Below are 121,896 nucleotides of genomic sequence, written 5' to 3'. Positions count from 1 at the left end.
GTTCACACAAAAGATTAGTTCAAAAGATTAGTTCATTTCACTCAGTAGTTCATGTCACTCAGTAGTTCATTTCACTCATTTGACTCAGTAGTTCATTTCACTCATTAGTTCATTTCACTCATTAGTTCATTTAGCTCAGTTAGTTCAGTTAGATCACTGGCTCTGGAACACTGCTGAGAGAAGTGATTGGAGACATAGAATTAGTCTATTGCACATACTGTAGATGAGTTATAGTCCTGTTAAAATTATCAGATAAGTTTAATATGTCAGATCATTTTTAATATTTTAAAAAGGACAATCACTTATACAAAAACTAGTAGTGACATGTTGAGCTCTGCAAAGTTAATTACATTTTCATTTTTTATTTCCATAATATGCAAATGAAAAAGACCCAAATTCAGAGTATTATAAAGTGTAACTTCTTTGCTTTTAAAATTGAGATCAGTGCAATCAGGATATAGGGGAGATGTATCAAACCATAGGGGGGAATTTTTACAGCTGTAAAAAGACCCAAAATAGGCATCACGTCACTGGGGTGGGGCTAAAATGGCGCAATTCGCAAAGCCCCGGCCCCTACCTCGCTCCAGGAACTCCCAGACGTATCCAACATAATGTTGGCAATTATGACTAATCAGCTTCTGTCATTTATCTAGCAGAGTCTATAAAATGGCAGAAAATGATTAGTTGCTATGGTCAACGTTTCCACTTTATCTCTCTTGAAGGTTTAATACATCTCCCCTGTATATATGGTGCAGTAAACAGAACTACAGTATATAGCATGCAGCACTCAGCAGTGCAGTGTGTCTTGAGCTTACAGGGAAGGGAATGTATCCTGTGACTCATGAGCTAAATGAACTAAATGATTGAAATGATTCGAAGAGTGAAAAGATTTGAAGAGTGAAAAGATTCGTAGAGTGAAAAGATTCGAAGAGTGAAATGATTTAAAGAGTGAAATGATTCGGAGACTCGTATGAGTCAGTGTGAGTGAAATGAACTAGATGAACTAATGAACTCCAGCCAGAATGACTTATGACTCATAGTCAGTGATCAGCCCCAGAGTCTCACACAATGTCTGAGCACAGCAGTGCCACCTTTGGTAGTTTAGAGGTACTGACTCATGAGTATTAAATGAGAGAGCTGAATAGAAACAAAAGAGCCAGTGTACATGAGTCAGTGAGTGAGGCTGCTGGAGCTGCTCGGCTTTGTCTCTAACTCCTCCCACTTGTTTTAGTTCCTGGTGAACTAATCTTTGCCAGAGCTGTGAACTAAATGATTTAGTTCACTTTGAAGATTAGTTCATTTGAACTAATCATTCGTGCACTACCCATCACTGGTGCATCCATCCCATTCCCAACCTGAAATCGTAAGCTGTTGTGGCCTTTGTGCTCGAAGGTGAATCGGACGCCCCCTGCATTCTGTGGCGTATGTCCCAGTTCTTAGCATGTGCAAAGTAATTGTGCGCATTATACGCAAGGAATTGCTCCCTTGATGAATCAAGCCCTTTATATGATTATAATGATTGGTTTATATATATGATCTAAAGACACAGCTTTATCATTATTTTCCTCATTTTACATAATTCCTAAATGGTATACAAACTGTTGTTATTTTTCCTTGTTTTAATGTCTGAAATAGTCTCTGGTTTTTCGGGGGGTGGGGTTATGCTACTGTCAGGTCTGCTTTGCTTTCTGGTAAGAATTTAATGGGCAGATTCAATTAGCCACCATGTTCCGAGGAACATCGTGACTGTGCTTTTTTTTTTTTTTACCGATTAAACAGTAAAAAGTAATGTTCACTTTTGCTCGCGTCTCTGTGGGGTACAAGCATAAGTGAGCGGATATTTCCTGGACACTACACAGCGATTTTTTTAAAACAATTTTTGTGTGTCAATTTTTTTCTAATAAACTTCAATGCCTTGATTTTCTTTTAACCTATTATTAAAAAAGATTTTTAAACCATCCTGCTTAGCTGTCCCTTCTAGTTTTCAAGTATCGGAGAGGGTGCACTCCACTATTGCTTCGTTGAGGTTACTCAAGACCAGGACAAAATTGAATTAGGTATTATTAGAATGTATAAAAATGTACGGCTTAAGATACCGCTTCTAACTAACGTGTATCGCTGACAGCAATATTGCAATGAATCCGGAGGCAGAAGCAACCAGTCAGCTTGTGGTAAACCGAGGACGGTACAGCGATTGGCCCATCCTGGTTGTGGGCAGGTACAATATGACGGCATGAAAAGACGTGTATGAGTGCTGCATGTTTCAAAAGATAACCGTTGTGTGACAGCGAGTCTGCAGCATTCATACACTTAGCGATTAGTAGGAGGACGGTCGTTTCGTAGATCTTCATATTTTGTAAGTAGTTTACATGTGTCAGATGACACCTGCTAGAATGGTGTAATACAGTACATTTATTCTTTCACCAAGGTTCGTTTGGTTGTTTCGTTTGTTATATGTTGTGGAGCAAAGTTGTGTCAGGAAGCGTTCTTTTTAATACTGGTAATATGGACACATTTTGGGTGTGGAAGTCTGTGTTAAAGTGTACAACGGTGAACACATTTCTGTCAAAGTAATATCTAGGTTGTGCACATTTGCCCTGTATATCTGTGTTCCTGGTAATGACATTCTGTAGCTTTGCAAACATTTATCATTTGTCTTAATTTACATGTTCTATATGTTAAAATTGAAGGGGTGCAGCGTTTTTTACTAATTGTTCAAGGACAAAACCTTTTCCCCCAAGTGATACACATTGCACCTTAGTAAATCAGCCTTTGAAACCGAGAAAACAGCAATTTTATCCTTTAAATGGCCATCACATAATTTATGAAGGGTTAAATGCAGGAAAAAAATCATACATTTCTCCTGCCCTAACCCATTTAACGCTTTTAAACTTAGATCCCCATATAGCAATATGGGGACTGCGAAGTTCTCAAATTTATTAAGCTGTAAAAGCTTTAATTACCTGTCATTTTCAATGGGATCCAGTTGAAGCCTCTGGCTTCGCTGGATCCCTCACCCATGGAAATGATCTGTGCATAGCACTTCCCCTGTTTATCAGCAGCATTAGGCTGCCGGTAAATGCTGCAAAGAGTTTTTATGGAGAAGGGGAAACTACACCGGGGCTCCAAGAGCAGGAACTGCATGGTAAGTTACAGTAATTGCTGTAATGTATATTGCTTGACATCGCACTAGACCACTAAATTTCAATTATAAAATTAACTGACCTGTGTATCAAGAGTGTTTTTAAGGAGGGGTGTGAAGGGAAAGAGAGGGGATTCTTCAGATACCCCTAAAAGAAATTGTGGTTGAGTTGCAGAACTGACTTTCGTCTTAAGTAATACACTGCCATTACTTAACCCCTTCAGTGCAAAAGACGAGTGGGACTCATTCTGCATATATACCACTAAAGTGCTCATTAGCACTTAGGGGATTCAAAGCTGTACTACAACTACTCACCCATCCACCTGTTTGCATTGTCTTTGAGGGTTGGGAGAAGAGTCAACTAATGATGTCACAGAGCTTGCAGTGCTAAACGTGCCCTGTGTCCCCCATGCTGGCATCTAAAGACTTGGGGGCACCCTAGTTTGAAAGAGGGGACTACTCTCTTTCAAACAATGTATCTATCCCTTTAGATGTTTTTTATTGATCATGTGTGATCACAAGACAAATTACACTATACACTACAGAAATCAAAAACTGGGGAAGGATTTACAAAGCCCAGATCTCCCCTATACCGACTCCCAAGAAATTTGAAAGAGCTATAATCTTTCTAATGATGTGCCCACTCAATAGCCATTGTCTAGTGACAATAATGCCTCCTACACTATAGAAACGTAGTGCAGAGATGGCGGGAGGTATAATGCCTAATTCTCCCCCATCCAGCTTCAACAAACTCAGGGGTACTCTCTTTCACTGTAGGTTGTCTAGTTTTTAAATGATATGCCTTTTTTTGGATACCCATATTATTCCTATGCATTTTATTCAGGACAGTGCAAACTAGCACAAAAAAAATACATTATCATTCTCAAGGGGTTGGGTACCTTACATTGATCATAGAAACCCTGACATCGGATACACAGACATGATGACACTGAACGTCTAATCCCACAACAGAGTGCAAATAGTGACGGCTTGAAAAACAGACGTCAAACACTTCCGACGAATGAAGATCCCGGCAGGCTCCAGTGACGTCACTTTGACGGGCCACACTAAGATTCGTGCTGTTTTACTGGTAATTTAAGGAGGCGCAGGCTGTACAATGTACTAGGCTTTGTAAAGAACATTGTACAGGGAACGTTCACACTAATGTGATATCGGACCCAACAGTCGTTTATTGTGTGATCGGCACCATAATCGTGTGAAAAACCTATCGTGTGTGCCCAGGTTTAGTGTGTGAACTAGTGATGTGTGAGGGTGTAAGGCTTAATGATCGCAAAGCTTGTTGCTGTTTTAATGCATTGTTGTCACAGTATAACTTCAACATGCACTGCTCAGACTTGTGAACACATTCTTGTTCAACTGAACATGTAGAATGGAAACAGAGAGGAGTCATTCATTAAGAATATCAAAAGCTAATGCTCAAAGCAGATGAAGCGAAACTTAGTTTTCTCTTTTTTCAGCATGAAATGGACATGCACATCCATGAAAACATACTATGGTTAGCTTGACATGATGCGCACTGAATCCTAGTGAACACAAGTTATTTTTCAGCACTTTAAACAAGCGATCAGGACAATAGTGAACCATAACATTTATTCCTGCCTAAAAGTTTCACTCAGTTGATATATCTAGCAAAACACTATTGACTTTGTCTTATACAAATAATAATATAAGTGCTTTACAAATCCGCCAGTGCTCATAACAGACCATTTTGTTGTCACTTGCTCTTTAGACTTGTCTTTGCTTTTAAAGTTAAATAAAGTCCAACTCATGATAGAATGCTGAATATCAATAAATTTCTTATCTAAAATTATTAAACCGCTCAATTGGATGTTGGTAGATATAAAGTTCATCCTAGCCGGTGAAGTTGGGGCATAACAATATCTGAAGTTGAAAATGTACTGTTTTGATTGCACACAGTTTCGACTTCACATAGTGGTGACCAAGCAATTAGCATTTAGTGTCTCTGAGCACTCTTGTCTCTCCTATTTCTTCATAAAAGAATTCTTCACACGGTGGGGGTCTTTAGCAGCTACCGCTCAGTTTCCTAAACAAATACAAAGTAAGGTGCGCCAGTGAACAAACCACAATAATGATTGAGTAATATCAAAAATATTTGATATAAATGAAAAAGAAGAAAAGATGGAGGACCTTGTCTGAAATCTAAAAAATCTTTTTTGACCAATACTAAAAAAAATGTTATGAAAAATATTAATATTTTGAATACAACAAATATATATATCTCAGAATGATTACATTTAAAATAATGCTTAAAACGCTGACTCCATAAAAGGATGATCGTATGCGTGTCTGATTTGAGCAGAAGCAAACTCCGTTCAAATAATAAATGTCTATTGATGAAATCTTCAATATAGAGACTGACACAACAGTAAATGAAACAAATGGTAGTGAAGAAGAAATATAATTTATGGTTGTTATTCCTGGTAGACTGTACGTGCATCCAGGATTTTACATCACTATTTACTAAGTGTACTGGCCACACACTTTGTTTAATTTACTGTTGTGTCAGTCTCTATATTGAAGATTTCATACTTTGCATACTTCTCACAATAACAGGGTCTATTTTTGTGGTGTGTTTGAAAAAACTATATAGCTAATTCAAACATTAAAACTGTAGGTTTACAGAGTAGTGATAGGCGGTCAATATGCACCTCTATATTAAACAAAGTGCATACATACAGCTTGTGTATACTAGCCACACAAATGCTGCCAGCTTTTATACTGATCAAGTGTTGTCTACATGTCTAATTTACCGTTCATATGGTAGCTACATTGTACATTTAAAACACAAACATCTACCCCTAAATACATATTATCTGTATGTATATTTCTTTTGGTAGCCTGCTACATCGTGTCTGTCTGCTGTGTCAGTATTTATTTTTTTGTTTATAGTATTGTACAACCACAATCTAGATGAATATTGCGCATTATTTGGAATGCACTGCAATAGCAAAGTCCACAGGGTAAATGCAGAAATTGACGTTTCATACATTTACTCCCTGGTTCCTAACTTTCTTTGGCTGGGCACATTTTTTAGTTACTGCAAAAAAAAAAGACATGATTTGTCCAACATTGAGAAAGAGATATATAATTTGTTATAATGCATTTGAAACCATTTTAAACATACCAATGTGTTTGGTAGTATTGATGATGTTTGTCAGAAAACAAGGAATTACAGTACTCCCATAAATAGAAGCATGTCTGTATAATAGACTTTGAAGAGTCATCTAATGACCTCACAGCAGCTAAAATTCCTAGTATGGATTTGTACAAAAAAAGGATAAAGCCTCCATGTCAGAAGACAGACTTCAGGGAGTATATTTACTAAACTGAGGGTTTGAAAAAGTTGAGATGTTGCCTATAGCAACCATTCAGATTCTAGCTATCATTTTGTAGTATGTACTAAATAAATGATAGCTAGAATCTGGTTGCTATAGGCAACATCTCCACTCTTTCGTACTCGCAATTTAGTAAATATACCTCCAGAAGTTATAGCAGTTGACTTACCAAGTTCAATAACAACAACAACAACAACAGTCATGGAAAAGAATTTGTCTCAGACTGCATGTTTCCATTAACCATAAGTGTCCAGCCATGGGTAAGGTTACATATGAGAAGTCTCCAGCTAGATGTGCTCGACCAATGGCAACGCAATTGAGACCCTAGATTAATTTATCAAACAAGACAAGGAAGTCTCTCAATTGAAAAACAAGGGAATATCACTGTCTGAGCCTATATGGACAGTGATCAACACAGATCTAAGCTCCAGCGGATGGGGAGCTCATCTTGAAACAGAAATAGTATAGTCATAGAGAGAAAAGAGGTTGCATGAAAATGTCTTGAAAGTAAGAGCAGTTTGGCAAGCAAAATAACAACATCATTCGCGATTGTGGAACAAACCTCCGTGTTCTCCACAGAACATTTTGCCAGCCAGGTGGCATTAAGAAGTAGCCTGGAGGTTATTGCTCACACCTGCCAGGACTGGTGGTCAGTGATCTAACACACTCCTACCTGTAGTGCTCACATAGTGCCTGTTCTAATAGGAGAAACAATAGTTTATTCTATTATAATAGAACTCTGTTAGGCTCCAAGAGCCATGTGGCAAGTAAAAACCAGCAGTGTGCCCGGGAAATAGGTGCTGGGGAGAGCACTGAACCTTTAGAGATCTCCTTGGACAATCGCTCATAGGTGGCCTTTCTAAACAGACTAGGGAACACCAAGAGTATGGCTGTCATGACCTAAGTAATGCAGATCCTAACATAAGCAGCAAATGACCTAAAATCATGGCAACCCTGCACGTAGCAGGCCTAGGCTTAGGCAATACACTGGCAGACTAATTGAGCTGGCATCAGATTCGTCCAGGAAAATGGAGCCTAGACAAAGAAGTGTTTGAACAGTTGACAAATAAGTTCAGGTTAATGCTAATAGACTAACTGGCAACAAATCAAAACAAAAAAGTAACACAATTTTACTCTTGTTGCAAGGATCCCCAAGGACTGTGAATAGATTCTCTGACAAAATCATGACGTTACAGTCTGCGTTTTGTATTATTCTCTCCATTACCCTTCATACATTGAGGAATATAGAAAAAGGGAGTTGGAAGTGGCAGCATACTGGACTCGTTGGCAGTGGCTCACTCAGGTTTTGGAAATCTGTTTAGAACAACTGTGGTCTCTGCCTCATCCTTGATTACCTCGAGATTGAACTATAGCACAAGGGAGCCTCAGAAAAGGTAGCAGAAGTATTACAGCAAGACATATATGTCATGAGTGTAGTAAAGAGTCTGGAGTACATTTATTTATTAGTTGGTGCAAAGTCAGATTGGTTGACTCTGTGGATGCAAATATAGGTACACTATTTCCTTCAGTTGGGATTGCAGAAGCGCTTAGCATGCAGAACATTAAAGATTCAAATTCCTGGACAAAATAATAGTGGCGGATGATTTGGTGGGAAAAATTGTCTGAGCAGCTAAAAAGATCTGTTCCTGCATTAATTTCTTTGTGGCACAATAGACCCTTAATTAAGTCCTAGAAACTCTAATATCAGAACAATATGAGCCCCTGCACAATAGTGATTCCAAATGGTATATGCACAAGCTCTTATTTCTGGTGGCTGTCACATCCACCAGAAGAGTGGGTGAATTTCAAGCATTACGGTGCTTGAAACATTCCTCAACATATGCAATGGCAAAGTAATAATGAGGTGTCCACTTTCCAAATAAACCTGGATATTGTGCTCCCAAAATTCCTTGCCACCTTCCCTTCAACGAAGCACCGCTGCAAGCAACTCTGTTGCCTCTTTGAAGAGAATTGAACCCTCTGTCAACCACATTACTGTCAGTGATCATATAACTGAGGTGAAAACTGATCTCTCTTCTGAGGCAAGACCTACAGAAAATGAGAAAACGGTAGGACAGCACAGAGAATCTCCTCCATTGAATACACATCTATTGCATACATAAACTTAAGTTTGGAAAGAACAACTTACTATTTTATGGGGCTATCTAAGAAAGTGAAAGAAGTCAACCCTGAGGAGCTTCTAGAGATTTGGCTTCTACAAATATCTATGGAAACAAGTTAACCCGTGCATGATACTCATGAATTCTAGTCAAATCAAGCTACTTAAGGTCTTAAAAAGGCTCTTGTCATGCATTTGGGCCTAGCCCAGGCCTCCTCAGGGGAAGAGCGTTACTTCCCAACGCAAGCGCCCTTTTTAATGTGTGTACATGAGGTAAAATTACCTCATGAAAATGAGTTTGACCCCTCAACTCGTAAATTTAGCCTTTACTACCCCTCCCACGGGGGGAAGGGGGGATGATGGAAGTTAACTGACTTCACTATTCTATTTTTTTTTTGTCAAATAATGTCAGTATACCAAATTTCAGGTCGTTTGGATGAGCCCTTTCTGAGAAAATAGTTTTTTCCACACACACTAACACACGCCGCTAGGCTTTTACTGTTATATATTAGATAATGCTAAGAATTTAGTAGGTCCGTGTATAACTCCGCCCAGCAGGTGGCGCTGCAGCTTGTTGGTTTTTTTTTCCACACACAGACTAATACACGCTGCTAGGCTTATATATAATAGATAAATTCTTTTCTAGTCAATTTGCTGTAAAGAGAGCCAGTCGTAGCCCCAAACAGTCTCTTTCTACCAGTTGTCCATCCAAGAAACCTTATAACCAAACTGCATAGGGATAGGTATTCCATGCTTCATTTCTGCAGAGAAAAGGGTCAATTACATGTAGGATATGAAGGCAATGCTGTTCTTTCTCCTGAAATTCAACAGGTTTGAGCTAAATGCACATTAAATGAATACTGAGGAATCTATATTTGGATATAGAGGACGAAAGAAACTCCTTTTCAGACCTGCATTTGCTAAATTCGTTCAAGGTATGGGTCTGGTAAACATTGAACTACATTAAAGAATTCCATTTTAAAGCAGCCGTAGGCAAACAAGCATTTCAAAACAGCTAACTGGTGTGGTACGGTGGAAATGAGGAGAGACAGTAGAAGGTGGAGAACCATAGTATAAATGTCAAATTCAGCTGCTGGCAATCATGACTGTACTTCATCATTTATCTCAACTTAACCTACTTCCTCTTCTGGTTATAGAAATGCTTTTGTTATTGTGGTCATCTCACAACTTGGAGTAATCTTGTGTCCCAAAGTTTTTTTTTTTTTTTTAATATCTTCTGCTGGATAGCCAACAGGAAACTTATTCCCCGTGTTCTCAGAAGTTGTGGCGGCAACTGCTGTTACTGAGGATGCCTGATAGATGACTAAAGTAGGAACAAAAATGGCAACAACAATGCCAGTTGAACCCAGGATCCACCAGCTGAAGTGAGTATGTTATAAAGATTTGTATGCACATGAAGCAATGTTTGCAATGAAACCCTTGAGCAGGTGAGAAATGAGCAAACACTGTCTGTCTCTGTCAGAAGCCTTAATAATAGTGTTATATAAACCAGACAAAAATCAATTATTACCTTAATCATACAGGCCAATATCTCGCTTGACTATAGATGTAAAGGTGTTTGCAAAAATCACACCATTATATTAAAAAAGGTATTTGAGGAAAATAATTATTATAATCAGACTGACTTTATGCCTGGAAGTCTACTGTTGTAAATCTCAGGAGGCTGTTTACTCACCTACAGATCCCACATACTAAAGACAGGGAGGATGTGGCAGTTTCTTTGCACACTGTAAATACACTTGACTCAATTGAGTGGGTCTTCCTCTGCAAAACCATGTGACGGTTTGTTCTGGTGAAGATTTTATAGACAGAATGATTTATGTGGCTGAATTATCAAGGATAGGGGTTAATTGCTGGGTGATGGTTCTTTTTCAGCACTATCGCCAGTATTATTTGTCCTGGCCATTGAGCAGCTGCCTTGCAAAATCTTTAATAATCCCAGTATTACACAGTTAATGGTAGGAGACAGAGTTGGCACCATTGCCCTTCAAGCTGATTACATGCTTCTCTTCCTGGGTGATACTGATGCTTCTCTTGTGGCTATGCTGGAAGTTGCTAAAGTGTTGGAATATTTTCTGGTCCCAAAATAAAAACTAGTATTTTTCTTGTCTGACTCTATAAGGCAATTTCCCCTAATCTGGACAAATAGATTAAAATATATTTGTCGCTGAGTGGGTTGATTATGTCAATTTTAAATGCTCTATAGTCAATATCGCATACCTGTAACTATCTTCCACTCAAGTTGCAGGCAGGTTAAAACTTATTAAAAAGGTGGTACAACCTAAATTAGTGTCTACTATAACATGCACGTATAAACCTACCAGGGAAATTTAACAAAAACAAAAAAAATCTTGCATTTCCTGATCTGGCCTGGCACGTGTAACCGAATAAGACTCTATCCTCCAACTTCCCAAAAAGAACAGGGTTGATGCCCCAAAACTTTAGAAGATACTACCTTACTGCACAATTGGCACAGCTTAGAACTTGGTTTCTGGAAGATACTGGAATTGATGTTAGTGTGCTTTTTCGATGCAATTGATTGAGCAGGATGAGATGAGAGGATCCAGACTAGAAATACATTGATTACTGCGAACAAACTTTTTGTCACTAAAGAAATAGACCCATGCACACATTTATGTCTCCCAAGCCGTGTAAAATGGAATCCCCCCCCCTCCCCTCAATTTGGGAAAAGGGTCATGTTGCATCTGTTGGGCAGTTATATGTAACTGATTTTAATGCTAAGGCAAGATTTGGTGTGATGTATATATTTTTTTTACGGATACCTCTAGGCGTGTCTTGACAAAGCACTGTGTCCAATTGAGGATAATAGCCTATTTAAAAAAATTTTCAGCACTCCATGTAAGGCTACCTATTGTATAATGTATACACATACAGTTTTATATTCTACAAAGATCATATATCTGCATTTGTTGGCAAGTTTTACTGTGAGTGGCAACAAAAGACAGTGCAGATCAAAAGAAAATAAACACAGGAAAGGAGATGAACATAGCTAAGAATAGGCGAAACAAGGCAAAGCTCTTAGGGGGGAATTGAATTCCCCCCGAATTAGCATGGCATTAAAACTATTACCGTTATTACGGTAGTTTTAAACTGGCTTTCCTGAGCTGCGAGCAAAAAGCCGCCGTTGAAACTACTGTAATAATGGTAATTAAGTGCAGGCCACGTTACTTTTAGCCGTAACGCCGCCAATTGAGTTCCCCAATGGGGGAGAAGGCTATTCTTTGTACTGGGGTGATCTATAGACAACAAGGTTCCACTAGAGGTAGGGACATTCTGAACTCCTTGCAGTGAGCATCCCTCAAGCAATTAGTGAGAAAGCCCACTATCATATATAAGACTTAATACTTACAAATGGTGACAGAATATCTGCCGTAAATGTGGGTGAGACCCTAATTCCATTCACCATCAAGCAATATGGTTTAGTATAAAGGCATAGATCGATTCATACCACACAAAACTAAAGGTGTTAGATTTTTGGAAGGCTGACTTTGTAAAGATGGGAAAATGTGTAAGCAAGTCTTTGGCAGAGTAGAGTATGTTGAAAGGTGCAGCAGAGGTGGGAAAAATTAAAAAGTGCAGTACTAAAAGCAACAGACCTTTTGTATCAAAAGGGTTAGGAAAAGGAAAAAGAAGCCAGTGTGGTTTGCAAAATAAATAGCAAGTATTATGAAAGCAAAAAGATGGCTTTTTGGAAATATAAGCAGGCTCAGAATAATAAAGACAGAGGTGTATCTTGTTAGACAGAAGGAGACTAAGAAGGTAATCAGATGTGCAAAGGCACAAGCTGATGTGAAAATGGCCAACTCCGTATGTAAATGGGGCAAAACTTTTTTTTTTTTTTAGATATACAAGTGAAAGGATAAAAACAAAAGAAAGAGTAATAAGACTAAAGGCAGAGAGTGAGTGTCTTGTTGAGGGAGACAAGGTAATGGCAGATCATCTAAATAATTCTTTTTGGTCAATGTTCACTACAGAAAGAGAGGAGAAGGGCCCACGTTTATGTTGCACGTATATTCATAAACGTGAGGTTGATACAAGTACATTTACAGAACAGAACTCTCAGAACTGAAAGTCGATAAATCAATGGGGCCAGATGGGATAAATCCAAGGATACTAAAATAGCTTAAAGCGGTGCTGGTAACACCATTAACAGAATTATTCAACCAGTCATTAGCTACAGAAGTAATTCCAGTGAATTTAGTCCCACTGCACAAGAGTGTAAGCAAGGAAGAGACAAGCAACTACTGACCAGTGAGCCTTACAACTTATGGAAATTGATGAAAACACTCTTAAAAGAAAGAGTTGTAGAATATCTCAAATCCAGCAATTTACAATATCCCAAACGGCATGGATTTACTGGAGGACATCGTGTCAAGCAAATTTTATTGATTTGTGCTTTGACTGGGTGAATAAATTAATAGATCAAGAGGCCGTAGATGTAGCTTATCTAGACTTTAATAGGGCTTTTGACACTGTCCCATATTGTTAAATAAACTCAAAAGTTTGGGATTGACTTGTAAGATGGTTGAATGGATAAGTTCTTTGTTGCAGGATAGAAAACAGAGAGTTACAGTAAATGGTGTGCATTCACAAAAGGGAAAGGTTACCAGTGAAGTACCCCAGGGATCTGTATTTGGAGCAGTGCTTTTTAATATGTTTATTGGTGACATGGCAAATTGTATTTAAGGGAAAGTATGCCTTTTTGCAGAGGACACAAATATGTGCAACAGGGTTAACACATCATGGGGTAAATGTATCAAGCTGAGAGTTTTCTGGTGGGTTTGAAAAACCAATCAGATTCTAGTTATCATTTATTTATTACATTGTACAAAATGACAGCTAGAATCTGATTGGTTGCTATAGGCAACATCTCCACTTTTCAAACCCGCTGGAAAACTCTCAGCTTGATACATTTACCCCCAGGAGGGGTAAAACAAGTGATTGATCTAAGTAGACTAGAGGAATGGTCAAGAGTGTTGCTACTACAGTTATATCCCAACAAATGCAAAATCATTGACTTGTGTGTCAAAAACACACTGGCTAAATATAGTATTAATGGCACCTTAATGGAAACTACTGAATAGGAAAAGGATCTAGGAGGCGCTATTTCAGATGACTTATATGCGGTTAAGCAATGTAACAAAACAATGAGAAAGGCAAGTAAGATGCTTGATTGCTTAGGAGGAGGAATCGGTAGCAGAAAGAAAAAAGTAATAATGCTACTGTAAAGGACATTATCCTCCATCTAGAATACTGCGCTTAGTTGTAGAGGCCATGCATATCTCCAGATGGGTATAAATGTATAAGAGACTGTATAAAGTAGGTTAGCTAAAATGGGGAATGTCCTGCATCACAAAACTTACCCGGAAAGACTAAAAGATCCTAATATGTATCGTTTGGAGGAGAGAAAGGGGGGACATGATAGAAACTTTCAAATATATCAAGAGTTTTAACATGGTACAGGAGGGAAGCATTCTTCAAAGGAAGAGAAGTGAACACGAGAACATGTACTGAAACTAGAGGGGCGTAAGTTCAGAGAAATTTTTTAGGAAACATTACTTCACAGAAAGTGTAGTGGATAAGTGGAATAGCCTCACATGAGAGATGATGGAGGCTAATACAGTAGAGCAATATAAACATGCTTTGAATAGACATAAGGGTATATTTTTTTTTTTTTTTGCATCAATATTTTTATTCAGATTTTGCAAAATTATATGAGGTACAGAGAAAAAAAAAGGGGGGAGAAAAAAATACATACAAAGGGACACACATAGGTGTTCCCCACGCAAGGGGAAAGGAATCACTCAATTAATCCAAGGCACACAGTATCAACAGTATGTATTTACAAATATGAGAAACAGTAAGACATATTAACTTTAACTTTCACTGTGGTTATCTGAAGATAGCTCCTCTAGGGGGAGAATACCCGGGGATGGGAGCTGGTCAATGGGCTGGGGGGATTCTACAAGGGCTGCTGGTGAATGAGTCGTTGGGTAACCAGAGATATCCTGGGGAGCCCCTGGGCCGTCTGTAATATATTCATGCCATCTGAACCATCTTATAATAGGGGCTGATGCCGATGAGGAATAGGGCGTATCTGTTGTTTCCATCTCAAAGCTATACTGTATCTTAGAAATGATTCGAGTAATAGTTGGAGGAATGTGGGACTTCCAGTTTTGCGCTATTGCCGCTCTAGCAGCTATCAATATGTGGCCCACTAGGTACCGATCATGCTTTGGAATGGAGGTCGGGTAGACATGGAGTAGAGCTAAAGCCGAATCTGGGGCAACAGGAGTCTTTAAGACAGTTGAGTTTAAGGCAAATACTTCACTCCACAGCGGCTGAAGCACTGAACATGTCCAGAAGACATGGAAGATGTCCGCTACTTGGTCACATTGGCGCCAGCAAAATTTCAATTGGCCTGGCCATAACCTGTGCAACCGCTCTGGAGTAAGGTACAGTCGGTTAATAAGTTTGACCTGCATCTCTGTATGGTTAATACACTTAGACATACGGTGGGAGTTTACGTAAATTTTTTCCCATTGTTGTTCGGTAAGAGTTAGATTCAAATCCGTTTCCCATTGGATTTGTGCAGGAGTTTTGTTTGTGGGAATCAGGCAGTGAATATAGTGGGACCAAAATGTTATTCCGCCTCTACTGCCGCTCTTTGTCAGTCTACCCAAGGCCGTTGATGGGAGCGACATGAAGGATTGGGGGGTCTTAGAGACCGTTCCAACCCAATGTCTAATTTGCAAGTATGTCTCAGAGGATGGTAGACTGTAACGATCTTGTAGGTGAGCGAAGGAGAGAAAAAGGCCTTGGGCAAACAGATCCGATAGGAAGGAGATTCCTCTCTCTTTCCAAACAACCAGACTTAACTCTAGGATGAGTTGACATACTGCCTGGAGAGATAGATTGCGAGATGGGAGTGTAAAATTAGTGTGCAGCCCAATGATCCTATCCCACACCTGCATGGCATCCGAGATGGACCGTAACCTACACACAGCAGATGGGCGAGCGGAACTTGTTGTCAAGAGAAGGTCTAACAGTGGGTAACTAGGACACAGAGCTCTTTCCAAATCCACCCATGGCTTCGAAGCATGCGGGAGCGCCCATTCACCCAGGTGACTCAATATGCAGGCCTCTTGGTAATACGTTAGGTTAGGAAGCATCAACCTCCCACATTGTTTAGATAAGGCCATGCGTTTATAGGAAAGTAGGGAGCGTTTCTGGCGCCACACATATGACATCATTAGGGTATGGAAGCGGGCCATCATTCGTTTAGGTACGATATATGGAATAGTGCGGAAAATATACATTAATTTAGGTAAAAGCATCATTTTGAAGACAGCTATACGACCCAGCCAGGAGACCTCGAAGTCAAGTCAATTCTAAGTTAAACAGGCGAGATGCGAAAAAATTGGAGTGAAGTTGATTTCGAATACTGTAGATAAGGTAGGGGGGATATGTATACCCAAATATAGCAAAGAGTCTTTTACCCATACAAACGGAAATTTCTTTTGCAAGTACGATAGTGAGGATTGTGGAATATTAATAGGTAGAGCCTCAGATTTAGTAATATTCGATTTGTAAAATGAGGCCGAACTGTAATCATCCAGAATGCATTCCAAGGCTGACAACGAGGTCTCCGGGCTGGTGACAAACAGAAACACGTTGTCTGAAAACAGACATAGTTTGTGTGTGGGAGTGAAAGGTAATGCCTGGGAAATGAGAAGCCTGTCTAATTGTATGAGCTAAGGGTTCAATGGCCATGACAAACATCAGGGGAGAGAGGGGGCACCCCTGCCTTGTTCCATTAGTAATAGAGAAGGAGGAGGATAGGAAACCATTGCTAAATACTCTCGCAGGAGGTCCCTGATATAAAGCTAATATAGAATGTAAGATGTTACCCTGAAAGCCAAATTTAAGTAGAACTTCCTTCATGTAGAGCCAATGTAGCCTATCAAACGCTTTCTCTGCGTCAAGGGATTGCATCACAAGCTCCTCCCCGGTCCCAGCCAGAAGATCTACCGCATCCAAAATGCGCCGTGTGTTATCTGACGCCTGGCATCCCAATATGAAGCCCACCTGGTCCGGATGGATAAGCTGAGGTAGTAGACGATCAGCTATCAACCTAGCATAAATTTTTAGGTCGGTATTGAGTAGTGCTATAGGTCTATAGTTCTTACAGTGAGAGTAATCCTTACCAGATTTGGGGATCGTTATTATTAACTAACATCTCAGCAGGGAAGCTACCTCCCGTCAAAACGTCATTATAGAGATTGGTAAGAAGCGGGGCCAGCTCCCATTTAAATGTATTATAAAAAGCATTAACAAAGCCATCCGGACCAGGGGCCTTAATAACTTCTTCAACCTCTTGCTGAGACCAAGGGAGATTAATCAGCTCCAGGCTTTCATGATCCAGTGAAGGAAGATTAAGGTCATGAAGGAAGTTAGATATGGACAGTTCTGTTGGCTGTACCGTATCGCCCTCATCTCGAAGGTTGTAAAGCTTGGTATAGTATTTAGCAAATTGATTTGCTATATCGGCGGGGTTGTGGATCTTAATACCCCTCAAATCATGAATAGCTTTTATTCGATTTTTAGCCTGCTTACCTCTGAGTTTGCGGGCCAAGAGCCGACTGGCTCTGTTGCCCATAGAGTAAAATTTCTGAGGCAATTTAGTAAGGGCTGATTTCATGCGAGATATAAAAAGTGTATTAAGCTGTTTTCTGATGACATTTATATAAGGGCGTGTCTGATTCTGTGCCTCTAGGGTGGACATAAGGGTATCTTTACAAAGAACTAAGGATCAAATAGGGTTGGAGATTACCTTAGGTTAAAAAATGGGCAGGCTAGATGGGCCAAGTGGTTTTTATCTATCGCCAAATTCTATGTTTCTAGTAAGTCGCATCCATGATACTGGGGTTGAGACACACTTGCTTAATGCAAAGATTCATCTTTGAGTAATACCTATGTGAACTTCTTAATAACATCAACTACTGTGTATTTTACAAATGTATTGATGCTAGTGAAGGTTATAATAGTCATGAAGTGGTTCAATCCAATACCTTCTAATATCCTTATGTTGTCCTTTGTAAAAAAAATCCCTGGCACATAAGAAATACGTGCACATATTTGACATCCCGTCCAAACATTTACACATCTGGTCTAAGTAGTTGAATTCTGTATGAGCTTTTGTCCCAAGCTGATGATTGTAATAACCTAACGTGTATTCTGGGTGAGTTATAATATTGGTCTAAACTGGTTCAGTTAGTCATCTGTTTTTATATGTATACTTCTCTATATATATATATATATATATATATATATATATATATATATATATATGAATATTCACCTATCTGCCACAATATTAGATCCACTGATAAGTGAATTTAATAACAATGGCACCTCTCAGGGGATGGGATATATTAGGCAGCAAGTGACCAGTGTATTCTTGAAGCTCATGTTTTGGAAGCAGGAAAAATGGGCAAGCGTAAGGATCTGAGTGAAATTGACAGCAGCCAAATTGTGATGGCTAGACCACTGGATCAGAGTATCTCCAAAATGGCAGGTCTTTTGGGGCTTTCTCAGTATGCAGTGGTTAGTACCTACCAAACGTAATCCAAGAAAGGACAACTGGTTAACCAGCGACAGGGTCATGGGAAGCCAAGGCTCATTGATGCGTGTAAGGAGCGAAAGCTAGCCAGTCTGGTCCAATTCCACAGAAGATCTACTGAAGCACAAATTGTTGATAAGGTTAAAGCTGGCTATGATAGAAAGGTGTCAGAACACGCAGTGCATCGCAGCTCGCTGTGTAGCTGTAGACCGGGCTCATGTTCAACCCTGTCCATTGCTGAAAGTGCCTGCAATGAACAAGTCAGCGCCAGAACTTGACCATGGTGCAATGGAAGAAGGTGGCCTAGTCTGATTAATCACATTTTCTTTTACAGCATGTGAATGGCCAGGTGCTTGTGAATCGTTTACCTGAGGAAGAGAGACTGCATCCTGGTGCTATGGGAAGAAGGCAAGCCAGCAAAGGCAGTGTGATGCTCTGGACAGTGTTTTGCTGGGTCCTGGCATTCATGTGGATGTTATTTTGACACTTACCACATACATAAACATTTTTCTACACTAAGTACAGCCCTTCATGACAACAGTATACTTTTTCAGCAGGAAAATGCATCCTGACACATTGCAAAAATTGTTCAGAAATGGTTTAAGGAACATAACAAAGAGTTCAAGGTGTTGACTTGGCCTCCAAATTCCCCAGATCTCAATCCGATCGACCATCTGTGGTATGTGTTGGGAAAAACTAGTCTGAGTCATGGAGGCCCCAACTTCCAGGACTTAAAGAATCTGCTGCTAACGTCTTGGTGCCAGATACCACAGGTCACCTTCAGTGGTCTTGTGGATTCCATACCCTAGACGGGTTAGAGTTGTTTTGGTGAAATGAGGGGGACCCTAGACAATGTTAGGCAGATGGTTTCAATGTTGTGGCTGATTGGTGTATATACAGTTGATTTTATATCGAGTACTAGGCGATGGAAGGAGTATATCAGTAGATATAGAATATGTGCAGTGTTTGGCAATGCATTTTTGTTGAAATGGTGAGTAAGGGTTTTTGTTGTAACATGAAAATACTTTCAATGAAAATGACTATTAAATATTTAATAAACAAAAAAAAAAAATATTCTCCACTTGCCAAGCCCATATTACAGGTGGAGCATTAAGTGGAAAAATTTAGTGCTTGTCATACAGCAATTACACTGTTCAGCTCTAACCAAGTTGCTTTTGCAGTACAGTCGAGTAGCTGGGGTACTTTGCAAGTCACTAAAAAGACCCTGAAACCATTTTAGGACACACTGGCAGCACTTTAGACAACTTGCATCTCTACCTTTTTTTTAGTCAACGTCTCTTGAAGAGAATTGGTCAAAATTCAAGTTATTCTTGTAACCCCAGCTTGGCTTTTACAGTGTTAGATACTAATTTTCTCCATAACTGGTCCAATAAGACAACATGAGAACTTCCACAGTGACCTGATTTTCTATCACAAGGACCAGTTCTATAATGCAGATGCTTAGATCTTGAAACCTACTTACTGAAAAGCCTGAGGGGGTAATTTTCTTGTAAATACACTTAGAAATACTCCTACATTATTCCAGGAATGTGTCGTCTTAAGCCTGTAGATTATTAATCAATTGGTGTTCTCAACAATCAATATATTGGTCACGTTAAACCATTCCATTTAGAGTCTTTGTAAGTGCATAGCTATCAAATCACTAAACGTTCAAGTTTCAGGAAACCAGTTTCACATTTAGACTTGAACATTGTTCTGTCTGCACTGAAAAATTATCCATTTCAATCAAAGGCTTAAATTAATAGGCCCCCCTATTAAATGAAATGGCATCACCATTACCCTCCAAATTACAGTGACCAACATCACCCCCCACATTACAGCGGCCACCATTTCCCCTCCCTCACCCCCACCCCACCCCACACACACACATTGCAACAACCTGCCACTTATAGGCTATGGCTGGCCCCATTACCTTTCAGGTCCCGGTAGGATGTAATGGCCAGTTTGCAGAGACCCACCTAGCCATTAGCCCTTCTAGCATGTGCCAGATGGCCAGTTCGCCCCTGACTACTAAACTGTAGGTGATTGTCAACATAGCATAGCAGCTCCCTGCTTTGATTAGAAAGCAGCAGCAGCTTGGAAACCTGGTGGGCGGCAATGGTGCTGTTGGGGCAGAATGTGTCCTAATCCCTCTGTTTCTACAGCCCCTTATCTCATATGTTTTCACTGAAGTGGTTGCCATTGAGCAATTACCTGACAACACTAGATCCCTGTAGTGTACTTGTGCACCTGTTCAGGAATTACTGGAAGCCACGCTTCACGGTTGGAATTCTCACAGCAAGAGCATACTCAACCTCAACTAGTGTATATGAATTGCTGATACTAGTAGCCTTGATGAAAGGTATTTATAATGTAGCTGCCTGTACTACTCTAACCATCTCCTTGCATTCAAAAAAATCTAAGAATATAATAATTGTAACCGAGCACACAAACAGCAACCCCTGCCTCACTGTACATAGCTTGAAAGATAATGTAAAGTTTTCATTGTTATGTTGTCATTTCTGTCAGACAAGTTAATAGGTTTTAAAATCCCAGTGCAGTAATTAGAAGCAATGACGTGAAATTGCACCCCTTTTTGGTCTGTACTTTTCCTTTTGTGGAAGACTGATGTAATCATAGCTCCCTACAGCAGAGAAGAATTGAGTACAGTGGGAGGCACATACACCATCCAAGTATGGGGGTGTGCATTTAAAATGGTCTAACGGTCTTGAAGTATTTGCATAGTAAGTAAGAGTCATTTGGCAACCGATAAGGTAGTGAGTGTGTGGGTAACTGTGGAAGGGGAGAGAATGAGGCAGGGAGCAAAAGGAAAGACAGCATTAAAACTTGGTGCCCATCACTGTTAAACAAAGTATAACTGTATTTCTCTTAAAATTAAACATACTTGCCAACTTTTCCTCATTGATTTCAGGGAGATCCTGGGGAGGTGGGCATGCGGGGGCTGTGCTTGACAAATCACATCATTTTGGCCCAGCCCCCTAAACGATTGTCACAATTTTGGCCAACTACAGCAGGGGGTGGGGCTAAGATGACGCAATATTTGTGTCATTAAGCACTGTCACTTATCTATTGCGGGGGCCAGAACCGGGAGGCTGCCCTGCTCTCTCGGGAGGTCTTCCAGAAATGCGGAGTCTCCCAAACATTCTGGGAGAGTAGGCAACTATGCGTTAAAGAAAAGCAACTAATGAATCTCAAGAGATTGAAGTCTTTTACATCTTTTTCTCCATTACTGAAGTAATGTTGTCAGTCTTTGATTAAATATTGGTCTCCATGAAAATGGCCACCTCCATAGGCATTAATACATGGACAAAGGACACAATTTCTGAACTGTGTCATCACTCCACAGATGGCGAAGCCAACCACGTCTTGTACTGGCTCAGCATCAGGGAGAATGCCAGACTCTTCAGGGAGTGAGGGAGTTCATCCCTATTTCAGGGAGTCATAATGAATAATTTATTCTTCAAAATTAGCAATGTAAGATGTAACTTTGCAAATAGTTTCACCCTGAAATTTTGTCCACCTGCATATTGGTTACTTGGTGAACATATGACATACAATGGTGGGGGATGGTACATGAGAAAAGTTTAGAAAGAAAGTGTTGCAGATATCTATCTATTCAAATTATACTCTGCATTTCAGAACATCTGGCTATCAAATGTCCCAAACTCCTAACAAAAAATGTCAATCGAAAAATAAATTTATGCTTCACTGCTCCTACAGGTCATTAATTGTAGCTTAAATGTTCGATTAGCTTAACGGATGTACAGAAATGAATTGTTCCAGTAGTAATTCTTGTGGTGTTGACTTGACGTGTTTCTAATAGTCTAATTATTCCAATACAATAATATTTGAGCTTGCACAAGATATAAAAATATTTTTTCCTAAATGTTCCTATTGAAGTCAGAAACATTTTTCCTGTGAAATTTTATATATATTTTTGTATATATTTATATTGTATCACTTGCAGGCAGTCAGTATGCTGAGAAGTGAAATTGCCCAGGATTGTTTATATGTCACAATTCAGACATTGATCAAGACTGAAAACTTTCACAGTTCATACTCTGTAGAAACCATCCCACTGGGCAGGTAAGAAATACTTCATAGATACTGTTGTAGAAAATATTTTTTGCTGTTCTGAGTTTATAAGCAATTGAAATCTTTCCTTTCCTCTTCTGATTCCCTGGCAGCCCCATCAAACAGGTTAACTCTCTTCTTGATCAGCTGATCAGATGTAGGGAAAGGAAAACAATGTAGAGAATTTGACTCCTCCTCTTAGGTTTTCTTTTTTTTTTTTTCTCTTCTGTCTGGTCAAGTTGAGTATAATCTGTGTCAGAGTAGAGAGATGGGTTTTTTTAATTGGTTTTCCCCTTTTTTGAAATTCCAAATACAAAATTTAACAAAATATAGGTATAAAAATTAATCACACTAAAAATACAATACTGAAAACAATAGATCAAGAGCATTCCAAAAAATAAAATACCCCAAATTTTGTTCATATATTTTTACCAAAAGGTTTAAATTGGGATGGGAGGTGTAGGAGGAGTGAGGTGGGGGAGGGGGGCAGCTAGTTGTCATAAATGAAAGATAATACCTCCAAGAGGTATGGAAGTGGACATTTTGGTGATGGACTTGACTCTGAGAAAGGGGTAATGGAGCTTTAGTCATAGGGCAGGAGATAGATAGAATAGTGGAAAGATTCAGGTGGGGTGAAATTAGGATTATAGGTAAAGCTAGGATTCCCAGATGTCAGAATCACTAGGTGGAATTGATGATACCTGCCAGCAGTTGGCGCTACTGAGTACTGAGGCGCGGAGTCTAACACGCCCCTGGTTTTCACCAGGAACCCCCACAAGGAGGTATGGACTTCGCTGCAAGGGACGCGCAGGTCGCCGCCCTCAGTATCAGTCAGCTGGCGAGGTAACAGTTGAGGCAGCGGTGAGAGCCCACCAGGATGGAAGAGTAGTCAGCAAGCCGAATCAAAACCAGAGGAACGGATATAGCCAAATCCGAAGCGGGAGAATGGTCAGGAAGCCGGGTCAATACCAAATATCAGTCTAAGCCAGAATCAGGAACCAAGGAGAAGTCAGGAACAAGCCGGGGTCAGAATCCAAATAACAGCAACACAGGAACAAACGCTGGAGCAGGGTTAAAGACCTAATAATCTGGCACTAGATATGTGTCAGAGGCTGCCTTATATACCCTAAGGTGCCTCCAGATAGGGTTAGGGAGATTTTGGCGGTAAGACATGCAGACAGGTGAGCAGAGATAGCGTCCCGCTGCTAGGCAACAGGACGTGGTTGCTTGGAAGGTGCAGGCGTCCGGCTCCTGCACCAAGTGTCAGTGCGGAGACGGTGCCTGACAGTACTCTCCCCTTTCTTCTTTTTCAGGGCTTGCAAGGTCGCCTCTCTCTCCCTCTTGAATTTGGCCAATAAGCGAGGGGCATGTATCTTTTGTACATCGATCCAAGATCTCTCCTCGGGGCCATAACCCCTCCAGTCAACAAGATATTGGTGGCGACCCCTGGAGATCCAGAAATCCAGAATCTGATTGATCTCATATTCTTCCCCATGATCAGTCTTTACTGGGACCGGAGGTGGTGTTCTTTTGACAAATCTGTTGAGAACGAGGGGTTTAAGTAGAGCAATATGAAATGCATTGTGAATCTTGAGTGATGGAGGAAGAAGGAGTTTGAATGTCACGGGATTTATAACTTGAGTTATTTGAAAAGGTCCGATATAACTGGGTGCGAGCTTCATGGTGGGAACACTAAGTCTTAAATTCCTTGTGGATAACCACACTTTGTCCCCCAACTCGAAGTCTGGGGACTGGTCTACGGCGACGATCGGCGCTAGCTTTGTAGCTTCGGGAGGATTCCAATAATTTGGACTTCACCTGAGACCATATTTGAGAAAAGTCCTGAATGAGATTCTGCACGGCCGGAAGCGCTGAACCAGGTTGGGAAAGTAAAGAAAGGAGATGGTGAAACCCATAGGTAAGTAAAAATGGAGACGAACCAGTAGATACATGCACCTGGTTATTATGAGCAAATTCTGCCCAACACAAGAAACGACTTCATTCAGCCTGATTACCCGAAGAGTAGGTCCTGAGAAATTGTTCCAAGTCTTGGTTGACCCTCTCCGTTTGCCCGTTGGTTTGAGGGTGGTACCCTGAGGAAAACTTTAGCTTGACCCCCAACTCTTTGCAGAATGATCTCCAGAACTTGGACACGAACTGTACTCCTCTATCCGAGATAATATCCTGGGGACAGCCGTGAAGACGGAAAATCTCCTTGATGAAAAGGTTAGCAAGGATAGAAGCCGAATGAAGTCCCTTGAGAGGTATGAAATGTGCCAACTTGGAAAATCTATCCACTACCACCCAGATAGTATTGAATCCATGGCTAGCTGGTAAATCGGTTATGAAATCCATAGAAGTACTAGTCCATGGTCTCTCTGGAATAGGAAGTGGTACCAAGGGTCCTGCAGGAGACTGCCTAGGTGTCTTGTGTCTGGCACAGATTCCACAAGTGTCAACATAGGCCTTAACGTCCGCCTGGATTGAGGGCCACCAATAATGCCTAGAAATCAACGAGAAGGTCTTCTTGACACCCGCATGCCTGGCAAACAGAGAATCATGGGCCAACTTGAGAGCCTTAGGCCAAAGCCTGGAAGTGAGAAAGGAGCGACCAGGAGGAGGAACCTTGGTTGAAGTTCTGGTGAGGGCCACAATGGTAGTAGGATCCAAGATGGTTCTGGGGGTGGGGGCGGGTTGAAGATCTTTATCATCAAATGACCGGGAGAGAGCATCCGCCCTGATATTCTTAACCCCAGGTCGAAAGGTCAAAATGAGATTAAATCGGGCAAAAAATAAGTACCAGCGGGCCTGACGTGGGTTCAGACACTGAGCTGTTTGCAAGTACGTTAAGTTCTTATGGTCCGTGTAGACAGTAACAGGATGATCAGCCCCCTCTAGCAAATGTCTCCACTCCTCTAGTGCTGTTTTGATGGCCAATAACTCTTTATCCCCGATACCATAGTTTAATTCGCTGGAGGAAATACTTCTGGAACAGAAACCACAGGGATGAAACTTTCCATCGGAATCTTTCTGTGAAAGAATGGCTCCTATGCCAATGGAGGATGCATCAACTTCAACAAAGAAAGGCCGAGACAAGTCAGGTTGTAGCAAAATAGGGGCGGAGGAGAATGCCCTTTTTAATGACTGGAAGGCACTGAGGGCTTCGGCAGACCATGATTTTGCTGCTCCCTTGCGGGTGAGAGCAGTAATGGGAGAAATGAGTGTTGAAAAGTCTTGGATAAAGTGCCGATAATAATTGGCGAAGCCAATAAAGCGTTGGATTGCCTTAAGGCCCAATGGTTGTGGCCAATTGAGAATGGCAGCCACTTTCCCAGGATCCATGGAAAGACCAGCACCGGACACAATATATCCCAGGAAGTGGACCTGAGAGGCTTCAAAGACACAATTCTCCAGTTTGCAGTAAAGGTGGTTGGAACGTAGTCGAGAAAGAACCTCCTTGACGTGACCTCTATGGGATTCTAAGTCTCTGGAGAATATAAGTATGTCATCCAGATAGACAACAACTGAGAGATAGAGTAGGTCTCGGAAGATGTCGTTAATGAACTCCTGGAAGACCGCTGGGGCATTGCATAGGCCAAAAGGCATCACCAGGTATTCACAGTGGCCATCCCGAGTGTTAAAAGCGGTCTTCCATTCATCGCCCTCACGAATTCTAATCAAATTATAGGCGCCCCTGAGGTCTAGTTTGGTGAATATTGTGGCACCTTTGATCCGATCGAATAACTCGGAAACCAGGGGTATGGGGTACCTGTTCTTCACGGTAATGGCATTGAGTAGTCTGTAGTCGATGCATGGTCTTAGAGAACCATCCTTCTTCTTTACAAAAAAAAATCCTGCACCGGCAGGTGAGGAAGATTTTCTAACAAATCCTCGTTCGAGGTTTTCAGATACATACTCGGTCATGGCTCGAGTCTCAGGGAGGGACAGAGAGTACGGTCTGCCACGAGGAATCCTTTCTCCAGGAATAAGTTCAATGGAACAATCCCAAGGACGGTGGGGTGGAAGAGTCTCGGCGGCAGTCTTACTGAAGACATCCTCGAAGGCAGCGTATTCAGATGGCAACCCAAGACTGGGTCTGAGAGCGTGACATCTAATAGGTAGGTTATTGAGACATCGATCAGCGCAGAGCGGACCCCAGGAAGTAACCTGAGCATGATGCCAATCAAATTGGGGTGAATGGTCCCTTAACCAGGGCAGTCCTAATATTACCGGATTAACAGTGTGTGGAAGGACTAGAAACGAGATCCATTCAAAATGGAGGAGACCATCTTGCAGTCGGATCGGCCGGGTGGCCTGAGAGATATATCCATTGGCCACTCTGTTACCATCCACCGCTGTCAGAACCAAGGGTTGCAATAATGATTCCAGGGGAAGATGAAGGTTAGCTGCTAAGGATGCAGAAATAAAGTTTCCGGCTGCCCCTGAATCCACGAAGGCCCGAAGGGAGACCGGACACTGGGAAGCATGGATGATGATGGGCATCAAAAAGTCCGTCTTGTCTGGGGAATAAGGGGAAGATGTACTCAGTCCTAGACCAGCTTTCCCTGCACCGACTAGGATCTGGCGTTTCCCCGGTCTCTTGGGACACTGAGAAAGAATGTGAGAGGGGTCAGCGCAGTAGAGGCATAGATGGTTTTTAAACCTTCGTTCCCACTCCTTCACAGTTAGACGTGAACGCCCGATCTGCATGGGCTCCTCAGGTAGAATTGGTGGGTTCTGAAAAGTGGAGACCAAACGTGGACTAGCCCGGCGAGATTGTTCTCGTTCCTGATTACACTCCAAATACCGGATATCGACCTTGATGCATAAGGAGATCAGATCATCTAGGGTAGCTGGTAAATCCCTGGAGACCAACTCATCCTTGATCCGATCTGTCAGCCCCTGCCAGAAGGTAGCTATAAGGGCCTCATTATTCCAGTTCAGTTCAGAGGCGAGAGTTCTGAACTGAATCACGTACTGACCAACGGGAAGGCTCCCTGACGTAGCTTCAAAATGCTGGAGGCCGCAGAGGCAACTCGACCAGGCTCATGGAACACTTTTCTAAAGCTTTGTATGAAGGAGGATGGATTTTGTAACAGGGGGTCATCATGCTCCCATTGAGGAGAGGCCCAGGCAAGCGCTTGATCCGTGAGTAACGAAATAATATATGCCACCTTGGCTCGTTCTGAAGAGAAATTTCCTGGTGAAAGCTCGAACTGGATAGCACATTGGTTGAGATTGGTATGCACTTTCTCGGATCACCACCAAATTTTTCGGGAGGTGGGATGCGAATCCCTGCAGTAGGATTAGGTGCAGCTGGAGAGCCGACAACGGGGGGTGCGGGAGCAACAGATACTCCGGGAGGAGTCAGGGTTCTCTGGAGGGTATCCATGTGCGTAGCCAGTCCTTGAAGGCATTGCAGAAGCTGAGTCTGCTTAACCTCTTGTTGATCAACTCGGAGAGTCAGGTGCTGCAGGAGGTCAATAGCGGAGAGATCACCGGTGCCTTCGGCATTTGACATGGCCGGAGTATACTGTCAGAATCACTAGGTGGAATTGATGATACCTGCCAGCAGTTGGCGCTACTGAGTACTGAGGCGCGGAGTCTAACACGCCCCTGGTTTTCACAAGGAACCCCCGCAAGGAGGTATGGACTTCAATGCAAGAGATGCGCAGGTCGCGGCCCTCAGTATCAGTCAGCTGGCGAGGTAACAGTTGAGGCAGCGGTGAGAGCCCACCAGGATGCAGGATGGAAGAGTAGTCAGCAAGCCGGGTGAAAACCAGAGGAACGGATATAGCCAAATCAAAAGCAGGAGAATGGTCAGGAAGCCGGGTCAATACCAAATATCAGTCTAAGCCAGAATCAGGAACCAAGGAGAAGTCAGAAACAAGCCGGGGTCAGAATCCAAATAACAGCAACACAGGAACAAACGCTGGAGCAAGGCTGAAGACCTAATACTCTGGCACTAGATATGTGTCAGAGGCTGCCTTATATACCCTAAGGTGCCTCCTGATAGGGTTAGGGAGATTTTGGCGGTAAGACATGCTGGCTGCAGACAGGTGAGCAGAGATAGCGTCCCGCTGCTAGGCAACAGGACGTGGTTGCTTTGGAAGGTGCAGGCGTCCGTCTCCTGCACCAAGTGTCCATGCGGAGACGGCGCCTGACACCAGATTTACAATAAACTAAATAAAATTAATCGGTGCAGAAATGCAGGGAGGGTCACTCTGTTTCCATGTCTTGGCAATTAAGCATCTAACTGCGGCAGAATATGAGAGGTCTATTTTACTGATTGCTTATCAGAATCTTGATGTGAGTAACTAAAAAGGAAGGATCATGGATCTTTGTGGACAGGACCTGGAAGGATCGAGGGAAGGGATAAGTAAGAGCTTGCCTGGATATTCCCTCATCCGGGGGGCCTCAGTGTTGCGCAGGTGGTGAATGCTAGCTGTGGCAGGTTGTGGTGGTTTCATGGTCTGCTAGTTGCTTTTGAAATGCAGTAAATGTGAGACCATTGCACTTCTGTTAGAAGCCGAAGGAAGTGTGAGATTTGATTGCCATGTCCTCAGAATGCACCAGCATCCAAGGTCACTTCCGGATCGGGAACTACACAAGAAATGCTGGTGAACTGTGACACAGGACACTCATCATTGTGGAGACCAGCATAGCCTTCAAGCATGGAACTGGAGTGCGCTCTATTGAAGCCGAAGAGCACCTGTCCTAGATAAGCCCTAGATGAAGGTGCATTTCTGGAGTCTTTATTAGAATAGTTAGTATAATTTCTTTCCGCTGTATCCTTTCAGAATCTGTAGGGAAAAAGCAGAACTGGAAAGCTCCCAAAAGGTTTTATGTAGCATGTGATAAAGAGCTAACTGTGGATATATATAGATGTTATAAGGAATTACAAAGTAACACGGCAAAAGTTGGCTGGTGTTTTCTAAATTCTGAAGTTCACCAGGTCTATTATATACAAACGATACCGACGAGAAGAAATCTATTTCTAAAGAATCTATTTCTCTGCCTATATATATCCACTTTCTTGTAAGTGTATACCGCTGAGGGGGGTTATCTTATTAGGGTGGAGGATCACACATTGGGTGATGCATGTTATCTAGACACTGGTATTGTGCATTACGTGATTTGTTGCAACAGTCTGCACTATTATTTTATCTATTTTTTTTCATTTTTTCCGGAACCATTTGGAGTTTTGTTCCGAGCAAAGAAGATTACTGATCATCTTTGAATACTTAATCTATGTTTGGGGACACGAAAAAAACTGTCAATCGTGGAGAGACTATATCTATTTGTTTCCTTTCAGTACGGACTCTTGATATCTAATAACCTGCATATGAGATTTATGTATTGGGGAATTCAATTATTGTCAAGGAGTTACTGTGTAGCGCCATTCCTATATATTTTTATTTTTTCCTGTATAGGACTGATGGCACTGTCTGTTTTAGACTGATCTTTAGAACACTCCTACTATCGGTCACATGCTGCTTGCGGCTACCCCTCCACCAGCAAAAAACCAAACAAAAAAAACCATGTCCCGAGGGCACGCTAGAAAGAAAAAGTTCCCTTCAGGACGGCGTGGTGTTAGAGGATGGAGAATTTAATTTTAGAATTATTTAAAGTGCCCATGTTCTAAGATAGACTCTCTACCCCATGGTCTAGTGTTCTCCAGTGGATGAAGGAGAAAGGAGATTTTCATATGTCAATCTAATCAGTCCAGTGGCAGTGCAACACCATTATTTTCCTTTCCAGATTTTTTTTGTTTTTTTGTTCTAAGGTGTTAATTCTAGTTTACCTATCTTTCAACCAGTATACATTTCAAAAGACATTTACCAAGGTGCTTATGGCTGCTCTCAGGAAGATTGAATAATATCCTGGTCATGGAGAAATCCAAGCACAAGCAAGGACAACCAAGGTGATCTGTCACAATGCTGGCAGTTCCCAGGAGAGAACCAGTTGGCTGGGGCAGCTTTAGAGACATATCGTGTCACCTAGTTCTGAGAAGACTAGTCGTGAGCTAAAAGATGGAGTCAAAGGAAAGATGAAGGTAGACTGGTGATGGACGAAGCCAAAGTCATGGGTTTGGAAAAGGTGCGATAGTGGAGGACGAAGTTGAAGGATTGGAGAAAATAGAACCGTTGTACAGTCCAGCAAAATAAGTATTTTTCAAATCGCAAGCATGGAAATCCAAAACAAAGGTTTGCTCCTGCAAAGGCTTAGTAGAACTGAGGAATTTCTCGACGCTATTTCACTGAAGGACTCATTGCAGAGTAAAGAAAACTGTGCAGTTGCTCAGGTCAGGTGACTCGCTAGACTGCTGTTTTTAGCAGGATGCTGATTACAGGAATTGAGAGAAGATCTTTGAAGTTGTTATTGTGAATTGTTTTGTAACAACTATCATCTGGAGCTAGTGTTGTAAATCCTCACAGGTCTCTTCAAACATTCATGGATCATAAATATGACAGTCAACTTACACCTTCACAACAAATATGTTTCCTAGGAATCCAGATAGATAAAGTAATAGACAAAGGGCCTAATTCAGAGTGGAGTGCAAACAGAATCACAACATGTAATTGAATATATCGTGCATACACATGCGTGCGACTTTGTCAGAGTTGAAAATGCGTCCAGGTCTGAATGAGTAGCAGATGTGCCCGATAGACGACAGACAGACCCCTCAGATACTTACGTCCAACTTGTGAACATGTTCAAAAACCTTTTTTATTTTATATGTTCCGAACATTATTGTTATGAAGCATTAAAACTTGATTAGTCTAGCTAATACAGAAGGAACAACTTCCCAATGTGTGTTAAAAATAAATTAATAAATAAATATAACACATACTGCAAATCTCACAGCTATGCAACAACTAAAGTCTCAAGTGTTTGCAAATCATTTAGAAACCTCTAAATATAAGCGATTTGCTAGTTATAATATAATATAAGCGTTGCAGAAACTGCATTTAATCAAATTGCAATTAATAGATATGTATACCACCAAGGATTCTTTCTTGCCAGTAAACTTGTATGCTAATCACTGTATTTTTCAATTTGTGTCTATCAGAATCTGAAGACTGGTCTATAGTAACTAGAGATGGGCGGGTCCGGTTCCCCGAGAACCGAACCCACCCAAACTTTGGGTATCCGAGTACCGAGCTGAGTAGCCCGCTCCGAATTCAAATTTAGGCCGAACGTCATTGTGACGTCTGTTCTCGCGATACTTCAAGATTATAAATACACGCCTCCACAGCAATCCATCGCCATTTGACAGAGGGAGAGAGCAGGGTGTAGTCACAGGCTGATTAGAGCAGGGACAGAGAATACAATATTCTTATTACAGTTGCTGTAACAAAAATCGCTAGAGAAGAGAGGAGGATAGAGGTTTATTTTATTTTTTTTATATTCGGCACTCCCCAGTACTTTTGGGGTGTCCCCCATAAATGTGCATAAATATTTCTGGCTGTCAAAATTACTATCTGTCAGCAGTATCTACCAAATAATTTTTAGCACTCCCTAGTGCTTTTGGGGTGTCCCCCATAATTGTGCATAAATATTTCTGGCTGTCAAAATTACTATCTGTCAGCAGTATCTTACCAAATAATTTTTACGACTACAAGTGCTTTGCGCTCAGAATGGATTCAAAGCAGTCCACATATGATCAGAATGAGCAACCAGATTCTGTCACCAGTCCTGATGTTAGTGTTCCCAGTACGTCATCTGGGCAAGGCGATGTCAAACTACACAGTGTTTCGAAATCGGTCCAAAAAACAAACACCCCAAAAACATGTACTGTGTTGAAGCGAAAAAGAAGTGTTACTGAGCAAAAGTTAACTGCCGATTAAAAAAAAAAAAATTGCCAACATGCCATTCTACACACGCAGTGGCAAAGAGAGAATGAGGCCTTCACCTATCAGTGACAGATCCCAAAAAGTTACCGAGCCTACAATTGGTACACAACTACTGTTACGCGTCAAAGCCGAGCTGCAAGATAACAGTAAGGCATTAGAGGATAATGTTTGCTCTGATTCACAAATGACACCAATCCCTGTGGAGAGTCCATCCAACAGTGGGATGTCTAATCATGAGCATTCTGCTGATGTGTACCTTAATAGCCCGAGTGTAGCCGGTGATACACATATTGAGGATGCCACTTTGGAATTAGAAGAGGATGAGGGGGAGATTTGTATAGGCGACGAGGGCGCTAATGAGGATGTGGATGAGGTTGTTTGTGTATTTCCTGCACCAGTGGTAGCAGTTCTGGCACGTGACAAGAAAAAGGCCATTGTCATGCCTGGGCATAAAACAAAAAAATCCACTTCTTATGTGTGGAATTATTTCTACCCAAATCCAGACAACAATTGTATAGCCATTTGTAGTGCATGTCAATCCACAATCAGTCGAGGGAGGGACCTTAACCATCTTGGAACCTCGTCTATGTTACGCCATTTAAGTTCATGGCAAAGTGTTGGGAAAAGCTGAAAGTTCTTCCCAAAAAATTACAAGCACTCCATCATCAGCTAAAACCCTCCGGTCACCGACATCCCGACGGCTACAAAATACACCCACCATACCATCCTCCTCAATATCCTCAGTAGCGCTCGGAGTTAGCCCAGCATCCCACTTAAGGCTGAATGACTCCTGCACTATTATTGATTCCTCTGAAGAAAGCGTTAGTCCCACTGCTGCTGCTGTTGCTGCTGCTGGGGGTGAATTGTCATCCCAGAGGCAGGTCAAGAAAATGAGCAATCCTACATTTATGCAATTAACTGTGAAACAATCATTTGCGAGGGGAAGCAAATATGACAGCAGTCACCCAGTCCCCAAGCGAATCAGACGCCATGGCTGCAATGTTAGTGTTAGATCTGCGTCCAATCTCCACAATAAACGCAGCTGGTTTTTAACAGTTAATTGAGGTTTTGTGTCTGCATTACAGAATTCCATCGCGACAATATTTCTCCCGTTAAGCAATTCCACAACTATACAAAAAAGTGTGTAAAAATGTAGAGAGTGCGCTGAAAAATGCCATGCTGCCCACTGTCCACTTAACCACAGATGTGTGGACAAGTGGAAGTGGCCAAACCAAAGACTATATGACTGTGACAGCCCACTGGGTTGGTCATTCTCCTTCACCAGCAGGAACAGCAGCAGCATGTACACCACTACGTAACATTTGTCACAGGCAGGCCACTCTTTGTATCACCGGCTTCACTAACAGGCATACAGCTGACAATTTGTTACGCAAACTGAGAGATGTGATTGATGCATGGCTTATACCACTTGGACTCTCCCCAGGGTATGTCATTTCTGATAACACTAACAATATAGTGCGAGCATTACAGCTGGGTGATTTCCAACACATTCCCTGTTTTGCTCACACCATCAACTTGGTGGTGCAGAGCTTCCTAAGAAAATTATTGCACAGCAAGTTGGCCGCTGAACTGGGCCTCGGCTTGACTACGTGTCCTTCACTTTCTCAAGCTGCTGCTGCTAGTAAAAAATTTAATTTCCCAAAAAGAAGCAGGGAAGACGCAAGGGGCAGACCAGAACAATTTAACATCTGGGCTGGTTTGAAGGTTTTTTTCAAAAAAATGTGTCACTTTGCCCATAACTCCATCCAATACGAGTATAAACATGCAAAGGATGGTGGAGGATTACTTTCAAGAGGTAGTTGATATTCAAATGTCATAGTCCCATTCCTTACTGGGAAGAAAAGCAGGCCATTTGGAAACCCATGTACAAACTTGCTTTGCAATACTTAAGCTGCCCACCCTCCAGTGTGTACTCTGAACGAGTGTTCAGCACAGCAGGGAACTTAGTCAGTGATCGCCGTAGAAGGTTACTTCCCAAAAATGTTGAGAAAATGATGTTTATAAAATGAACTACATCTTCCACGAGGAAGGCCTTCACCATCCAAGACATCCAAGCACTGACTGTTCTCTAATGGCGGATTCAAGCGGAAATTAATTGATAGTCTGTGATGATGACGTACACACTGATGAGGGTGAGGATGAAGATGATGACGATAACATCTTTTTAAAACTTTCTATGTAAGTGTAGGGTGCAATCTACCCCCAAAGAGGAAAGGGACTTGTGGCATTACCATATCACGTACCGTCTTGAAAGGCTGCTGTTTGGGCAATTTCTCCTTAAGGGTAGGGTGTCATAGACAGAGTGACCCCAAACTGGCTTTGTCCATTTCTCTTAATTTTGTACAGTCTAGAACGGCTGAATTTGTTTGTATTTTCGACAAGTGGAGGGGGGCCTTTAGAGACAGAAAGCAAACTGCCTTTTTCCATTTCTTTACATATTTAACTATAAGTGTAGGGTGTAATATACATCCAAAGACGATGGCTGCATTGCCAATATGCATAGATGGAGAGGAAGACAATCTGGTTTGTGTGTAGAATAAATGAAGGCCTACCTACCAGGAATTAAACTGTTTTTTTGGATGATTTATTACCTCTACAATTAGATTACTTATCTATGAAACAGTTGGAGCACTAAATTGGGTTACTTTAGGCCCAAAAACATTGATTTCCCAACAAAATAGCAAGACAAAACCAAAACACGCAATGGCGGTTTTGCAAAACCAAAACACGACGGTAATCCAAAACCGAATCCAAAACCAGAACACGGGGGTCAGTGACCATCTCCAATAGTAACAGACTAAAGAACCCAATGAACTTTTCAGATTAATACTCTTTGGTGTATACATACCACAAGTTGAGAATCTGAGAGTCACTCTTTGAAGTGCTCGATATAGTAAAAACACACCTATTTGCTGCCCTATGCACAAGGCTTAAATCATCCAGCATGATATTGTTTTCCACTCAAAGATTTTGACACCCAGTGACATAAGGTCATAAAGTGGCTGGTGGTGTCTACTGCATAACCCAACATTATAGATGATTGCGCATGGTAACCTGAGAAAACACTGAGGAAGCAGGCAGGTGTTTGCATGATTTTCAGAGTGGTTTTAAGTGTATCCAGACATCAGAATACATTTTCCTAATTATGGAGTCTACCCACCTCTGCTGTTTACATAAGTGAAGCATAAACCATAGGCCAAGGGCCAGGGCATGCAGTTCAGGTTACTGGTACAAATAGTCATATTGTCTATATTAAACCTGGAGTCAGTAAAAATAACTATGCAGGGTAAGGAAGCTTGATTTTTTTTTTTTTTTTTTTAAAAACGGTTCCATCACTAGGCCTATATGTTTTTTTCGATTACTGTTCAGTTTAATGTTCTTTTGTTCTCTGCAGGGGTAAATTTGCAGTGGTTCGTCGATGCACAGAGAAGGCTACTGGAAGAGAATTTGCTGCCAAATTTCTAAAGAAGAGAAGGAGAGGGAAAGACTGTAGAGCAGAGATAATACATGAAATTGCTGTTCTTGAACTGGCAAAGTCAAATTCACGCATTGTGGATCTCCATGAAGTCTTTGAAACTAGCCATGAAATTATTTTAGTTTTAGAATAGTAAGTATAGTATATAACCTAATTTACAGTTTATATTGGCATCCTGATTATTAATTTAATTTATTTTTTAATTTCTGCAGTGGTAAATTAGGATACATTGTTAAATGTTACCTCTATGTTCTTGCTTCATATATAAACATTTCGATATTTGCGTGTTGTTGACTCTTAAGCAAAAAATTAGCAGACTGAGTGATCAATATGTTATCGTCTTTCCTTGATCCTATAAGATCTGTTTCCCTTTTGTACCCAAGTGCTACAGGTGGAGAGATATTTCATCTTTGTTCAACAGACAAAAATGATAAAGTCTCTGAGAGTCAAATAAGTAGACTTCTTCGGCAGATCATTGAAGGAGTGAGCTTTTTGCATCAAAACAATATTGTTCATCTTGATCTTAAGGTAACTATAAGTCAAGATATGATGACAGGCTTGACATTAGTACAAATATAAGTTGCTAAAATAACTTGTACTATTGCAGGGCTTTGCAATTACTAAGGACCTAGTTTTCATGAAGCCAAAAAGCTTTTTGGTTGATTTTTTATATAGTGCATTGGGTATGCATTTTGCCTGAATCCACAAAATGACATGCTAGTTTTCACTCACCTGATCCGATGCTGCCTTTGCACTACACCACGCTTCGGTGTATAGAGCAGGCGTGTGCATGTCTAGTTTTCGAACACCCATCCCAGAGTTGTGGTCAGTTGACTGCTGACATCTTCGTGCAACAAATTCAAACGGGCACTTGTATTTAAAGAGCACTCAGACTACTTTTTCATGTCGAAGGCTTCCTCCTCTCATTTTGGTATTCTGATAGTGCTTCCCTGCGTTACAGACTTCAGCCTGTTGCATAAACAATTTTTAATTTTATTTTTTCCCCTCGTGTTAATAAGTCTACGTTTAATTAATGTATCTACTCCGAAATGTATGTTTTTTAAAAATTTTATTATATTGTTTAGATTTGGATATAGTTTTTACTAAAATTGACATAAGTAATAAAAATAACACTTGTTTGATCCATAGTTTCTATTGTCAAAACAAGATTGCATATTGTACGTTATCGAACACACTCAGGTGTGTTGGGGATATTTCTTCCATGCAAAACACTATTTTGAGATTGAAAATGTAAACATTGTTAGTAGAGTGAGTTTACCCTGAATTAAGGACTTGTCTGGTTCTTGAAGGAGTTGTATACTTGCATTAAACACTTATTTCTGTGAGTTTAGTTTTGAGCTGCTGCCACCAATTGATGAACAGTAACATACCACCTTTTCTTGTTTACATCCAACCTGACCTGTTTATGCTATTCAATCCTATTCAGTGGTTTGTCGACTTCTGCATCACTTTACTATTGTCCCCTTTGGCCTGCACATACTTTGTCTAAAACAAAATACCAACTACTCTTTATTTGGTTGGTCTTAAGCGAATTTCAGTAAACGGATGATATACTATTTATATTTGACTTGCTGTTTTCCAGAGAACTTGAATGCTCCTCATGTTAATGGTGGTGGTGATCACATAACATTTAAAGAGAATGTTTTACAGTGTTTTTAAAATTAGTTTGAAACCAATAAACGATGGGGAGGGAGGGTTCATTTCTGCAGGGATGAAAATAAGTATTGTACTGCATGGCTAATTAAAATAAATGTAACCCCCTCTGTGATTTGCAAAAGTAGAATTATCATTATGCAATCTGTTTACAACAACCATATGCTATGATATTAACTTAAAATCTCCCATAGGAAAACACATGATCTTAAACCTATCTGTTTTGTTTGTATAAATTTCAGCTTCAGAATATACTGCTTAGCAGACTGGAACCTCTTGGTGACATCAAGATAGTCGATTTTGGAATGTCCCGTAAAATAAGCAACAACTGTGAACTCCGGGAAATAATGGGCACAACTGAATATTTGGGTAATTGTGTTTTTGTATTTTTTTTTCTTCTTTCTAAGAATTTCTAATAAACTTACTCAAAGGGAAACCACTAATGCTCATGTCAATTGGCGTTGCCTCTGTTAAAGCTCTGTTTTGCATTTCCAGTGTTCACTAAGCTGCCTCATTAAAGTAGTTTAAAATAGGTATTATTGATTCTTATTTTAACATGGTATTATATGTGCTTTAATAATAATAATAATAATAATATTATTTATTATAATTATTATTATTAATAATAATATCCTCATCATAATTTATTTATAAAGCGCCACAAGATTTCCGCAGCGCTGTACACAATAGACCATACAGGGAAAACAGTACAGAAAATTAAACGCGTAATACTATGATTTCAGAGGCTCCAGGCAAAGCAATTATAGTGAAGTTGCAGCATAAGAGTAGGTATGAGCAGGCCCCTCTTCCCTCCTGTCTCTCTAAGAGCTTACATCCTAAAGGAAAGGCAAACAGACGGCTGGCACAAAGGGAGTCAGAAGAAGGGAACAAGTACAGTAGGAGCGAGGTGATGAGAGCGGAGCGGGTTAAGTGGTAGGCTTTGAGGAAGAGGTTAGTTTTGGGGTGCCTGTTTGAAGGATCACAAATTAGGGGACAAACGGATGGTGCTTGGGAGGTCATTCTAGTGCAGGGGGGCACCTCGGGAGACTAACACATAACATTTATTATGGATGCAACTGGTTAGAACATGTTGCTTCCTTAGTCCATCATGTGAAGCATTGACGGAGGCAATTGGGCAAAGTGTATCCAAATCCTGAAGGCAAAGATGTTCTTAAATACTAAGAAATGTACTACTTCACCTTTTACTTGTCTGTCAAAAGAATCCTGTTTTCTCTTTGTTTTGCTTTCTTTATGAATCATGAGTCAAACAATTGCACAGACACTAATTGTACATCCCTTTATTTTTAAGACAGTAAGAGATACTTTTTACACTTGAATTAGTTTCTTAAAATGTATGCGCCTTTAATGGTAGGAATATATACTTGCAGGTAGCCGGGATGCCAGTATAGTGATTGTGTCAGTGTTTCCTAAGGTGAGAGAACCTGCCCTTGCCTCTGGCTTATCAGTTGTTGTACTTGCATTCAGGTAAGCAGAAAAAAGCTACTTGTGAGAAGCATGGGTAGGTGATCTTATACCCTGGACAAACGGGAAACGCTGACACGTAAAAGTATTGCAGGGAAAATGTGCAACTGTGGCTAATTGTTTTCTCCTGTATACTAATGTGCCCACTGCTCTTTTACACAGCACTCACTCCCACCTCCCCCTTTTTCATCTCTAGCAGAGTCTGAGAGCAATATTAAAGAACAAAAGCTTGAATGCTCTTTTTGTGTGATCTATGAGTGGTGTACACAAACACTGAAAAATTGCCCCATTATTCTTGCTAAATGTATAAATAAAAATTTAATCCAAAGGTTGTAATTATACATGCAAAACATATGTGTAATGTTGGTAATGTCTTGAAAAAAATGGTGCAATATATACATGTATGTAAAGTGTGTGTTTGTATAGCATGGTATTACTCTATAACGGTGTTTCTCAACTCCAGTCCTCAGGACCCCCTAGCAGTACATGTTTTCCTTGCAGGAGCACAGGTGTATTCATTACTGACTGACACAGTGTAGCAGGTGGTATAATTATTTCACTGGTCACCTGGAAATCTTGCACTGTTAGTGGGTCCTGAGGACTGTAGTTGAGAAACACTGCTCTATAAGCATGGTTATATACTTTTGTCCATATAATGTATTCGGACACTTCATCATTACACCAACAGGGACTGTAATGACATTGTATTCAAATACATATACTTTAATATGGAGTTGGTCCCCCTTTTGCAGCGATAACAGCTTTCACTCTTATTGGAAGGTTTTCCACAAGATGTTGGAGTGTTTCTGTGGGAATTTGTCCCCAATCATTCTCTAGAACATTTATGAGGTCAGGCACTGATGTTTGATGAGAAGGACTGGCTCGCAATCTCCGTTTGAGTTCATTCCAAAGGTGTTCGATGTGGTTGAGGTCAGGGCTCTGTGTGGGCCAGTCAAGTTCTTCCACACCGTACTCATCAAGCCATGTCTTTGTAGACCTTGCTTTGTGCCCTGTGCTTTGTGCTGTTCATGTTGGAATAGAAAAGGGCCTTCCTCAAACTGTTGCCACAAAGTTGGAAGCATAGCATTGTCCGAAATGACTTGGTATTGTGAACCATTAAGATTGCCCTTCTCTGGAGGTAAGGGGCCTAGCCCGAACCCTGAAAAACTGTCCCATACCATTATTCCTCCTCCACCAAACTTCATACTTGGCATAATGCAGTCAGCAGGTAACGTTCTCCCAGCATCCGTCAAACCCAGACTCTCTCATCTGACTGCCAAACAGAGAAGCGTGATTCCTTACTCCACAGAACTCGTTTCCACTGCTCCATAGTCCAGTGTCGGTGTGCTTTACACTCCATCCGACGCTTGGCATTGGTCATGGTGATGTGAGGCTTGCATGCAGCTGCTTGGCCAAGGAAACCCATTCAATTAAGTTCCCGCTGCGCAGTTTTGGTGCTTACATTAATGCCAGTGGAATTTCGGAACTCTTCAGCTATGAAATCAGTAGAGCGTTGGCGACTTTTACGCACCATGCGACTTAGCAGTCGACCCCGCTCTGATCTCATGTGGTCTTCCGCTTCATGGCTGAGTTGCTATTGTTCCTAAACGCTTCCACTTTCTAATACAGTTGACCGTGGAATATTCAGCAGGGATGAAATTCCATGAACCATCTATTTGGGAAGGTGGCATCCGATCACAGTTCCACGCTTGAAGTCACTGAGCTCTTCAGAACGACCCATTTAGTATCCCAAATGTTTGCAAATGAAGACTGCATGACTAGGTGCTTGATTTTTTACAGCTCAGGCAATGGGTCTGAATGAAACACCTCAATTCAATAATTAACAGGTGTGGCCAAATACCTTTGTACATGTGTCTGGATGTGTTTGCGTTATCATTATTGTTATTTCTTATTTTTAATATTTAAAGCATTCCAGACAGGTGAAAAAACATTATCCAACCCTCCGCTCCCAATTTGTCTATATTTGTGACACTGCATGAGGGGTGTGACACACGGACCAATGTGAAGCCAAAACCACAGAGCTTGCAGCTTTTTATGGTCCTCATGCTAACATCCTTCTAGCCATTTAAGAATGGTGAACAATAATAACTACTCACCGACTAAACAGGAAAGCACTTCTAATCATATTGGTACATCTAACTGTCCAATGCGTTTTCTAGTCAGAAAAAGAAATGACGTGTTTTTTGTATGGGATGTGGTTGTTTGTTTTGGTTTTTTTTGGGTTTTTTTGCAATTCAGTCCATGTAACCATGTAGAGTCTTCCTTTATTTTTGTCGAACTGCAGCATTAAACCAAAACAAGAGAACGAAAAGGTAGCCCTAGAGTGCCCTCTATTGGAATAGGAAAATTAAAATCTCTGGATCTATTGATATGCATTTAAATTAATCATACCTTGTCTTTAAAGAATACAAGTGAGAAGTGAAGGTGTACGTGAATTAATTCAAATACAAATCCATTTTTCACTTGTATTGCTCTTATATTTCACCATATATACACATTGGATGAATTTTCTTTGTGTGTGTGTATATAGTATATATTTTTTGCAAAGAACAAATAAATGGGTAATTTATCACATAACTGCTTACATTTTTCTTAGTGTCATAATTGTATAGAAGAACGATGATATCATAACAATGGGGTAATGAAATGTTGGTGAGAGTAGACCGATTGGAAATGGGGAGGGGAGAGGGAGTAAGAGATTGTCATCTGAATCCTTGAACGTTAGCCGATCGATCCAGGTGCCGATGAACTCCCACCTTTCTTCAGAGGAGATGATTAGGTCCTCCATGTTCATATAGAAAACAATCCTGTTGAACCAATCTGTAATATAGTATGGGGCTTATCCAACATTCACCAGGAAGGTATCACAGTGTCTACAGCTTTACTTAAATGTTTCAAAACTGCCTTTTTGTATGCAGAGATAGGGATTTCACTATGTAAAAGAAGACAGAATCCTGGTTCTTCTGGTACTAAAAATCCAGTTATCACCTTTTGCTAAAAAGGGGCAATCCGTGTGCAATCCCATCATATGTGGAATAGGAGGTTTAAATTGGCTGCAGAAACCCAACATGTGGGAGATATGTTCAGGGAAACCTTGTTAAGAAGGCTAGGCCATCTGGTCAAATTCTTAAACTGCATTTCTATCACAGAAGCTAGAGGAACAAATGCTACTTATTTTGAATATGTTTACTCAATGTGCTCATTAAAGGAGAGTCCCCTTGCCAAGCAAGGATACATATATGCAATGAAGTATATATAGGCACAAGCAAAATTTTATAAATTTGTTAGATACCATATTTAGGCTTTTGGGAGCCACACACAGATCTTTGAAGGTGCATGGAAGAGCTTGGTCCGAACCCAAGTCTTACAAGTAATGTTTTAACGGCAAGTAAGTAAATTGTTCTTTAATGAAGGGAGAGAGGGACTTCTGTAGAATCGGGAAGTTGTGCAGCCCACCCAGGTCAACCAGCTGGCTGATTCTGAGCAGGGCCGCCAAGAGGAATTCAGGGCCCCGGTACAACAACTTCATGGGGCCCCTATATAGTTGAGAATGTAAAAAAAATTTGCGCCACCGCTAAGTGTGGCACAAAATTGCTAATTGCTGTGTTCATACAATTGGGGGCATGGCTATTCATGATTGGGTGTGGCCAGGCCACCCTCCTTCAAAAAACTTAACCTGCACTGTTGTGTACACCATTGAACGGTCATCAAAAATTGGGATTGGCCCACTAGAATCACAACATTTCAAAGACTCTGCTGCTCTCTCCTGCCTGTTCTTCTCACTTTCACCACCTGTGCTGCCTGTTTCTTTAGTTGTGGCTTGTCTGGATCCTGGAATGTTGGGAGCCCTATTTAGAAATAAAAAATGGGTACATTTAGAAAATTACAGCCAGCCCCGGCGTTAAAGCAATACCACCCAAGATTAATAATTAGGCCTTCCCCCAGCCCCAACATTAAAATAATAGTATTCACATTTAATAAATAAACCTATTTCCCTCCCTACAAACAGCACCAGCAATAAATTAATAGTATTTACATTTCAGAAATATACCTATTTCCCGCAACCGTCACTGCCATTAAATAATTCATAGGAACATTTAATAAAGAGACCTCATTCTTCCTAAACTCACCCCCACATTCAGTAGCGCCCAAACCACCCCCATCTTAAATTAATAGTCCCCACTATTGTTTCTCCCCCCCCCCCCTTATTCCACATACTGTGCCTCTCTCTCTCCCTTGTTCCTCATACTGTGCCTGACTCTATCCCCCCTTGTTCCTCATACTGTGCCTGGCTCTATCCCCCCCCTTTGCCCTCATACTGTGCCTGGCTCTATCCCCCCCCTTTGCCCTCATACTGTGCCTGGCTCTATCCCCCCTTTGCCCTCATACTGTGCCTGGCTCTATCCCCCCTTTGCCCTCATACTGTGCCTGGCTCTTACCCCCCTTTCTCCTCATACTGTGCCTGGCTCTATCCCCCCTTTTTCCTCATACTGTGCCTGGCTCTAATCCCCCCTTTTTCCTCATACTGTGCTTCTCTCCCCCCTTTTTCCTCATACTGTGCTTCTCTCCCCCCTTTTTCCTCATACTGTGCCTCTCTCCCCCTCCTTTTTCCTCATAGTGTGCTTTTCTTCTTTTCTGTCTTCTCTCTTCTTTCGTCGTCCTCTCTGCGCTGCTCCTCACTGAATGTCAGGCCTGACATTCAGTGTAAACAGAGCAAGAAGAAGGTGGGACGCTGGCGCCGCGATCAGGTAAGAAATCTTCTTTTTTTTTTCTAGTTTACTACCCCTGCTCCCCCCTCCAAAACACACCCCAACCCTCCCACCCACCCCCACCCCCCCCCCCCCCCCCCCCCCGACGCCACCGCCCAAAAAAAACCTTCAAAAGAAGAGAGGAAAAAAAAAAAAAAGAGATTAGGCAATAAAAAAAACAAAAAACGAATTGTGGGCATGTCTGGGCCTTGGTAATTAGCACCCGCCCCCCCTTCCTGTGTGAAAGGCAGATGGTGCCATGCGAAATACATTAAGGTATACTGATCAGAAAAACAGAGTTTGGCAATGTATAGCCAACAGTAATAAAAATGTCAGAAACACATCTTGTTCCCTCTAAGGTAAACAGACCCTCACTTTCGCCAAAATCCCCAAATGGATTTGAGCGCTTGTGCGTGTGGCCAGGTGGAAACCTGCTATTGTGTAATACTGAGCTTGCAAAGTATAATTCATTTTAATGCATATCAATAAATGAGTATTCTGTTTCTTGGCCCTAGAAAACCCTCTATTGGAATACCTTTTCTTTCTCTTGTTTGGTTTGATGTGATTACTGGTTTGAAATACATAATTAACCTTAGCTGAAAAAAGTCTCTCAGACATGGAGGGATATATCCATATAAGTATATGTGGATTTCCAAGGAATATCTGCTAATCAGCACTTAAATATCAATAAACCTGTATCTATTTGTGCATGTCGCTACACTAACACTCAGCTGAGAACCAGTGAACCTTAATATATGTGTAAGAACTGATTTACTAACGCACTAAGGACCTGAGTAATTAAGGAGAGCAAAACATAAAAAAAGGAGGAACTTTCCACCTAAGCCAAACCATGTTGCATTGGAGGGGGAAGTAAATTTTAAATGTGGGGACAGATTTATAGTTGGTCATGTCCTTGATTAACTTTAAATTTCAGTGTAAAAATAAAGCTATCAAGTATTTGAGTTATGAAAAAAACAACCAGTATGTAATTTTTATGTGAAAAATAATAAACTAATTTGCATCCCTTGCATTGTAATATGGTTTGTTTATGTTTATTGATGAACTAACAGCATGCATGCTGTATTACAACCATTGTCTTAAGATAAGAATTCTAAAGTTCTTTCAGTCATAAAATACCAAGGATCCTTAAAGACTGAATACATATCGTACTCCTTTAAGATTGAACTTTGAGTGCAAATTTAACTTTCGCTTCTCAGATGGCATTATTACATACAATATAAGAAGGGCTCAGTCGTGCTCTTATATTAAGGTTGCATCTAATATACGACAGTTCACCATGTTAAATCTGTGAGATGGGGGGCATGGTGTTTGAGGGGCTACATTTTAAAAAGTTTTAAAGCTATTAAGCTGAAATTTGGCATGTGAATGGAGAACTGTCCACAGGTGTCGCATGCCACATTTCAGAAAAAAAAAAAGAATAAAAAATGACAAATTAGGATTAATTTAAAGTTCAAAATCTCACCGTTTTTTTTTTTCCATTTTCTGTTTTGCAAAAGTCTCAGTTTTTCTGTTTTTATTTTGGGAGAGTGTACATGAGGATTTAAGACTTGTGGTTTTGTTTTGTTTTTTGTTTGTTTTTTTGCAACAATGAAGTTTTTCCTTTTGGTTACATGGAACAAGAAAAAACAGAAAAACATACATTGTAAATTACAAGGGAGAAGAGGGGGGGTCAAGGGGAGGGGTAGAGGGGGAGGCAATACACATCAATATAAATCAATAGCATGAAACAGTACCACTCAACATTTTACAGATTTTACAAATCGTTTGAGCAACAACAAAGATAGTAGCCCTTTGATTTTACTGTGGGGAGTTACACTGGGTTCCCCCAGAGGCGGGCAGGGCTGAGGATTTGGCTACATATCGATTTCATTCAAACCATATGATGTGGGGACAGGAGGCAGAGGAAGAGTAAGGGACTCCCAGCGTTTCCATGTCACAGCTTAACTGAACCTTAGAAATTATCTTGACTATGGAGGGCAGCGTAGCTGATTTCCAGGCTTGGGCAATCACCGCTCGGGTAGCTATAAAGATGTGACCTATGACTTACCGATCTCCCAATAGCACTTGTGGGGGAAAGAAATGTAAGAGAGCAATTTCTGGTGTGCTAGGGATCGGAGTTCGAATAACTTTAAAAAATAAGGCATACACCTCTGCCCAAAGAACTCTGACCACTGGACAACTCCAAAAAACATGAAAAATATCCCCTATTTCTCCACATCCACGCCAACAGGTCCTGGACTGATCTGGCCATATCTTATGCAACCTATCGGGGGTCATGTAGAGTCTGTAAAGTAACTTGTAAAGCATCTCCAAGTGATTCAAACACCTCGACATCCTGTGGGCATTTTGGTAGATTTTGTCCCACTGATCCGAGTCAAATTCCCGGCCAATATCCCTCTCCCAGGCTAGCTGGGAAGAGGCTTTTATCGGGTGCTGACTTGTGTTGAGGTGGGTGTACCAGAAGGAGATAGCCGCTTTGTTACTGCCAGTTGAAAGTCTAGATAAAAAGAGAGCTGGTGGGTGCACGGAATGTAGCCAATGCCTAACCTGGAGGTACTTATAAAAATATTGGTTAGGAATGTGGAATTTGTCCCTCAATTTCGAGAAGGGTAATAGCCCCGAGTCAGAATAGAGCAGTTTGAGATTAGTGATGCCCCTTAAATACCACAGAGAGAGGTTTAGGTTTGGAATAAGTTTCAAAACTGCAAGGAGGGAACGATTAGAGGTAGGGAGGGTGACATGGTTAGAGGTTTTTAGGAATTTGTCCCAGGTTGTCAGTGCATCACACGGGAGACGTAGGAGGGTAGTCTGGGGGGATCTCCAGGACCTAGGAATCCAGAGAAGGTCAGCCAGTGGAAATGTATTATTGAGGCCTCTCTCCAAGTCGACCCAGGATTTAAGGGAGCCCGGGAGAGACCAGTCTCGGAGCTGAGCTAAGATGGCCGCGTCCTGTTATTTGACCAAGTCCGGCAAGGCTAAGCCCCCAGTCTTTTTTGAGCGTGCCATAATTGAATAAGCTAGTTTAGGAGGTTTCCCTTTCCATACATAAGAGGTAAGTAAGTTACGTAATTTGTCCATATAGAGTTTGGGCAACTTAAAAGGCAAAGTCCTAAATAAATACATCATTTTGGGCAGAAGGAACATTTAAAACGTGGCTATCCTGCCTAACCAGGAGACCTCATAATGTTGCCACACTTTTGCCAGAGTGTTTAACTGAATCAATAGTGGACCATAGTTGGCCTCCAAGAGGGAATCTAAATGTGGGGTTATCATGATTCCCAGATAGGGCATGGAAAGGGACCTCCAAGAATATGGGAAGGCCGTCTTGAGGCGACCCAGAAGGGGCTCTGTCAAGTTAATAGGGAGAGCGTCCGTTTTAGTTGTGTTTACTTTGTAATAGGAGGCCCTTTCAAATTCCTGTAGCAAATCATGTAAATGTGGAAGTGAGGTCTCCGGGCTAGTCACATACAGCAAAATGTCGTCCGCAAAAAGACATAGTTTGTGAGTGGTGGCAGCTAAAGTGATGCCAGGGAGTTGCGGATGTTGCCTGATTTGCTCGGCCAAGGGTTCAATTGGCAAGAGATAAATGAGGGGCGAGAGGGGACAGCCTTGTCTGGTACCATTTGAAAGTGTGAATTTGGCTGATGAGAAGCTGTTGCTATAGACCGATGCGGAGGGGCCCTTATATAAAGCTAGTATAGATTGCAGTATTCCCCCACTAAAACCAAACTGATCAAGGACTCGCGCCATATAGCCCCAGTGAAGCCTATCAAAGGCTTTTTCCGCGTCTAGTAACATAATTAATAGTTCATGGTGGTGTTTATTGGCTTGCTCTAGTATATTAATCGTTCTACGTGTATTGTCGGATGCTTGTCTTCCGAGGACAAAGCCAACCTGATCTGGGTGTATCAAGGCTGGGATAAAGGGATTAAGCCTATTGGCAATCAATTTGGCATAAATTTTTATATCCGTATTAAGAAGGGAGATTGGTCTATAGTTCTGACATTTAGTTGGGTCCTTGCCCGGCTTGGGTATCGTGACAATACGGGACTCCAGCATCTCCGAGGGGAAATTCCCCTGGTGAGTGCCTGCATTAAATAACTGTTCTAGGAGTGGAGTAAGTTCGGTCTGGAATGTAGCATAAAAATTGTTAATAAATCCTTCAGGTCCCAGCTTTGTCTTTAGGTAGGGATTTAATAACGCGTGCAATCTCAGCCTGTGACCATGGGGCATTCAAGGAAATCAGAGAGTCAGAGTCCAAAGATGGTAATTTTAGTTGGCTCAAAAAATTCTCACTCAAATTTGGGGTCAGTTGGGGGGAGATGTCACAATCAGAAAGATTGTATAGTTTAGTGTAGTAAACTGCGAATTTATTGGCTATATCTCGTGGGTTAGACGTTCTGACACCGGATTCATCTATTAGAAATTTAATGCGATAACGGGCCCTTTGTCCTCTCAACTTTCTAGCAAGCAAACCTCCCTGCTCTATTCCCTGAAACGTAGTATTTCTGCTGCAGTCTACTCAAGGCTTGTTGAGTACGAAAAAGTAATAGTTTTTGTAATTGATCTTTTACTAGAGATAGGCAGGCCTTAAGATCTGGCTCCAGTCTGAATGGCTGTGCCTCACATTACAGCTTTGAGCGTGCACCAGAAATTAAAGACGGAGGTATCCTCCGGAGAGTTGGTGTCAATATATATATCAAGCGTTTCTTTAAGGGCAGTCTTTGCCTCGAGAGAGGTCAAAAGATATGGGGCCATTCACCAAGAACCAGAGGGAATTACGTGTTGCGGGTATTGCCAGGTCCAAACCACCGGAGCATGGTCAGACCACGATATCGGGAGGATCTTAATTGACCTGGTATTCTACAAAGACCATTTATCCGACAGAAAGGTCTATTCTAGAATAGGAGTTATGTACCGCAGAGTAGTATGTGTAATCTCGCTCTAAGGGGGCGTGCGTCCTCCAGACATCGTAGAGTCCATACTCCGCCAATAGTCTAGCAAAGGCAGCTGAGGGACCCTTTGTATTATCCGCTGAGCGGGAAGATGGCTGTGATGATCTGTCTAATTTAGGGTCAGATACAATGTTAAAGTCTCCCATAAGAATGAGAGTGCCCTGTTTTTATTTCTCAATTTCTCGTAATGTGGTCCTGAGGAAAGGAATTTGTCTTGAATTGGGTGCATATAGTGAGACGATTGTGACCAATTTACCATTTAGGAATCCCACCACAATAAGATATCTCCCATTTTTATCCTCGAACTTAGAGTTAAGAGTAAAATTTGATTTGGAGCTGAACAGGAGGGCTACTCCGCTACGTTTAAAAGGAGCATTTGCGGTATAGCAAATGGAAATCTGTGGTCTTTAAGCGGGGGGGCTCTAGCCAAAAAATGTGTTTCTTGTACTGCTACAATATCAACTTTTTGCTTATAGGAAGAAAGATAATGCGAAACATCTTTTAGCAGGAGAGTTCAATCCCCTTACATTTAGAGATAAAAACTTGACCATTTTGGCTTACTATGACTCTTTGGGGACCTCGCGGAGATTTTACACCTGGTAAATAGAAAGACTTGCTTGCCTACAGGGGAAGGGGTGCTAAGGGGAAGCGGAAAGCTGCGGGAAGGATAACAGAACACAAAAACAAACATAAATAACCCCAATGCTGGGATTAAAGTAGTTGCCAGAGGGAGACATCATCTGGCAAAATCAGTAACTATGGGGACATGGCCCTAGAAACAGTGTACCCACCCAAGATAGTAACACAGTTGAATGGCAAAGAACAGCAAAAAAACTAAAAATACCATAAAACAAAACAATTACAATTATCACCTGTAAAGTTAACACTACTAGTAACATAGAAAATCCTGCTATATATTGAAGGAGTATATAAATAACCTGAACAAACCTATCAATTAAGGATGTAATTTGGTTATTAAGTAAGAAAAAATATATATCAACTAGATATCCTATATATAAACGCTCAAAGAGTCCCGCTCAGCTCTGGGGCTGAAACTGCTCACCGCCCGAAGGTCTGCGATCCATTCTCCCACTAAAGCTTCACTTCGTTATACTAGTTGGAATCGGAAACCATAGTGAAGCAGACTTTAAAGAGTCCAGAGGGCATGATGTAGAACTGGATCACCCTCACAGGAGGCAGGCCTTCGAACAAAAGTGGTAGCCGTAGACAAGAGTTTAACTGCGATTCTGCATCCAGAAATGGCTAGACCTTCCAAGATCAAGACGAAGGGGCTGAGGCTGTGGTTGCGGTTTGAATGTCCCAGGATTTCAGGAGTTGGATACCTTCCTCCACAGCGGCAATCACATGGGTGGAATTGTTACGCTGGATAATAAGTTTAACTGGAAAACCCCAACGATATTGAATTTGGTTCTCTCGGAGCGCTTTAGTGATAGACTGGAATGAGCGGCGTTTAACTACAGTGGCTGGGGAAAAGTCTAGGAATAATTGCAGATTTTGTAAAACCTCTTCCGCTGCCTGTGTTCTGGCTGCCCGTAGGATCCTTTCCTTGATATGGAAGAAGTGTACCCGCATTAGCGTGTCGCGAGGTGCCGACTCCAGTCCGCCCCTCGGTTTCAGCAGTCTATGAATGCGATCTAGAAGTAGGTCTTGATCAGAGGCTTCAGGAAGAAGTTTCTTGAATAAGCTATTGGCAAAGACCGGAAGCTCTGAGATTGAGATAGACTCCGGGACACCCCGCAGCTTCAGGTTATTTCTCCGGGAGCGATATTCCACATCAGCCAACTTGTCAGCCATCCCAAAGACATAATTTTCCAATTTCTTATGAGATGCCGCAAACTCTTCCATCTTATCTTCGATAGGAGAAGTTCTCCCACCCACTTCCGCCACCTGCGCCTTGACCTCCCGGATCGAGGAGCGTAATTCAGATAGAACATCGGTTTTGAAAGAGTCAAACATTAATTGCATAGATTTAATGGTGACTGGGGCGTCCTGGTCCATTTGTGATAGAACCGAGGCGGATGTAGATTGAATCAGAGCTGGCAAAGTTGCTCTGGATCTCGGGTCTTCTGAACCTTTGTGTTTGGGAACCGCCCCTGCGGATGGGGAGGACTGAGGTTTGAAGAACTGTACTGCAGAAGGCGTCTTTGTGGATTTATGTCTATTAGGAGCCATCATGAAAGCGAGTCCCAAATAGCTTGGAGACGTGGCTAGATGCTTTAGATCAGGCTTGTCCAACCCGCGGGCCGCATGCGGGCCAGCACGCCTGTTATAGTGGCCCAGAAGGAGTTTTGGTTGTGGCAATGGGGCAGCGCTGTTCATGGACCTTATCTCCCTGCTACATACTTCTACTTGTATTACTAATGGGGCATTATATATTATTCTCTTTGGCCCATTATAAGTTGTTATCCCTTAACTAACATAGTGGTGTAATTATCAAAACAGGTGACAATTTGCGGTCACAGTGGTGTATATGTCAGGTAGGGCAGGCCTGGAAAGGGCACCCTGATATACAATGCCTGGCTTAAATGCACTTTATTGATATTGCATTGAAACAATACAAAAAGTGATTATAGTATAATAACTAGAGAGGATTTTTTGAACTGGGCGATTGAAAGGTAAGTATAGGGGGATTTGAAAAAAAAGTGATATATATATATATATATATATATATATATATATATATATATATGAGAAAAAAAGTGATATATATATATATATATCACTTTTTTTCTCATATATATATATATATATATATATCTATATATATATATATATATATATATATATATATATATATATATATGTGTGTGTGTTAACTATGTTTTCTATGGTTTTTTGGATGATCAGCTATCGTTATTGTTAGTGCATCTTATGTGCGTCCCAAACCAACTCGTCTTCCAATGTAGCCCAGGGAAGCTAAAAGGTTGGACACCCCTGCTTAAAATAGTTTAGAAGATTAAGCTGGGGTCTTTTTCGGCAGTTAGCGTAGTAAGAGGCTAATCAGGCATGATCGTATTAGAAATAATACAGATGATAATAGGCTTAAGGGATCCTGGGTGGGTGATTCATCTCACATTCACGCTTGAGACCTCTCTATGCACATAGTGCCTGCAGACCTGGCACTTATATATAGAACTTAGATAGCTGTGCAGTCTAATAACTTAGCAGGATCGTATCTTTTTACTCTCCACACAGGTGGGGACCAGCCCTCACCAGGATGATAATCAGCAGCAGACCTGCGACCGACTGCGCCCGTTAGGGACCTCAGCGAGGATCCTCACTCCTATAATATTATTGCGTGAATGGTAATGGCAATTGTAGCAAGCACTTTAGGTGAGGATCAGGCTCTCTACCATGAGCTAAATATTGGAGCTGGGAGATGACAGGAATGGTGCCTTAGGCTGCTTTGTAGTTCATACCATCGGTGTAGAAAGGGAGGCATGGGACACTGTAATCTCTTTTTCAATATCCTTCACGCTGGCACTTATGTATGTATATAGTTTCTGAAGCCCTGAATGAATTTCAGGCTACATAGAGCAGGCTCCCTGTACACCCCCCAATGGAGCCTAGCTGAGCAGTGGCTGGGAAGACCCTGATCAAGTCCCACAGCAAGAGGCAAATGCAATCTGCTTAATGCAATCTGGCCCGAGCAGCATCCCGACTTGCGGTTTGTTTTGATAGAAAGACATTAGGGCTGAGGAGTGTCTTTGAGAGGTCACAAGTTTGAGAAGTTTACAGTTTTTTTTACAATTTAGAAAAATATGCCTCATTTTAAAGATAGGGCATTTCACAGAATTTCATAACGTTGCCCATGTCAAATAGAGGTGTGTCCTGGGTGTACTCAGACTGGCTTCACTTGCGAGTACAAATATGGCTGAGTCTCTCGCTAAGAAATTTCGTTCTGTGAGGAGGAGAAATTAACCATATTTGCCGGGTACAGGGGGGCTGGTTGGTGTTTTGGGACAGAGAGGGGGCACCCTATAGTATTATTGGACCTGGCACAGTTTAATCCCTCTAAGCGGTGCCAAAGCGGCTGTAACAGAGCCAGTTTAAAACTTCCTGCCCCTCAGTGACATCAGTTAATTTATTCACTGAGCTGGGGGCAATTCAAAACTGCTCTGTACTGCGGATCCTGTACCGATCGCACAGAGTGGTGATCAGTGCTAGGAATAGGATAGTCAGTGAGTTACTCCGGGATACCTGCGGGCAGTGGGAACAGCCCTCGCTGGTGAGCAGCGTATGAAAGCATAGCCAGTCTTGTAGTCTAAGAACTTGCTTTATTACCTACTCCATCATCACTCAGCTCAGTGGCGCACGCAGGGGGGGTTTCTGAGTCTCTAGAAACCCCCCCTGTGCTAACTAAGTGGCCACTGTCCTATACAGCAGCCGCGGCGCTGTCAAAGAAGCATCCGCGGCGGTGCTGTAGTGTATACAGCACCGCCGCGGATGCTTCTTAGACAGCGCCGCGGCTGCTGTATAGGACAGACCTGACGAAATGGAGCTCTCTCTCGGGTTGTTTTTTTTGTGGGGGTTTTTTGGGTCGGGGGGAAACCCCCCTCCCTGTGCCCTTCCCCCGCCCCGACAATCCTCCGTGCGCCCCTGCAGCTATCATCTTATTAGAAACGGATCTAAAGTGCACGTATACAAATTCAGCACACAGAGGATTCCCAAACAAAAGTAATAATATTCATGTAGCTGTTGAAATTCTGTGAAAAACCTGGATAATGTCCTGATAGTGTTCGAAGAAACTTGATAGTGATGTTCAATTCATAGTATAGAGTACTTGGCAAAAAAAGTCTTTATCCAATTAGTGTAACTGCAGCCGTTCAATACAATAAAATACGTAAATATTAATGTAATCGCTATAAGCTGCTCTTGAGTCCTCTGGACGCTGTGGCTTGGGATCGAGACTATGGCAAATAGATCTTTGTAGCTGTGGTGGATCACTATTAAATAATTTTGGTAAAAATGTATTTAAGCCTTTGGTGTCTTGTGATGTGGGGAAGTGGCTTGTTTTTTTTTTTTTTGTTGTTCTGTGGAAATGTGTATTCGGCGACTGTCTGAAGTATTCATGCCAGTCAGATCTTTTAAATTGTTAGTGAGTCTCCGGCCTCTGAAATATGATCCAGGATATCACTGCAAGGTTTTTTTTTTTTATAAAACTTTTTTTTATTAGGAACATCTTTTTTTCAATAAAAAAGAGGGCATTGCAGAATATCGGGAGGTTAATCAGAAGCAGATAACACTTGTTTACATACAGCAGGACACATAAACAGTCTCATGGTGTCCTCATATTCAGAAGACAATTGTACATTTATCTAGTATTGTAAAGATGTTGTTTTAATATCTTAGAATTATAGGGTATAAAGGGAGGGGGGTGTAATGGGTGAAAAGGGGGACCTGTAGGGCCATGGGAAGGGATTGGGGGTTGAGGATTCACGCATTTGATGAGAGAAAAATACACTTGCTTAGAAATACCATTCCATATTCATATATCACTAAAACTGGAGTGGAGTTTGATTATAATATAAAGCCCATGAGGACCAGACTTTGTAGAAGGAGACGGAGGAGCCCCTCAGCACGCTAGTAATGTGTTCCATCTGGTAAGTATGCCAAATCCGGTAACAGACCATCTGAAGTGTTGGTGGTGTGGAGTTCTTCCAAGAGGCCGCTATCTGACATGTGGCAGCGCTGATGATGTGTCTAAGAAGCTTGTGTTCAGATTTGGTAAGGTCTGGAAGGGACAGTGGAAGTAAAATGTGCTTAGGGTCAGATGGTATGTGAGCGTCTAGAATTGCTGAAGCTATGGGCGGATCCCGGGGCAGTCCCACCATATATGCATAAAAGTTCCTGCTTGACCACAGTTTCTTCATCCGTCTGCGCTGGTCTGTGGGTATATTTTTTTGTAGTCTCGAGGGCACATAATACCATCTGTGTAACAGTTTGTTAGCATTTTCTTTGATGCGGACATTTATTGAACACCGGTCTGTACATTCATAAATATCCGACCATTCTTCCTGGTCTAGTGCAATCCCCAAGTCCACCTCCCACTGTGTCTGAAAGCGATCCTTAACAGGCGGAGTGGCAGGGAGCAGGGCATTGTAGAGAATGGATATAAGACCTTTGGAAGTTGGGCCCGAAAGGCACAAGTTCTCAAATGTGGTGGGTGGCCTGGAGGAGAGTTGGGCTTTAACCGTTTGATGATAATGCCTAATCTGGAGATACTGGTGGAACTGTCCCGGAACAAAACTGCACTGCTCTACCAACTCTAAAAATTGTGGAAATATCGCTCTCTTAGTTATATGATTGAGTAACAACAGTTTGCCCTTACCTGCCCATTTTGTGTACATGGAGCGAGACATTCCGTGTGTAAAAGCAGGGTTAGACCATAAGGGCATCAGAAACGAAGGGGAAGGAGAGAGGGATGCTAAACGGTTACATCTAGACCAGATTGAGAGAGATAGGGCTAGGACTGGATGAGCTCGGACAGAGGCTGTGTGGTTGGAAGCCAGAGAACAGAGCAAATCGGTGAGCCACCCAGTATATCTGACTCTGTCCACCCATATCCTACATCCAGGGGGAGAGTGCCATTGCACACACAGCAAAGAAGCCTCTTCTCTCCAGGATAAAAATCAGGGACAGACTGATATTCTGCAAAAGGTACAGGGATTGGACTGCTGAGGAGTGGAGTAAAGTCATTTTCTCTGATGAATTGCCTTTTAGATTGTTTGGGGCCTCTGGAAAAACGCTTGTCTGGAGAAGGAAAGGTGAGCGCTACCATCAGTCCTGTGTCATGCCAACAGTAAAGCATCCAGAGACCATTTATGTGTGGGGTTGCTTCTCAGGTAAAATTCTGAGTGAGCCCACTTCCTTGGCTAAGAACACAGCCATGAATAAAGAATGGTACCAAAACTTCCTCTAAGAGCAACTTCTCCCAACCTTCCGAGAACAGTTTGCTGACGAACAGTGCCTTTTCCAGCATGATGAAGCACCTTGCCATAAGGCAAAAGTAATAACCAAGTGGCTCGGGGATCAAAACATTGAAATTTTGGGTCCATGGCCCGGAAACTCCCCAGACCTTAATCCAATTGAGAACTTGTGGTCAATCCTCAAGAGGCGGGTGGACAAACAAATCCCACAAATTCTGACAAACTCCAAGCATTGATTAGGCAAGAATTGGCAGCCATCAGTCAGTATGTGGCCCAGAAGTTGATTGACAGCATGCCAGGGCGAATTGCAGAGGACTTCGAAGAGAAGGATCAACACTGCAAATATTGACTCTTTCCATAAACTTAATGTAGTTGTCAATAAAAGCCTTTGACACTTAAGAAATGCTTGTAATTTTTCTTTAGTATAACATATCAACATCTGACAAAAAGGTCTAAAAACACTGAAGCAGCAAACTGCTTCAGTGTGCTCTTTCAAGTGGGCACTTAAAATTTACCAGTCTTCCACCTAATCCTCTCTCCAAGCTTGTCTCTTCACCTCTCTCTCTCTCTCTGTCCCCTTTCTTAATCCTCCTGTGCTTGATCCCCTGACTCCCCTGTCTGTCTGCTCTCTGTTTGCCCTCCATTTGGGATGTAAGCTCTCATGAGCAGGGCCCTCTTCCCTCCTGTCTCTCTACCATTTCTTCTGCTCCAACCTCACTATAATTGTTATGCCTAGAGCTTCTGGAGTCTTAATTTTACTTGTTTATTGTTGTGTACTGTATTACTCTGTTTTGGTACACTGTTTGTATTGTGTACGGCACCATGGAAACCATGTGGCGCCTTATAAATAAATGATAATAGTAATAATAATGATTCTCAAAACGTTTGGTCATGACTGTAGATCAGCACTCAAAAGAGGTTAACAAATTTATTCCATGCTGTAGACCCTGCCATTCTCTCCTCCTCCATTGCATTTCTTCTTGTGGTGCCTCTGAAGTAATTGCAGCCAAGATGATACAGTGGAATCTATGAATTATAATATGGTTTTGACAATGAAAATAAAACACTGTTACACATGCTGAATTATTAATTTGTATATAATGATAGATATATATGTGTGTGTGTGTGTGTTTGTTATTCACCTATAAATGTTTTTTGTTTTCCTTTTAGCCCCAGAAATATTAAATTATGAACCCATAGCAACGTCAACAGATATATGGTAAGATTTTAACTTTATTGCCAATAAAGTTTAATTGATTAGTATTTTGAAGCACAAGGGGGACTACTTATTACACGGTGAAAAAGTGAAATGCTGGCTTTGATAGTAACATGTGGTCCATAGAAAATGGGTCCTAGTCTCCTAAGCCCTGCACTTACTACTGTATAGACAACTGCCTCCACATGAAGCTTTGAGAGTTGCCCATGGACAACCAATTTGCTCCCAATTTTGAGTGATTGTACGTCAGACTGGAATTTTGTATGGTGGAAAGAATGAAAAATGTAATTTCAATGTCCATGCCATTACCACTTTAGGACCACTCACATACATTTTGTTTTACAGGAGTGCAGAAATAAATAATAGCTATAATAATAAACACCATTAAAAACAGCATATCACCAGATCTCACAGTATTCCCCACAGCATCGTAGAGTCAATAATATGGCAACCACAATATAGATAAATAGGAATTATTTCCAATACCAAATTGTAATAACCTCAAGGAAGGTACACCAGTAAGCTATGAGTAAGTTGTTGCCTTGGCCAAGTTTAAGAAATAAATTCAGTGACCATTCTGCTACACAATAAGCAGTTTTCTGTATCGTCTGTAGGCCATAGTTTCTTGCCAATTTGTAATTTCTATTTCCCAGGCCAAGTTGTAGACTTCAAAATTGGTGCTGATGCACTCATTCTGGTCCAGTGTAAATACGCTTCTCATGAGCAGGCTGTAAATACACTGCTCTTGGCCAAAATGCAAAGTACCTGGGTCTCCCGACCAAGCCATATTCACACTTCCCCCAGCCAAGTAGTACATATGCGTTTCACATTGCAAATGTACTCCTCATGACCAAGCTGTGCAACGCTTCTCCTAGCCAGGCTGTGACTACATTTCTCCCAGCCCAGCTGTAAATAAGCTACTATGATCTCAGCTTTAAGTATGCTGCTCCTGACCACAGTGTGAGATACGATTTCCTTGGCCAAGCTGTAAATACATCTCTCCAATAGAGCTGGAAATCTTGTCTCTCGCTTCTAATGGTTCTGGACCACTTGGCCACAAGCTCTCCACCAATGTGGTGGATGTCTGAATTCCAGTCATCCTGCTTCTGCAGACCTACCATAGGAGCAGAGTTTTCTCTGATGTCCGCTACAAAATGCATGCAGCTGCAGGATCGTAAGACATGTTCACAAAGGATTGCAGTATAGAATCATGATGGAATTAATAGGAGTAAGAATGCCAACATTAACCTTGGATGTTTCTTGAGCACCGAGCTTTCCTTACAGTCTCCTTTTAACATATCCAGAATTCCCACAAGGAAAAGTTCAACGCTGCAATGTCATTCTAAGGTTTAATGGTCCTGTGATTGACTGTGAGCTGGCCAGGAGAGAGAGAGAGAGTTGGTTACAAATGGTAGTACAGAAGGGGAGAGGTCAGGGTTTTTTCAGCATAGAGGTGGTACTCTAGGCTGTATGAGTAAATTAATTCCCCAAGAGATGAGGTAAACCATGAGAAAAGCTGAGATTTGAGAACAGAACCTTGTGGTACCTCAAAAAACTGGGAGTAGAGGGGAGGATGGAATGATGAAATCGCCTAGTATGAAAATAGGTAGATAAAAAGTTAGGAAATAAGTGAGACAGGCAGCAAAGTTGTCAAAGAATTGATGGATAGGTTGGACTTCAAAGAAAGGGAGGATTTTGGGAGTATTACTCAAAAGTGCAGTAAAAAAAAAAAAAAGTCGCATGATTACTCCACCAGCTAATTTGTTTCCAGGTATGGGAGTGCAGCTGAGGAAGAGTTCCCATAGGAGAGAGCTGCAGGGAATGAAGTGTCAGAGAAAGTAAAATAAGTTTCTCTAATGGCAAGGAAGTTAAGGGATTTAGGAATTAATAGATCATGGTTATATGTGAGTTTGTTAAAAAAGGAACTAGTATTCCAAAGTGCACAGAAAAGGGAAGGGTAGTGGAGATATCTGGATAAGGTTACAGGGATTGAAAGTGTTGTGCTGGAATGAGGAGTGTGAGCAGAAAGTAGGGATTGCATGGTGTCAAGATTTGCATGAGAGGTCGCCAACAGCCATAAAAAGGATCAGGGCAAGAAAGAGGACATGCAAGGATGATTTGTGGGTAAGTGGTTTGTTATTGCTATGTAGGATATTGAGTGTGGTGGGTGCAGGATAGAAAACCATTCATGAGTGCAGGCTAGGGAAGAGGAAAGTAGTGAATGGGAAATAATAATGGGCCGGGAAAATGCTGGTAAGAAAGGAGGTGTATAGAGAGAAGGGTGATGAAGGGAAGAAGGTAAAGTGTGAGAGATGTGGATTAATGTTGAATAGCTAAGGTAGGTAATGAGAGAGTGGGGATGAACAATTGATCCAAATTGGGCAGGGCAATGGAGAAGTTAATCCCCTAGCTGGGTTTAATAGAGTAGGCAGTCTTTGCAACTTGGACACATGGTCCAGAAAGCTGACAACAGAGTGATGAACTCCTGTGGGTCCAGCAACAAAACCTTGATGGCAACAACAATCACAGTTGGAATCACTGGGCAGTGGTACAGATATGGAAACCGCAATGACAGCTGAGCTCGATGGGACCAGCAGCTAAGTGGAGATATCGACAGTAATCACAGTTGAAGTCAGTGGGACCAGTAGCAATACAGAGGTAACAACAGCAATCACATATCTCTGCGAGACGAGACACTGTACAGAGATGGCAACAACAATGAAAATAGAAGTCATTGGTTCCATTCTAAAACCACCTTGTCATTTTGCAATGACAATACGAAGTGCTAAAGTGTCATTTACCAACAGTATCACAACTATTTGATGCTTTATATTTGTGAGAAGTAGAGCATATAACTGAGCTAATGTGTTACAAATTCAAATTGCATGTAATTAAGACAGTCACAATATCTCCTCAGTCTCATTATTAATTTAAAATGTAAATTAGGCTAAATAAAACAGTCAGAAAAACAGTGCTACATCTAATATGATCACCTAAAAGTGATGTAAACCTACATGGATAGAAGCTATATGGCAGAATTTGTCATGTCAAAGAATTGTATTAATTGAGATAATCGTTTCACTAAAAATGTATTAAGTGTGGCAGCTACAAAATTTGGAATGTAGGCATGTTCATAGACTTTTTTAAAAGTTATTACAGACTTTCAACTACTTGTAGGTCTTAACACAAACACCTTTTTGACCTGTACCATGCCCTTTTTTTGGCACCTCTTCATGAATAAGGCCACGCTCACCTGCAACTGTTTTATTTTTGCTAAAACAGGCAGCTGTTATTTGTTTCATTTACAAACAATTACTATATTTCGAACATGAATGACCATTTGTTTATGTACTGTATTACTAACTTTTTTATAAGTGCACAAATGAAATGGAATATCAAAATAAGTGTCTAGCTTTCAGAACTTGTTTGAGATTTGAGGGTAAATAATTATTTATAACGTTTGCAACGCTTATTATATGGCACTACAAGTGCCGCCATGCACAGGTGTGCAATATAAAACATGAAATCATTAATGTTGCCCCCATCATGAATAATTATTGCCCCTTTAGCAATCCTAATTCTATACTTATATTGCCCTCATAATGTAATACAATATAATTGCCCCATTAATATAATGAACAATAAAAATTGCCACCATAAGTTAATTATAAATTCATTTTGTCCCCTTAAATACTAAATGATTGCCACAATAATTCATAACCCATAGGTGCCTCGTTAGTTGTTATTATTGGCAAGATATCTCAAGCAGCATGTGGTTTGAGGAATGTTGCCTCTCACAACCACCTCTTTTTTTGTTTTGGCTGCTTATGAAATTGCTGCTACATACATTAAACGGTTTGTATGTAGTCAAAGTTGAAAATCGGGATGGCGATGTTGAATGCTTTGATGGATGAAACTGCAGTTTTTGGGCACTATATCAGCGGTTTTGCCTTTTAATACAATTGGCGGTTTAAAACCTGCTCGTAAAACCGCTTCTAATCAGTGGTTTATCAAAACTTTAGTTTAGTACATTTACCCTTTGAATGATGGGTATATTGTGCTGTGAAATGAGGTCTCATATTGTTGACCTTTTTAACCTTGGTGGGGGTATCATCCTGTGAAAGGCTTTATTATGTTGCTCGCCTTTAACCATTACTAAATTAACTGGTCAATTGGGTCAGTAGGTTATGACAACAAGTCTTTATATAGCAGAAAACAGATGGATGATTTATATTTTAATGTTGCACGAGAGCTATTCTGGTATGATTGCTCTTTAGAATACCAATAAAACAAAATAAACTTTTGTTTCTTGTGATCCAGATTGTGAATCATAAATGCATTTTATTGAAACATAAAAAGTATGTCCAAATATTTTCAATGCATATTCAGGCAAAAAATTCTATCCCTTACAAAATTTTATAATGCACAAAAAGTGAAATATTTACAGGAACAAGATTATAACACGCAAAAAACTTAAACAAAGATATAGCAGGTGAGATAACACAAGAACACTGGATGGTGCAAATATGTATTTTGTAAAACGCCTAAGGGCCACTGCACTAAGTTGTAATGTTGAATTATTGAGTCAGATTGTTAGAATCAATAATCGGTAATATAACATTATGACTTAGATTCAACCATTGAGGCGCCTGATATAAAGCAGTTCATTTTCTGGACAGTAGTAGCTGTATAGTGTTGTTAGACCTGGACTGCTGAAATCGATCATGCTGCTTATTTCAGATGTAGTTGTGACACAGACGTAGTGTGGCTGGATCACTTTGTCAAAGTTGAATAATTCAATGAAATAAACTCTATTGATTGATATTGTTATGGCGCAATCGCACAATAAATAACATACACTTACACATTCACTTGTAAATAGTTCACCTTAAAATAGTTCCAACACACAGTTGTTTATAATCAAATGTAATAGAGTTTACAGTTAAATATAATAATGTTAAAAGCACTTTAAAAGTATCTAAGGCTCAGGATTTAGCAAATGTATCATGTTTAGTGTCATTTTGATCTGCACATTACCATCTCTCATCCTATAATTTCGGATTTGTGATCGCTTCCTGCAATCAATAGTTATGGAAGATAAAAGATTGAATGATCAAAATGGCATTGTGTTTAGAAGTGGTTTGGGTCAGTTTCCTTGAGAAGCACATGTTTTCAGCTGTTGGGGGAAGGTGATCCTCTCTTCCCAGAGAAATCCTTTGAACTTACCTAAGACCTGATTTACATTAGACGGTCCTGAACCCTGAACTAAGGATGAGCGGGCTCAGATTTCGCTAATCCGAGCCCAACCGAACAGTGCGGATCCGACGGGATCCAAGCACTGTTCGGGTATTTCCGGCGCCCAAAAAAATGAAAGTGAGGCTCTGACGTCCAAGTCTCGCGAAACTCGGATTGCATAAATTCCCCACTCGCGGCCGCCATCTTCATTTGGGCTGTGATCAGGGAAGAGGGAGGTTGTAGGGTAGTGGTGCTCCAGCTCCTGTGTGATCAGTCCAGTGGTGCTTTATTCTTTTGTCCAGTGCTCTGTCCTGCTGAGTCAAGTGGTGCTTTTGTCCTGTGCTCTGTCCTGCTGAGTCCAGTGGTGCTTTTGTCCTGTGCTTTGTTCTGATAAGTCCATAGTAATTTTATAATTATTAACAAATCATAAAAAAATTTTACAAAAATAAAAAAAAAAATTATACAAAAATAATTACATTTTTTTTTTAAAAAAGTATAAAAAAAATTCTAGAGCAATATATTCTTGCAGTCCAGAAATATTAGTACTGCAATTCCTACATTCACTGTTCTTGCAGTCCAGAAATATTAGTACTGCAATACCTACATTCACTGTTCTTGCAGTCCAGAAATATTAGTACTGCTAAATTTCCCTACGTTCACTGTTCTTGCAGTCCAGAAATATTAGTACTGCTAAATTTCCCTACGTTCACTGTTCTTGCAGTCCAGAAATTTTAGTACTGCTAAATTTACCTACGTCCACTGTTCTTGCAGTCCAGAAATATTAGTACTGCTAAATTTACCTACGTTCACTGTTCTTGCAGTCCAGAAATATTAGTACTGCTAAATTTACCTACGTTCACTGTTCTTGCAGTCCAGAAATATTAGTACTGCTAAATTTACCTACGTTCACTGTTTCTGCAGTCCCAAAAAATTGGTACTGCAATCTAAATTACTATGTTCACTGTTTCTGCAGTTCCAAAAAATAGGTACTGCAATCTATATTACTACGTTTACTGTTTCTTTAGTCCCAAAAAATAGGTACTGCAATCTATATTACTACGTTCACTGTTTCTGCAGTCCCAAAAAATAGGTACTGCAATCTATATTACTACGTTCACTGTTTTTGCAGTTCCAAAAAATAGGTACTGCAATCTATATTACTACGTTCACTGTTTCCGCAGTCCCAAAGTGTGTGTGGTTTAGGGGTACGCTCTCTTGTGCTGCATATAATGGAGTACAAAAATTTGGAGGATAAAGTAGAACATGCTGAGAACATCTGGTCCGGACTGAAGGACCTGCCAACCATTGCAGACATGTCTACTGTCGCTGCATTGGATGCTGTCACAATTGAAAAAATGGTGGAGGATTACTTTGCTGACACCATCCAAGCAGACAAGTCAGACAGTCCTTATTTATACTGGCAGGAAAAAAAGGCAGTTTGGAAGCCCCTGTACAAACTGGCTATATTTTACCTGAGTTGTCCCCCCTCCAGTGTGTACTCGGAAAGAGTTTTTAGTGCAGCGGGGAACCTGGTCAGTGAGCGGCGAAGGAGGTTGCTTCCGCAAAACGTTGAAAAAATGATGTTCATCAAAATGAATTATCAATTCCTCAATCAAGAACAGCACTGGCCTCCAGAGACTACAGAGGGACCTGTGGTTGTGGAGTCCAGCGGGGACGAATTGATAATGTGTGAGGATGAGGAAGTACACACTGAAGGGGGCGAGGAATATGAGGATGAGGACGACATCTTGCCTCAGTAGAGCCAGTTTAGTTTGTACAGGGAGAGATGAACAGCTATTTTTGTGTGGGGGCCCAAACAAACCAATCATTTCAGCCACAGTTTTGTAGGCCCTGTCGCTGAAATGATTGGTTTGTTAAAGTGCGCCTGTCCTATTTCAACAACATCAGGGTGGGTGGGAGGGCCCAAGGACAATTCCATCTTGCAACTCTTTTTTTGACATTATGTGCTCTTTGGGGTCTAGTTTTTCAAACTGCCATCCTGTCTGCCACTGCAGTGCCACTCCTATATAGTCATCCTATGGCAAAGCGGATAACTGCGGCCGTAACAGCTATGTTGGTGTTAAACGTGCATCCGGTGTCCGCCATCTGTGCAGTGGAATTTAGACGGTTGATGGAGGTATTGTGTCCCCGGTACCAAATCCCGTCGAGATTCCACTTCAATAGGCAGTCCAGAAATATTAGTATCAGATATTAAACTACGTTCACTGTTCCTGCAGTGCAGAAATATTAGTATCAGATATTAAACTACGTTCACTGTTACTGCAGTGCAGAAATATTAATATCAGATATTAAACTACGTTCACTGTTCCTGCTACATCAAAAAAGCATGAACCTGCCCTGCCATTAACCAAAACAAGAGGTAGTGACGTGCTTGAACTCCACCCTCTATATGCTGCAGAGGATGGAGGAGCAGCAAAAAAGCCATTCAAGCCTACACAGCCACCTACGATGGGCCACGTGTTTGTGCCACCCACTTGTGTCGCTTAGCTTAGACATCCAGCTACCTCGGTGCAACCTTTTGGCCTAAAAACAATATTGTGAGGTGTTCACAATAGACTGGAAATTAGTGGAAATGAATGTTATTGAGGTTAATAATAGTGTAGGAGTGAAAAAAAAACGAAATATGGATTTTAGCACTTTTTATGCTTTTTTTTTTTTTTTTAAAAAAAAAAAAGCAGAACCCAAAATCAGAACCAGAACCTTTCGTGGGATGTTTTGGCAAAACAAATTAGAACCCAAAACCTAAAGCTAATCAGAACCCAAAACACCAAAAGTGGCCGGTGCACACCCTTACCCTGAACCAATGGAAACATGTTTTAAACTGAAACCGGATACTATCAAGCTTTTTTTTATCAGCCAAAGCTCTTTCTTTTCGCTCTCTCTCTTTGAACGTGGCTACATGTGAGTATGGCTGTGTTCCATTGTCCTCGGGGGAGCTCTATAAGGAAAATGTAATGTATTTGGTGTTTTCATACTTTCCTGCTTTAATGTAACATCTTTAATAGGTATCATGTATCGGTTATATTGTACTGTATTGTACTTGTTTATTGAAATGCTAAACAAATTGCTTTTGCTAAATAAATTGCTTGTGCTTCGGAAACATAATACAATCTCTTGGGCAATGCTTATTTGAAAACAATAAAATTAATTATTGTATAAATAAATTTAAATAGTGCAATGCACTAATGTATATCATTGCAAATGTACTTATTTTTGATATTGTGTATTACAATGGTATTTTTTTTTCTTATATTGTGTGTATTTTCGTATAGGAAATGTATTTAAATCTGAGTCCAGGGGAGGAAACTAGTTTTTTGTTTTAACCTTTCTAGTGGAATTCCCAATTAGGCTAATTAGATCTTTGTCATCTGAGAGTAACCAACACTTGAATACACAGAAGGGAGTTGTTACCTGTATCCTGCCTGGTTAAAGTGAAAGGAAACCTCTGATCAATGTGATTTAAGATATCCCAGATTAGTGTAAATACATCTCACAATCTCACTTTCTGATATTAATCTTTGAATAAAATATTTCAGTCTTTGCTGAGCCATCTCTGATCAGGGGGCTGGCTTACCCCCTGCCAGGTTTTGTGGCAGAATCTGTATAAAAAAGAGAGATGTTTGACCATGTGATGTATATTATACCATCTAGTGTGTGAACTGTTCTTATTAGGACACTTGAGCTAATAAGCATCATTTGTTTCAAGATCCTGCTTTGACAACTTCTTTCCTGCTGTAATTCCCATGACCTGCAAATTAGACCCAAATCTGATCCGTTTTCTGGCTGTTCTGAGGTTTGTGATAGGCCATGGGGGAAACCATCCACAGCAACCCTGATCTGAAGGTAAGCGGTCAGGGGTACAAGCCCAGATGTACCAGCAAGTGGGTACACTAGCAGCGACAGTTACCCAGAAGGACGCAGTGCTGGATGCAGCTAAGGAGTCCAGTGGTGGCAGCATTGTAAGCCCTTCCTACTGCGTTTAGAGGGACGCATTTGGGGTAAAGAAAGGGGACATGGAAATCTAAGCCCAGCCGGTCCCCAGCAACAACAGACAGTGTGGCATAGGAGGTCCATCCTGTCACACGTAGGTTTTTGCTTTTAAATGATCTAGGTATTCTCTATTTGTAACATTTCCAACCACTGTGGTATATTTAATTCAGCCATAGCCTGCATAAAGTCATCCCAACCACGCAGCAACTTACGGTTCGATAGTCTGCAGCTTTGTGGGAATTTGCGTACAAAATCCAGGATTTAGGAACCAGGCACAACACAATCTTTATACACAAACTCTCCTTTAGCGTTCCAATATTAAATTTGTTTTGAACAGGCTATTTTAGTTAATAGTAGTTTGCTATTCTTACTAAATCTGTCATGACCACTGGTTAAATCTTGACGATAAACAGTGTCAGATTCAACAGGTTCTTCAGAGAGTGTTTGAGTAGTTTGTTCAGTTTCAGGCATTAAAAGTGTTGATGATAGACGGCTGTCAGCAATGTGTACACCAGCATCAGATCTTTCTGTAGTGTGGCTATGTAACCCTTTGCATTTTCATACTCTAATATGTTTGTGATATCTACATTTAGACAGTACATAGCTGTTTTACGTATATATTAATTAATTATACTGTTGGCATGTAAACGGTTTATTTGTGGTTTAGGTACCCGGTACATTTTCTCACTGTAATCCATTACCGATCAGTCAAAAGACCTGTTATTAATGGGAAAAACCACCCGATTGTTTTTCATTAGGTTCTTCTTTTTACGAATGGAGCATTTTTTAATGCAAAGTGTTTTTATAATGTCTCTCTTTTTAAGAATGCCCACTTGACGTGACCTGAGGACTAGCTCACAAATGGATGTAACCAGATTGTTAGATTAAATAGCATTTCTCCGGGTCAGGGATGCATTTATTAGGGTCTTTTAAAACACCAAATTATGTCTTAACCTTGTAGACAGGTTTACTGTTGGTTGTGCTATGGCAAATGACTAGCAGTAGTATGATTAATGCTTTTTAAAGTGCTGCTTTTTAATGACATAAGTGACAGTTAAATCAGGGGGAAACAGACCTGTACTTAAGCAGTACTCACCAGGTGTATTGGCTCTCAAATCCACCAGTAAATTACCAAAAACATCTTCAAAAGCCTCTAAAATGTACTGGGTTTTGCCAAGTAGTTGGGTCCTTCCACATCAAATCAACACAGGGTTTCAAACTGACCGTTTCAGATCGTAATGAAATTTGGTATAATAAGTGCTGTCATGGGTGTAAAGAAACCCCCAAATCTTAGGCTGAAATATATACTGGTTTGAAGTTATATGGCTTTAAAGTTGCACTTTTTTTAGCGAAAAATTAGCTTTTAACGTTTTTTGTTTTTTTTATTACATTTGTAACTCACCTGATTGTGCTAGAGAGTTGGGCAAAGTCTGATTTTAAACCTATTTTTATGGGTTTTCATATATATTACACAGCAGTACTTTTAAAAAAAAAAATGTAAATTGTAAAGTTTTCAAAATCAAGATTTAGATTTTCTCAAAAAGCCATTTTTTTACATTTTTGAAAAAAATAACAAAAGGATACCAACTGGTAAAAGCATAGTAATGGATATTTTCACCCAGTTGTACCTTATCATACGGTATTAGCATGACCCCTGTAAAGTGCATCCTGGGGTTCCATAGGGGCTGGTATTTCGTTACCCTAAGAAAAGACTTCAGATTCTCAAACATATCAAACATCTTTTTTTCAGTCACATTCCAACATAATTCGAACATCAAAACCTCAGTGTTTTTTAAAGTTTATTCTGACCAGGGTCTTGTGATGCAATGGAAGTTGTTTTAGTCACTATCAGGTCCGAGGTTGTGGTGGTGCTGAGTTTATGCAAAACAGGAGTGATTTAGCTGTATGTAGTTACCTGGTGGCAGTCCATCAAACTGTGTTTTGTGATAGTTGTCATTGGGTACAAGAGCCAGTGTGTTTGCCTGCAAAAAAAAACAAAAAACAAATATTATTCAAGACCCTTGTGACAATTTTTGAATTAGCTGATGTTCTTTTAGAATGTGACCAATACAGTCAGCTTTAGAGCATGTACCTAAATCATTTTGCAGACCTAAAAGAAGAACAAATATCCAAGTTCTCCTGTGCACCCCTACCCCCACACACCTGCCACAGAATGTTCTATACAAATGTCACCCTGCAGCATTAAATAAACAGTCCAAATAGCGCAATAATAGTGCAGCTCTGCGCTGGTGATATACTATTAAACATCAATAAGTGTGATAAATATATTGTAATAGTCTCTCTAAGGTGAAAATATCCTTTTGTTGCAAATGTGACGGTTGTCTTTCTCTCTCCGGGTTTCACATGTGAGAAAAACAAAAATAGAGGACATAGTGTAACCTGTAACCGGAAATACACCTTAATTGAATAAAGCTAACAACAAGATTGATCAATCAGCGCAGAGCTGCACTATAATTGCATTTTATTTGGACATTTTGCATACCTGATATGTGTTTAGGTTTTATGTATTGTTGATTTTCCTTTGCGCATTTGTTGGTCCTTATGCCTTGGGTACCTAAGGGCAAATGGTAGATATTATTTTTGAGCTGTTAAATAGCTGTGATATATAAGAAAACACAATAACTCAAACTACGTGTCTTAACAGTAAAGATGGAAATAACTCACTGATTAATGGGTGATACAGTTACTCACCTACACTCTGCTGGTAGACAAACATAGTTGGTAATTTCCTATTAGGAGTTAAACATATTTGTTACATCTAATCACTAGTCACCATGGTTGATTTATTACCTGGTCATCTCATTGTCTGTCGATGCCACCAAATTTATGTGAGTTTTTAAAAAAGAATAAAATGTACGTATGTGTTTATATAAAATTTATGTACAGCATGTATCACTTTTGATAACTAGTTTTAACACCTAAACAATTCAATTACATTATCACATATCACATATATTATCATATTGACTGTGCCATCCAACACGTTGGCAAAAAGGATTTCTGTGCTCATTTCCCATTCTTAGCGAAATATCAAATGGAGATGGGTATTCTGCATAGTCAGTCAATATCCCAGCGTCTGTTTCCAATTTATTTGTGGTCTGTATGAGTGACATATATTCGTGCACTGCATTTCCCTATTCAAAGTCTGGTAGAAGCGGTTTGGCTGAGTGCAGTGTTACGTTAAGGTTGAGCGATGCAAAGTTCACGTTTTTATGTTATAATCGTAATGGGTTTCGATAAGGGTTTCCCCAGTATGCACCGTTGACTAGGAATGCTGCTATGATATTTTTAAGTACTTGGCTTAAAAGCAGATTTTCTAAATTAAACAATCGGCTGTCTGCTGGTACGCTAGAAATTTTATTTCCAATGCGATCAATTGCATGTTTTGCATTGCCATTTAACAAAGTGTGAGCATGCCCAACTATGATGGTTGGTGAAACTCGCACCCTTTTGATAAAGAGTGACACTGCAACAACCTCCACAGATGTTAAACAGAAGGTGTCTTTAGTTTCTTGTAAATTTAATCTTCAAATACACAGAATTTAAGATTAATTTATGCTGGTAGAAAAGGTCACAATGCATCACACGCGCTCCTGCGGTTAAAGCTGTGTTATATTTACGTACAATCTTGCATGTCACATACAGCAGTGTATTGTTCACATCATAGTAATGCTAACTGTGATGTAGCATTCTAGCCATGCATATATATCTTTTGTCTATCATCATCATCAACAACATTTATTTATATAGCGCCACTGATTCCGCATCACTGTACAGAGGACTCATTCACATCAGTCCCTGCCCCATTGGAGCTTACAGTCTAAATTCCCTAACATGCACAGACAGACAGAGAGAGACCAGGGTCAATTTTGATAGCAGCCAATTAACCTACCAGTATGTTTTTGGAGTGTGGGAGAAAACCTGTGCACCCAGAGGAAACCCTCGCAAACACAGGGAGAACATACAAACTCCACACAGATATGGTCATGGTCGGGAATTGAACTCATGACCCCAGCGCTGGGAGGCAGAAGTGCTAACCACTACGCCACTGTGCTGGTTTACGTGGGTAAAAAAGATCAAAAGGATCCAGCTGCGCTCTGAAGACGTATGGCTTCTCGTCTAAATTCCTGACGGGAGTTTCTGCTCTTTACAACTCTCCCACCGCTAGGGTATTGGTTAATGGCTCGCTTTCTGATCCTCTCTCCCTTTCCAATGGGACGAGACAGGGATGCCCCCTATCTCTTTTAATTTTTGCATTGGTTATAGAGCCCTTGGCAGCAATGATTAGGCATTCGGCTTTGATAACGGGTGTGGAGTTGGGACCCTGGGAATTCAAGGTCTCTCTCTTTGCGGATGATATACTGCTTTCTCTCACGAACCCCCAAGACTCTTTATCCGCCCTATACAGGCTCATTGATGAATATGCTCTTCTCTCAGGCTATAAAATTAATTTTGCTAAATCAGAGGCCATGCTCCTGCACGCTCCCCCTCCCCTCCATGCCACCCTACAGGCTAATTTTGCTTTGCGCTGGCAGGCGAACAAGATCAAGTATCTTGGGGTCTATATCACCTCTTCTTATGACCGATTATATAGAGAGAATTTTCCTCCCCTTCTTATTAAAATCAAAAAAGACCTAGAAGTATGGAGGAATGGAGGAGCTATATTATATCATGGCTGGGGAGGATCATTGCTGTTAAGATGAATCTGAACCCCAAACTTCTTTACCTCTTCCAGACTCAACCGGTAAAGGTGCCGGATCCTGTGTTTTGGGACTTACATACTTCTTTCCTCAAATTTGTCTGGCGATGCAAGCCCCCTAGAGTCTCAGTAGCAGTACTTAAACAGCCCAGGGCCAGGGGACGAAGAGGCTTTCCTGATGTTAAACACTATTACTTGGCGGCCCATCTAACACAGGTTGCAGTTACTTATGTCCCTTACCGGACTGTAGCATGGGTGGACTTGGAAACCCACTTTGTGGGAGTCCCTTCCTTGTCATCCCTATGGGGCCTCTCCAGACTGGACAGGCCACAGAGGGCCTCCTTACTCCATTCGCTCAAATTTTGTTTGTCCATATGAGACTCATCCCGGCTCAGGCACAAACTATCCTCCCTTATCTCCCCTCTGGAGCAACCCGCATTTCCCCCCAGGTGGCCAGCCACAGCAATTTAAACTCTGGAAACGTGCAGAGATACGTGTGGTCTCGGACCTGGTGGTTAATGGAACGTGGGCCTCTATCTCCGATCTCCAGCATAAGTTTGAATCTTTTCGCCCGCTTTTTTTTGAGTACTTCCATGTCCGACACTTCGTTATGTCCTTGCCCGCCTCTGACACTCTTAGGCTCCTCACTCCCTTTGAGTACATGTGTTTGCATTCCCAACTCACCAAAGGGATGGTGTCGAGGATTTATAACTGGCTAATAGAGATATCCTTTGACACTCCAGGACGCCATGAAAGTGAATGGGAGAGAGATCTAGGACCCCCTCCGGATGAGTCTTGCTGGGAGGAGGTCAGAGAGGGGATTGCCAAGAGCTCAATATCCACACTTATTAAAGAAACTGCATACAAGCTGTACTATAGGTGGTACTATACCCCAGATAGGTTGTCTAGAATGTTTCCCACTGCTACTCCGAGCTGTTGGCAGGAATGTGGTCAGAGAGGCACGATGCTGCATATATGGTGGACCTGCCCCTGTATAATCCCTTATTGGAACATGGTCCTGGCACTTATTAACTCTGTATCTGAACAACAGATCACTAAGGATCACTGGTCATTCCTTCTCTCTCGCCCTATCCCTGATGAGAGCGCCCCTTCCAACAAGCCGATATCCCACATATTGGCTGCTGCCAAATCCCTAATAGCTAAACACTGGAAACATCCTAACCCTCCCTCTATGCAGGCCTTACGGAACTACATCTGGTATATCGCAAGCATGGACAGTATTACATGCTACCTTCATGATAAATCATACAACTTTGACAAGGTTTGGGCCCCGTGGTATCTCCAGGAAAGCCGTAGCTGTTTACCCCCTTTGGCTCTCTCGTCCTCTAATGGTACATAGACTCTGGGCCATCTCCGGATCCTCCAGGTTGGTCGTCGTGCGCCATGGGTAAGAGATCCATATGTCTTGCCGTCTACTTTTTATTTTCTTATTTATCTCAGGTCTTTAATCTCTAGATATGTTGCTTATAATCTCCTTTGTTATAGGTATGGTGATATACGTGCCTGTCTTTCCCAACCCTCCCCCCCCACTCCCCCTCCTTATCCCACTTTGTTTCCTGTCTCTTTCCCCCCCCCCTTCCTTCTACTATAAAAATTTAAATAAGAGGAGACATCTTGTTGTCTTAAAACAGTTGGTTTTTACTAGAGATGAGCGCACTCGGATTTATGAAATCCGAGCCCACCCGAACGTTGCCGATCCGAGTCGGATCCGAGACAGATCCGGGTATTGGCGCCAAATTCAAATCTGAAACTGAGGCTCTGACTCATAATCCCGTTGTCGGATCTCGCGATACTCGGATCCTATAAATTCCCCGCTAGTCGCCGCCATCTTCACTCGGGCATTGATCAGGGTCGAGGGAGGGTGTGTTAGGTGGTCCTCTGTCCTGCTATATCTCGTGCTGTTCAGTTCAGTGCTGTGCTGTGCTGTGCTGTGCTCAGTCCAGTGGTGCTGTGTCCTGTGCTCTGTCCTTCTGAGGTCAGTGGTGCTGCTGGGTCCTGTGCTGTGTCCTGTTCAGTCCAGTGGTGCTGTGTCCTGTGCTCTGTGCTTCTAAGGACATAGTTATTTCCCCAATATTCCCCTGTGTTTAAAAAAATAAAAAAAGTTATTTAAAAAAATACCAAAAACTAATTTAATTTTTTTTATCTACCACAAAATTTGCACAACCAATCCTGCAGTATAACATTGGTACTGCAATATTACCAAGTTCACACATTCAGCAGTAAAAGTCCAGTGGTACTGCAATATTAGAAAGTTCACACATTCTGCAGTATCAGTTCAGTGGTGCTGTGTCCTGTGCTCTGTCCTGCTGAGTTCCGTAGTGCTGCTGGGTCCTGTGCTGTGTCCTGTTCAGTCCAGTGGTGCTGTGTCCTGTGCTCTGTGCTTCTAAGGGCATAGTTATTTCCCCATTATTCCCAAGTTTTTAAAAAATAAAAAAAAAGTAAAAAAAAAAATATATAATTATAACCAAATTTACAAAACCAATCCAGCAGTATAAGCCCATTGGTACTGCAATATTACCAAGTTCACACATTCAGCAGTAAAAGTCCAGTGGTACTGCAATATTACCAAGTTCACACATTCTGCAGTATCAGTCCAGTGGTGCTGTGTCCTGTGCTCTGTGCTTCTAAGGGCATAGTTATTTTATTTCCCCATTATTCCCAAGTTTTGAAAAAATAAAAAAAAAGTTATAAAAAATATTAAAATAAAAAATTTAAAAAAAAAAGTAATTATAACCAAATTTGCAAAACCAATCCAGCAGTATAAGTCCATTGGTACTGCAATATTACCAAGTTCACACATTCTGCAGTATCTTGTGCTACATATAATGGAGACCAAAAATTTGGAGGATAAAGTAGGGAAAGATCAAGACCCACTTCCTCCTAATGCTGAAGCTGCTGCCACTAGTCATGACATAGACGATGAAATGCCATCAACGTCGTCTTCCAAGCCCGATGCCCAATCTCGTAGTACCGGGCATGTAAAATCCAAAAAGCCCAAGTTAAGAAAAAGTAGCAAAAAGAGAAACTTAAAATCATCTGAGGAGAAACGTAAAGTTGCCAATATGCCATTTACGACACGGAGTGGCAAGGAACGGCTTAGGCCCTGGCCCGTGTTCATGACTAGTGGTTCAGCTTCACCCACGGATCTTATCCCTCCTCCTCCCCCCCCCCCCTCCAAAAAATTGAAGAGAGTTATGCGGTCAGCAACAAAACAGCAAACAACTCTGCCTTCTAAAGAGAAATTATCACAAATCCTCAAGGCGAGTCCAAGGGTAGTTGGTGGTTGTCAAGCCTGACCTTCCCATCACTGTACGGGAAGAGGTGGCTCGGGAGGAGCCTATTGATGATGTAGCTGGCGCTGTGGAGGAACTTGATGATGAGGATGGTGATGTGGTTATTGTAAATGAGGCACCAGGGGGGGAAACAGCTGATGTCCATGGGATGAAAAAGCCCATCGTCATGCCTGGTCAGAAGACCAAAAAATGCACCTCTTCGGTCTGGAGTTATTTTTATCCAAATCCAGACAACCAATGTATGGCCATATGTAGCTTATGTAAAGCTCAAATAAGCAGGGGTAAGGATCTTGCCCACCTAGGAACATCCTCCCTTATACGTCACCTGAATAACCTTCATAGTTCAGTGGTTAGTTCAGGAACTGGGGCTAGGACCCTCATCGGTACAGGGACACCTAAATCCCGTGGTCCAGTTGGATACACACCAGCAACACCCTCCTCGTCAACTTCCTCCACAATCTCCATCAGATTCAGTCCTGCAGCCCAAGTCAGCAGCCAGACTGAGTCCTCCTCAATACGGGATTCATCCGAGGAATCCTGCAGCGGTACGCCTACTACTGCCACTGCTGCTGTTGCTGCTGTTAGTCGGTCATCTTCCCAGAGGGGAAGTCGTAAGACCGCTAAGTCTTTCACAAAACAATTGACCGTCCAACAGTCGTTTGCCATGACCACAAAATACGATAGTAGTCACCCTATTGCAAAGCGTATAACTGCGGCTGTAACTGCAATGTTGGTGTTAGACGTGCGCCCGGTGTCCGCCATCAGTGGAGTGGGATTTAGAGGGTTGATGGAGGTATTGTGTCCCCGGTACCAAATCCCGTCGAGATTCCACTTCACTAGTTAGGCGATACCAAAAATGTACAGAGAAGTACGATCAAGTGTCCTCAGTGCTCTAAAAAATGCGGTTGTACCCACTGTCCACTTAACCACGGACATGTGGACAAGTGGTTCTGGGCAAACGAAGGATGTGACTGTGACAGCCCACTGGGTAGATGCATCCCCTTCCGCAGCAACAGCTGCATCAGTAGCAGCATCTACAAAATGGCTTCTCGTGCAAAGGCAGGCAACATTGTGTATTACAGGCTTTAATAAGAGGCTCAACGCTGACAACATATTAGAGAAACTGAGGGAAATTATCTCCCAGTGGCTTACCCCACTTAGACTCTCATGGGGATTTGTGGTGTCAGACAATGCCAGTAACATTGTGCGGGCATTAAATATGGGCAATTTCCAGCACGTCCCATGTTTTGCCCACACCATTAATTTGGTGGTGCAGCATTACCTCAAGAGTGATAGGGGTGTGCAGGAGATGCTTGCGGTGGCGCGCAAAATTGCTGGACACTTTCGGCATTCAGCCAGTGCCTACCGCAGACTAGAGGCACATCAAAAAAGCATGAACCTGCCCTGCCATCACCTCAAACAAGAGGTTGTGACGCGCTGGAACTCCACCCTCTATATGCTGCAGAGGATGGAGGAGCAGCAAAAGGCCACTCAGGCCTACACAGCCACCTACGACATAGGCAAAGGAGTGGGGATGCGCCTCAGTCAAGCGCAGTAGAGACTGATTTCCGTGTTGTGCAAGGTTCTGCAGCCATTTGAACTTGCCACACGAGAAGTCAGTTCCGACACTGCCAGCTTGAGTCAGGTCATTCCCCTGATCAGGCTGTTGCAGAAGCAGCTGGAGAAAGTGAGGGAGGAGCTGGTAAGCCATTGCGATTACACCAAGCATGTAGCTCTTGTGGATGTAGCCCTTCGTACGCTTTGCCAGGATCAGAGGGTGGTCACTCTTTTTAAAGTCAGAGGAATACATTCTGGCCACCGTGCTCGATCCTCGGTTTAAAGCGTATGTTGTGTCTCTGTTTCCGGCGGACACAAGTCTACAGCGGTGCAAAGACCTGCTGGTCAGGAGATTGTCCTCTGAAGAGGACCGTGACATGCCAACAGCTCCACCCTCATTTTCTTCCACATCTATGGCTGCGAGGAAAAAGCTCAGTTTTCCCAAAAGAGGCGCTGGCGGGGATGCTGATAACATCTGGTCCGGACCGAAGGACCTGCCAACCATTGCAGACATGTCTACTCTCGCTGCATTGGATGCTGTCACAATAGAAAAAATTGTGGATGATTACTTTGCTGACACCATCCAAGTAGACATGTCAGACAGTCCATATTGTTACTGGCAGGAAAAAAAGGCAGTTTGGAAGCCCCTGTACAAACTGGCTCTATTTTACCTGAGTTGTCCCCCCTCCAGTGTGTACTCGGAAAGAGTTTTTAGTGCAGCGGGGAACCTGGTCAGTGAGCGGCGAAGGAGGTTGCTTCCTCATAACGTTGAAAAAATGATGTTTATAAAAATGAATAATTAATTCCTCAATGAAGTACAGCACTGCCCTCCAGATAGTACAGAGGGACCTGTGATTGTGGAGTCCAGCGGGGATGAATTGATAATGTGTGATGAGGAGGAAGTACACACTGTAGGGGGAGAGGAATCAGAGGTTGAGGATGAGGATGACATCTTGCCTCAGTAGAGCCTGTTTAGTCTGTACAGGGAGAGATGAATAGCTTTTTTTTTGTGTGGGGGCCCAAACAAACCAATCATTTCAGCCAAAGTTGTTTGGTAGGCCCTGTCGCTGAAATGATTGGTTTGTTAAAGTGTGCATGTCCTATTTCAACAACATAAGGGTGGGTGTGAGGGCCCAAGGACAATTCCATCTTGGAACTTTTTTTTTTGCATTATTTGACCAATCAACAGTCGTTTGCCATGTTCAAAAAGTAAAACCAAATTTAAACAAATTCAAGAAATTAAACCAAAAGTAAAATGCCCTGTCATAATTTAAAACAAGAGGTATTGACGTGCTCTAAAACTACTGTATTGTTGTTTATATTTTATAAACACTACACTTGAAAGCTTGAGTCTTTCAATGAAAAAGTAACTGTCCATTACACGAATATTTGCAACAGGGACAATTTTAGGGTTAAGAAAGTCAACTAATAACACTTCGACGCTATCTGTCTTTATAAACACTACACTTGGAAGTTGGAGGAGGTATTGTGGCCCCGGCACCAAATTTACTACCGGGGCCACTCCACTGTGCAGTCCATATTCTGGTGTATCAGATATTAAACAACGGTGACAGTTGATGCCCAATTTTTTAATTATATTGTTGGCGCTGTAAAAAATTGTGTTCCGGGCACACCACACTACGCAGTCCATACCCTTTTTTGGTGGAATTCTGACCCGTGGAGGGTTTTTTAATTATATTGTGGCCTCGGTACCAAATTGTGTACCGGGGCCACCACACTACGCAGTCAAGATAGATAGATGCGTATCATAGATAAAGTACATTCAGTGGTGTGGGGCAAATTGAAAAATATTCAAAATGCACTGACATTATCAAAAACAAGAGGTTTTCACACGCTGAAACTCCAACATGTATATGATGGAGAGGATGGAGGAGCAGCCGTATGTGCAGTGTAATGCAGACCTGTTGAAGGTTTTTTATATATTTTATTGTGGTGCCCAGTGCCCACTACTCTACGCAGTCCAGATACTATTTTTCGGTGTAATTCTGACCTGTTGAAGGTTTTCTATATATTATATTGTGGTGGCCAGTGGCCAGTCCTCTATGCAGTACAGATACTATTTTTGGGTTTAATTCAGACCTATTGAAGGTTTTCTATATATTTTTTATTGTGGTGCCCAGTGCCCACTACTCTACGCAGTCCAGATACTATTTTTGGGTTTAATTCAGACCTATTGAAGGTTTTCTATATATTTTTTATTGTGGTGCCCAGTGCCCACTACTCTACGCAGTCCAGATGCTATTTTTGGGTGTAATTCTGACCTGTTGAAGGTTTTCTATATATTATATTGTGGTGACCATTGGCCAGTCCTCTATGCAGTCCAGATACTTGTTTGGTGGAATTGAGACCAGTTGAGGGTGTATTTATTTTATTGTGGCCCCGGTATCAAATTGGGTACCGGGGCCACCCCACTACGCAGTCCAGATACTTGTTTGGTGGAATTCAGACCAGTTGAGGGTTTTATTATTATATTGTGGGGACCACTCTATACCACACTACCACTCTATACCACTCTATTTAATACTTTAATTCTATTACTAATTCCCATAAATAGGAACTGCCGCTTCTATTTAATACTTTAATTCTATTAGTAGTTACCATAAAGAGGAACAAAATAAACCAATTTTACCAAAAGTATAATATGACTTACAAACACTACACTTGAAAGATGGTGCCTTTAAATGAAAAAGTCAGTCTTCATTGCACGACTATGTGCAACAGGGACAGTTTTTTGGTTTACAAAGTCAACCAATAACACTTCGACCCTGTCTGTCTTTAACATACTTGATGGGATCTCAATGACGAATGGTCTGTACCATGTTTGGAGGAGGTATTGTGGCCCCGGTACCAAATTGGGTACCGGGGCCACTCCACTATGCAGTCCAGATAGAGGTGTATCAGATATTAAACAACGTTGACTGTTGCTGCAAAAATTTTAAATAATATTGTGGGGAACACAACACTACGCAGTCCATAAACATTTTGGGTGGAATTCAGACCTGTGTAGGGTTTTTTAATAATATTGTGGTGACCCACTCCTCTACGCAGTCCAGGTACATTATTGGTGCGAATCATACAAGTTCAGGGTTTTTAATTTATATTGTGGTGACCCACTCCTCTACGCAGTCCAGGTACATTATTGGTGCGAATCATACAAGTTCAGGGTTTTTAATTTATATTGTGGTGACCCACTCCTCTACGCAGTCCAGGTACATTATTGGTGCGAATCATACAAGTTGATGGTTTTCTTATTATATATATTGTGGTGACCCACTCCTCTACGCAGTCCAGGTACATTATTGGTGCGAATCATACAAGTTGATGGTTTTCTTATTATATATATTGTGGTGACCCACTCCTCTACGCAGTCCAGGTACATTATTGGTGCGAATCATACAAGTTCAGGGTTTTTAATTTATATTGTGGTGACCCACTCCTCTATGCAGTCCAGGTACATTATTCGGTGCGATTCATACCAGTTGATGGTTTTCTTATTATATATATTGTGGTGACCCACTCCTCTACGCAGTCCAGGTACATTATTGGTGCGAATCATAGAAGTTCAGGGTTTTTAATTTATATCGTGGTGACCCACTCCTCTACGCAGTCCAGGTACATGTTTTGGTGCGATTAAGACCAGTTGATGGTTTTCTTATTATATTGTGGGGACCACTCCACTACGCAGTCCAGAAAGATAGCTCGTTGCAACGTTTTGGACTAAGAACTATATTGTGAGGTGTTCAGAATACACGGTAAATTAGTGGAAATGCTTGTTATTGAATGTTATTGAGGTCAATAATAGCGTACGAGTGAAAATAAGCCCAAAAATTTGATTTTTTAACTTTTTATGCTTTTTTCAAAAAAAATCCGAATCCAAAACCTTAAATCCGAACCAAAACCTTTCGGCAGGTGTTTTGCGAAACAAATCCGAACCCAAAACATCGAGAAAATCCGGAACCAAAACACAAAACATGAGACCTCTAAAGTCGCCGGTGCACATCCCTAGTTTTTACTTGTTGTTTGCTTTTCCATGCTGTTTCCTCTTGTAACAAATAAAGAGTTTAAAAAGATCCAGCTGCGATTTTGCACATTCTAGTGATTTCACTGTGTATGAAAGACATGTTGTTTTAATATATCACCGACTCTGCACCGCAGCGTTTTTTACACTTATTTAAGTTGCGGTGTCTTGTCATGTTGCGTAAACATTGTAGAAGTGCCGTTTTTATTGTCACTTTATTTCAATCTCTATTGTGTCAAAATGTGTTTTGCAAGAATGGTAAACAATCGGGTTTCTTATAACATAGTGTGAGCATCTCATTGTTACAACCTTTCAGTTACACATTGCGTACTAGAGGTACAAAACGATCACTACCCTTTGATGCGTGATAATGTCTGTGTAGATGTAGAACATATACTGACCACCATGAGTATCAATGCATGGATTTGACAAGAATTCTACTCTTGCAGCCTAGAACAAAGGATTCAGTTTGTTGCTGGTTGTGAACTGATGCAGTGAATTATCGCCAAACATGATACTTTGTTCTTATGGGTCATAATGCAGCTTTACACCACCCTGTAGCTTATGGCGTGCAGTTTCTGTGTTGATTACAGAAATTTCCAACGTATCCCATGTGGGGATATTGTATTCCTGTAAGGGCCACTTCCTAATCGCCTTGATCAGCTTTGTAAATCTGATTTTGAGGAAATGCATCTGATGCAGCGTTTCTAGGTAAGTTTATGTAGACTAGTTAGTCATTTACTATTTTATTCACAATGGCAGGCAAAATATATCTTTTAATTGTAAGGTCTCGATCCAACTGATACATTTTTAGGGATAACCCCACGACTTGGCTAGTACATACTTCTGATGGTCTTGTTCTTTAAAATCTTCTCCACCTTACAAATTCTATTATAGTTTTTTTGTATTTCTCATACAGAACCACCATTGTTTAAAGTGGTTTGAGCCCCCTAGTTTTATACTTTATTTTACAAATATTTAAACTGTACAGCTTTGCTCAGAATCTTTTTCAATTACATCTTTGAATCTGAAAATATGCACATGATGCGAATTGCTAAACATGGTGGTATTCTGTTCATTTTAAAGTAATTGCCGTAAATTACTTTGAAAATCTGCAAAGTATTAGAGAGGGTTACTTCTGCAGGTGTACATTTTAATAATTCTGTGAAATGTATTATTATAGCTCGAAATAAAATGTTAAAATACAGCTCTTTATCTGAAGGTAATATGAGCTATGAAATATCACCACATGTCTGTTTTTAATATCTGATTGAAGTGCTCTATAACTGATGTTTTCACATCGTTATTGGTAGTGAAAAATGATGGATTATATATTTTAACAATGATTTTAAAGTCTTGTTTATAAATTATTTCCCATGGTTGGTTTGCGGTTTCTCAGGTATATAACCTTGCTGGAGTAATGATTGAAATACTTTAGTTACTAGTGATCATACTGATGGCCCATGCTCTTTTGCTCAATATATCGATAACCGTTAGGATATGTTTACAATTATCATTGTATTTGACAAGATCAATATGTGAAACAAGGTTGTTTTGCCATTGCTGATTTATATTTGACTTACAAACTGTGTCTTGTATACTATTTTCTTGTATGCATATGTAACATGTAAGCATCTTGCTGAAGCATCCATTTTTTAATGTTACGTCTCCTAAACATCTTTTTATTGTCTGTATAAATACCAGCGATACCATCCAGGGTTTGCAACATTAAAATATATATTATACATCAGATTTCTGCTACATAAAAACTTGTTGCCACAACCTGCTTAAACAAAAAAAAGGTCCTTTTCATGACTGACTGGGTCATTTAGTGATGGATAAAGGATAAAAACATACTTTCTTTCTTAGTAAAATATACCCACACCAAACATTGGACAGGTTTGGTCACATATCTTTTCATAACTGACTGAGTTAGTCAGTTATAATTAAAGGTTAACAACATGATACTTCATTTCACATCATAATATACCCATCAATCATCTGTTCAAACAGACCAAATCTCAAGCATGTTCTGAAAGCTGGACACTTTATTTTGATACTGCATTTCATTTGTTCACTTCAAAGATTTATAATACACAAACAAATGGTCATTTGTGTTAAAAAAAAAGATAATAACAATAAATAGCAGCAGCTGTTTGTAAATTATATAACTAGGAAAATAATAGCTGCTTGTTAGGGCATAAATAAACAGCTTTCTTGCCTTATTCATGAAGGGGTTAAAAAAAGGGGCGTGGTTCATGTCAACTACCCATACAAAATAGTGAGTAGGACAAGTGGATTCCTAGAACAATTTCCATTTATGTATACAATTACTTTGTATTCTTAATTTGTGTGTGTGGGGAGAATGGAGGTATTCAATTACCAGCACAGTCCCAGAGCTAGATTTACTATCAGGCGTGTTTGCCAAACCCGCCGGTGTAAACCCGCCAACTTTCGGAGGGTTTGGCGGCGGTTTAGCCATCGCCGGATTTACTAAGGCTAACCCCGCTGTCCAAACGGCCAGAAATTATGTTTCCAAACCCGCCTCTGTATAAAGCGTCATGACGGTTTCAACAATGTTCAACATACAAACAGCCGGATTTACTATTAGGGGGTTTATAAAGCCGCCGGAAAACCGACATTTAATAGACCAAAATAAAAGCGCTGCTTGTGAGCAGCGAGATTGTTCAAACAGTGTGCTGTTTGAACTATTTAGCCATTTTTAACATAAGAGAAAGCCATTTTGTGCAAAGTTTCCTCCTTTAGGATTGTATATGGGAAATGGCCAAACTGACATGTAATTTATGTAGTTATTTTTGGTTTTTTTCACCCAGAATTCTTGCATCCTATTTACTGATGTAAAGGTTTTTTTTGGGGTTTTCCAGTTGCAACAAATCCTCAAAAATACTGTTGTTTTTTCAAAATCAGGATGCACAATATGTCATTACATAGGTAACCCTTACTTTAATGGTAATGCAATCCAAAAGTTACAAGATCAAAAAGGTGTTTCTGCCTGAATAAATCACAGTCAATGACAGTCTAGCGGGCAGCAGTTAATCAGGTGTGGGTTTTTTGGAGAATGGCTTTTGCGGCGAATGTGGTGCATTCTGGACAGTGTATGTTTGCAGCTTTTTACCTGATGGAGGCAGAAAGGCGCCTGGAGGAAGATGTACAACAGTTGTCATCTGTTCCGCGGACCCTGCGCAGACCGGACACTCCACGTGCATTTAAAGTGCGTTTGAATCTGGAATCTTTGGCTGATGTGGACGTAGTACCAATGTTTGTACTCATGTAAACCAGGTTCCTAGATAAATTTGGTGGGGTGCTTATGTATGCACCTGTAAAGGTGTCTGATATTATCCTGGCTTGCTGTCTGATACATAATCTAGCTTTACATCAACTTACCCCACCGATTATTGCAGTAGACAGTGAACAAGTAGGGGCCCGTGTCCCATTTGGTGATGTGCAGAGCACAGAGGGGGGAGGCAGATTTGAGACCGTCTCATTACAAACTACTTTAAATGTAAGTGCATACTATAAAAAACATATTGGTTTTTTTTTTATGTCAGTGCAATGGTTTTTTGTATGGAATTTTTAAATAAAATTGGACCCTTTAAACAGAGGATAGTGTGTACTCTGGATGTTGTAATTGTGAAAATCCCTGGAAAGTGACAGTCAGAGCTCAATGTGTAGGTGAAATTAGTGCATCGTTTTAAAGAAAACAGTATACTCTTGTTTAATGTGCAGAAAAGAAAGACTGATACCAATGAAATATAACTGCATTTATTGCATTACAACACAATAAAAGAAAAAGTCTAACGCTTACACATACAAAACATTCCCCAATAATACAATTTTTGCCCTAACGCCGCCTTTTTTGCTGGCATATCACTATGTTTTGGGCCACTCTCTACCCTCCCTCGCCCACCCCTGGTGCGAGCACCTCTCCTTGGAGGAGTGCTATGTGCCGATCTGCTTGGCGTACTAGCTGTACTGGTGGAGGCCGATGAAAAAGGTGCCGGCAAGCGGGCAATGAGTTCCTGCTGTAGTTGGCCTGCCAGCCGGATAACATTTGCATTCCCTTTGCGAACGGAGGAATGCAAGGCGTCCACAGACCCAGTCATTTGGGCCAGCTGCACGTTGGTTTGCTCCAAAGCGCTTGCCAGCCGGTTTATTCCAGCAGGGATTTGGCTATTGGAGCGGTGTATCCACCTCACCTGGGCCAGCGATTTGGGACATGTGCCAAGTTTGGCTGTCCATAAACTGACACTGCTGTACCTGAAAATGAGCCATGGATTGGGCCATTTCTCGCCCTGTATCCATCTGAGGAGCTGCAGCTTGTTGCTCGGATGACTGTTCCGCAGGGCCAGGTGCTTGTTCCTGGGGGGTAGACACGGGGACATCTACCATCTCTAAAGTGATAACTGTGTCTCCTTGTGGGTCATCAGTAGGTGACATCTGCGTAGACTGGCGCTGGCCTTGCAGAGATGCTGAGGTTCCTGTGGTGAAATAACCAAGGTAAGTATATAGCAAATAACATGTTTGTAAATTGCATTATGGTCAATGTACCCAAAAAAAAACATTTAACAACTAAAGAATGGTTACCAATGTCTACCTTCAAGATTAGTTGTCCTCTGCGACCTGATGAAGGATGCTACTCATATGTTTTAGGAGTAAAATCTCATTTTGCCTATGCGTTACAGTGATGGGTTCAAAATGTAAAAAAAAATTTATGCTAACATTGATGGTGTTTGTATCAAAATGCTGCAAGACCGTGCTTTAGGGTAAGCGAATACTATTTTAGGTCTCCCTCTGTGTAGTAAATGATGGGGGATATAGACTAAACTGCGAGTTTGAAAATGTGGATATGTTGCCTATAGCAATCATATCATATAACAATCAGATTTTAGCTGACATTTTTAAGAACGCAATAAATAAATTATTTTAAAAATCAGAGAGGTTGCTATAGGCAACATCTCTAGGTTTCCAAACCCTCAGTTTAGTAAATGTTGCCCTATGTTCTCATTGCAAACCATATAAAAATCACTAAATATAACATGGACACCAACATTTGTACACAAAAACATCCAAGTCCATTATTTCTCCCCCAAACAGAGAACACACACCTGCTTGCTCTTCAGAGCCAGAATCTCTTGCTGAAGGTGGAGGTGAAGACCTTGGACTGGGAGTAAACTGGCGTTCTGGCGAATCTGGATGTATTAGACAAAGCATACAATGTATTTGCAGCAAAAAGCAATTTACAAAGAAAAATGTTTTTGAAAAAATGTGTTTGCAAATTTAAAAACAGTTCAAAAAATTTTTTTTTCCCTTTACATACCGATTGTCTAAAAAAGGCACTTTTAAGAAAAAAAAAACATGTTTAAACTAAAAAAGGCACTTTTAAGAAAAAAAACACATTTTTAAAAAAAAAAACATGTTTAAAATAAAAAAGGCACTTTTAAGAAAAGAAACACATTTTTTTTAAAAAAAAATGTTTAAAATAAAAAAGGCACTTTTAAGAAAAAAAAACACATTTTTTTTAAAAAAAACATGTTTAAAATAAAAAAGACACTTTTAAGAAAAGAAACACATTTTTTTTAAAAAAAATGTTTAAAATAAAAAAGGCACTTTTAAGAAAAAAAAAACCTTTTAATATTGTTATCGTAAAAACGACAAATAACTCACCAACTCCTTGGACAAACGAGGGTGAATCTGTGTCTTGCACATTAATTCCCTCCACAATTTCACGGGGCATTATCTGCCGCAGCTCCTCCTCATAACTGGTGTATTCAATGCGAAGAGGGGGGCCACCACCCGTCCGTCTTGTGGACCTTCTTTCCTGGGCCATCTTCTGTTTAAGCCTCATCTTGATGTCTGAGAAGCGCTTGCGGCAGTGAGCCACTGTCCTCTTTAGTGGGCCCACCGCGTTCACAGCATCGCACACTTTCCTCCACAGTTGGTGACGCCGCCTTAGAGGAGTCCGGGCTGCCAGGTTCCCTAGGATGACCTCATAGCAGGGAACTATGTGGTGCACCAGAACACAATTTTCGTCGTGGGAGAATCGGACATTTCTCCCTGTCTTCGTCTTCCTGCCCTCTCCTGACTCCTCAACCTCTCCCTCTCCCTCCTCTGCCCCCTCAACCTCCATCTCCCTCTCCTCAGCCTGTTCTCCCCTCCTATCTCTAGACATAATGACAAATAAATGCCAAACACAGAAAACACAGAATGACTTACAAACACAAAGGACAAACTACACTAAATACAGACACACTCTCCAGACAGGCACACACAAGTAACACAGACAAAGGACAAGTCAAATACAAAACAGAAAATAAAAGATAAAATAAATGTACAAAACAGAAAAATACCACAGGACTACTCGCACTTCAATCAGATATCGCTCACCAATCCACCAAACTCCAACTGTCACCAAAGCTCAAACCAAATAACTCCTCTCTTAAAACTCCTCAAAACCCTATCAGAGAAAAAAGTGTCAGGCCAGTGGTTTATATAGGGCTTGTGATGTCAAATCTCCTGACTTTGAAAATAGCCAATAGTAACAGGCCAGGAGACAGGTGTAATTTTCAAAAAAACCGCCTTTACACAAAAGCGCCGTCATTTCAAGCAAAAGCGCCATGTTCTATTAAAAGCCGCCGGCGGCTTTGAGCATTACATCCTGCCGTTACATCGCCGGCGGCTTCAAATTGAAGCTGAAATGCGCCCATTAGTAAATCCGGCTGTTTGCAATGCAAACCCGCTGGAAAACCGCCGCGATGCATGGCGGCTTCAAGCCGCCATGCATCACGCCTGATAGTAAATCTAGCCCCCAGTGGCGCCTCTTGTGATCAGACTTAATTGTATGTTAGGGCACTAAAATGTTGTTGACTTTGAGTTGAATTGAATTACCCCTATATGTTTGGACAATTGCATAGCACCGCTTCTCTCCACTAAGCAGCATGAATTAATCTTGAATAAGAGTGACTAGTGTATGTGGTGTAGTTTAAATGTGAAATCCTCCCAAAAAATGTGGTTTTGGGTGGAGTTCGTATGAAAAAACTAATTTTACTTACTGTGGATGCTCAGGCTCATTAGTTGTGAATACATGCCTGTGGATGAGTGGTAAAAATAAAAAAAATGTTTTTTACATTGTTTGTATTTTATCATGAAGCAGCAATTGCTCACTTTGCAAATGCTTTCATATCAATGATGTATGAATTTGAATGCTTACAGTCACGTTTTATTTGTTGTATTGTTATCTTGGAATGGTAATTGATATGTTTCATTACATTTCTTGTGGTGGCAAGAAAATGTATGTCAACTCTTTGGAATTACCTGGATTTCTGCTAAAATTAGTCATAAAATGTGATCCGATATTCATCTAAGTCACAAGAATAGATAAACAGTCTGCTGAAACTAATAACACACAAACAATAATACATTTTGATGTCTTTATTGAACACTTCAGGTGGAAAAGGTATGTGAGCCCTTTGTTTTAATAACTGATTGACCCTCCTTTAGCAGCAATAACCCAACCAAATGTTTCCTTTAGCTGCGGATCAGAGCTGCAGAGTTTTGGAACATTCCTCCTTTTTTTCAGGTCATGCCTAAGCATATCAATTGAGTTGAGGTCAGGACTCTGGGCCACTCCAGAAGTCTAATTTTCTTCTGTTGAAGGTTTTCAGTTGTTGATTTAAGGGCCTTTGTCCTTTTTATATCATTCAACTGTTTTTGAACTTGAGTTGGTGGACAGTTAGTCTTACATTCTCCTGCAAAAATGTCTTGAGAAACTTTGGAATTCATTTTTCCATCAACAATAGCAAGCGGTCCAGGTCCTGAGGCAGAAAGCCGCCTCAAACCATGATGTTTCTCTACAATACTTCACAGTTGGGATGAGGTTATGGTGTTGGTTTGTTGTGCCTTTTTTTCTCCACACAGTGTTGTGTGTTTCTTTCAAACAGCTCAATGGAGTTGTGGAATATCAGATGCTCTTTAGTGATCTTCAGACTTGCAGCAATATTTGGCTTCTTCCGTGGTGTCCTCCCATGATCACCATTCTTGTTCAGTGTATAACAGAATCTCTGCAACTTGCAAACCTATCTGTTCACGAGTCTTCAATATGAAAATCTTTAGCTGATAGTCTATCATCATCATCGTCAACATTTATTTATATAGCACCAGCAAATTCCGTAGGGCTTTACAATTGGGAACAAACATTAATAAAACAATATTGAGTAATACATACAGACAGAGAGGTAAGAGGGCCCTGCTTGCAAGCTTAAAATCTATGGGACAATGGGAGGTTGAAACACAAGGGCATGTGCTACGTCATATTGCACATTGGAAAAGCTAGTATGCAAAGGTAAAAAGTAATGAGTGGGCCGTGTGATCAATCGCACAACAATGTTGGTCAGAGGGTTGTTGTCTTGTGTTAGCTGTGTAGAGGGAGGTAACATAGGGAGATTAAGGTGCTGTTTGAGGAATATTATAAGCTTGTCTGGAGAGGTGGGTTTTCAGAGAACGCTTGAAGGTTTGAAGACTAGAGGAAAGTCTTACTGTGCGAGGGAGGGAATTCTACAAACTGGGTGCAGCCCAAAAAAAGTCCAGAATGGGAGGATGTGATGAGAGTGGAAGAGAGACGTAGATCTTGTGCAGAACGGAGGTGTCGAGTTGGGAGATATTTTGAGACAAGTGAGGAGATGTATGTCGGTTTTGTTGATGGCCTTGTATGTTAGTAGGAGAATTTTATGTTGGATTAGTTGAAAAACAGGCAACCAATGTAGAGACTGACAGAGTGGCTCAGCAAAGGAAGAACGGTTTGCAAGGAAAATGAATCTCGCCGCTGCGTGCACAATAGATTGTAGGGGTTCAAACCTGATTTTGGGAAGACCAGTAAGGAGGGAATTGCAATAGTTGATACAGGAGATGATGAGTGCATGAATTAAGATTTTTGCAGTATCCTGTGTGAGATATGTGTGTATTCTGGAAATGTTCTTTAGATGTATGTAACATGATTTAGATATAGAGTCCCTGTGGGGAATAAACGATAGTTGTGCGTCTATGATTATTCTTTACCTCTTTGAGCATTCTGCGGTGTGCTCTTGCAGTCATCCTTGCAGGACAGTCACTCCTATTGATAGTGGCAACCGTGCTGAACTTTCTCCATTTATAGACAGTTTGTCTTTCAGTGAACTGATCAACATGAAGGATTTTATAGATTGTCGCCCTTTCCAGCTTTATGCAAGCCAACAATTCTTAATCTTAATTTTTCTGAGATCTCATTTGTTTGAGGCTTGATTCACATCAGGCAATGCTTTCAGGTTAGCTAACTCCTGACACCAGTTAGCTTTTTTTTTAGAAGTCATTAGTTCGGTGATTCAAATACTTTTTCCAACCTATACTTGGAATGTTAAAAATATGTATTCAGTATATACAAGAGAGGTTCTGTAATTTATGTGTGTATTAGTTTAAGCAGACTGTGTGGTCATGAGTCATTAAGGAAAGCAAAGCATGAAAAAAATGAGTAAGTTTGCTTCTGGACAAAACCATGTTACAATGCAAGGGGTGCAAATTAGTTTATTATTTTACACATAAGTTAAATAGTGGCTGTTTTTTTATGTAGCACACAAATACTTGATAGCTTTATTTTTACACTGAAATTTAAAGTTGATCTAGGACATGCCCCACCCACACTATAAATCTGTCCCCACATTTTAAATTTACCTCCCCCTCCAATGTAACATCGTTTGGCCCAGGTGCAAGATTACTCCTTTTTATGCTTTGCTCTTCTTAATGACTTAAGCCGTGCATGTCTATTCTTGTGACTTAGATGAGGATCAGGTTACATATTATGATCAATTTATGCAGAAATTCAGAAATTTCAAAGGGTTCATGTTCTTTTTCTTGACACTGTATTTTTGTTGATTTAATTATTGCTGAAACCATGAAAGTATGTGTTTATGCATTAAAATAGAAATCTATATTAATATTAACATTTTTATAGAACTTCACTGTTCCTGAAAACAAAGTATCCTTTATTTTTACAGGAGTATAGGTGTAATCTGCTACATGCTGCTTACTGGCGTGTCGCCATTTGCAGGTGTAAATAAACAAGAGACATACCTGAATATTTCACAGCTTAAAGTTGATTACTCAGAAGAAACATTTGCTTCAGTATCACAAGATGCTGTGGACTTTATAAAGACTATACTTGTGAAGAACCCAATGTAAGTGGTTTGTCATTTGTAAGTTTTCTGCGTGTTTAAGGTGCAACCTCTAGCTGAGATGAAAAACTTCTTTAAGATGGATGTCATTAGTCACCAAGGAGTTATGTGACCATACAAAAGCACTAAGCTGAAGGCCAAGTACTTTTATAAAAGTCAAAGATTTCCAAGGTGTCTTCTAAACTCTGAAGCGATGGCATCAGAACTCAGTGTTTATACAAATATTTACACTCGTTTATATTTCTATAATTGAGGTATATAAATAATGTGCCTGATTCATTAAGGAAAGTAAAGCAAAAAAAATTGGTAACTTTGCACATTAGCAAAACCATGTTGCATTGGAGATAGAGGTAAATTTAAAATGTCATGACAGATTTAAAGTTGAGCTAGGGCATGTCCTTGATCAGTTATAAATTTCAGTGCACAAATAAAGTTATCAAGTATTTGTGTGCCACATGTAAAACCAGTATTTATCTTATGTGCAAAATAATAAACTAATTTGCACCCCTTGCATTGTAATATGGTTTTGTGCAGGAGCAAACTTAATAATTTTTTTGTCTTGTTTTCCTTAAGGAATCAGGCCCAATGTGTTTATGTATTTTACTGTACAGTGTACTTCTTCAGTGGCTGGTGTTTGTTTTTCTCTGGTAGTGCCTTCTATTATGCCAGTGGCATTTTATGTGCTGAAAGAGGACAAAGTAAACATGAATACAAAGCACACCTTGGGCCTGAGTCATTAAGGAGAGCAAAGCATAAAAAGTAGTTACTTTGCCTCTGGGCAAAACCATGTTGCATTGAAGGGGGAGATACATTTAAAATTTGTGGACAGATTTATAGTTTGGGTAGGGCATGTCCTAGATCATCTTTAAATTTCAATGTAAAAAATAAAGCTATCAAGTAATTGTGTGCCAAATGTAAAACCAGTATTTATCTTTTGTGCAAAATAATAAACTAATTTGCAACCTTTGCATTGTCCCACATTTGCTAATTTTTTTTGCTTTACTTTCCTTAGTGACTCATGCCCCTTAAGGGTATGCAATTGGCATCTTCTTTAAAGTAGCCTTAAAGTAGGCTTCTTTAAAGTAGCCTTCACTGCTCAAAGGTATCTGTTTTAAATAGCACTTAGCTGTAAATTTTTCAGGGTGCCTGGTGATTGAACTGTGAATTTCAGCCATAACGTCAATGTAGTATTCAATAATATGGCTTAATTTTCTTAAATTTTCCTATTATGTACCTGTGCCTGTGCATTCAGACCGCTAAGGGATAATATTAAAAGTAGGAAGGATTGCATAGGAAAGGAAAAACAATAAATTAAGGTGATGTAGTAGCTGAAGAATGTTGAAATGATAAGAAGTGTAAAGTCAGCACAGACTTTTTGATCACTTTGTTAAAATCACTTTTAACTTTTACTATCTTAGGCTGTGAATACCCAGTTATCTGGATCCTGCTTTGTCACCAGGTACCCTAATGATAAAAGGCAAGAGCTTGCCATAATAGCCCAGGTACAACCTTAACTCCTGTCAGTATAGTTTTTTCTTTTGTTTTTTCCCCTCTGATTCACCAGTGAGCGTTGTTTACTACATACTACCACTTGCTTCCCATTCCTCCTATGGAATCCCAAATCCCCTGCAGGAAGTTTGCCAGAGCCAGATTGCCTTTCAGTCAAATATATCCAAATGAATGTATTTATAAAATAAAACTGTGCTTTCCAAACTCACATAGTTTAGGGCTTTAATCAAAACCAATGTTTGTTCCAATATTTTCTCCTATACAGGACATAATAAAAACAGAACAACAGTACTGCATATTGTGTGATTTAAACCTTGTGTTAGCTTGAAATAGGATTATGCTAACATGAATTAGGTGAGAATTAAACTTTGAATAATTCCATGCAGAAAATTTCTGCCATGTGAATAATCAATCATTGATATGCTATCAAATAAAGGAGCACTGTGGTGCCTTACAAAACTATGATAATAATAATAAAACATAGGGGTAAATCTATGAAACTGCAGATTTGAAAAAAGTGGAGGTGTTGCCGATAGCAACCAATCAGATTTTAGTTATCATTTATTTAGTACATTCTATGAAATGACAGCTAGAATATGATTGGTTGCGATAGGCAATATCTCCACTTTTTCAAACCAGCAGTTTGATAAATTTACCCCATAGTGTGTATTGCCCACATAATTTGAAAAATCTGTAAGATGAAAATTGCATTCAATGTGAATGCAATTTTATGGTTCGAAATAGTATTGCACTATTTTCTGTTTTTATTTATATAGAGAATAAAGGAATTTATTTATTAACACATCTGATTTCAATTGAGCACATCTGCACGGCTGATTATTCACAAGGAAGAAATTTTCTACATTGAATTGTTTAAGGTTTAATTTTCACCTATATCAAGCAAGCATAATCCTAAATCAATCTAACACAATGTTTACATCAGAATAAAGACAGAAAAATAATAATACAATCTGAATCCGATTCATCTTCGGAAGCAACTGGTACGCAACTTGCATTTAAAAAGCGATCACCTTGAACTTGAGTGCATTTTCTACCATATTCAAATGCAATCAGATCTCAAGATACCATTACATTTGAATCCGGGTACGTTCTGCTTAAATGTTACTTGCTGTATGTAGACAGAACAGAGTGCAGATTACATTTACATATGTGCAATATGACCTCCCATCAAAACGCATGCAGAAAACAAAAACATTTTTGTATAAAATAAACTCTATATTATAATCCTTAATAAAATTTGTTAAACAAAACTGTCATATTTTTGGAAAGTAAATACATAAATCATGATCTTACATGTAATGTGTTTTTATAGTTTATCTTCCTTACATACACATGTTCTGTGCTATCTAGTGCCATGCATGTGTAATTTTTAATACAAAAACTATGTCGTGACAGTCATCGCTATCAGTTGGGACATATATCTGCCCTGGATCTGTTGCAAATGATATGGCTAAAGAAACCCTTAATTTCGAGAAACACAGACCTTTGGCAACCTCTACTTTGGCACTGTAAAAACGCACTAGGAAAATAAGATGTATACCTGCCAGCAGTTGGCACTACTGAGCAAAGATGTGTGGATTCTACAACACCCCCTGGTTTTCACCAGGGACCCCTGCAAGGATGTTTGGTCTTGGCTGCGTGAGACATGCAGGTCACGGCCCTCTGTCATTAGCTATTTAGGCATCTGGGCCACAAGTAGAGCGTAGTCTGGATAGCAGAGGTCAGAACCAGTAGATTCAAACAGAACCATAATCATGAGGCAGAAGAGTAGTCAGGAAAGCCAAGCATGAGTTCTGAACAGAATTAGAAGAGTAGTCTGGAATATGCAGTAGTCAGAACCAGATAACAAGGATGAATGGAACCAGGAAGGAACTGGATAGAAAGAACACTAGAACAGAACCAGAATTGAGGTGTGAGATCCAGTACTCTGGCACATGAGTGGTGCCAGAGTCTGCCTTATATTATCAGTCCAATAAGCCTTCAAGCTCTCGGAGACATCAAGAGATGATTGACCGCCAATAGGATATCCTAAAATATCGGGATGTTACGTGCACAATCGGCACCAAATGAAGGTAGAGGGCGGTAATCCGGGATAATGCATATCCTCGGCACGTCCTCATGGGTACGTTTATCTGCCCCTTCCCCTCCATTCTGCCTTTCAATTCACAGGCAGTCGTAAATGACATTTGCATGCAGACATGAGTTGCATGCAATTGCGTTCATCGGGGTAACATCCATTACTGAGCATGCGCAGAGCTATTTCACACTAGATATGGCACGCAAAGGGATCTGGACATGAATTGGAGAAAATATTAGAACACACATTGTTATTGATTAAAAGTCATGAATACACCTCTACTAGTTGAGTTTGGGAAGCACCATTTTAGGTTTTTGCACACACTAATTTGGATGTTACACACATATATACTGCTTTCTTATTCATTGGTGGTAATTGTGTCCTGGATTGACAGAATATTTGGTTGACTTCTGGAGGTTTATTGGAAACTCCTTTTTATCCAGGCAGCAAAGGTTATATTTGGCATATTATCAGTCAAGTGTACCACATTACCTTTACGCAAGGTAAGTTTACAATAATGCATAGTTTACATTTCATCTTTCCTCTACAGCCCTTGGTACATTGTTAGAAGCTTTTCAAGAAACTGTAGTGGACCTCTTCTCTCCTACACCTTCCAATTTCACATTAGACGCATCCGATCTATGACCTAATACAGTGTTGGGTAACCTGTGACACTCCAGATGTTGTGAAACTACAAGTCCCAGCATACCCTTCCAGCAATAAGCTGCTATATATTAGCAAAGCATGCTGGGACTTGTAGTTTCACAACACCTGGAGTGTCACAGTTTAGCCAACACTGACCTAATATCATAATTTTTTAACTTTTGTTTTTCCCGTATGTTTTCATGAACTAAAGGTTGCTATTCTTTAAATTGGAATACACTAATATGTTCACAGTGTAACTTTCTATTTGCAGGTACAGAGCTACAGCTGAAGATTGTCTGGCACATCCATGGCTTCATCAAGTTAAACCACATTTGTTTTGTCTTCAAAGCTCTAATCTGGAAGAACATATAATCAAATCTAATAGCTTAAAACTGAAATGCGTATGCCATGGCTTAAGCAAGAATAGTACGGAGGACAAAGAGAATATTCCGGAAAACAGTGGTACAACAATCAAGCGGTTTCGGTTTGATAATCCACATCGAAAACACTTATGTATTTAAGACACACCCTCTACTTTAATCCAGAATAAGAAATTCTAGCACTTTGTTAATTTTGGATTAGCCTTTTATATTTATTTAAATTAATATTTTCAGACTTACTTGCACTACGACTATTCATTTTGCCTGTTCTATTTCATAACTGGAAAATAAACCAATTTTACAATCCACGTTTCATGCAACACATCTTGCTACAATATGTTCTGTTAGGCAATGAAACCGATACGGATAAAAAAGATGTGATAGATGCTGTCCACTATTTTAAAGAGAATTATATAGTGTAACAGATGAAAAAAGAACTTACTACAGATGTTTGCCTGTGTTTTCAATGGCTGAGAATATTGTAATAGAAAATAAATTTCCTTTTGATTTCTAGTCCTATGCCAAAGACCTAGTTGTTAGAATAATTGCAGTGCAGTCAGTGTTTTGTCAGTGTTTATTTCCAACCTATTGGTCAATTGTACTATGTGCACAGACTTTTATAATTGTAATAGGTTAATGCTCCATGTTTTCTTTCAAATTTGGTCAGATGGGTTTTTTAAGCCCACACATACAAAGGTGCAGAAATGGTAAATGTAATAAATGACAGGTTTCCCTTTCTGTGGAACATTATATAAGCTGCAAACGACTGAGTACTGCTATATACCACAACGTAACAAAGGATAGACTAGAAGAAAATCCCTTTATACTACACTCTTCTGTAGACCGCAAGTGATATTTGCACTCTGCAAATAATTTAAATTATGTTTTTATTCACAAACTAAAATTTTATTTTATATTAGGTCATGATACTATAACAAGTCTTTAAAAAAGTATATATTTTCTTCTTACAGCATATCACTCAATAATATAAGTAAATAGTTTAATGATGTACCAAATCTTATTATATGTCCCACAAATGTAATTTAAGCATTTGAGGATAAATAATGGAAAATCAATACAAATTCAATATATTTTTTCTTTACAAAAATATGTAATGTATGAAATTTAAAGGCTTTTGCTTATAATGTAATGTATTTAAAAATAAAAAAATAGAAAACCCCAAACTGTAAACTTTTTCTTTGTTTTTCTTTACCATATCATAGAGCCCATACATGGTTTCATGTTTAGTCAGCTAGCTCAGTAATATTTTAAATACAAATACAGACCAGTCAACCACAGCATTAAAATCACCTACCTAATATTGTGTAGGTCCCCCTTGTGTTACCAAAATGGCTCTGACCCATTGAGGTCTTGGTCTTCACAAGACCTCTGAAGGTATCCCGTGGTATCTGGCGCCAAGATGTTAACAGATCCTTTAAGTTCTGTAAGTTACAAGGTGGGGTCTCCATGACTCGGGAATGCTTTTTCAGCACATTCCACAGATGCTCGATCGGATTGAGATCTGGAGAATTTTGAGGCCAAGTCAACAACTTTGAACTCTTTGTCAAGTTCCTCAAACCTTTCCTGAACAGTTTTTGCAGTGTGGCATGACGCATTGTCCTGCTGAAAGAGGCCACTGTAATTGGAGAATACCGTTGGCATGAAGGGGTGTGCTTGGTTTGCAACATTGTTTAGGTAGGTGGTATGTGTCAAAGTAACATCCAGATGAATGCTAGGACCCAAGGTTTCCCATTTCCCAGAGCATCACCCTGCCTCTGCCGGCTTGCCTGCTTCCCATAGTGTATCCTGTTGCCATCTCTTCCCCCAAAAAACGACACACACGCACCTCACCATCCACATAATGTAAAAGAAAACGTGATTCATCAGACCAGGCCACCTTCTTCCATTGCTCTATGGTCCAGTTCTGGCGCTCACTTGCCCATTGTAGCTACTTTCTGTGGTGGACATGGTTCAGCATGGGCAGTCTGACTGGTCTGCGACTAAGCAAACCCACATACAGCAAGCTGCAACGCGCGGTCATAGCACTATCACTTTTCTATCATAGCCAGCATTAACAGTTCAGCAGTTTGGTCAAATCCCACTGAGGAGCTAGTGTAACACAGACAGGCTACCCTTCGCTGTCCATATGCGTTTCAATGAGCCTTGGGCATCCATGACCCTGTCACCGATTTCATTGGTTGTCCTTACTCCGACTTCTTTTAGTAGGTACTAATCACTGAATATCGGGAACACCCCACAAGACCTGCCATTTTAGAGATGCTGTCATCTACCCATCACAATTTGCCTCGTGTTAAAGTCGAGTATATCCTTACACTTGCCCATTATTCTTGCTTCCAACACATCAGGTTCAAGAACTGAATGTTCACTTGCTGTCTAATATATCCTGCCGCAGGCCAGGTACAATTGTAACAAGATTATCAATGTTATTCACTTCACTTGTCAGGGATTTTAATATTGTGGCTGATTGGTGTACTGTATAATTCTCAAAATAAAAATATTTTTTAAAGTATCTTTTTAATAAAAATATATACATGTATATTTCTCTGCAAATGTGACGAGAACTGTGTTAAATTGCATACACTTTCAACTAAATACTGGTAACATTTTTTAAATGTCTGACATAAAAGAGTTTATTTATTTAAATGTGCTATAATGTTATTTGATGCAGCCGACAAACTCAGATTTGCTTGTGTTTTTTAATATTATATAATGCAGTAATATATTTATGGGCTTGATACCATGAGTTTCAGGTGTGTCACAATGATTACTATGGTCACTATTTGTAAACTGCCCCTTCTACTGATTTAGTCACTGTCATACGAAAGCTTTCATTTTGTTAGAATGATTATATCACACGCCGGTTCCGCAAATGGGCACCGATTCCTTTACCTCCTTCCTGGAGGTGGTGATTCCAGCGTTCCGGCCACATCCTCGGATGGCGGCCGCCATCCTGCCATCGGGTCTGCACATGTGCAGATCTGTTCTTCCTTCTTCAGACTTCCCACTCGCTCCTCATTGACCACAGTATCAAGAAGGGGTATTTAAACCACCTGGTTTCTCCTGTCAGATGCCTGTTCTTCGTGCTCACTCCCGCTGTAGTAAGGACCTGGCTCACTTCTGTCTATATAGAACTTCTACTGTTCCAGTGACTCCATTACTACTCCTGAGTTACTACCATTCTGTCAACCACAGTTTTACCTCTCCACGCCGCAGCCTATATTGAACTACCGCTGTTCCAGTGACTCCATTATTACTGAATTACTATCATTGTGTCCGCTATAGTTCTACATCTCTACTTTGTTGCCTATATTGAACTAACGCTGTTCCAGTGACTCTACTGCCGTTGCCCTGAGTTACCATCATCGTGTCAGCTATAGTTCTACATCTTCACTACATTGCCTATATTGAACTACCGCGGTTCCAGTGACTCTATTGCTATTGTCCTGAGTTACCATCATCTTGTCGGCTATAGTTCTACATCTCCACTCCATTGCTTATATTGAACTACTGCTGCTCCAGTGACTCTATTGCTATTGTCCTGAGTTACCTCCTAGTGTCCAGCTATCACCTGCCTCCTCCACTTTTGGCTTCTCCTACCACTCTGCCTGGTACTCTCTCAGGGGACTGCGACCTGCGCAATAGGGGCTGCGAAGACCATACCTCCTTGCAGGGGTCCCTGGTGAATACCACCTACCCGTTAGACTTCACACCCTGAGTGAGCTGTGTCAAGACCTGGCAGATACAGGGGATCCTTTAAACATCTTCGGATTTCGTGACAGATTACTTGGCGAGCATGGTCAATATTTCCAGAAAAGTTGCCCAGTCTCGTACATACGCTTAACAGAACTGTCAGATACAGTTGTAATCTATAGTCTCTTCCTCTTAATGTTGGCAGTGAAGTCATGGAAGAAAGATAGAGCAGTGTTTTCAAATCCGATACTGCTTTTTTTTCCAGAGAAAAAGAGACTAACAGCGCTTGATATAATAATAAGCCAGAAAATCAGTAAAAAGCCTGTTCCAATGAACTAAAAATATATACAAATAGGGCCGGCGCTCTTGTATTAGTATTGCTGCACCTCATCAAAAAACTCCAATGCTATAATTGAATAGAGGGCGCTATAAGAGTGTGTTAATATTGCTGTATATGCAGTGAGAAAAATACACCAAAAAACACATGCAATGTTTAAAGCTCCTTTCGCATATTTATATTAATCAGCCGGAAAAAAGCAGAGTCCGTGCAGAAGTGGTTCTTACCCTAGATATTCCTACAGGTACCGTCCCAAGCACTGCTCCTTTTGATATTCCGTAGCTATTTTAGTTTTGTTGTGTCCGTCTTTTCTATAATCAGTGCATCCAAAGGGTGAGATCGTCTTCTCCGCGTGTGTGCGGAAGTGCCCTCGCGTCCTCACCATTGTGTCTTGAAGGGGTAAAAAGTATTTTAACCCAATCAAGTCACCCATTACCCATTCAAAGTTCACATGCGTTTCGTTCAGCATGTGAACTTTTTCATGGATAAGTTGCTGTGCACGATCGTGTTCCTATATACATGCTCTTCTCCACTGATTGGTTTATTGTTTAAAAGAACATTGCTTCTAGTTAAAAGCCAATTTATTGGTAACTTATTAAAACCAATGAACAATCTGTCATATGGCAGAAATCATTTGTGAAAACTGGGAATGGTTTAAAAGTTAATAATTTAATACTAAATTAACAATAACATATACAATTCAAATAAAAGACGTATACAAACATTCCATAGATAGATATAACTATAAAACCTAAAGAGACCGGTCTCGGTATGTCTGAAGTCCAGACAATAGGAAGCCCTTAGATCCGCTGTTTGGAATGGTTATAAATGGCAGTAATAGTTCTACCTCCAGCAATAGCCGATGAATTTGGACGCAGTCTTGGAATAAAGATAAGGAGCCTGATTCATTAAGGATCTTAAATAAAGAGTTATCTGATTTCAGTCTCCTGGCCAAAACCAAGTTACAATGCAAGGGTTGCAAATTAGTATTCTGTTTTGCACATAAGTTAAATATTGACTGTTTTTTCATGTAGCACACAAATATCAACTTTAAATTTCAGTGTACAAATAAGCTATCAAGTATTTGTGTGCTACATGAAAAAACAGTCAGTATTTAACTTATGTGCAAAACAGAATACTAATTTGCAACCCTTGCATTGTAACTTGGTTTTGTCCAGGAGACTAAAATAAGAAGTTTCTGAAGTTAAGATCCTTAATGAATCAGGCCCAAGAAGCCGATGTCAAAGCGGTATTGCTGGTAATAGAGGACTGTGTCCGCAGATCGTGTATGCCCTTATAGATGTCCACCATCAGTCTGATCCAGCACGTATACACACGCACAGTAGTTTGGCAGGTCCTGTGTAAATGAATGGAGGAAATAACAACTTCCTCCAGTGTCCACCGTAATAGGAAGAAAATAAACAGCAGCAGACTAGATCTGTCAAGAATGCGTCAGATTTAGAGAACCGGTAATGAACGCTTCTCTTCCCCTCTTACTGTTGATGCATTTCGTTTGGCTCAGCCACTTTTTGCTTTGCTTTTTTTGGCAATAGTTGTGTACGAATTACAAGAACTAGGCAGCTAACAAGGTACCAGAGGTCAGAGGCAAGTAGAGTGGTCAGGAGAAATTAGGCTAGCACCCAGAGTACAATGGAGGAATTGACAGCAGCAGTATTATTATTATTATTATTAATATTTATTTATAAGGCGCCACAAGGCATCCGCAGCGCCGTACAGAGACAAACAAAATCACAATACAATGGGAGACAGCACACTACAGTAAACACAGCAACTCAGTACGCTCAATGCACAGCTAGAGAGGGCGGGGAAGGGGGAGGGAGGATCCGCAAACGACGGGACCCAAGAAGTAGGGCACGGAAGACAGGGAGACCCCCAGGGGGGAGGAGGGAGCGAGAGTGGACGTGGGGTGGAGGACCCTCGAGGAGTAGGGCTAAGTAGCTGGAGAGCAGAGTTAGAAGTAGTGGAAACAGGAGGAGAGATGGCCCTGCTCAGAGGAGCGTACAATCTAAGGGGAGGGGTGGACAGACAGAGAGACGCAGGGGAGAGAGGGAGAGTAGGGGGACAGAGGCAGAAGATAAGGTAGGAAGTTAAGTGGGAGACAGAAAGGCTTTAAGAAAAAGGTGGGTTTTTAGGGCCCGTTTGAAGCTGGACAGATTAGGGGAAGTTCTGATGGAGGGAGGGAGCTTGTTCCAGTGGAGGGGGGCAGCGCGGGCGAAGTTTTGGATACGCGCGTGGGAGGAGGTTATAAGGGGGGAAGAGAGGCGACGGTCAGAGGCAGAACGGAGAGGGCGGGATGGAGCATGAATAGAGAGGAGGGTGGAGATGTAGGGCGCAGTGGAGTTGGCGAGGGCCTTGTAGGTGAGTGTGAGGAGCTTAAAGAGGATTCTGAAGGGGAATGGGAGCCAGTGAAGGGCTAGGTAGAGGGGGGAGACAAAAGAGGAGCGGCGAGAGAGGAAAATAAGCCTAGCTGCAGCGTTAAGGACGGATCGAAGGGGATCGAGATGAGAGTGGGGGAGGCCAGTGAGGAGGAGGTTGCAGTAGTCCAGGCGGGAGATGATAGTATATATATATATAGTATATAGTATATAGGCTTGACGACATCCAAGCACTGAGTGATATCTGCAGGCATGCATCCATCTGAGTGATGAATACCAATGTATTATTTTTCCTTACTACATGTTTACTTCAGTGCTGTGGAGCGAGCATTCAAGTGCAATCTTTTGTGTTCACTTGTGCATATGCCTTGATGGGTGGGTGCTTCCTTGACATTGATCTTTCCTTAGGAGCAGCACTACGTTGGTAGTTTGGCTGCTTATGAAAAAGTGAATTGCCCTTCATACTGAGTTTAGGAATTCTCAGGTTGGATGCTTTATTGAATAATGAAGTTTCCTCCTGCAGCCATGATCATTTCAGCGTCAAACTTTACCTCTCATTGATTACTGGTGGAAAAATAGTAATCTAGAAAAATATTAGGGCAACAAGGCTTCTATAACAAGCCATGAACCACTGGATTTTTGATAGATGGATAGTTTCAGCTCAAAGGTCTTTGGATTAATTTGTCACGATTGGAAAGGGACTCAAATTTATATCCTCCTGTTTTTAAAAATCTTATAATTATGAGGAGATTTACATTATGGAGTTGGTCATTAACTTTTTTCTCCTTTTACACAGCTACTTTTCAAAATATCTTAGACATAGTTCAGTAATAGCATAATAATCTGTTAATGTGAAGGGGAATATGGGTGGGAGAAGGTAAGAGTATAACGTTATGGTGAGTACATATTGGGGAGGCAAGAGAAGGGTATGATCACTTCCGACGACTAGTTCAGATTATGAAACATTGTTTCATCTATATGCCATTGTGTGTGAAGATGAGTCTACATGGAGGAAACTCCATGACCTCTTGAAATTATCGATTTAATCCACCTTTGCTTCCAATGTGTTCGTACGTGACCTAATAGAGGACAATTTATTAAAGTATTGAATGAGGTCCCTCAAGGAAGGCATCATGGCCTGAGAGAAGTCATTATTTAGGTTGGGGACTGCAGGATGCTGTGCGGTTTCTTTGTAGAAGTTAGTTGAGTCAGCTTTTAAACAATACTAATCAAAAAGGTAGAGTTCTCAACAGGTAAAGTCAGAAAAGTAGCGGAGAGCAGCCAGTACAGTGTTTATGCTGTGAGTGGAAAATTTTAGGGTTTTGAACAAAAGGAATAGGAATTTTAGATGAAAAGATAGAGCTCTGCAGAAACATGTCTTTATCAGTTGACATCCAAGCACTGTCCTTTTTCCGAATCTGGCACATTATGGCAGTTCTTTATAAACAAAAACGACAATATGTATTTGTTAATGACACACACAGGATGAACATGGTGCTATTAACTTTCATTCAGTTCCTATCCACCCTGTTGCTGTACATAGCTTTCCAAGCTTCTGTACTATTTCCTTAAGAGGAAATCTTTGACATATCAAGGACTTTAAATTCTATATCCATCCCTCTATGCCCATAGTCTACCTATCTTTTATTATATTCTATATCTAAAATTCCAACAGGATAATGTACCATGATACAAACCACACGTCATCTCAAGCTGGTTCCTTGAACATGACAATGAATTCAGTGTACTCCAATGTCCACAGTCACCAGATCTCAATCCAATAGAACACCTTTGTGATGTGGTGGGACAGTAGACGCTCAGGACTGTGCAGCTGACAAATCTGCAGCAACTGTGTGATGCCAAGATGAACCAGAATCTCTGATGTTTCCAGCACATTGTTGATTCCATGTCAGGAACAATTCAGGCCATTGTAGGGCCAAAGGGGGATTTTACTTGGTACTAGAAAGACACACATGTGAAGATAGGAATTCTAAAACGTTATTTCAGTCATAAAATACCAAGGATCTTTAAAGACTGAACACATATTGTTCTCCTTTAAGATTGAACTTTGAGTACAAATGCAACTTTCACTTTTCAGACTGCTTTATTACATACAATATAAGAAGGATAAGAGATATATAGTGGCAAAGAGGCTTATTTGCCACACCTCTCCTATAGGAAAAAAAGGTAAAAACCCAGCTAGTCTGCTGGAGCAGGCTGCAGACAATTAAATTACTTCTGGGTACTTCTAGCACACACACACAGGTGTACCGCATGCAGGCGTGGGCTGGGAGAGGGATGGCCGAGGGGCACACAGACGGCCGCATCACTTGACAGGGGATCACTTGGATGTCGTCATCCCCTGTCATGTGATGAGGCCGCCTGTGCGCTGACGCGGCCGCATCTGATGTTATCAGATGCGGCCGCGGGTACAAATGTATAATATTGCATCCGGGGGGCAGCCGGCCGGCCTACCCCCGGCCCTAATAGCGGCCTGACTGAGCAGCCCACCCCTGACCCCATGGGTGTAAGAATTTGTTTGTTTCGTGATTCGTTTGTAGTGCAAGGGTGGAGGATAAAAACATTGTTTGAATTTGTGGACGGGACCACAGATGCCAGTTAGTGGGCGGTTAGTAGTGAGGGAACTACTGTTTAGCCAGACATAGGTTTGCGGGAGAAATTGTGAGGAAAATTGCTGTTTATGCTATCCTGACACTTCACAAATAAACAGCAAGATTGATTCAGCAGTGCAGCGTTTTCTGTACTTTATGACATGCAGTGTCAGAAATGAGATCCAAAGGACCGCCAAAACACTGCTGTCCACCCAGCCTCCAGAAGCAAAGGTGGTGAGTGGATTATATGTAAATACCACTTTTATACATGAATCTGCTTTATATGTTGTTGCAGTGGAGAAACAGTGGAAAATCTAATAAACCTGTGTACTTGGGACTGATTAGCAGTTGTGTAGATTGCGAAAGAAAGCAAAAGCTGCTGGCCATTGTAGTGCCACACTTGTTAAATGTTTTTTTGCTATCTGTCAGTGTGGGTTTCTAAAGCACTTGTCGGCTTTGAAAAAAAAAAAAGTTGTAAAAACTGCTGGTAATTGTAGTGCCACAGCTGGTGGGTCACCAAGTTGGGTGTGGTCCAGAAAATTATGTTTGCCTGTGAATGCTGAGAGAAGCTAGGTTCCACTTACCAGCACAAACTGTGGGAATGGAAGACATTTCAAGAACCCTAGTGAATGTGGCAGTAGTACAGGAGGAGAATACTTGTCTACTCCGTGAGGAGATTATTCAGGAAAGACAGGACAGGGAGGCTCCAGCTACACCCATGCTGCAGAAATGAATTTCTGATGATGACGTGGAGGCATATTTGATATTGTTTGAGCATGTCGCCACCCAAGCCAAGTGGCCACCTAAAACTTGGTCGGAACACCTGGCTCCCTATCTTTCAGGGGAAGCACAGCGCACCTATATAGACCTGGACTAAGACCAGGCTGGCGACTATCAGCGACTGAAAACCACCATCTTGGCTAGGGTTGGGGGAGGCCCAACAATATCATGACTTGATACTCTCTAAAGATTTACCGGTTTGGGTTCAGTTTGCTGAACTTTGTAGAACACTAAAGAAGTGGTTACAGCCAGAAAAGAACACTGCAGGCAGAATGATCGAAATTCTGGCCATTAACCATTGTACCTGTGGTATGGACCAAGGGCTTCAAAGGTGAGCACTGTAGGTGTATCCTCAGACGTATGAGGAACTGGCTGCTGTGGTGGAGAGATATATACCCAAACCTCAAAGAGGCTGGACATAGCACAAATATGGCTGTGTTTTCCCCTGGGCTGGTTAGTGTTTTGGGACTGAGGGGGGCGCACACTGTATAATTTGTAGCCCTGGCACCACTCTTATGTCAAAGTTTAATCCCTCCGTGCAATGTCAGATACGGCTGTTACAGAGTCCATTTTAAAATTCCCGCCCCTCAGTGACGTCAGTTAATTTATTCACTGCACTGAGCTAGGGGCAGGAAATTTAAAAGTGCTCTTTAACAAATCTGACTAGCTTGCCCTGATGTCTTTTCATGGTGGTGTACTCACCCATATATAGATGACAGGAAGCTGCCGGTGGGGGGATGTGATCTCTCCGCCAGGTGCTGAAGAATCGGAGACATCTCCATGTCCCATACAGGTGAGTTCACCTGACAGTGGCAGATGGGAGATGCAGGCTCCAGGAAGGTCGGGCAGACAGTGAACCTTTAGGGTGCTGTGATCATCGATTGTAGGTGAGTGTATGCTACAACATGAGGGGAGACTCACTCATGGATAAAAGATTTACCTGCAGCCAGGGAGCTATGCCCATAGAACTGTGGAACACCTTGTGCTGCCTGCTGCGGGATGTGTGGCAAAATGTGACTTGTTGGGATCGCTAGGTAGAGCTCCATTTGGTGTATGGGGACAAATAGATGCCTCCTGTGATTGGCTGCCACAAAACTGCAGTCACTTTTTTCAATTAACTTTGGCTTTTTTTTATTATTAACCCGACTGGAGGGGGCGTGACTAACCAGGAGTTGCGGAGTTAACATGAAGAGGTGCAGGGCTACCTGGACGGCCCTGTCAAAGTGCTGCTATAAGATGAGACTTACTTGCCTTAAACTTTAACTAATGGATGTCAGCAGGTAAGTGTGTTCCTGTGTGTGTGTGTCTGTGTCTGTCCCTGTGTCTGTGTCTGTGTGTCCGTGTGTGTGTCCGTGTGTCCCTGTATCCGTGTGTGTGTGTCCATGTCATGTCTGTGTGTGTGTGTCCCTGTGTGTGCATCCCTGTGTGTGCGTGTGTCTGTGTGTCCATGTCCTTGTTTCCGTGTGTGTGTCCATGTCTGTGTGTCTGTGTCCGTGTGTGTGTGTCCGTGTGAAAAAACCCAGATATGTAATCTATAAAACATGAATCATATTTCCACAACAAAAACCTTTCTGCTTAAAATCAGCAGCTTCTATACACATAAAACAAACCCCTAGCTGTTTCTGTGACTTATGTCAATCTAGTGTGTTGTCGAAGTCAGCAAATTGGATAAAGTCATTTCAATTAAAGTCGAGCAAACTTGGTTGTCTTTGTCTGAAAAGTTGCGTACGGTACGCTACGACGTACAAGGGCACGCTACGGCGTGAAAGGGCGTACGCATCCACTACACGTGGCAGCAACAGTAATTGGTCTTTTACCATACATTCGCACAAACACGCAGAGTGCATACACAAGTTATGAATGATAGGGAATTATGAACTACTTAAGACTAAGGAATCTTGGCGGGAAGAGCCGAGCATACCCCCTGGAGAGGTGACCCCCTCCTTTGGATTCCTTAGGATGAACTAGCCAATGATTGACAACCCCTTGGAGCTTCCTGAGACCTGGACCAATAGATGCAAGCTATACCACCTTCATTGTATTACTGTATTTCTGTGTGTATATAAGCAGCAGCTTCACATCTAGTGTTCAGACATCTTGTCCCCAGACGTGCACCCAAGGGTAATCGTATCGCTTACAGACTAGCTTTAAGCGTTGCGATTGCACCGCACGGCAAGGAAAGCCGTGATTGCGACTTGGGGGTAACGGGGAGGAATTACGTTAGTAAGGCTGGTAATTGGATGCTGCCAAACGTAATAAACTCAACAGATTTTGTTGGAGAGTCAGGGGTAATCAGGAAGCTGATAACCCTTTTGTCACGGGTACTAGGAGTCTTTACCCAGGAATCACCAGGTGATGGACTTACCAGAGCAGTATAGATGGTAATATGGTACTCTGGTAGCGGGGTGATCACGGAACAGGAGACAGCAGATGGTAGAGAATGCTCGTGGAAAGTCTATGACTAGCAGCACTGGTAATATATAGGTAGTAGTACACGAGGAACTGAATGGACAAAGGAAACGTGAGGGTAGTCAGTGGTCTGCGGTAGCAAGTTGTACCACTCCTATAGTGAGGAGGAATGTCCAGAAGCAACGAGGAGGTGATGAGAGTCAGCGGTCTGCGTTTAGCAAGTTGTACTGCTGTCTATGTGAAGGAATGGAATCCAGGTGGAGGTATCCGGGAAGTCAGTGGTCTGCGTTAGCAAGTTGTACCACTGCTATGTGAAAGGATACTGGAAACAGGTGACTCAGGAAACAGGGAACAGTGGTCTGCCTCTAGCAAGTTGTACCACTGAATATATATGTGAGGAGGAGCACGGGGAGAGAAATGCAATACAGAGTATACACGGGCACACTGAACTTGATCCCACGATGATATGCACAATATAGTAATGACTGAACAGCACTTCACAATAATACAAAGTCACAGGAACTATCCGGGCAAAAGGTAACACAGTCAAATGATGGCAATAGTCTCAGCGGATAGTAAACTCCAGAGGAGAACAACTCAGTCCAGCAAGATATGCAATACACCAGCACAGTCAATGAGAAGTATGCATACCGTGGTTCAGGAGCAGGCTGTCAGACAGGAGTGCAGAGATACCTGAACGGCTGGAGGCCGGCAGGATGCGAAGTCCCAGGAGGGTAGAAGCGGTAATCAAGTAGGTGCAGCGCACAGGTAGGTAGACCAGCAGAGATAGAAACAAATACTCAGGAAGCAGTAGTATATAGAACTGGACACCTGGAGAACACTGAAGAGTAGAGATGGTCTAGACGAGATGAAAGCAGCGAGGCGTTGATCCGATGAAGACTGGCGAGTTGACACAGGCAGGAACACTGTAGAAGCACGGAGAGCGGATCAGCTGGCTGCAGACACGAGTAGAACTGAAGGGTAGCGGCAAGCAGGACACTGCAGGTACACGGAGGTAGCGGATAGGAATCAGCAGGTGCAGTCACGATGAAACACGGGAGAGTTGAGATGAGCTGGAACTGTTGAGCACGGAGGCAGCGGAAAGGAATCAGCTGGTGCAGTCTCGATGAAACACAGGAGAGTTGAAGTGAGTTGATAACTGTAGTGCACGGAGGCAGCGGATAGGAATCAGCTAATACAGTCACGATGAAACACGGGAGAGTTGAAGTGAGTTGATAACTGTAGTGCACGGAGGCAGCGGATAGGAATCAGCTAATACAGTCACGATGAAACACAGGAGAGTTGAAGTGAGTTGATAACTGTAGTGCACGGAGGCAGCGGATAGGAATCAGCTAATACAGTCACGATGAAACACAGGAGAGTTGAAGTGAGTTGATAACTGTAGTGCACGGAGGCAGCGGATAGGAATCAGCTAATACAGTCACGATGAAACACAGGAGAATTGAAGTGAGTAGATAACTGTAGTGCACGGAGGCAGCGGATAGGAATCAGCTAATACAGTCACGATGAAACACAGGAGAGTTGAAGTGAGTTGATAACTGTAGTGCACGGAGGCAGCGGATAGGAATCAGCTAATACAGTCACGATGAAACACAGGAGAGTTGAAGTGGTCTGGAAACCACAGGAGAGTTGAAGTGGTCTGGAAACCACAGGAATCAGCTGAGCTGAATACACGAGGAAACACAGGAACACCTTCAGAGGCTCATGGGAATGAGACTCCAAGATCACGCAACGAGGTATGGAACTCAGGTGCTTTAAATAGGGGGTGTTGCCTGATCAGCCAATTAACTAAAAGGAACCTAAACAGAAGGTTTGAAAGGGCTGCACATGCGCAGACCCTCAGGAGGGTGGACGGCCACGGTTCCTAAACACACGGGAAGAAGCACTCACAGTCTGGTGAGTGACACCTTTAGTCCGCATTGATATTTCTGTATTAGGGGTCCTTGTTTAATACAAGAGGAAGCGAGTGGACGTGGCTTGTAGCAAATACATCCACAGGCCGGTAAAATATCTCTAGCGATAGTGTTCAAAATTAGTGGCTGAATATTGTGTTATTTCTGGAACCCTATTTTGTGGCAGGATATTGTTCTATTTCTGGGACCCTATTGTTCAATATGGGTGCTAAGAAAACGCTAGAGAAGGCCAAGGTACTGCCTAAGGAAGGTCCTATTGGTTCAGCGAGATTTCTCATGTGTAAGAAATATCGTGCATACGCAACTGCGTATTGCGACACGTGGGTCAAGATGACCAAAGATTGTGATAGGCCTTTCCCAACAATAGGGAGTTTTAATGCAGAGGTACTAAATACTGTAAAAGATAAAGTATGGTTGATTAACTCAACGAAAGTGAGGAATAAACATAATGATTGTTTAAAAATGTGGCAAATGGAAGGTAACACGTGGCAGAGCAGCGAATGCAAAGCGGAAGTAGGCGTGGCGAAAAGCGCGCGCACGGCGGAAGTAGCCGTTGAGAAGCGTGGCGAACTCAACGCAAGCGCGCCCCCGCCACCTTATGTGGCGGGAGCGGTAAGTACAGCCGGTATTAAAACTGAAAAAAGAAAAATTGCTAAGTTGTATCCTGTATTAAGCCAGTTTAAAACAAGTGTATCAGAAGAGGAAGATGAACCCACTGTGATTTCGGCCATTGCCCATGCTGTTAGTGTACTAGAGGCTCAGCGCAAGTATGAGAAAATGGCTGAGATAGGTGAGAGTAGCGTGATCACTAGGAGTGAAAGCGTTCTAAATCTTGAACCGGCAAATCCTGTAGTGTCCCCTGAAGTCAGTGAACCAGAGGGTGCGTACCCAGTCCGCACAATATCAGTTCCCAATGGGAAGCCTGATAAGGATGGTGTAGTTCCTTTAAGAAATGTTACAATGCATTGTCCCTGGACTAGATCAGAATTACGTTCCATTATGACTGAATTCCCAGATCCTAGAAAGGAGTTGGCTAAATGTCAGAAATTTGTTAAAGACTTAGGAAATGCCCACGAACCAACCAATAAGGATTGGCGTGTAGTATTGAGGGCGTGTCTTCCTCCCAATACTAACATACAAAAATTTATTGAAGATTGTTTGCTGGAGGAAGATGACACCTTGACTGATGAGATTAACAAAAAAAATATAGAAAAACACTTAGCCATCTATTTTACAGTAGTAGTAAATTGGAGTAAGATTTTCACCATAAAACAAAAAGACAGTGAAACTGCGGCGGATTATTTTGGTAGAGCTCTTGCATCAATGACACAGTTTATGGGGGTATCAGATATAAGGGAGAACCCACATCATAGGGAAGTAGCGGTAGCAGTACTGATGGATGGTTTAAAGGAAAATCTAAAAACAAGAGTACAAACCTCAACCCCTGGTTGGAGAGGCAGCACTGTAGATTCTCTTAGAGAAGTTGCTGTGGAACATGACAAAAATATTTTTAGGAAAAGGGAAGAAAAGAGTGACAAGTTGATGACGGTGAGTATACAGGCATTAGAGGGAATGCATACACGACCACCAGCATATAACCCACAAAACGGGAAACGCAGAATGTTGAGATGTTACAATTGCAAAGAAGAAGGACATATGAGAAAAAATTGTACAAAGGGAAGGTATAATCCTAATGAAGGGTCACATAGATATCCTCCAAGGAGGGATTCACATAGACTAGAAGACTCACGCCTGCCCGCGCATGTCGCAGCAGTAAATGCTGCACGGGAAAGCAATAGTCAGCGCTAGGGGTCAGGTCATACCTGTAGTCTACAGCCAGTGAGGTTAACTGAGAGTCAGAGTGAAGAACCAACAATGATAGTTGACATAGCTGGTAGGAAAGAAACTTTTCTTGTAGATACAGGGGCGGCCCGATCTGTGATAACCTCTCCTTTTAATCTACAGGTGACCAGTAAAACTATTCCAGCTATGGGGGTAAGGGGAAAAGTGTTACATTATCCTCTAACTAAACCGGCTGAGGTTACTTTCGGGCCTCTGCATACTAAGCATTCGTTTCTCTTGGCTGCAGCGGCTCCTATTAACTTGCTAGGGAGAGACTTGTTATGTAAAATGGGATGTGTCATATACTGTACTTCTGATGGTGTGTTCTTAGATATACCGTAGAAGCTCGCACATGAGGTATAGGATATATTGGACACCCCTCAAAGGTTAATGTTACACTCTACTGTTAAAGAACACAGTCCATCTCAAGTAAAGGGGATGTTGCTGGAAATAACAGGTTTCAATATGGACCAGAGATGGACAGGACACTGGACTGATGGCAAACGTAGCCCCTGTCATGGTCAATCTAAAAAGTGGTAGGATAGCTCCAAAAATCCCACAGTATCCATTAAAACCGGAGGTGGAACTAGGGGTATATCCTGTTATTGAGAGGCTGTTACAACAAGGGATTTTAATTCGTACAGCCAGTACAGCAAATAGTCCCATTTTCCCTGTGAAGAAGAATGGGGGGAGGGGCTATAGGTTAGTCCAGGACTTAAGGGGAATTAATAAAGTTGTTGAGAGCCAATTCCCCGTAGTGCCGAATCCAGCTGTCATCCTCATGCAGATTCCACCGTCTGCCAGTCATTTTACTGTCATTGATCTATGTTCTGCTTTCTTCTCAGTCCCTCTTCACCCTGACTGCCAATACCTTTTTGCATTCTCCTACAGGGGAGTGCAATACACATGGACTAGACTACCCCAGGGGTTCATTGATAGCCCCAGTATTTTCTCCCAAGCCTCACATGACTGTTTGCAATCCTTTCAACCCCACAATGGGTCTGTTCTAATTCAATATGTGGACGATTTTTTGCTGTGCTCTGATTCTTTTATGTCATGTTTACATGATACTAAATTGTTGTTGCTTCATCTTTCACAAACAGGGCACAAGGTGGCAAAGGATAAATTACAGCCATGTCAGACTAAGGTCAAATATCTAGGACACTGCCTCACTAAGGGGCTAAGTCACCTGACAACCGACAGGATTGAGGCCATACAACACATGACTCTGCCGCAGAGCCAGAAGCAGATTCGTACTTTCCTGGGGATGTGTGGATACTGTAGATCCTGGATCCCAGGTTTTTCAATTCTGGCATTACCATTGCAGGAGCTAGTCTCTTCCTCAAAACTAGAACGTGTTGTACACACAGAAGAGTCAGAGCAAGCGTTCTTTAATCTTAAAGATAGTCTGACTAGAGCACCTGCATTGGGAATACCTGATTATGAAAAGCCTTTTGAGCTTTTTTGTATAGAAGCTGATGGTTGTGCAGCAGGCATCCTCGCACATAAACATGGTGACGCTAGCAGACCAGTAGCATACTACAGTGCACAATTAGACAATGTGGCAAGATCACTCCCAACATGTCTCAGAAGTGTAGCAGCAACGGCTCTTCTGGTAAGTAAGAGCGAGGACGTAGTATTAGGACATAATTCAACTATCTATACACCCCATGCTGTATCAGCTCTGTTAAATTCAGCCCAAACCAGACATGTCTCTTCAGCTAGATTCACAAAGTGGGAACTAGCCCTGATGGCACCCTCAAACATCACAATCAAACGATGTAGCACCTTAAATCCAGCTACATACCTTCCGTATGTGTCTCTAGAGACACAAAAGGTGGGAGGTGAGGAGACCCTGGTTGATGATGAGTTAGGCAAAAATACTGACACGCATGACTGTATGGAACACCTGAATCAGACCTTTACTGCAAGGCACGGCATACGTGACACCCCCTTAGAAAATGTAGATTTTACGTTTTATACAGACGGAAGTTGCCATAGACAGACAGAGACGGGAGAGCTATGCACTGGTTACGCTGTTGCAGACGATCAGGATGTGGTAGAAGCTGAACCCCTTGGCCCACCTCACTCAGCCCAGGTGGCGGAACTAGTAGCACTAAGGAGAGCGTGTGAATTGGCAGAGGGCAAATCAGCCAATATAAATACTGACTCTAGGTACGCCTTTGGAGTAGTGCACGATTTTGGGGCCCTTTGGCGTCTTAGAAACTTTACGACAGCAGCAGGTACGCCAGTGGCACACTCACAACACATAAAAGGACTTCTGACAGCGATACAGTTACCCAGAACAGTAGCCGTCATAAAGTGCAAAGCCCATACCTTAGAAGAAGACCCAGTGTCATTGGGCAATAACAGGGCAGACGAAGCTGCTAAATGGGCAGCAGGGCAACCTATGACTGTATCGACCGAGACTATAATGGTTTTTCAGACATTACACATGCAGAAATTAATTGAAATGCAAGATTTGTGTTCCCTGCAGGAAAAGGCGGTCTGGAAGGCGAAGGGATGTGGTCAAGAGTCCTCAGGACTCTGGAGGGATGGACAAGGTAAGCCTGTAGCTCCCCGAACATACTATCCAAGCCTGGCTAAAGCAGCACACGGTCTGACTCACCTGGGTAAAGAAGGTATGTGCAAACTGGTGAGAGCATACTGGTGTGCTCCCGGATTTTCCTCTCAGGCTGGTAAGAAAGCAATGTCATGTCTTACTTGTTTGAGGAAAAATGTTGGGAAAACTATTCCAACTGAGCCATCCCACATCCCTCCTACAGACGGACCTTTTCAGGTAATACAAATTGACTATATCCAATTACCACCGTGCAGGAATCTAAAGTATGTGTTAGTGTGTATTGATGTGTTTTCCGGTTGGGTAGAAGCATATCCGGCAGCCACTAATACTGCTGTGTTCACTGCAAAGAAAATTGTACAAGAGTTTGTGTGTAGGTTCGGTATCCCTAGAATCATTGAAAGTGATAGGGGGACCCATTTTACTGGAGATATCTTCCAAAATATGTGTAAACTCATGGGAATCGGTAGCAGACTTCACACCCCTTACCGACCACAAGCCAGTGGTAAGGTGGAGAGAGTAAACGGTACTATAAAGAACAAGCTTGGTAAGATAATGGCTGAAACTGGGTTGGCATGGCCTGAGGCTTTGCCATTGTTCCTCCATAGCATTCGGACCACTCCTAGACCTCCTCTTAATCTGTCCCTCTTTGAGATACTGTTCGGACGAATACCTCATTTGATCGTGAGTCCGCAAGACGACTTGAAGTGTAATAATGAAGTGACTGTACAATATCTTATAAGAATGAGTAGACAGCTAAAACAACAACAACAACAAAAACTAAAAATGCTGTCACCTGGTATGCCAGAAACGAACTGTCATGATGTTAAACCTGGAGACTATGTTATGATCCGCAATTTCTTACGTTCAGGTTGTTTAACAGACCGTTGGGAAGGCCCGTACCAAGTGCTGCTGACCAGTACTACATCACTGAAGGTTGCAGAGAGAGACACTTGGGTCCATTCCACCCACTGCAGGAGAGTCAATAATCCGGAGAAAGTGCAAGATAAAACTAAGACCAACGACATTGATCTGTCACTTGTGAGTCTGTTCCGGGAGACCTAAAGCCTGCAGTCGAGACACCTGAACCAGAGACGTTGCCCCAGAACTATCTTTCCAGCGATGGAGTGGCGGTTTTTGTTTTCTTTTGTTCCAGGATTTTCCTTGTTTTTATTTTTTTTAGGACATTCTATTTTTGTGAAGGAGGATGGAGGACAGAAGAGGAGAGTTCTGGGAGTGATACAGATGAAATGGAGGCAGAGGAAAAGTTATTAGGATACTCAGAGCAGCCCATTATCAAACTTGGTCCGGGGGTTATGAAAAGGTCTGCTAGCTCAGGAACTCGGAGGCAGTGTGAGGGGCTATTGTCTGATGAGTATTGTATGTGCAAGTTCTGTGACTCCCTAGTTGAAGAGAGATGCATCCAACGATGCCAGTCCCCCAGTACTCTGAATATAGGCGGGCATCCTTTGGAGGATTATCACTCCCTGGTGGGTAAGGTGCTAAACCAGACCGAGTGTTGGGTGTGCTCTCACGTGCCGCAAGGGCAGCATAATATAGGACTAGTGCCATTCCATCTAAACATATCCGAAGTACTGAAATTGAGGGGTGGGAGGCCCATAGACGGGAGGTACAATAACACTAGGTCCCCTAGTCTGATGCCTCGACAATACTCAATAGGCAGATCTTTGCTGTGCCTAAATATATCTCATGCAAAGCGTCTGGAGAATTGGGAGGCTGACCTATCAGATCAGACAATGGCTCGCCACACTCATTTTAGAGGGAGACTCACAAGGTCACTACTAGGCAGGACTGTTGATGGAGGTCACAAATTAGGGCGTATAACCAAACATAAGAAGGTATCCATTGGAAAAGTCTCTACAGATAAATATAAAAATTTCATTAATGCCGACACGTGTCTAGAGCAAATGGAGACACTAGGCATGGGTAGTTTTATCAAAACTCTGTGTGATATAATTCATGGGCATACTGTTCCTTATGTTCTCCCTGATGATGTGTATTTTGTTTGTGGAAGGAAAGCTTATTCCTGGGTGACTCCGAGTTCCAAGGACTTGTGTTTCTTAGCTAAACTGATTCCTGAAATCATGACTATTACTCATGAAGAAATGGTTGGTATTTACAAGACTACATCACCACCATACATACACACACAGTATGAACACCGTGGCAAGAGAAATATGATTCCTGGTGAGGAACCCATAGCTACAAAATTGATTAGTGAAGCTGCTGGTTTTCAAGTTATGGTTGCTCTAGACCTCACCAGGACCGCTCGGGGAACATTAAACTTTAAATATATCCAAGACCTAGCTAAATTAATAGATAATATCACCGAGATGTATGATGACACTTTCAGGTATACTGGAAGGGAGCTACAAGCGTACAAGAAGGAGTTGGTGCAACATAGACTGGTACTAAATTATCTCACCTCTATTACTGGTGGGTACTGTGTGACACTGGCCACCCAGTTCGGTGTCAAATATTGCACGTACATTACTAATAATACGGATGACCCTAAAGAGGTTATAGACCGGAAGATGGATGAAATTTTGCAGCTGAAATGGGAATTTCGAAAGAGCCATTCTTCGTTATATGAGGTCGGGGAAAAGGTGGCGGGTTGGTTCTCGTGGTTGAACCCTGTGAAATGGTTCTCCGGTCTGGGGGAGTGGGTACAGGAAATGGTTGCTAGTGTAGGTAAGCTCCTTCTCCTTATACTGGGTGTCATCTTAGCAATTGGTTTAGTTGTCAAATGTGTTCCTACTGTGTTGAAGTGTGGAAAATGGTCTCATAGGAGTAACACTGAGAAAGAGACTGAAAGGGTGGTACCAGATACCGAGATCATGGTCTGTGAAGAAGTATTGTATAATCCTGAACTTGAAACAGTGATTGGGTGATAGTTTATTACACTATCAAAGGGTGGAGCTGTCGAAGTTAGCAAATTGGATAAAGTCATTTCAATTAAAGTCGAGCAAACTTGGTTGTCTTTGTCTAAAAATATGCGTACGGTATGCTACGTCATACAAGGGCATGCTACGGCGTGAAAGGGCGTACGCATCCACTACACGTGGCAGCAACAGTAATTGGTCTTTTACCATACATTCGCACAAACACGCATACTTATAAAATAGTACACATTAATGGTAGTTGCAACACATAGTAAGTTATGTCGAAATATAGTAGTATTTATATGTTATATTAGAGTTACATGCATATTAGTGAAATACACGGAACAGGTTGAAGGAATCATATCATGAGTGGTATCATAATAATCCTCTTTACATATCCTACTGTTTGGTTCACTCTGCGAGGGAATCGCAGAGTGCATACACAAGTTATGAATGATAGGGAATTATGAACTACTTAAGACTAAGGAATCTTGGCGGGAAGAGCCGAGCATACCCCCTGGAGAGGTGACCCCCTCCTTTGGATTCCTTAGGATGAACTAGCCAATGATTGACAACCCCTTGGACCTTCCTGAGACCTGGACCAATAGATGCAAGCTATACCACCTTCATTGTATTACTGTATTTCTGTGTGTATATAAGCAGCAGCTTCACATCTAGTGTTCAGACATCTTGTCCCCAGACTTCAGGATTGAATGACTGCACACTGGATCCAGAGCGCCTGCGATAAGTAACGGCTGTATTTATTATCACTTCGCTTGAGCATATTATTCTACTATTTGCGAATAAATCTTTGTGCGTTGGAAACACAAATCGAGGTTCGACAATCGTTATTGGTTAGCGACAATACGCACATAACAGTGTGTATCCCTGACTCCGTCTGATGTCACAAATGTCTTAGCCCCATGAATGAGACCATGTGTACGTGTTTTCGTATCTCTATACAAGAAAAGAGTGAGATACTAACAGAGATGCAAAGAATGAAGAATAGGAGAGCAACAAATAATAAGAATACAAGGATTTGAAAACAAACAGAAAAGCAAAAAAGGAGATTTTACAGCAAACATTACAGCTGGATTGGACACTATGGGAAAATGGCTCTGTTTTATTCCACTAATCTCCTTATTTATTTGCTAAACTATGACCCCTCCCCATACTTAACTAGAGGGTCTTTTACGTCAACCGTGCAATCCAGTGTCGTCCGTCGCTAGCTCATATGGAACTCGATATCACCATAACTTAATACCTTTGTGACAGACTTCCTGGCTTTTAATAGAGAAGTGCAAAATTAACTCTGAGTGACTCATAATAAGTATCTCACACGTGATTCTATCTGAAATACATAAAACAACATTTAGAGCAAAGTATGTACATACTTCATTTTTGAATAATGACTCTCAGCCAAATAAATCATGAGCCACTGCAGCGTAAAACAAAGAGTGTTACAATGATCCATTGTTAATTTGTCTTTCAAGACTTCTCTATCCCACCCCTTAATCTCTAAGTCTACATTTCTTTTGTTCGTCCTTATCTATGAAAAGAGAAGCCAAGATAGTTATTTTTAAACAACAAAGAAAACAAACATTTTCATTCCTTACCATCGGCCAACGATCAGGAAAGCAAACACAAGACAACATAAAACAAACAAGCACTAACAATAAAATATACTATATTTAACTCAGTTTCTTTCTAAACCTGCACACTGATACTTACTACAGATTAACATTTACTCCGCCTGGTTATAGGACTACAGGTATAACTTGATCTCTAGAGTTGGCTATAGCTCTCCCCCAAGGCATTTGCTGCTATGAGGTGTGCAGGCAACTGTTGTGAAATCTCTGAGAATTGTGTGCGCCTTCTCTGTGGGTGTCTATGTGATTGACCCTTAGGTGGCCCAAGTCTCTTTGCTTCCGCTATTGTCATTGTACAGTCCTTTGCTTGGTGTCCTGTTTTAGTACATCTAAAACACATCCTCAACTCATGTTGTTTCTTTTCCTTAAACCAGGTGTTATTATACTGTGGTCGTGTGTGCAGTCCCTCTAGTGCTTGGATACTTACCATCATTAACCTATCACTTTGTGTCTCTTTCTGTTTATTTATATTTCTATCATGTTCTATAGCTGACTCCCTTAGAGCATCTACAGTGATCCCTCTCCAGTTTGGTAATGAAGTTGGAACGCTTATTTTAAAATTTTCCCTGAGGCCATCCATTAAGACTGAAACAGCTACCTCCCTGTAGTGTACATCATCCTTTATGTCTGATAACCCAGTGTATTTGGCCATCTCTATCAGAGCTCTAGAAAAATAGTCTGCTGTATTGTCACTATCCTGTTGTTTGATAGTGAAAATTTTACTCCAGTCCACTACTACAGGAAAAAATATGGCCAACTGAGAGATTATGCGTTTAATATTTTCCTGATTATCATCATCTGTTAAGGGCTTCTCTTCCTCCAACATACAATCCTTAATAAACTTTTGTATATGAGTACCGGAAGGAAGACAGGCCTTAAACACCACTCGCCAATCTTTATTAGTTGGCTCATGTGCATAACCTAAATCTCTAACAAATTTCTGACACTTGGCTAAATCTTTCCTAGGATCTGGGAAATCAGACATAATTGAATGCAGTTAAGATCTAGTCCATGGACAATGCATTTCTACATGTCTTATGGGAACTGCGCCATCTCTGTCCGCCTTCCCATTGGGAACTGCTATTGTGCTGACAGGATACAAACCTACCAAATCACTACATTCTGAACTAGTTGCTGAAATTGCTGTTGCAGTATAATTTCAATTTCAATTTCAGCCGCTGCCCCTGCTGGTGGAACCGTTCCCTTTCCTTGTCCATGGGGTGCCTCTTGCATGTTACTTGCATGGGCAGAGGCCGAAATGACGGTGGGTTCACCTTCTCTCGATAAATTATCCTTAACATAACTTATTATAGGATACAAGTTACTGGTTACATTTTTAATATTTTTGGTATTTGCTGTACTTATCACCCCAACCGCATTTGGCTGTGAGGGCATGTGTGCGCTCAGTTCTCCATGTTTCTCAATGCTCACTTCCGCTGTGTGCGCGCTTTATGCCACGCCTACTTCCGCTGAGCACGCACTCCCTTGCCACGTGTACCCTTCTTGTTGCCACAATTTTAAATAGTCATCATGTTCAATTCTCGTTTTTGTTGGTTTAATCAACCGTACTTTCTCTTTAACATTATTCAACACCTCTGAATTGAAACTGCCGATCTGGAAAAGATCTCGCAATCCTTGGTCATCTTGACCCACTTGTCACAATACGCCTTTGCGTACGCACCATATTTCTTAAACATAAGAAACTGTGCCGAACCAATCAGCCCTTCCTTAACCTCATCAACCATTTTCTAACATTTGTTTAGAAACCTGTTTTCACCGTATACCCTGTATACTACTTATTGAAATCATATATTTCTTCAATACACCATATACTACTCACAATACCGTATACTACTGAAAAACCACACCGTATACTACTCAAATTACCATATACTACTAATAACCACACCATATACTACTCAAAATACCGTATACTACTAATAACCACACCGTATACTACTTAAAATACTGTTTACTACTTAAAACCACACCGTATACTACTTAAAATACCGTATACTACTTAAAACAACACTGTATACTACTAATAAACACCGTATACTGCTTAAAACAACACCGTATACTACTAATAAACACTGTATAGTCCTAATCTAACACCATATGCTACTCAAAATACTGCATACTACTAGAATCCTGTTCTCTTTTCAAACATAACCTCGGCCGTGCAGTCCACCTCGTCAGAAAGCAACCGATATCCCTGTCTTTTCAACAGTAAATCATCACAAAATCACACAATATGCACCTTTTCAGCGCGTAAAATCAATTTCCCAAACAATAGTAATAACGTTTCAGAGGCTTTAACAAGTCATTATACTATACATATAACAAACTATTAAAACGACTGTTTAAACACGTGGCAACAACACCGAAAGTGCACATACGCAATGTAGGAAGTACACATACGCTATGCAATGCGATACATTTAAAACGCAAAACGACAATAAAAAGAAACAGTTTTCTTTCTTGTCCCCAGATTCAAGTTAGCGCTCCTTTAGATTATGCAACAACGGACATTCGGTTTCACAACACAGAATGAACAACAGGTTTTGAACACATTGCGTTCTTTCCCGTATGTGACGCGTCTTCACCCTTTGTTGAGGAACCGAAATCCGTATGCATTGTGTATCATCCGGTAGCGTAACCAACAACTCAGAGCCCCCAAATTATTAAAGTAATTTTATCGTTTTCCAATAAGCATTGTCTAAGCGATTTCTTGTGTATCCAAAGCACAAACAATGTATTTAGCAGAAGCAAAAGTTTTAGCAGTTCAATACATTATTATAATACAGTACAACCGATACCAAATACATACATACCGCCACGCTCACTGCGCTCCGCTGGTACCAGCTACAGTACTTCAATCCAGAAGACTGTGGTCAGAGATGACTGCCGCTGGTCCCAGCAAAGCTGTATTATATACACTCAGTGTTACAGAAAAAACAATACAGATGATGTGGCTTGCTTCTATAGTTCCAGGCTTCAGGAGGGTCCAGTGTAATGCAGGTCATAGGCCAGTTCAAACAACCCCCTCCAAGGGTGGGGGTCAACATTCCAGATGATTCTTCCGCCCAGAAACTAGTTTAAGCTAGTCTATTTACAATACACAGTCAGTAACATTTTAAACATTTATTCCCTAACATTGCTAACTAGAGTATGCAATGTGAGATCCCTTCGGCGAATGAATCGGACAACTGCAGACACATAGGGGTTTAAAATGATACTAAACATGACATGTTTCCTGTAACCTGAACCTTAAATATCACTAAAGTGTACATTTAACCTTAATATATATAACTATAAACTAAATACCATCTGCTCATAAATCACTGTGGAATGGAACCAATATAAATATGAAATATATAAATAAATGAATGTGAGAGTGCGTGCGTATTTTATCGTGCAATCGCGTCGTGCCACGTGTTATGTGGCGTACTGATCACAATTGCATGGTAAAACAATAATAACCAATATACTTTCGTTCATCCAATTATACGACTTCGACAGTGAGTCCGGGTGTGTGTGCCCCTGTGTCCGTGTTTCCCTGTGCCCGTGTGTGTGTGTGTCCCTGTGTGTTTGTGTCCCTCACTGTGTTCGTGTGTATCACTGTGTCCGTGTGTGTCACTGTGTTCGTGTGTATGTCAATGTGTCCGTGTGTGTGTGTGTTAGCGTGTGTTAATTGCTTCGTTCTGGCTGCATGTCCAAATTACTTGCCATTCAGGTTTCAATATTGATGCAAATCATGTTGACCTATACTGCATTTTGTTATGTCTTTTGTCAGTGCACTGATGTATTTTTTTGTATGAATGTTTCACACCATAAATATATATGCTTTTTAATTCACAATCAGCTTGATTGTTGTAACACACACTGTAAGCAATCATAGACGGCTTGGCGACTCCATAGTTACTTTGGTTTATTTTTGCGTGTGTGTGTGGACTTTGTGTGTGTGTGCGCGTGTGCGGCCTCTGTGTACGTGTATGGCCGTGGGTGGGTGGGTGTGTGTGTGTGTAGCCTTTGTGTGTGTGTGACCTTTGTGTGTGTGTGGCCTTTGTTTGTGTGTGGCCCGTGTGTGGACTTTGTGTGTGCGTGTGGCCCGTGTGTGTGTGCGTGTGGCCCGTATCTGTGTGTGCGTGTGGCCTGTGTGTGCGTGTGGCCCGTGGGTGTGTGTAACCCGTGTGT

At 41.2% G+C, this 121,896-nt stretch overlaps 1 protein-coding gene across 1 annotated transcript; it reads left to right on the top strand.

Annotated features, from left to right (window-relative positions):
- Window positions 1-2,276: 2,276 nt before the first annotated feature.
- Window positions 2,277-95,571, top strand: STK17B (serine/threonine kinase 17b). Its single transcript, XM_075179945.1, has 8 exons — window positions 2,277-2,356; window positions 22,291-22,409; window positions 35,670-35,882; window positions 36,134-36,278; window positions 37,667-37,793; window positions 56,772-56,820; window positions 89,737-89,916; window positions 94,437-95,571. The coding sequence occupies exons 2-8, from the start codon at window positions 22,300-22,302 to the stop codon at window positions 94,684-94,686; spliced, it is 1,074 nt and encodes a 357-aa protein (XP_075036046.1). The 5' UTR covers window positions 2,277-2,356; window positions 22,291-22,299; the 3' UTR covers window positions 94,687-95,571.
- The last annotated feature ends 26,325 nt before the right edge of the window (window positions 95,572-121,896 follow it).

The sequence above is a fragment of the Mixophyes fleayi genome, chromosome 7 (assembly GCF_038048845.1).
Source record: "Mixophyes fleayi isolate aMixFle1 chromosome 7, aMixFle1.hap1, whole genome shotgun sequence".
In the NCBI taxonomy this organism is placed as follows: Eukaryota; Metazoa; Chordata; class Amphibia; order Anura; family Limnodynastidae; genus Mixophyes; species Mixophyes fleayi.
Note: the sequence above shows the minus strand (reverse complement) of the source record. Positions and strands in the feature narration are given on the sequence as shown.

Coding starts and splice junctions, on each gene's coding strand:
- STK17B (XM_075179945.1), top strand. CDS start 22,300: ATGCTGAGAAGTGAAATTGCCCAGGATTGTTTATATGTCACAATTCAG. Junction 36,279..37,666: donor TTGTTCATCTTGATCTTAAG/GTAACTATAAGT, acceptor TATAAATTTCAG/CTTCAGAATATACTGCTTAG. Junction 56,821..89,736: donor GCAACGTCAACAGATATATG/GTAAGATTTTAA, acceptor TTATTTTTACAG/GAGTATAGGTGTAATCTGCT.